Source organism: Indicator indicator, chromosome 13 (genome assembly GCF_027791375.1).
Source record: "Indicator indicator isolate 239-I01 chromosome 13, UM_Iind_1.1, whole genome shotgun sequence".
Taxonomy (NCBI): domain Eukaryota; kingdom Metazoa; phylum Chordata; class Aves; order Piciformes; family Indicatoridae; genus Indicator; species Indicator indicator.
Window position 1 is genome coordinate 4,758,385 of NC_072022.1, and position 141,932 is coordinate 4,900,316.

The window sequence follows — 141,932 nt, forward strand, 5'->3', positions numbered from 1 at the left end:
AACTTGCACCACTCCTGAGGACCTCTCTTCCACTGCTATCTCACTTGCTCTGCCCTTGTCTCAGAAACCTCTTTGCTTTCACTTTAGTGTAAATGAACATCTGCTACCCTCTAACACCAGTTCTTCTAGTGTTAAATTGCAGTAGTGCATTTAGGTACTTAGAATTTATTGGCACTTGGAATTTATAGATACTTACCACTTATAAACACCTGTAGAGCCCATTTTTGTCCTTATTATTTTGTATTAAAAAAATGTAATACTATTACAGTCCACAGGCTTACAATCCTGACAAATAAAATGCGTCAGTTTAGTGGCTTTATATGAAGATATTATTTCCCCTACATTTCCCCTATTTCCCCCTGGCTTGAAAAATGGATCTTCCCCTTTCCTCCCTATAAGTTCAGAGCCAAGGTGATAACATCTGTGATGATGTACAAGATCTTTGGTAATGAACACACTGCTCTGCCCTTCCAGAGGTTGTGTTCTTGCTGCTAGTACCAAACCTTTGGGAAAAGCAGCCTCACTTCTAGCTTTCACCGTGGATCAGAAAGGGTTAACAGTAACAACCGGCTCTACTCTCACGCCTGTAAGATAAGCTGTTTTACAGACCTCTGTGGTTAGCTTTATGCTCATGAAAGGCTTTAAATTTGTGTCTTGTGACCAGTCCTCAACAGATTTATGTATGCATATTATATTGTTGTATATTTTTGTTTTTTCTGTATTGCTTAATAACACGTGTAATGCAGGATTTCCTGGAGAGCACTCAAGACCACTGCAGATAGTGGAAGATCACTATGGCTGGCCTGGCCAACACACTTGTTCGTGCCAGAACACTTCAGAACACTATTTTATTTGGTGAGATGTTACCTTTAACGTGCAGTACCTTTATCATTAACATAAATGTGATAAACTTTGCATATTACCAACACTTCATAAATCACACTTCCATTCACAAAACGTTTCTACCATGCTAAACTATACGGAAAGCCAGGGGAGAAACGCCTCTCACCGATTTCCGTTTCTGCCGTGGGCAGCACTTTGTCCCTTCTGGGACTTCGTGGTCTCTGCTGTCCCATTAAGAAACACTTCAAGAGGAGGACAGCGCTGCCGAAAGAAAAACCCTACCTCCAGAGCGCCCTAGGCAGCGGCGGGACGGCGCTGAGGAGGGCCAGAGCTGGCCGACAGCTTGTCCCAGTACCGCCTCACCCGCGCACCCTGAGCTGCCGCCTCCCATCTCGCTCCTGCCCCGGGTTAACCGATTCCGTCTCCCCACCAGGCCGTTCCGGGCGGGTCCAGGCCGTGGCGGCGCCCGGGTGAGTCTCCGGTCCCACCGCGCAACCCCGAGGCTCTGGGCAGCGTCCGACACCAGCGTCCTCACAGCTGCGCGGGACGGAGACAGCCCCGTACCCCCGGGCACCTTCAGTCGTCCCGTGACAGGGTTGGCTCCGCAGCCCAGCAGGCACCGAGTCCAGGCGGGACGGGCGCAGGAACTCATCACGAGCGCAGGTGCCGCGGTCCGGCACAGCCCCTCCGCGGCGCTCACCTCAGGTCCCAAGCGGGAAAGCGCCCTGCCTTTCACTCACGCCATGCCTGCTGCGGACGGAAGGACGGTAGCTGGTGCCCCAACGCGGGAGACAGAGAGATGAAAGGAAACAGAAGAGAAGAGAGGAGGACAGGGGTGGCCCGGCCGGCCCCGCCCATATCCCCACCCCAGAGCGCAGGGAGCGCCGAGGCGGGTGCGAAGCAGCAGCCCCCAGGCCAAAAGCTGCGGGCGGGCGGGGGGCAGAGTCCGAGCGGCCTAGGCCAAGTTCCGCGGGACGCCGCGCAACCAGCGCCCAGCGCGGGGATGGCCGGTGGGTGCTGCCCTGGCCGCCCAGTGCCGCTGCTGCAGCTGCTGCTGCTCGCCCTGCTCTGGCCGGGCCGCGCCACAGCAGCGGAGGTGAGTGAGCTGGCGATAGAGGGTCCCAGCGTGGCTGAGATGTGTGCGGGGTGGAAGGGATTCAGGCAGGGAACTGTGGTGCGGCGTCCCACAGCCTCACTTGGGACAGAGCGAGGCTCATCTCCTCGGCCGTCTCTAATCAAATTCACTGCATTTCGGCGTTGGCAGGTTCTGAGAAAGTAAACGGTGAGCTTTAGGTATTTGAAATGATGAGGCTCACCCGCGTCACGTACATCGCAGCAGGGCACGGTGAGGTATATCCCGCCCCGCGGTGTGGTACCGTTACCTCGCGCCGCTGCCGGGCGGGAATGAGGGAAGGTGGGGAGGGCACCGCACAGGGCGCATCCTCACCGCCCGCCTCAGGTGCGAAGAAGAAGCATCCCTATGATGGAGGCTCAGCCCCGACAGAGGCTTGGAGGCTTGACCGGCGGCTGCGCGTCCCTCCGCGGGAGGTGGCGGGTGCGGGCAGCAAGGGCTAGGCTGTGCTGCGTGCCGATGGTCTCTGAGGTGAACACTTAGAGCAGCACTTCTCGTTTGGACCATCTGTGCTGCTCTTTTTACAAACTTACCTCACAATTTGTGTTTCAGGTTTAGTGATCGAGCGTGCATTACCTCGTCTTTGCCGTCCCTCTCTTCTCTCTACAAATGTAACACTTAGATTGTATATTCCCAACTGGGAGAAGAGCAGTCAGCCGTGAGGGTAGTAGTGTCAGTGTTTCTCTCAACACCTGATTTCTGATAGGCATCAAACATAGCAAACAATTTCAGTAAATTGAAACTCTGCTTTAATAATAAACGGTGTTTATCTCTCTTTACACTTGTGAGTAAAACTCTAACCAATACACCCAAATCCTTTACTGCCAATCAATACATTTTGCAGTTCAGCTTTATAAGGAAAAAAACCTGATCTACTCTGTGGCTAAAATAGAGCCACATTCTGCTGTGATTGTCTGAAACAGAGAAAAAGTAATGATATTTCATCTAAAATGGTGTACCTCTCACTCTCACCTTCTGGCTAAAGTGTCTGTAAACAGCATAAGCACCTTGCTAAACATGTTTTCTTTCATGGCACTTTAACTTGCAGTCAAGCTTAGTCATTTAATAAAGACCTAATTGTTTCATTCATGATGGAATTAAAATACCTCTTAGCTCTTACGTATAACAGAGGTACCAGATCTTTTTGCAAAGTGCACATTTTCTGAGTTGTTTCAAGCTCTGCCTAGAGCGGATATACTCAAGACCTATCTCTCCTACCTATCTTTGTTCTTTATTCCGCTCCTAGTCTGCTAGTACTTCCCATCCTTTGCCCTTGCTGCTCCATGGAGATGCACATCATGGTACATGCTCCTGAGTAGCTCTTAGCAAGGGCAGGCTGTGCACCAGGAACTCCTCCCTCCCAGCACACATACATGCACGCTTTTTCTGAGTCTCTGTCGTGGCTGTGTTTATCTTGCCATCCTATTTCATGTTTTTATCTACAGAGAAAGAGAAAAGGAGGTGTATCAACAAGGGAGACCCCACATATGGCACAGCAAAGTACTCCAACACTTCTAAGCCACTTCAGTAGGATCCCGTATTTTTTGCCAGCCTTGCAGACTCCTGTACCCTAGTTCATGAGTAGCCTTTCTGCTTAAGGTAAATCATGAAGCTCTGAGATACCAGTTTTCTAGAATGTTGTCACTAGTGTGGTCCTAAAGACAGGACTGGGCATGGCAAGAAGTAGCTTTTACAGAATCTTGCTGTTCAAGCAAAGTTTGAACACAGTGTTTGAATTCGGTGGTCCTCTGAAAATTCAGTAGGTCTCAAATGTGCACTGAGATTAGTTTAAAATAGATTTGCAACAGATAGATCCCTTTAAGATTCAAATGTCCTAATTTCAGTTCTTGAAAATGCTGGGTTTTTCAAAAATTATGGAGGAAATAAGTACCTTTTTAAAAGCAATTTTATCTAAACTCCTAATTAAATATTAGCAGCTAATGTTAATTGATGTGAAATGATTGATGTGAAATCATTGCATCCTGGCTGCACTTCCATTGCAAAAAACCAGGCATTGTTTGTTTTTTAAAATCATGCCACATTTTCAGATGAAAATAAACTGACTTTTGATCACCGAGCAATATTCTTGCTATATGTGTAAATTAAGCAATGTTCCAGCATAGAAAAATTGAAGTGTATGTTTCTTAATAACCCGTTAAGTCATTTATTCCCAAAGACAAGACAGGAAATTTTCAATTTGTTCCTGCTGCTGTTTATACAGTAGATTTTGGTCCTCATAGCCCTTCACAGAGCCCAGACTGTCCTGCCCTGAGGAGGCTGAACTTTCTGGCACCTGCTAGGGAGTAGTATTATCTGCATTCTTGGCCACTGGCATGCTCTAATCACCTCTTCTGAAAACTCAGCAGAAGTACCATCTTCCCACGTCAAAGGCTTTTCAACTTGCTTGATGTAGTCCTTCAAGTACTGCTGTTATAGCTCTTTGCATGTTCCCACTGTTTGTTTAAATACTTCAGAAGAATAATAAAAATTATCAGTACATTTCCTCAGGCAACAAGATCTTTCTCATTCCCCATTTCTATTTTTTTCCTCTCTGGGAAAAAAAAAGCTTGCTCACGCTTTAGTTTCGGGTTTTTTTTTAAGAGCACCTGGAGCTGATACTCTGGAGGCAAATGTGTATCCCAGTGAACTCTCCTGAGTGTGTTCTGACTTTTGATAACATCCATGTACTTCTTGTATGTTTTGAAACTAAACATTGCTGTAAAAACATTCTCTAAAATTTGACACTAATAAGAAAATTGTCCAGGCCATGTTCATTAGTACTGAATTAGTACTGAATTGATACTGGTTCTTAGTGGCATTAATATTTGTATGATGGCATCATGTAAGCATGTGTTCAAAACAAGGTAAAAGGGGCTTTCTACTTGAGCAAGGTTACTTGATTGTAAGACATCTGCACCTCCATGTTACTACCATTTTTTGTAGTACAAGTGCAATATTTTATTAGCTCACAGGGCAAGTGCTCTATAGTACGTATTTGCCTCAGTCATTACTCTGTATTTTTTCATGTGCTGTTGTCAAAGGAGGTGAGATAACACAGAGACTACAAGGCTTGAAAAGACCTTTTCTGCATCCCCTTTCTCACTTGGCTTATTGTCTGTGACAAGATACAAGTGTTCATATTTCTCAGTTTATTTTTTTTTTACAAATGGTAGAATGCACATGCCAATACTTAAAAACTAGTCTTCATGCAATGTTCTTTTCCTAATTATATGCAAACTATATTGCTGTCACAAATGGGTCTTAATATATGGCTCTGGGAGGGAAAAAACAATGTTCTAGCTCAGCTGTGGGCATCTCTAAGGCTGCTAAGAATGGGATGCAGGCTGAATTGATGTGTTTAACTGTGAATCAAAATGCTGGAAGGGCAAAGGGTAACAATGAGAATTTTCCTTCTCTGCAGGCCCTTGGAAGTGTTCTGTGTGGCACAAGGCAGCTGAGAAGGGAAGATGTGCACCTGAATGTACAAAAGAGTTCACTGATTGTGTTAGGAAAACAAGTTCTTTGTGCAGTGCTTTCTTTGATATGGTTAATGTGATCCCAGCTCTGGAGCCAGTGGGGGTGTCACTGATAATTGTACCCAACTTGTACTAGACTGTTCTGGTCCTGATTGCCTCTCTAATGAGGTGTCATTCATCCACCCTCTCCACAGAGAAAAAGGCCAATGTCAGAGCACTGCAGAGCAAGACTTGTCCTGCTGAGTGAAGAGCATGAGCTTAAAGTCGCAGAGTTGCTCTCATGTTTGTGCATCCAAATTTGTGGAGTTCTGTTGCGTTATCCTCCCTGGGGCTTGCTCTGATGGCCAGGAAATGTTACATGTGCTTGTGTTTGCTGCACCATACAACTGAAAGGAGGTGAACCTGTGAAAACCGAGCTGTTAACACGTGATCTACAACCTTTTCCTAACAAACCTACAGGGTAAATACACATTGAAACAAAATTCTGTAGTTCAGGTTATTTTGCTGACTGAATTATATAATTAAAATTACTAAAGCAGGCAGGCAAGCAATGGTTCTTTCTTCATTGCTTCATATTTCATACAACTATAACACCCATTTTATTTTGAGGTCTGTGCTGGCAATCCCTTCTGCAATAGCTGGAACTGATTTATCATAACGTGTCTTGAAATAAAATACTTTGCTATTAAGTGCAGCTAGTATGGGATGTCCGGTCATCTGTTTTACTGTCACATTCTCACCCTGCTGCCTAACAAAGTAATACTAGAAGCTCAGTATGCTGGCATGGATTACAGGAGCCTGGAAGGAAGGTGAAATACAAAAAGGCTTTTTTTCTTCTTAACTGTTTACAGCCCCAGTCTCTTGTGAATGCACTGAAGTTTTGCCACAACTAGTGAATTTTTAGTTCTATTTTCATTGTCTTTTTGTTTGGTTGGTTTTTTAACCTAGCAGGTTTGTGACAGGGTGAAAGTCTCACAAGATGACGGGTTTTCATCTGGCCTGGTTCAGTGAAGGCTTTATAACTAGGGTTTTATGTTGCATTTTTCCCCAGATTATTTTGGAGCAAGCTGCAAGAAAAAGTAACCTTCTTTTTTTTCTTTTCACCTGTGAAATCATAGAGCCTTTCAAAAGAGGAAACCCCAAAGCATGTGCAATAAGCTTTCTGTTGCTTTCATTGCTATTTGCAGCACTTAGCAGAATTTTACAAATATGCAAATACACAGGCCTGATGACACAATTCTAGTGAATACTATTCCCACACTCAACAGCTGGGGAGAAACAGAAATTATGTGATGTATTACAAACCATATTATGGTAGGTAAGCAAAAATTCCCTAATTGAATGGTGTGCGTGCCTTGTAATTAGATGGCTCTTGTTGCTTTTTTAAGATGACCTTCTGTTAGGAAGGAACAGCACAGATGAATAAGCTGATTAAACACCCTGTAGAGTCTGCTACACAAAAAAACCCGTGTCCTGAATTGCTTAATCTGTTTTTCCTTGTGAAAAGGAACAATATTTATTTCTTTTGTCCCTGTGTCCTGTTCAAGGTCAAGAGAAGAAACCCATAGAGATGGGCTTTATGCGTCTGCCTCTGGAGATTAAACCCCATGGTGAACAGTTTGTTCCAGTTTCTGATAGTCCTCATCACAGTGACTTCTTCCCTAGTGAGATTATTTGTAGAGTAAGATTTTGGTCATTATAAACGTAAGTATTAAAGTGTTTTGTGGTTTCACAGGAGAAAGCAAACCATCATTCTCTGTATTTAAAGGGGGAGTAATTATGTGCCTTTTCATTACAGACCAAAAGGAATTAACTCCCCCTGCATAAAAAAAGCAGAGATTTAATTGAGAGCCTCAACTTTCCAAAGTTGCACCCAATGTGCCTGCTTTACGTACATGGATACTGAGTAATACTAGGCAGCTTCTACAACACAGGCCTTAGTGGTCATCACTGCAGAGCTCACAAACAATATGAGCTTGTGTAAACTCAAGGAGATGGTGTATTTTTCCCCAAACAAGATCATTTTACCTGTTTTATCCTAACACTGTGATGATAACATGCAGGCTCAGTGAGGATTGCTAAGCCTTACCATTCTCACACTCCCCAATTCTTTACTGTCAGTGAGCTGGAGAGCAGGGAGAGGTTCCATATGATTAATTGCACTGAATCTGCTTGGGCAAGAAAATGGTTGGTACCATGAAAGCTGCATGTGGGACTAGGAACAGGATGGCAGAATGGTCTGCTTCCCTAAGAACAGTATCAACAGCTCTGTTAAGGCAGTTGCTGGCAAATTCCATACAGATAGGCTTGTTCACAGCCCAAAAGCTATGCTATATGATAAATATAGTGCCAAAAAAAGAATGGCAGGATGTTTTACAGGTCTGGGTTTGTTTTTTAGTGTTTGGTTGCTTGATTTTTTTTTCTATATTTTTTCCGCACAAGGACATAATTTATTCCATTTAAACACAGGCAAGAGATGCCCGAAGCTCTATGGAAATTTTGTTTCCATCTTGTTTAAGGTTTGTGTTACTGGATTTTGCAATTGTGATAAAAGTTACTAGTTATAATGAAGGCATTTGGCTAACACTACAAGATTATTATATATTTATCATATAAAGTTCTCTCTAAACAGGTTTTTGCTTTAAAAACTGAGGAGGTTTTCAAAGCAGTTTCAGACTCTGAAGAGAGAAAAGTTTTTCAAAGATTTTCTGTTGACATAACAGAAAATTGTTTAAATGTTAACTTGCAGGAGCTTCTTTAGTTATTTACCATAGTTGGTTTGCAATCACCGTTATAATACAGCTTTATATTACTTAATAGGACAAATTCCTTCCAGAAGAACTCCTGACAGTTTAAGGACAGAAAGTAAGGCAATTCTTACCCAGTTCAGGTAGACACATTGTGTGTTCACATGTAATCACAAGTTGTGAATCTCCAGGTTAAACACAAATTGTGTTTCTCTAAAGTGTTACAAAGGTTTTTCCATTAGCTGTATATGCTTGGAACTTCTCTTCTGCATCTCATGCTGGAAGCAGCACATAACCAGTAATACAGGGCTTGTGTCAGCAAGGAGGAATAGTGATCCAACAGTTATCCCCCGGGCAAAGTTCCCATTAAAAGCATTTAATGGAGCTTGTTCCACAACTGCACTGTCTGTAGCATAACAGTTTTTCCAGGTTGTCCTTTGAGATCCCAGTGAGATCCCCGTTTATCAGTTAAAATTGCAGATGTATTGCCAGGCGATAGGTGTTCAAGTGGTAGGCAGAATGCTGTGAATTCTGGTAGCACACGTGATTTTTTTCTAAGTTTTCTAAGGTAGGAATGTCTGGCTGCATTCCAGTTCACAAGCGACTACACAATGTTGTCAGGGTTTGGGAACTGACATACTTTCCTTCATCTCATCATCTCCTATTTCTACTCTATGTTGTCTATATTTACTGAAGGCTTAATAATTTGGTTTTTTTGTACTGGCCCAGCAGTCTCTAAAAAAAACACGAAGTTCTTCGTGGTCTTTGATAATTTCAATTAATTCATGTTTGATGCTTAGAATGCATGAAAAACTTGTAGTATACAGATTGTAAGACTGGTATTTTGTTTTGATAGCTATGTTTTGGAGTGAGGGGACCTCATTCTTCAATACCTTGTACACTTCACAGTGATTTACAGTTGTGCAACATGAGGACAATGCTGCCAAGGTCACGTATCTACTAACCATGGCTAGATAGAATTACTGACTCTGCTAGTCCAGCTCAGTATCCCAACAGAGGTGCCTCAGACTGGGAAAAAAGGTTTGCCTTATATAGCCTGTTAGACAATAGGGACTTACTCTATACAGCTCTGCTCTGAGGTCCTCTGCTTGAGCAGGTTACAACACATCACACAATCATAGAATGGTGAGGGTTGGAAAGGACCTTAAGGATCATCTAGTTCCAACCCCCTTGCTATGGGCAGGGACACCTTGTGCTAGACCAGGTTGCTCAAGGCCCCATCTAACCTTGCTTTGGGCACTTCCCAGGTTGGAGCCTCCACAGCTTCACTGGACAACCTGTTCCAGTGCCACACCACTCATGGGAAAGAATTTCTTCCTAACGTCTAAACTAAATCTGGATACTTCCAATTTGAAGCCATTACCCCTAGTCCTGTCACTACATACGTTTGTAACAAATCCCTCTCCAGCTATTCTGTAGGCCCTCTTCACATGCTGGAAGGCTGCTCTTCAGTCTTTCAGAGCCTTCTCTTCTCCAGGCTGAACGACCTCCTCTCTCTTTGTTTGTCTTCATAGGAAAGATGCTCCAGCCCTTTGATTGTCTTTGCAGCCCTCCTCTGGGCCCTGTCTAATAGTTCACTGGGTTCAAAGCCAAAGCTAGAAGCTTTACCTAGTGTCCTTCAGAAGGTGCAGCACTTCACACCTCTGTGCAGCCCACCTATCCCAACACAGGTCTGTAGGGCAGATAGATGTTAAAGCAAAGCCTTCCACTTACTGCACTTCTATGAGATGTATAGAAAACGTAATAGAGGACAGAGAAGCAGTCCCTTTGTGGTTTTAAGCACTATGTTAGCATCAACTACTTGAGCAATATTATTCCATGTGCTCAGCTTCAGTTTCTAGATGCAGCTGGAATGTGTGAAGTGATTGCTCTGCACTGAGACAGCACAGGAAGAATTCCTAAATCTCAGTGTGTCAGCACCCCTTGAAAAGTCATGATCAGGACTCTTAAAGGAGCTGGCTCACTGGTACACAAATCCTGATAAATACTGGAGCATAAGAGAGATTACTGAAAAAACTGGAAATCAGCTGAATTAGCTGAAGAAAAGTTGAAATTAGCTTTCACTTCAGAAGGACTGCGATGACCTTGTAACTGTAGGCTGCTCAGGTTACCATTAATGAGCAAAAAGATGGAAAAGGGGAAAAAATAGAAAAAGCAGTCTTATGGGAAAACAGATCTTGTCCAGCAAGTCCTGTTACATGTTTTGATGGAGTTACAATTTAGTAATTTGTGAAGTTAGAAGAGAAGGGGTAGGTGAGATGTTAATAAAAATCAAGTTCAAATGAAAAATCAGATGTATATGTTTAAGAGTAAGCCTGATCAGCTGTTAGAATCACCAGTGACAGTGACAGCTTTACCACCCACTTGAGAGAAGACACCTGGATTAGTTCTACTGTTCACAATAATTAATGGATATCACTTGCACTGCTTTTATTAATCTTAAAATTATTTACATTTCACAGTCATCTTTCATTTATGTTAATCAGGGTTTACCTCTGGAATCAATGGAATTCACTCAGTGCATTAAAAACCGATCAGGCCAAAAATGTGAACTCCAGCCCTGCTGCAGACAGATCACTGTATTCCTACAGAATACATTTCCTTTCAGCTCCACTGGCATCTGAATATCTTTATTACTCCTCCTGTGTGGTCTTGATGTGGTCTTCATCTGAAACACTTAAGGAACCTGTGGCCTGCAGCAGCACACTTTGCTGTCTCTCAGTCTTAGGTGCAGTGTCCTTAATACAAATGTGTATTTTGAAGTCAGAGCTGACCTACTCTGAACTTCTGTGGTTCTGCAAATGCAAACAAGTACTCTGATTGTTCCATCTATCACTCCAAAAAGAGATCAATGGAGAAATACTGGCTCATCACCCTCACTGGCTCTCATTCTCTGTTCTCCATCTTCCGGCGTTTAAACCATTCCCAGCATGATTGTGTTGCTCCACAAATGAACAGGACTCAGAGCCTGTGTTGTTGATAGAAACACCTATGATTGTTGACTTTTTCATTACATTAACATTTGGTAATGTCCTTTGACATATCCAGGCTTGATAACATTCCCTAAACACATTTTCTGACATCCTTCTTATGACTCCAGCTTTGTATATGTGACAAAATAGTCTGCAGCCTGCTATTTCTTTGTCATTTTTTCAAGGGATTCAGTGAAGGTGAGGCCTGGAGTGCAGATGTTTAAGTTAGTCTCTGAACTATGAGCAGGAACGCATAGTGCTACTATCACCCAAAGCACTTTGGAAAGGAGCTTCTCTACAAACTACTCCAAGAAGGTGTCAAGTTTTTGATTTTTGAGTCATGCAATTATCTGCCTTTATTCTTTGGCCTAGATTTTTAGATGAAAAATCTTGCAATGTCTACTTTATCTAAATACTTGAAATAAGTGTAGGTGTTTACTATAAATACCACAAACCCAAAAACCATACAGTAAACCAGTTGCTTTGTTAATACATTTTCTTTAGAAGATGTTATTGTGAGGATAAACCATTCATAACTAATATTCAGTTTCCTTATAACCTGGAAATAGACTGTTGTTTTGTTATGGTCCTTTGATAAACGAGCTGCAGGCATCTTGCAAGGATGTGGAAGCCTCCAGTAGTGTGAATGAACAACAATTTTTTTGGTTCAGAGCCCCTATAGAGAAGGCATAATCTAATCTTATGTAAAATCATATGCCAAAACATGTAGTGTTATCCAGATAACTGACTGTAATGTAAAATCACCTTCAGCCTTTTCAGTTTCGTTTAAAGTGATATGCCTACACAAAGAGACCTGAAGTGATCTGAAAGCTTACTAATGGCAAAGTAAACCCATTTGAAGCATTCTGGCGCCTTGGAGAGCAAAGGGTCTTTCTTTAAATAGTTTAGTAACCTTGATTAGTTGTGCAGCATTGTAAGTTTCTACATCTGCATGCATTTAACTTCACATTGGATTCTTTTTGATTGCAAGTTTAAAAGTTTCTCTTGTATTTGTCAAGTCTTCTGCTGATTATATCTGCTGTTAGAAGAGTCATTTCACCTTGTGATTTCTCTACATGTCCTGAAAACAATTTTGCATACAAATACTGTGAAGAATCTAGGTGTCACTACATACATAAAAGCATTCCTGTGTGACCTGCACTAGATTATATGGTTATATGGTCCTGCTGTGGCAGGGGGGTTGGACTCGATTTCTGGAGGTCCCTTCCAACCCCTAACATCCTGTGATCCTGTAATCTGCTTCTAGCTTTACTTTCACAGGTAGAAATAAGGTGCAGCTCCTGACAATCTATGGAATAGTAACTGTAAATAACTGGTACTAGGAGGATTAGAAGCCAGATGTGTCTGTTTAAGCTCTTTGTGGTCAGCCATAGTATTCTCCCAGTTATATTGAAGAAATTCATGAAATCCAGGATACTGTAAGCAGCACCTTTCCTGAACTCAAACGTGTCTACTAAACTTTCAAGCTCAGTCTGTTTTAGCAGCTGAGATTGCTGAGGAGATGGGTCTCGTAGGTCTTGTAGCTAAGTTACAATTTCCATATGCAAACCTTAAGTACTTGAGCTACTTGCCAGCCCTGTACAGCAGTCAAATGCAGTGCCTGTAATTTAAGACTACTGTTATTTGTACTGTGTTGATATCTTTCCTTGGGATGCTGAACCCTGAAAAGTTACCAATGTTATACTGCTTAGCAGACAGGTGCCAACACCTATGTCACCTGTTTTGAAGAGAATATTTTGGAATGGAAAGTACTGTTATTGAATAGTAAAAAGAAAATTGGTTGTCTTGGAGACTATTCCAAATAATTTTTGAGATATGTTATTTTAGTTCTGATTTGTGCCTAAAAACTTAAGATACCTGTCATTTAGCTTATTTAGTGAATTCAGATTTTCCAGTGCTAGACCAATACACCTCACAAAGAAATCAGGGTACTGTTTGTTACTGATTATGCACTAATGCTTATTCTTGTGTTTCTGATGATATAATCACACTGATTAAAAAAATAGTGAAGGTTTCTGTTTTAACTGACACGTTTTTTTTTCCCCAAATTTGTGATGCAGTACCACTTGAATTCTAGACCAGAGCAGAAAGACTCTTCTTTAAATATGCCCCAAAATTAAGTATTTAATATTTTAAACTCCTTAAAAGCCTGTTTTGAAATACCAAGTAATCACCTTTTGACCTGTTTATAGGACCCAGACAGACACAGTCATTTCTTGGGAAATTTGTTTTTAATGGTCAACGAATTCTAACTTCTCTTTTATTTTGCTGATGAAGGTTTAAATTGCTCATCTCACCTTGCTTCATGATGTCAGATTTCCTTGTATAGTCAGTCAGAGAAGAAAGGCAATTTCCATGAACTGTGGCAGAAATGAAGGCAGCTAGCTGGTGCCACATACCTCAGGTTTGGATGGCAAAGATAAAAGAAATTGAACCTAGCTTGTGGGAGAACACAAATCTTTTAAACTGTAAAATCTTTTAATTAAACAGATTGCAACAGGAAAAATTAAATTTAATGAAAAACTGAAATAATAATTTCTGAATGTAATGGGGGACATTTTTTTTCACTGTCTTTTTTGTTTTTAAACACCACTGAAAAGTTACCAATTTGGAACAGTGCTGCTGTTACCTTATAACTGGCTGTTGAGGTTAATTAATTCTGTCTTCAGATTTAAATAGAAATTTCTTATCATACCATACTGTAAGAAAAAAATATAGTTCTTTTTTTGATTCTGAGCTTTATGCAGCTCAAAAAAAATATTTGCATTACCAGTATGTGATAATTGTCCCTCTCTTCTTGTCTGTAGCTGTAACAGTACTGTGATAAACACATGTACTAAAGTTAGAGGGTCAGCTGATAAATAATCCTCTTTTTACAGTGGTACAATTGAAAAAGTCATTCAGCATGAGTTTCAAAAGCAATAGAAAGTTTGAGTGTAAAAAGAAGGGCAATAAATGCATCTCTATGAAACACATGACTTCAATAACTTCAGTGGTATTTTAGTATGTATAATACTTGTGTTAACAAAGGATTATGTTTTTTTCTCCTCCACTCCACTGTCTGCAGGATGTCTGTACAAGTTTAGAAAAGTACTTTGCATAGTTATACCAGCCAGGCTGGGCTAGCTCAGGTATTGAGTGCAGGACAGTAGAAGAAGGAACAGAGCACGGAGGGTTAAGTGAATTCAGACGGGCTTGGTAGCTCTGCTGAACCCTGCTACCAGCACTACCTAGAGCATGAGTGAGCTAATTTAGTTGTTCTGTTTGTCCAGTTATATACTGCATGTCCTTGCTTGAGCTGCTTGGTTTTTCACTTCTGTGAGCAATAAAAACCTGAATATCTCTTCATACTTGATTAAATCATTGAGTTTTCCCAAACTGTAGCTGCGCCCAGATGGCCTTGCCACAGTCTTGTCAGCAGAGGTCACAGACGTCATAGACTCAGAGATGTTTGGATGCTTTGGACTCTGGGGTCACATGAAGACACAAACATGCTGATAGCAGCTACAGGCCAGGACTTGCTGGAGGAATAGAGACATCCCTGTATGAAGGCACTCACTGCCATCCAGCTTGTCTCAGAAAACCTCCAGAACTAAGAAACAACAAAGCTAAGAGTCCTTTGTAGTTGTATTAGGTACTAGGAGCCAGGGTCAGGAGGTGAACGCAATCACAAAAAGTCATAAAATTATTGGTTAAAATAAAAATAATATCACTGTAATCTAAACCAGTATCAGTATTCGTGTATGTTTCTATAATTATAAAATATTTTTTTAAAGAATCGGCAAGGTTTAGTTCTGCTAGTCCAAATGCTTGAATTATACACTTTGCACTGATGTTATACCCTTGGTGGTGTTAGGCATGACTTCTTGTCCTTTATCCCAATGATAAAATTAAATGGCTGCCTTTGTCTGTCTTGAAAGACAGTGCACAGGAGTCATGAGCTCTTTTCCAATGTTGAGAATTACTACTCTTCCAGAATACTGTGTTTTCAGTTGTATTGTCTGTGAAATAATGACCTTACTAAAACCCCTGAGATCACATTTGTCCTTCACGAAACAACACAAGAAGATTTTTTTTTTAATATTCGTCTTTTTTGTTGTTTTTTGTTTTAGAACTGTGTATGCAAAGGTAAAAGTCCCTGCTTCTGCGATGGCATGAAAGGTAGTAAGGTAAGAACAGAGACATTTTTCTATTGTTAAGATGAGTTTATACCTGGAAGTTTTTACTACATCAGCTGAGTTGAGGCAGTGAGTAAGTTTATTATGTGATAATAGTCTATCAACAGGTGCTACAGAGAATTCTAAAAGAAATCCTTTACCTTAAAAATTCTATTAAAATCACTCTGGGGACACTGCTCAACTCAGAAGACTTTTAAATTTGTATTTTTAATGCATTAGTTTAGTATCACAGGATGTTTGAGCACCACCAGCACAACCACTGGCTGAAGCACTAGGTCCCTGTCAGGCTCCTAACAAATGCCCCACAGATACCATTCCCATGACAGCAGCTCACCTGTCACAGCTTTCAAAATGGCACCAAAAGTGTCATGTTCAGTGTTCCCCTCTTTCTGTCTCTGGTCCTTACCCATCTCACCCTTGTCCTGTTCTGAAGGAAAGCTGCATGCACTGGGATCAGGCAGACAAATCTGCAGCTCGAGACAGGGCTTGCCAGCAGTGAGGGAGAAGCATTGAATCCATCAAAAGAACTGAGCTGCAGCTCTGCCTCTTGCCAACCTGAGCTTGGCAGAGCCTCACAGTGGCTTTTAGACAAACCTGAATTACAAAAATGCCAAAAATTCTTTCAAACTCCTGCTTGCAGCTGGAAAAGCAACTGATTCACCAATGAAAGGGGCATTATAAAAAAGGCATGGTTTAACTGAGGCTAGCTGTGGATGCAGTGGCTGCCATACTAAACCTTATCAATAGAATCCAGATCTGTGGTTAGTCCCACTGATCAGTGCGTCTGGCTGGTAAAGAATTACAACTTTCCTCCTGTGCTTTCATAACCAAGAAAAATTGTCACATTGCACCACAGTAAACCTGCAGTGACAGGACAAGGGGCAGTGGCTTCAAACTAGAGAAGGGCAGATTTAGATCAGATCAGGAAGTTCTTCACTATGAGGGTGGTGGAACACTGGAACAGGTTGCCCAGGGAGGTGGTTGAGGGCCCTTCCCTGGAGATATTCAGTGTAAGACTTGAAGCCCTGGGCAGCCTGATCTAGTTGGCAATGTCCTTGCTGACTGCTTCAGCGAGGGGGGCACAAGCTGAGTGGAGGAAGGTCGACGACGGCTTTGATTTCCCGCTGTGCATTAGTACCGTACTCCCTCCGGTGGCACGTCTTGGTATAGCTGCAGCCTTTTGTGCCTTTTTTGGGACGCTGATGGATTAACAACTTGATATTAAAAACTGTGCCTGTTTATGATACAGATCGCACAGACACTTCATAATGCAATTTCTACTTTGATTTGTGAGAAAATATTCTGGGGTTATATTCTATCTATGTATTTTATTATTAACATTATTATCATTCAGAAGTTATTTAAAACCTTGTGAGTTTGTGGAAATTTAAGGGGTAAGAATTCGTGGAAAAATAAGCCAAGGTAGTTTGGCTTCTCCAGGACTTCTTCTGGGTCCTCTCTTGTGTACTGAATAATAAGATACCAAAACTTCCACACAGCAACACTTCAAATGTTTTTTTTCTCTTAGTCTCCTGTGATAAAGCAATAGGAAAACTGACTCTTAAGAGAGTCAATAACCCCCTTCTCTCATGTATTTCCAATCCTAAAGGTCTTGAACACGCAGCTCTTAACTAATGTAAAAGTAAACACTTTAAATTGCTGGTATCTGAAGAGCTCAAACACCTTTTCTCTGAGTTTGTAGGCTAGAAGCACTTTAACCAAGATAAGGCTTGCATCTTCATTATGATTAATTGAAAACTGAAAATGGATACTGTAAGAACTTCATTTTCTTAATGTTTACAGGGTGAAAAAGGGTTTCCTGGTGTTCCAGGTCCACCTGGTCATCAAGGCTTTCCTGGTCCAGAAGGTCCTCCAGGGCCACAGGGCCCAAAGGTAGGAGTGTGTGACAGACACAGAGAAACTGCTGTGCTTGACTGTGAAGTGAGCTATGACTTGGTAAAGAATTCTGTTCTAAAAACCAAAACAGAACCTGTTTCAGAGTCTTCTGTTGGTGAGGGATATTGTGTGGTCACCAGCTGCAATTGTCATTTGTGACTCAGTAGCTGATAGGAGTATGTCCCTTTCAACCCAAAGCATTCTGTGACACTGAAAAGGAGGGCAAAATTCCACCATTTATGCAAGTTGTGTTAAATGCTTGTTTGCTTTAGTGTCTGCAAATCTCTTATTGATTTATATAGCTTTGTGTGCACATGTTGGTAGTAAAAATACTGCACATCCTTTTGAGATAGATGTGCTTTTTCTCAGTTACATTGAAATACCTTGTTTCCCATTTGTGATGCAGGGTTCGCCAGGGTTTACTGGCTTAGCTGGACCCAAAGGTATACGAGTAAGTATTTACATTGTAAACAAATTTGTATGTGTTAAATGTCAGCTTGGTTCAACAATTTGTGAAAAATACAACATTATGTATGTATGACTTGAAAGTCTCTAACGTTGTTGACATGGTGTATGTATATGCTGGTTTTTAGAATGTATTAGTAGATATTAGCTGGTTTTTAGAAAAAAAAATCCTTCTTTGCTACACCCTATGGACGAGGTTCATGTTGTATGTATTTAGTACTGGGATATGCTATGAGAAAGTCAGACTAGAATTCCATGAAGAGTTTATCTGGAGTGTGTTCTGTCTCTATGCATAAACTACCATTATATATGGATTGCAGTCAGAAGGTTAAGGAAATCATGATCTTTAGATAGAAACATACTTGCAATCATCCCCATTATGAATGTGATCATGAGAAAAACTACATCATGAGCTTTTATTTAATAGTTGTACTATTATTTTTCTGTTTTTATATAATTAGGGAGTCCCAGGAATACCTGGATTTTCAGGTCCCCCAGGCCTTCCAGTAAGTAAAAACGAAACTGATTTACCCATTTCTACAGTCTTCAGTACGCAGTTTTCCTCAGCTCCATGTGCTCACTCTAGTCTCTACATCAGCACTGCCTCTGTCAGTTAAACTAGAGATTAAAATCTCTATGTCAGCAGTTATTACTGCTTGTAATGATTTAAGAACACATTGTAATCTGTCAAGTCTTGTGAAACACTGCTCCAACACAAACTCTTTCAGTATTGCTGTAGGCAATATGACTGTGCAAAACCAAAGCTTGAGTCAATGTTACACTTTGCAGGGGGAACCGGGAAGTGTTGGTCCTCCTGGGCGTTTGGGTGTTCCGGGATGCAACGGCACAAAGGTACAAACCAACCTGAGTGTACAGAGATTATGTTTGGCTATGCTTGAGAACGGACAAAAAGCAGTCTGAATTTCCCCCCTGACACAAATCAAAGTTGTTGTGCTTTTGTTTGCGACTTCAGCAACCAGGAAAAGTTTGAAGGCCAGAGGAAGGAAAAGTGTTGCTTTATTGTGTAAGAGAGGTACTTAAATAATACCTGTTCTTTGCTGAAAAGTTATAAATTATGTTTTATACTTTGACAGTTAATAATTGCATTAAATAAAAAAGGTCTAGTCAGTTTTGTCCAATGTGTCCTTGAAATGGGTAATAGAAGCAACAGATAATTAATTTTATTTCACTGCAAATATGCAGCTTGCAGCTGACAATTCGTAAGTCCTGAAACAGTGACCTGACCCTGGGGTAGTCACTGAGGCTGTGCCTCTTCCAGCAAATATGGTGGTAATGCAGCTGATGGTTTTAGTATGATAAAATAAAGAACTTCTTTTGTAATCACATTTGCCAAAATTAGTCCAACTAATAAGCAATCATATGCATTAAGAGTCACTGTTTCTGCTTTCAGGGTGATCAAGGATTTCCAGGCCCTCCTGGCAGAAGAGGTGCTCCAGGTGTCCCGGTAGGTATCTGAGAAATTCATTCTTCTGTGCATTTATTTCTGCAATTTATAGCCATGCACGGAAAGAGCGTAGAGCCTCATGTTTGCTGGTACTGACCACACCTCAAATGTTTTGTTAATATGAAAACTGTGTGGTAAAGAAACCAAAGTCAAAAGTGATGCTTTACCATCCTCAGTTAATGAGTGCATGCAGTTTCATTGTCTGGTATTAGCTCTTTAGTGTCTCAAGGGATACTTGGGAAAATTCACCACTCATATCTCTAAAGGTGTCTGATATATATTTAATAGATTGCAGTTCCAGTTCATGCCTAAAGATCTTTGAGGATGTGGTCTAATTAAGTCAGTAAGAAGCAGGAATTAAAAACAGAATTTCTGGGTGCAGTGGTTTAATTCTAGGATTTTTTTAATCTCTGTAAAATTGTGCTTTTTTAAAAGCAGCTTCTTGGAAATTGGAAAAGGAATGCTGTCTGTCAAGTTACAGTGGATCAAATCTAGTAACTTCTAAATATCATAGAATCATAGAATCAAGAAGGTTGGAAGAGACCTCAAAGATCATCGAGTCCAACCTGTCACCCTAAACCTCATGACTATCTAAACCATGGCACCAAGTGCCACGTCCAATCCCCTCTTGAACACCTCCAGGGATGGTGACTCCACCACCTCCCTGGGCAGCACATTCCAATGGCCAACCACTCTCTCTGTGAAGAACTTTCTCCTCACCTCCAGCCTAAACCTCCCCTGGCACAGCTTGAGACTGTGTCCTCTTGTTCTGGTGCTGGTTGCCTGGGAGAAGAGACCAACCCCCTCCTGGCTACAACCTCCCTTCAGGTAGTTGTAGACAGCAATGAGGTCTCCCCTGAGCCTCCTCTTCTCCAGTCTAAACAGTCCCAGCTCCCTCAGCCTCTCCTCATAGGGCTTGTGCTCAAGGCCTCTCCCCAGCCTCGTTGCCCTTCTCTGGACATGCTCCAGCAATTCAACATCTTTCCTAAACTGAGGGGCCCAGAACTGGACACAGTACTCAAGGTGTGACCTAACCAGTGCTGTGTACAGGGGTACAATGACCTCCCTGCTCCTGCTGGCCACACTATGCCTGATGCAGGCCAGGATGCCATTGGCTGTCTTGGCCACCTGGGCACACTGCTGGCTCATGTTCAGGCGGCTGTCAACCAGCACCCCCAGGTCCCTTTCTGCCTGGCTGCTCTCCAGCCACTCTGACCCCAGCCTGTAGCTCTGCATGGGGTTGTTGTGGCCAAAGTGCAGCACCCGGCGCTTGGATTTGTTGAATGCCATCCTAATATATATGATATTTACTTAACCAGTCCTCCTGATTTTATTTATTTATTTAAGATCAGGCTTCAAAACTGTTCTGCCTCCACAACTTGTGGAGTTGTAACTCTGAGACAAGACTAGTTGTTAACAATATGCCTTTTCTTCTTGAAGTCTGGCACAGTAAACATGTACCTGGCTGTACACTATGACCATGAAAGTAAATCACTTAGGGGCACTGAGCTGAAAGAATATTCAGACTGTTCCTTTCACCATTGTCTCTTTCTTTTTTTCTGCTTTAGTAATATGATTGTTCTTCTCCCTAGGGTACTACTGGCATCAAAGGAGAGAAGGTCAGTTATTTACAACATGTTATGTGAAATGGGTATTGGTGAACAACCATTTGTGTGTGTGTGTGTGTGTGTGTGTGTGTGTGTTCAGTGCTGGAAGAGTTCTTTAAGTTTCCATTCATAGGAAACAGAAGATGTACTTTCTAGAAGAAGCAACCACAAACTTTGGTGCTTCGTCTGTACTAATTGCATTCATCTTGGGTTACAAAACAGTATTCAATTTGTTTATTTTTCCCTTTAACTACTGTTGTTGAATGTAGTGCGTTTAACCCTTTTGAGCACACAGAACTAAGCTCATCCTCCAAACATATGGAAATCTGCAGATGCACTGAAGAGTTTTTGAAAGGGATCAAAAGTACCAAAAAGAAATTGCAGGTCAGGACTGTGGGTGGGTAATGTAAGTGTGATAAGTGAAGACTGCTCATAACAGAGAACTAGAATGGTTGAGAAAAGACATGTTCTAGTTAATAAAATCTTTTTTAGAGTCATCTGTAGTGAACAGTTGCCATCATTTTGCAAGTCTGGTGTTGCTTATTTCCCTACAAACTTGATTATAAGATTTGATCCACTACAGACTTCTACAGCATAACTTTTAATCTTCTTTTCTACCTAATTGTTCAGGGATGTCCTGCAGATGGATATAGCCAAGGGTATGGTGCAAAAGGTGACCCTGGATTGCCAGGAATGCCTGGACTTCAGGTAATGTGGAAAATAATTTAGACTGTGAGACAGCTAGATAGGAAGATAGGTTATCTATATAAAACACATTATATATGTGTGTGTATATAAAAATTATTTAAATATGTATAATTGTAATGTATTTTGTATTTTATATAGATACAATATTTTTTTACAATTATATCACTAATTTCTAAGCCAGAAAATAATTCTGTATATTAAGTATATTAAGACACTTAAAACTTTATATGATCTGATTAATATTATACACTGAAAGTCTTGTGACATTACAAAATGGAGTACACCAAGACAATAGTAATTAATTGTACCATCAGAACCAATAGTGTCTATTAGGTGTTAATAAAGTTGGACAGGGAAGTCAGGTTGCAGACAAACAACAGTGCTTTAGAAATGGAGAAAAACTAGTATTAGAATTAGGGATTTACCGCTACATATAGAGTAGCCTAAATAATTCGGTTGGAAAGGATCGAGAATGACCATCTAGTCAGATAAGACAGAACAGTTACACAAGCTCGGCCTCTAGAGTACTAGCGAAGGATGTTAATAGGAGAAGGCAGATCAGACATTCCTTTTGACTATTACAATAAACATAGGACATTAAAAGGAAAATAAAATTTTAAAACTTCGCATTTCTTTGAATATTGAAGCTTCGAAGTTTAGAATGTATTGCATAGAATATTAGAAAGATTAAAGGGCCAGCAGTAGGAATATGGAGGACATACAAAACCTCACTTTGAGCAGTGTAGTTGTAGAATAGGTATGTTTTCTCATGTTTCAAAATATATGCCAACCAAGCAACAGTGACGAGGAATTATACTTCTGTGTTATCCTGAAACAAGGGAAGGAAACTCAGAGGTGGTGCTGCTCCTCTGTCTGTTCTCATTTTACTGAGCTCATCATTGTGCTATGCTCATAACATTGCCAGAAATTGATTTCTGTTTCTTTATTAACACACAGGGTCCCCAGGGTGCTCAAGGATATCCTGGGGAACGTGGACCACAGGGCCCTCCAGGACGTTCGGTGAGTATGAATTTATATCTCACTTGTTACTTTAACCTTTGGAATTACACAAACAGAAGTATTTGACTCCCACAGATTTGTCTGAGGTCTAGAGACATGTATGTGAAATCCGTGTACTTCTAACATGTTTGATTTATTTTTTCATTTTTTAGATTATTTTTTGTCCATGACAATTTCCATGTTTTCAGATGCATCCCTGTAGGCACAGATTTCAATTTTCAAATAATTACCCATAAATTCACTTTAAGTACTAATATGTATAACTATATATGTTTGCAACTAGATTGTATAGACATTCTGTCACCCACTCACATCAAATTGTGCTTGTAAAGGTGGAAGAAAGAGTAGTGGCATAACTCACATGAAAATTGTGTGCCTCAAAACAGCTATAGTGGTTCTGAAGAATGTTTTTCTTAAATCAAGGAATCATTCTTTTTATTTTTTATAGGGCATGCCAGGGAAAGCAGGACCTCCTGGACCTAAGGTAGTCTCATATTGGCAATAAAAATTAAAAATTCCTATTATTAACTCCCTTTGTAGGTGTTTTTAAAATAAAAAATAACATTTGGGCATTTTTTATATTTTTTTAACAGGGTCTTATGGGATTGAAAGTCATAGGAAGCAAAGGAAGAAAGGTAACTATGAAATGCTTAAAGAATTTTTACAAGCCGTGTTCTCTGCTGCTTCTGATACACTGTGGTAAAGTGTTTGGGGAAGTAAGTACTGTGAAATACAAATGTTCAGTGTATATGTGGAAGTCTTACACTGGAAAAACAAAACATGGCAATTCATGTCTAAGGACAAACTGTTTTCACATAGGAGTAAAGGATATAAACTTTCTGATGAAAGAGTGGAAACATTAGAGGGGTCAGTAGTTAATATTTACTAATATGTAGCATTAAATTCATTTGTATATCATTTGCACAGTGTTCCTAAATGCTGATGTAAGCATGTAAACGTTAGTAAATATATAGCATCTGTAGACTCTCAGCTTCTTATAGTCATCATCTTCTCAGTGTCAGCCTTTTGATGCTAGAAAACCTTCAAGACTGAGTAAAACCGGGATGACTCATCTGTGTTTTCCCTTTGTATCCCATATAGTTGACATTAAGCTAGAAGTGACTAGAAACACAGGTGTTGTCTCTGAGGACCTCAGCCTGCAGTTGGAGAAGCACAGCAGTCAAAATTAATGTCCTTAAAGGATACTTTCAGAACCTGGGGCATCTCAGTTATGCTAACATTCAGCTGTGAGCTGGAAGAGCACTATTGGATGGCGGGGTTGGTTTTAATTTTTGTCGTTGCTAGCATGACAAAACTAGAAGTGTCCTGGGAAAACATCTGTAAGTAGAATTGATAATTCATTAGCAATAGCTCAGGTGACTGTGGAGCATTTTTTTTCCTTAGGAAAGAGTAATTAATTTTTTGCATCTGTGCTGCAAATACATGCAAAAGCATTCCATGGGCTCAAAATCACTAGAAATTATGGATGTTGATTTGCTGAGCTCCACAGGAAAGTTCACATTTGGAACTTTCCCTCTTCTATAAGATCCTTAATGAAAAAAGTGTAGTTCAATATTAATGCTTCAATATGAAAGCTAATCTAATCTGTCAGCATTATGTCACAATCATCTGTAATACAGTCAGCAGTTATGAAGCTATTACCAAAGATAGTTCATGTACTTTATTGAATGACTTCATCAGATTGAGAGAAAAATTGTGAACAAGGAGATACTTTCATTTGATTCAGAGTTAAAATGGTCCTGTAACTTTTAAACAAATTTTAAGCTAATTCTAAATCCTGTAACAGAAATCAGCATGTGCATTTTTACTTTTCTCATCTAGAAGAAGGGTGTCTTAAGTCTTCCATGTGACTTTTTATTGGAAGATAAATGGCAAGCACAGAGAAATGTTAACTGTATTAATATCTGAGTATAATGAAAGGAACATTTTCATGATGTCAGGAGTATAGCAGTAGCAATTTGAAACAATAAAAGCACGCTACTTGTAATTGCTCTATTTCTCTTTTTTCCTTTCAAGGGTGACACTGGGTTAACTGGCCCCCCGGGACCCCCAGGAACTGTTATTGTGACATTGAGTGGACCAGACAACATGACGGTAGTAAAATTGTTAAACATCACATTCAGATAACCCATCTTACCAGGTTTTACTTTGAGAGGACTTTTTCATCTTTGTTTTTCTGATAACATTTTCCTTTACCCATCCTAATGTTTTTCAGGCTTGCTTAGTTAGATACTAAGCTCTTCTTAGAGTGTGCCTGTACGGCTCAGCCGAGGCCTGTGCATTCATAGCACATCTGCACAGTGACAGTGGAATGCTAAGTGGTTACTAGCAACCCACCTGCTGTGAATCTCTGACTACATGAAAAGTAAATCACTTCTACCTTTACCAAATCAACGTGGATTTTCTGAATGGCTGTCACAGCCAGAGCTATGCTGATCTCTGGGCCTTGTCACTGAAAATAGCAGGACTCTATGTGACTAGAGCCTCACAAAAGCTTACAACCTCTTCATGTACATTTAATCATTTATTTCCTCATTTTTACTGGAACAAGTGTAATTGTGGAAAATATTGGTAAAACAATGAGTACTGGAGGAAGGAAATACTCTGATTCAGCTTTCGTTTTAGGTATTGCTTTGTGAATTAAAATCATCAAATTTTGTCTTTATATATACACGGTTATGTGTCTTCACATATTAACAAGTCTTCCAACCTGTTCTTGACTCTGCTTTCCATGTCTAATTTGCAGCTAATCCATGGAGTTACCAGAGCTCTCTCTCCACTATGTGCTAAAATAAAAAGTGAATTTTGCATCAAGAATGTGTTGAGGAAGGGAGAGAAAGGTTCAGCTTTTAGGCACAGCAGCACTTCCTCACTGAAATCAAATACAGACCACCTGGAGCACTTCCCACTTACAGCTGTGGCAGTTTATCAATGGAAATGGCAATTTTTCACACACATTGGACATTAAGGTTTAAAAACCATTCAAAACTCTTTATATAAATAGTTTGGGCATGAGTCTAACCAAGTGATAATTAGGCAGACCATAAACTTTATGATGAATTTAAGATGTGACCCAAGCCATAATAGTACTACACGGGAGGGTAACCTATCTTGAGCCAACAGAGATGAGGATCCTGTTGGCAGCTGCTGCATGTACCTGTTGGAGGTAACTGTAGCTCCAATGCAGCAGCTAAGGCTTATTTGTGGTTTTTTTTTTCTCTTTTCTTTCTTTCTTTCAATTTGCTGCCATTTCTGGGGATATTTTTTCCAGTCCCCTGGTGTGCAGTGACAAGTATGTTTTTTTGAGCTCACTGTGTTCGGAAGTACATGCAGAGATGGTTTCTTTTTCAAACATTATAGACTGAGGCAGGAGCACTGATGTGAAGTTTGTCTCTTAGTCATTTAAGAAAAGACATCTGAACTTAAAGAATCTTGCTTGTGAAATAAAGATTTTCTATTTGTAAAACTTCAGTGTTATGATAAGCACAGAAAAATCCAAGAGACCCAAGTTACATTCTTATTTTCTGCATAACAGGACTTGAAAGGAGAGAAAGGAGAAAAAGGATCAAGAGGACTTCCAGGGCCAATGGGGTTTACAGTAAGTGGCCAGAAGTAAATCCCTTAAATCCAGATGGTCAGGCAACATCACCTAGTAAATGCTTCTATTTAGAGTAGCATTTACAGTAGTACATGCTAGAGAATGCAGTAGTATTTACACTACTTATTCCTACCTTGCATGAATAGAACTGGTGACTAGAATACAGTACCTATTAATAGATCCCTTGTTTTTAGAGAAAACAAAATGATGAATGATATTTTTAATTTAGAAAATATGAATCTCAATCTTGAGGGTGGTTTTGTTACAGGGGCCGATTGGTGATTCTCAAAGTGAGAAGGGGGACCGAGGAGAACCCGGAACACCGGTATGTGCAAATCACAGAATCACAGAATGTTAGAGTTTGGAAGGGACCTCCAGAGATCATCGAGTCCAACCCCCCTGCCAAAAGCAGCATTGCATAGAGTAGTCTCCACAGGAATGCATCCAGGCAGGTTTTGAAAGTCTCCAGAGAAGGAGACTTCACAACCCTTCTGGGCAGCCTGTTCGAGTGCTTCATCACCTGCACTGTAAAGAATTTTCTCCTCATGTTGAGGTGAAACCTTCCATGTTCAACTTTGTATCCATTGTTCCCCTCTTATTACCATGCACCACTGAAAAGAGATTGACACCCACCCCTCAGATATTTACAGACATTGATCAGATCCCCTCTAAGTCTTCTCTTCTCAAGACTAAACAGCCCCAGGTCTCAGTCCCTCTTCATAGGAGAGATGATCAAGTCCCCTAATCATCCTCATGGCTCTCTGTTGGACTTTCTCCAGTAGATCCCTCCTCTCTTTGGAACTGGGGAGCCCAAAACTGGACACAGTATTCCAGGTGTGGTCTCACCAGGGCAGAGTAGAGGGGGAGAAGAACCTCCCTAGACCTGCTGGACTCACTTTTCTTGATGCACCCCAAGATACCATTGGCCCTCTTGGCCACAAGGGCACAGCATTTATTTCTTACGCTTTTTGAATTAAATGATCCTTTTTTTGATCTTCTCAATCTTGTTTTCTTTCGTGTTTTTCTGTGTAGGGAAAACCTGGAAAAGAAGGTGCCCCAGGTCCTCCTGGCATACCAGTAAGGAAGGAAACCTTCTAAATATTTTCTGAGTAATAGTCAGCTGTTTATCATGGTCATATCTTCCTGTCACAGCTTTTTCCCATTGCAGTGTGTGTTTGAAAATACTGGTTTGCACTCACTGAAACGTTTCCTTTCACACAGCTGGCCTTGGGACTTACCATGGCCTCATAGGTTTATGCAGGAGAGAGTCTAACTTCATAGATGTTGTCCGTTCTGTGTAAAACAAAAAGGCCTGTTGCTGGCTGCTCTCTAATGAGTTTGTGACACACTCCCAAGTTATGCAAAATGAATTCCACTGAGTTTAATTCTGGTCATGCAAAAGAGTTATACTTTGACTTCAGCATAAATCAAGAGCCAAAATGAATAAATTTTAATCACTAGAATCAAAGGCACTCATTTAAAAAGAAAAATTGTCAAAGTCACAAGTGTCTTGGCCTGAAACAAGATGACTGATAAATATTAATAATGTTATATTTTCATCTTATAATTCTTAAAATGTGCCATTTTATAACAAAAATATTTTGTTTGTGTATTAATTTAAAAGCTAAAGTCATTGAAATGTATTTGATATACAGTATTCAATTGCTTTGATACCAATTTTTTTTTAGTATTTGCTTGACTTCTACTTAAACAGCATAACTGTTGTCACAATGACCTTAGAAATATGAACATTCTTGTCAAAATAGCAGACCATCACGCAGACAGACCAAGTTCTGGGAGAGGCAACTGCTGAATATGAGAGCCTCGCCTTGTGTTCAGTTTCTCACCTTTCAGAAACAGTGGTTTGCAGAGGGAAAACAAACCAGAGCATCCTGCATTCGTGCTATCCAGAGCAGCTCCACCTTGGGATTGGTGGAGAGTGCCGTTAGGAAAGCAGGTCTAGATGAGAGACCTGCAGTACTTGCCACAGGCATGGAACTGCACCTCAAACTGAGTCTTTCCCTGAGGATTCTTCCCTTATGCAAGCTATGTTCACCTTGCCATCACCAGGGACGATTAAACCTTTTTATTTTAGATGTTACTGATGATGGTGCTAAAAGATTAACCCTCATTAAATTGTGTCCTATCACCTGCAGGGGCAGAAGGGTGAACAAGGCAAACCAGGACTGGCTGGCAGGCAAGGAGCTAAGGTATTGTCTCATGGGTTGTTAACATTTTGGGGGTGAGGATAAGGTATGTTTTGGGGCTATTATATCTTTTTATTTACCACTGTGTATACAATATGTTTTACTTCACCTAACAGATGATAAATAATGATACGATGGGATAGGGAATGGATATGCTGAAATCATGTGTTTGACTTGATGTCCTTCGGTGCCTTCTGATGTGTTCCTGTACTTCTTGGTATATGTGGCTGAATAGCTGTGTGAGGAACAGAAATGGAGGTGGTGAAGGACTGGTCTGAAATGTTGTGAGCAATGTACTGAAGTAGTAGTGGGCACCAAATGTCATGTCATGTATTGTTTTTAATAAACCTATCTCTGTCATCTGATGAAGGGAATGAAAGGAAACACTGGTCCACCTGGAGCTAGTGGTCGAGTAAGTGTGAATTATCTTCATCATACCATTTTTCTAAACAGTTAGAATAAGAATAAGCCAAAATGATTGTATGAGGCAGTAACGGGTGTCCCATGATGCTCTAATCAAGGCAAGGCTTTCTCAAAGGTCTAGTGTTGCTGTGAGTCTTGCAGAGATGTCACCTTCCTTCCTATGGAGCTGAATACACAACCAGGACCTGGTTAAATCTCACTGAGTTCCAGCAATTTCACCTATCATTTGTAGAAATGTTGGAACATCATAATGCTAGACTTTAATAAATGTATAAATTGAGTTCTCTGGGTGCTGAGGAAGTGACCTGAAATCAATTCAAGATGTGCTTCTCTCTTCGTTCTTACTATTCTTCCTTTTCCTATCATCTTTCTCTTCAGACGGAGTATTATGACAGTGTGGTTGGTGAAAAAGGAGATGTAGGACCTCCTGGACCTCCAGGACCGAAAGGTCACCGTGGCATGCCTGGTGAGTGGGACATAACAACTAGAATCTTTTAGCAAAAGCTGCCCACTCAAAGGACTCTTTGCAGGCTAGGTTTTTGGCCAGCCAGCAACCTGCTTCTGCCTTGACAAGAACAGTTCCAAATCACTCCCATCAAGTGGCAGGATTGCAGCGTATCCTGAGACTTTGATTTATGACTCTATTTAATCTTAAAAATAACAAAGCTGGCACACTTCCTTGTGTAGACAATTTTGCTGAGCACCTGAGCTCACTGACATCCTGTCCATGACCTTAGTGAACAACTGCATCAGCACATTATTTGTACATGCCATAGACAGACTGTGGGGGCTGTAAGTGTCCTGGTAATGGTCCTGCACTTTTTTTTCTCCTTTTATTTTGTAAGTGCAGAAGCCTAAAGTTTGCAGTCAGTATTAAAGAGTAGTGACTTTGCAGAATATGCAGTGGTTTAACTCCAGTTCTATGTACATTGCTTTTGCAGGGCCACAGGGTCCTCCTGGAGTTGCTGGTAGACCAGGTATGTGAAATCAGCCAGCACCAACAATAAAATGCATTGTTCTTCCTGCCCAGTATACTCAATTAGCTTTTTAGAATCTTCACATCAGATGACTTCAAACATATTTGTAAGTGGTAAAAAGCTGTCACCCAAAAGCTTTGGTGGGCCAAGCATTTAAAAAAATGTTAAAAATAAATTTTAAATGTCTTTGCATTGTAATTATTTAATGTACTACAAGATAAAAAAGATTTTATGGATGAATTCAGTATGTTTGTCTCTCTCACCCTATCAAGGACTTTGCTTTGAAACTCCATTTCTTCTTTAACTTCATGTTTGTATATTTTACTCTGTGGTTAGGTGTTTCAAGACCTGGTCTGAGAGGTCCCCCAGGATTTCCTGGGCCAAAAGGAACTAAAGGAGAGAAAGGACAAATTGGAGTGTGTATTGTGGGCCCTCCAGGACTACCTGGTGTTACTGGCAGACCTGGTTCTGCTGGATTACCAGGTCCTCCAGGAGAACCAGGTGACGTTACAGTATTGTATATATCATGAACAAGAACATATTCAGTCATCTCAATATCTAATGTATGAGATTATTTAAATATTTTACTTACAAAGTATATTTTGAGTAATATGGTTGAATATAATTTCTCTTCAGAAATTTTCTTTTAGGATATTCATGAAAACATATAGTGAAGGTCTGTACTCCATTGTCAAAAGGATACTGTGGGGAAGATACAATTAATCCCTAATGTAAAGATTTCTCATCTTTTTATATAACTATGACCATAAAAATCTGCTACATAAACCCAGGAGAGACTAATGAAAGAAATATCTGTTCTTAAAAGCAATTCTAACAAAATGTGTAGTGACTCTGTAAAACTTAATTCAGAAGGGGCTAACCTGAAAACTAGAGAAATCACCTGCATGCCTTCAGAGGTCTTAGTGATCCTTAGAGAAAGTCTGAAGTTGTGCGAGCATGAAAACAACGCAATAGGAGTTTATAAAACTTCTAAGAAATGTATTAAGTACTAACAGCATCATGTGGTCTGGTCCAAACAGGCTTCTCTGATCCAGTGCCAATGTAGTGCTTCTCTTTTCTCTCTCCTTGAAAAATCTAACTACCCCCCAAATACATTACCTTAGGAATGTTCTGTTTTCCCAAAGCAATAGTAAATACAACAGAATAGTTCTGTCAAAGATACATGAACAGAATTAGGATTTTAAAGAAGTTCCCCTTCTATTCATGGTAAAAGAAAGAATTATATTTCTGCTGACTGAAATAAAGTGGAAATACTTTCCCCAGAAAGGGCTATGCTTTTTAGAGGCTAGACAGATGGATCCAACCGTCTGCTGAGACTGACCTTGGCATTGCCATATTTATCCTCGAGTACTTTCATAGAATCAGTCAGGGTTGGAAGGGACCACAAGGATCATCTAGTTCCAAGCCCCCTGCCATGGGCAGGGACACCTCACACTACATCAGGCTGGCCAGAGCCTCATCCAGCCTGGCCTTAAACACCTCCAGGGATGGGGCCTCAACCACCTCCCTGGACAACCCATTCCAGGCTCTCACCACTCTCATGGGGAAGAACTTCTTCCTCACGTCCAGCCTGAATCTCCCCACTTCCAGCTTTATTCCATTCCCCCTAGTCCTGTCACTACCTGATAACCTAAAAAGTCCCTCCCCAGCTTTCTTGTAGCCCTCTTCAGATACTGGAAAGCCACAATAAGGTCACCTCAGAGCCTTCTCTTCTCCAGACTGAACAGCCCCAACTCTTTCAGTCTGTCCTGATAGGAGAGGTGCTCCAGCCCTCTGATCATCCTGGTGGACCCCTCTGGACACCTTCCAGCATGTCCATATCCCTCTTGTAGTAGGGGCTCCAGAACTGGACGCAATACTCCAGGTGGGGTCTCATCAGAGCTGAGTAGAGGGGGAGAATCACCTCCCTTGGCCTGCTGGCCACACTTCTCTTGATGCAGCCCAGGATCTGGTTGGCCTTCTGGGCTGCAAGTGCACACTGACAGCTCCTGTTGAGCTTCTCGTCCACCAGCACCCCCAAGTCCCTCTCCTCAGGGCTGCTCTCCAGCCAGTCACTGCCCAGCCTGGATTTGTGCTTGGGATTGCCTCGACCCAGATGCAGGACCCTGCACTTGGTCTTGTTGAAGCTCATGAGGTTGGCTTGTGCTCACCTCTCCAGCCTGTCAGGGTCCCTCTGGATGGCATCCCTTCCCTCCAGCGTGTCTGCTGCACCACACAGCTTGGTGTCATCAGGAAACCTGCTGAGGGTGCACTCAATGCCACTGTCCATGTAACTTGTGGTCCACCCATCAAACCCATGTGTCACCAGTTTGGAGACCAGGCTGTGGTGTGGGACAGTGTCGAAGGCTTTGCTCAGGTCCAGGTCAATGCCATCAGTTGCTCTCCCCTCATCTCTTAATGTTGTGACCTTGTCATAGAAGGCCACCAGGTTTGTCAGGCAGGATTTGCCCTTGGTAAACCCAAGCTGACTGTACCCAATCACCTCTTCACTATTCTTCTGTCTCAGTAGTGCCTCCAGGAGAATCTGCTCCATGATCTTACTAGGCACAGAGGTGAGACTGACTGGCCTGTAGTTCCCTGGTTCTTCCTTCTTACCCTTTTTGAAAAGGGGAGTAATATGTCCCCTTTTCCAGTCAGTGGGGACTTCCCCAGACTGCCAGGACTTTTGGAATATAACAGAGAGGGGTTTAGCAACCTCATCTGCCAGGTCTCTCAGTACCTGTGGGTGTATCCCATCAGGTCCCATGGACTTGAAAACTTTCAGGTTCTTCAGGTGATCATGAACCTGATCTTCACTTATGATGGGCAGTTCTTCCTTCTGGTTCTTGCCATTAGCTTCCATGACTATTCCAGGAGTGTGGCTGGAGGCCCTTGCAGTGAAGACTGAGGTAAAGAAGTCATTGAGAACCTCAGCCTTCTCCAGGTCACTTGTGACCATTTCACCCTTCACCTTTCAGATACAGGTGTTTTGAATTTGTCCAGGTAGTTCTCTTTTAAATGGATCAGAGAGTATCTCCAGTTGGAAGGGACCTCTGAGGGTCAGAATAGTGTCTCCAGCACACAGCCTTGAAACTTTTCTCATAGCAACTAGTGAATTGCCTGAATAATCAGCTGATGTAACAGTGTCATGCTCTTTTCATTTTCAGGTAGAGTAACATTTAGAACGGGCCCACCAGGACTTCCTGGAGAGCCAGGGTCTATGGGACCTCCAGGACTTCCAGGAGATGTTGGCATGAAAGGTCAGTTTCAGAAAACTGTTGCTCAGTAGTAGATGGTAGAATCCAGTAGCCTTCATGGATCCTATTGAAAAGGATCCTTTATGGATACTCCTGAGGATACTCCTGAGAAAAACCCAGGAGATTTCAACTGAATCTTCCTACATTTTCCATTAAATGTAATCCGTTCTGACTGTCTGGCCACAGGTAGATCTGTATTGTGCTGAAAGTGGTCTTCCAACAAAATTAAGGCTATGATTCTACCACTGTCTGGCCACAAAGCTCTACAGCAAGCTCTAACACGTTAATTAAGCTTGGGAACGATTTGCTGCAAAACAGCTAATGAATTGTTTTCGTTCCAGGTGATGAAGCTTATGTGTGTACTGATTGCACCTACGTCCCGGGAATACCTGGCCTTCCTGGTTCTCCTGGGCCACATGGTCAGGATGGTGTGCCTGGCAAGTTATCTTGTTGCTTCTCACAGTGCAGTAGGAAATGCCAGTGATTTTGTTTCCTGCATGAGGATTAGGTGTGGGCATGCTTGCAGCTTGAACTAGCTTGAGGTTGTGGCGAGTGTGAGATCATGATACAGCTCCATCTACTGCTAGGAGCACAAACTGTACAAGAGGTGAAGTCAGAATTCTAGTAGGTGCAGGTGCAGCCTGAAGCCAGGTCAGTCTGTGGTGATGCAGTTAATGTAACAGAAACATTCGATGCTGGGTGTGGTTATCAGATTTTGTCAAAATCCATGTCCTTGTTTGCATTTTTCTTTACAAGATATGCTGCTTCTTTTGCAGGTAGAGAAGGAACAACAGGTCCAAAAGGTTCTCCAGGTTCTCCAGGAGCACCAGGCTTTCCAGGAGCTCAGGTAAGACTTTGGGTTTTCAGGTTATTTTTCAGATCCTCATGGCTGATGTTACATGCAATGTCATGCTGAGTGACCTCAACAGTTTTCTTTCTGTAGTAATGAAATGTGTCTGCATTGGAAGCCTGGGTAGAGACTGTGTGTTGGCCTAGCTTGCTCAGCACAGCAAGAAGTTCAGCCCAAGCAGTGAAGCAGAGAAATACCTCTGCAATTAACCTGTGCTGCATTTCATGATGGCTAGACTGCTTCTTCTGCCTGGTATTGGTAGTTAACTTCTGTTCATCTATATAATTCTATAAGCGTGGCAGTGTTTCTAAAGCATATAGAGAGTTTTGTATGCTGTGATCATTGTCAGACTTCTTACTTCTCTTGTTTCCAGCATACTCAGGACTTGCCAAAGTCCTAGCTGTGCAGAGGAACTTGCTTCTCATAATAGCCTCTTTAGGGATGCAGAGGACATTGCCTCTTGGGGGAGAAGATGAAGAAGGAAAGCTGACACCTGTCACCATAGACATACCATTTGGTTGTTCCAGCCAGTGCCTGTAGTACTAATTATTTATAGGAAATTACATTTGGTGCTGCCCAATAAAAACCATCACACACAAGTCATTATGGTGGTTGCTGTAGAGATGCAGAATGAATCTGCCAACAGGCTTTTCCAGAAGGCTGCCAAGATCACTAGAGTCCAGTGTGCTTTCAGCTTGTACTGGTGTTGACTGGGATAGAGTACCCACTTGGCACCCTGCAGGGGAAAGAAAGGAAGGGAGAACTTAGTTACAAACAGAGTCAACTGTGGCAGTTATAGTGTCCCTGAGAAGATATTCCCATGTGGAGGAGAAATCTCTAATTGGATTTAATGGTACTTTCTTGTCTTCTTTTTGTGCCACCAGAACACAACCAGGTAGCTGACACTGATCCATTAAATGATCCTTCATTATTCCTGCTTATATTAACGCAAATGGAAATGAACATAACCTGTGCCAGGAGAGGTTTAGGTTGGATATTAGGAAATGCTTTTTCACGCAAAAGGTTATCAAATGTTGGAATGGTCTGCCCAGGGCAGTGGTGGAGTCACCATCCCTAGGGGTATTCAAGTTGCATGTGGACCTGGCACTTAGGGACATAGTTTAGTGTTGACCCTTCAGTCCTGGGCCAAGGATTGGACTGGATGATCTTGAAGGTCTCTTCCAACCAAACATATTTTGTGATTTTGTGATAATCAGGGCTAAGAGGAATAAAGGCAAGAGAGAGAAAAATAAAAAAAAGGGACAATAAAACAAACCCTGTTCATTGAAGTGTGCCATTACAATGAATAGAGCTGTGAATAAAGGAACTACTCTCCGGTATTTAATTGAAAAAAAAAGCTTGAAAACAGATAACATATATCTAGCACTGAAATTCCATTGACTGTTCTATTCCAGGGACCTCCAGGTTTTAGAGGAGAGCAAGGACATAAAGGAGCAAAAGGTGAACCAGGATACATGTATCCAGAAGGGCCAAAAGGTGAGCGAGGAGATCCAGGGGCCAGGGGAGACAGAGGAAGAAAAGGTTCAAGTGGATTTCTGGGAAGACCTGGTTCTAAAGGATCCAAGGGCTCTAAAGGTGAAGAGGTGGGTATGCACTGTTTGCAGTTAATAGAGAATTATTGAAAACCTGACACTATTTCTATCTTGTACAACAGTCTGTTTGTAACCATTGATACTAAAATCCATGTTCTTTCAATCACAAGTAAATCATTAACGTAACAGAGCTACTCTATTACTAAAGTAATGCAAGAATTATATTCAGTCATAGAACTGGGCCTTTTGTTATTGAAGCTGGTGTGGAAGGCAAGTAATGTTTAGTGTACACCCATGTGTAATCATTAATAGGGACTCACTGGTTCAAAAGGAGATAGAGGACCACCTGGATTGCCCGGCAGTCTTGGTCTTCCTGGAGAGATGGGGCTCCCTGGACTGCCAGGATATGGACCACAAGGAATAAGAGGTTTCAAAGGCTCTAAAGGAATTCCTGGTCCACCTGGATTACCTGGAGAAGCTGGTTTGTAACTTCCTGTTTGACCATATTTTACCTATATTAGAGGTCTCAACGGAAACTGCAGAGGTGGATTGTTCCAACTTTGATCCCCCTGGAAATGATAGAAGAAGTCACAGGATCATAATATAATTGAAGGGAGTTGGAAGGGACCCTTTGAGGTCCAAAATCCTGGTCAGAGAAGGGTCAGCTATGAGATCAGACCAAATTACTCAAGGCATTATCCAGCTGGGCCTTGAAAACCTCCAAGGACAAAGAGAGTTTATCACCTGTGGGCAACCAGTTTCCACTTTTTGATTGTCCTTAGCATGGGGGAAAAAAATCCTTCAGTAGCCTCTCACATCATTAAAGTGAGCTCAGTCATTGGGAGAATATAGGACTTAATCATTTTTGAAAGCCAAGAACATAGCACTGTTTGCATGTAGAGGTAAGCATAGTGCTGAAGGACTCAAAGTTGGACAGCAGATACAGTCAAAGATTCTTGAAGAGAATCTCTGTGGAACAAAGTTGCAGATGAAGCATTTCTCAATTGATCATTTTCCTGCTGACCTTGTGCTTCATTTTCTGGCTCTCCGATAGACTGCAGGAGGGCTGAGAAGAAGACTGCAGGTGGCCTTGGTGTCAATCAAATTCCTTGGCTTTACAAAGCCAGGATCTGAAGGCTTTCCCCAGCCTGTTGGAATTTTGGAAATAGAGGAACTGTAGAATTCTGCATTTTTAACTGAAGAGATGGGTCACTAATATTTCTAAATGCTTAAAATTACTCATTGCCAAACTATAAGCCTTTGTAATCTAATCTTTGATTATGTGTTTGCTGAAGGTCTGAAAGGAGAGACCAGTAGGATAACTCCATTACCTGCACTGCCAGGACCTCAAGGACCAGATGGTTTACCTGGACCCGCAGGAGTGCCAGGTGAGCACATCTGCACTAAATACAGTAAAAATCAGAGATAAGCTAATTGGGATTTTTCTCCCAGCTGTGGGTTACTCTGCTTTTTGTGGTGCAAAAGCTACGGAATTTGCAGTAACATTCTCTTTCAAGAGAGCTGGGGTGAGTGAATGTGAATAGAAAGCACACGTATCCTAAATTATGCTAGGTCTGCTGCAGCCATCAAGAAGGAACAAAATTAGGTTAAAGCATTCTTAATCTTCCTGAAGCTCTTTGCCCTTCTCGTGCTTTGCAGAAGCACAGTTAAAAAAAGTAAATTAATTACTAAGTTTTCCAGTTCCTTTTTCACCTGACTGTTGCTAAATACTAAGAAATTAGTTTCTTGCTTTGGGTGTGTTTTGGGCTTGGGTTCTAGGTGGGATATTTTTTTTTTTTTTGCCTGGTTGTATTTTCTTAAGGCATCTTTGCTTAGGTTTTATAGAACAATCATGCTTAAAGCTGCACTGAATAGCATAAAACAATTTCCTGGCAGCTTTATGGTAGCCTCAGTTCTTCTGTTACTTCTGTTCCAAGCCTCACCCCTATAATGTGTTTTGTAGCTTCTCAACAAGTGGAAGATTTCTATCTGCATGTAGTTGTTCCTAGAAGTCTGGAATTTGGGCAGATTGTGTAACAACTTAACTCACAGACTCATGCCTGCTTTGCTGCTGTGAAGACAAGTTGCATTTTAACTGTGAAAATCTAGTGTGGAGGAGAAATAGTGCCAAGTTCTAATATAATCTGCGTCAATGTCCTAATTCATAACGATAAACTATAAATCCCCTAATGTTTCAAATTGATGTTCTGTGGTAAGATAGATTCCAGATACTTATTTTCTTTGTACAGGTAGGGTTGGAGCAAGAGGTCAGCAAGGTGATTCAGGACATCCAGGGCCTATGGGTGACACAGGTTTTCCAGGACTTGGCTTTCCTGGAAACCCAGGTCCAAAAGGTAAAGTACTCTTTTGATCCATTAAAAAAAAAAAAACGAAAACACATTATTCCACATTAAAAACAATCAACAAGTTAAAAAAAATCACTGAATATTGATCGGACAGGTAAGTGTTTTTAGCACTCTTGTGCTAATAGTCAGAGGCTCAGAACTGCCCCCACACAAATCCCCATTTGTAAAATCAGGTGCTAACCATAGTATCTGTACTGCCACTGAATTCCTTTTTACAGGAGATAAAGGACTACCGGGAGGCAGAGGCTTACCAGGTTGTGAAGGAAAGACTGGAGATCCAGGTCGAGCTGGTAACCTGGGACAAGCAGGAGAAAAGGTTTGGTTAGAAATACAGCATTGACTTCTCCATAACTCCCATTCATCGAATGTGATGCTGAGCAAATAAATTAAGTATAAGGAATATAGGAGTTCCTGTATGTCCTCAGCAGTGCTGCACAAACTGTGACATAAGATCTTTTTATATAAAAAGCCAGAAATTTAAATTCATATACAAGATTCTAGAGCTCCACGTACTTGGGATGTTTTGATACTTTTTCAGAGCACAAGGAGGACATTGCATTGATTACACTAAAAAAAAAAATTTAAATTAAGGCTACAGCTGCTAGAAAGATGGCTTTTGAGAAATTGCAATTAAGCACATAATTGATGGAGGTCAGTACAAGTAAGTATGCATTTAATTTAGGTGAGTGCTCTGTTGAACTGAAACATAAAGGAAGCAGGTTGGAGGTAATACTTCAGCCACTCTGGCAGATGAACAGAGGCTAATCTACTGATGGCATATGTAAATGTAGGGTCCTCAGCTACTCAGTAATCAGAAGTCAAATTTGAACGAAATAATAACAACACCTAAATGATTAGAAAAAGTGGCATTTCTTTTGTGTGCTCTGTGTCACTCTTATGGGCTTGACATGACAGAGTGGATTTGGAACTGTGGATTATTTTTTGTCCTAATTATTATTTAATCTGTGTTTGCCACAGAACAGCTGGATGTGGAGTGGCCTTTGTGGTCAGAGTACATCATCAGTGGCTGGTATAATCTCTGCTCTGCTGTCCTGCTTTGTGAACTACTGCTTTGCTGGTAGTCAAAGCTAGTACTGAAAGCAACCAACAGTTCAGTCAGCCAGGAAAACTAATTCAGACTTTGCATTCAGGGAACAGGGTTGGGACACTTGTAATAAAACCAATCTTCATAGAAAACAATGTTCAGAACAAAGGTTTTCAGAAACCCAGTCACTTTCAGTATTCTGAGACACATTTGGGTGCTGACCTTGATTATTTAAATAATTTTTTTGATAAAAATATGACTGTAGTGTAGAAATAAAGGAAAAGTTACAATTGCATGAACTTCAAGCAGATTTTCAGGTACAGCTCCAAAGCTTTTCACACCTGCAGCAAACATCACAATACAGTAATGACCAAAAGGAGGGAAGGGTCTTGCATTGCTCAGTAGCACTTTCTCAGAGCTAGGAGGCAGAGCTCAAAAGTTGTGCAGACAAATCGTTCCTCTGGTGTGGAACCTGCAGCTGGTCAATAAGGAACATCCATCAGCCTACTGAATTGGAGCTATTAAAAGTTATAACATGAAAGTTACCTTAATAAAAGAAGTTAATGGATCACATAGTGAAGAAAATATTTTGCCAGATTTGCTAAGAGCAATGGATTGTTTACATTTCTCTCTGTGTTGCAGGGTGACCCTGGTGTGGTTATTCCTGGAGAGCAAGGTAGAATGGGTCCACCAGGAGGTCACGGCATTCCTGGCTTGAGAGGTGATATTGGATTTCCAGGGCTTCCAGGCATACCAGGGCATGCTGGACGTGATGGTGATGATGGCCTAAGAGGTACTGTTGTCAAAGAAAGTCAAGAAGCACAGCAAGTTATTTTAAAGAAAGGAAAGCCAAGTCAAACAATGCTCACTCAAAGCCTGACTCTTCTTCTTAAATCATTGTGAATCCAGTCTCTTTTCTTTTAGGAGATCGTGGCTTACCTGGAGTTCCTGGAGATCCAGGTTTTCCAGGGAAACCTGCTGAATGTCTTATTGGCCTGCCAGGTTTGCCAGGTGTCCAGGGAGCTACAGGTCCACCAGGTAGGACCTTCTGAATCAACTGTGCCTTTGGCTGGATGGGTTTGGGGTTCATTTCTGCCTTCCAATGGCTTGAGAGAGCTGAAGTTATTTCTGGTATGTGAGAAAATGGGAGGCCATTTAGAGGGTGGACTTGCTGCAGATAAGAGGAAACATCTCATGGATTAAAATTCAGATTCCATTGTGCAGTATAAAGAAGAATCACAAACTGGCCCACATTCCACAGGAAAAAGGATATTTCAGGCACATCTCCTATATGGGGCCAAACTTAGATTCCTTGGTGCAATGACAACTGATAAAGAAACAAAACAGAGAAAGAGCTCAACTAGGTTGAAAGTCAGTTTACAGTCTCAAAAGTATCTTCATGTACTGTAGATGATTTTTCTTCTGAAAGAAACACACTTAGGTACCCATAGAATTGTCTAACCTTGCCTATTTCTTTTTCTTTAAAAAAACTAACCCACAACTCTCTTAAGATTTCCTGCGTGTGCATGTTGTTATACAAATCCAATGTTAAGCCCTCAGACAGGCAGAGCTTTGTGCTTGGGATGGCAAGATAGAGATGAAGGTTTGTTTTCCAGACAGATGCAGCATACTATAATGTCATGCATTTTTCTTAGGGGTAAGAGGTTCACCAGGTTCCAAAGGAAAACTGGGTCCTCCTGGCCTGAGTATCCCAGGAATCTATGGAGAGCCTGGGGAACCTGGATTAACAGGTCTTCAGGGAAATACAGGATTGCCTGGTCCTAAGGGACAGTCTGGAAGACCAGGAATCTCTGGTGTGCCAGGTAAGTATTCCCCAAATACATGTTTTTATATAGAAATTAAGTCAGTCTTTGAAACAAGGTGTTAGTCACGCTTTTCCAAACTGAAGATACTGAAATATTTTCCATCAGCAGCTTTCATATATCACTGAGATCCGTATGGAAAACAAACAAATCACCAGTTTCTAAATGATAACCATATCTTGAAGCTGTCATGACTCAGTACTGAATTTTTGAAGTCTTCTGAGAAGAGAGGGCTACCTCATGTTGCTTTCTGTACAGTAGTGTGCCTGCAGTAGGATATGAAATAGCTAACATTCAAAGCACCTTCTCAGCATAAGAGAAGTGTAAAGCGTTCAGTTGTTATATCCTTGTTGGAACAGACAGCTTAATGCTATCTTCTTTTGCTTAAAAAGCAAGTTCAGCTCTTGAGTCTGACAGTGAAGTCAGATTAAACTCTGTCACACTAACCAGAGCTCACTTAAGTAAATTGGTAATCTCTGGAAGGTTTGCTTTTTAATTTATTTTTATTTGTAGAATAAAAGAAATTAGTTAGCTAATGCTTCTGGCCTCTAACAAAAATTTTCCCTTACTATCCAATCCTTCACTGTCTTGTGGGAAGGAGATGGTCCATACCTTTTTATATTATAAAACTGATGATAAACAGGTAGTACTTGACTTCTGATGTCATTTGAGGGAAGTTGTCACCTCCCAGCTGGCCTTCAGCTCCTGAGCCAGAAAGGAAAGTCTTTCCCATACATCCCATGACAGATCTTCCATCCTTGTGTGAACTGGATATCCAAGATACATTGTCCTCACTGTCAGTTGTTTAATTCATTGCTAGAGGCTGTTGCAGCTATGAATATAATAAATCTAAGTAGCTTGGGGGTTACTCTGTGTGGAATGCTATTCATATGGTTAGAAACTGGGGAAACTGACTTAGTGTGTTACAGAAATGGACTAAACAAATAAACACTTATCTGACAGACATATATGTAGTTTCCTGAAGCATTTTTCTGTTACACTGATCAAACACTAATAAATATGTTCCTGTTGCTTCAATTCCACAGGCCCAAGGGGAGAGCCAGGAGTAATGGGCTTGTTAGGAATTCCTGGACCCCCTGGCATGATGGGAAGACCAGGCAACCCGGGTCTCAGAGGCAAGCAGCCATAACTTCTGCTTTCATTATTAATTAAAATACAGAGACTTTGATGCTGATCAAGTCTTATGAACCAGTTCTTTGATTCTTGGCAAATCTTTGACTTTTGTACATATGCTGTCTACAGGCTGAATGACAACATGATTTTATTTCACTTATTTTTCTTAGCAGTTTTGGATTGCCACCTTTTCTGTTTCATTGGTATTTGTGAAAATGGCTGATGATTTGCTAAATGGAGCAGAGAGCTTTTTTTGCTCTAGTGTTTTCCATCCCATTCATGTTCTAAATATCATTATTATATCTTCAACAGAAGATGGTATCTTTATTCAGTATAATAATTACTGTCTCTTGCCATAATCTCTGTTGATAGATGTTTTATTGAGGAGTAGAGTAAGAAGCTAGTTTAGGTTGTTTGATTTGGAATGTATCTTTACATATGTAGTTGCCCTTGAAGACAGGAATTTCATTGCTCGCTTCATGTTCTCATCAAATTGGGTTTCTTGAAGAAATTTCATTACATTTTCTTGTAGGTTCTTCTGGCTTCCCAGGACTAAAGGGAAGAAAAGGGTTTCTTGGAGCAAAAGGTGAACCAGGTGATAAAGGTTTTCCTGGACCATCTGAGACCTTGGTTGGTATTGGGAATAAAGGAGAACAAGGCTTAAAAGGTATACATTCATTGTTCTGTCCTGCAAACCAGTCATCTCTATGGCAGCTCCAGTGGACTCTCAAACAGGGAAGAAACTGACTCTACCTCTGAGAGGATTCACATGGCTTTGAAGTGATTACTGATGACCACTGTAACTGCCTTTTCTGTTTTGGAATAATTGGGTATTAAACTGAATATTTATTTCCATTTTAACAAGTCCATATTCCTTAAAAACTTGTATTGTAACATTAAACCCATAGTAAATGTCAGTAGTACTATAGGGCTTATACCTGTATGCTCTGTGTTCATGGTTTTACACATTTAGTAGCCTGTGAGCACAAAAAAATGGGTACAATTGCCAACCAAATGCCGGATTTCAAAGAAATTGAGTCCAAATCTTTTTTAAAATGAGTCTTTGTTTTAGGAGTTCAAGGAAGAATGGGTCCAAGTGGAGACAAAGGAGATGCTGGTATGCAAGGTCCCCCAGGTCGTGATGGGTTTGAAGGAATACCTGGTCTACCAGGTATGGAACATATGTATTGAAAGTTACTGTTTCCTGTGGAGGGTAGAGATAACCTCACCTCAGTGTTAACACATCAGCTTGGCTCCAGCAGCAGCACTGCCTGCTCTAGATTAACTCGGAAGCTTTTCTGTGAATTCTGAAACTGAGCAATTTGAAAAGCTGTTCTTTGAAAGTCACAGCAGCTACCACCACATGATTCTTTGTTTCCTTCCACATATAGACCATTGTTTGGGGTTATAAATAGAAAATCATATTAAATCCTGACTAATAACAGCTTTGAAATCTAAAAGCTGGCTGAGACCAATGAATAAAAATTGGTATCTATAAAAGTGAAGTTTGAATTTCCAATATCATTAGAGAAAAAGTAAGAATTGTAAAATACAAACATTGCAATCCTGCACAAAAATATTTCAGAAGCTTTTTTATGTCAGTTTGATTTTATTTCCCTTTTCAAAGCCTGCAAAGTTCAGTTTATATTTTGAAAGGTACCAGGTCTTAAGGGAAAAGCAGACATAAAAAACCTGCATAATTACAAACCTGCCTAAGCTATTTCACAAAGTTTTGCTCTGGCATCACCTCATTCACAATGATACTTGTTGACGCTTCAGTGAGATAATGCATCTGTTTTTACAACTGATGCTAATAAAACACCTTCACTTCTCTGTACTGTTGTTTTGATTCTTTGAGATAATTTCTTTGCAGAAAGCAATTTGATGCTATCATTAGCTACATAAAACCAATTAGAAATGTTTTTAAGCTTGGAATCAAAATAGCTCTTCTCATGATGACAATTACCCATATGCTACGGGTAGTCTGTCATTAACATTCTTTGTAGACACTGCAGTGTAACCATCACAGGAAAAACTGCAAATGCTCCACTACTCCCTAACTTTTTAAGAAAGAAAATATGACCTCATCTGCCTAAATGTTCAGGCATTGCTGGTGCACTGGAGTTTAGAGATCTGGACATTCTAGGTGTAAATAGATCTTGCAGTCATTAGACTGAATGCTAATTTAGCTACACTGAGCTAAAAAGTGAGGGGGGGGAAGTACTATATAAGAAAAAGCTTGATCATACTAGTAATGAGAAGTATGTAATGAGCAGCTAATGATGTGATCATGATGTGGCTACAAAGCAGACTGAACTCAGGAGGACAATAAAAGGAGAGTTCAGTGTGTTCTTGATTTTCTGACAACCATAATGTCGGTTTTATCTGTGTTAAGGGCACAGGTATTTGTAAAACAGCAAGTGCTATTGACCATGCCAAGGTGTGCAGCAGAGGATTCTGTATTCTTGACAGCTCTGCCAGCCAGTGTCTAAAGCAAACATGAAGATGACACTTACTTCTCTGTCTTGCAGGTGCCAAAGGATTTATGGGTCTTCCAGGGATTCCTGGAGAACAGGGATTCCCAGGTGCACCAGGAAGCAAAGGGGACATGGGAATTCCAGGTCATTTTCTGTCAAGTCCTATAGAAGCCTTTGCACAGATCTGAGAAATTACTGTAAAGCACGCTACACAGTACCTATCCTGTGATTTGTTCTTTGCAGTACCTATAGGCTTCTCACCACCCCAGAATCTGCTTGCAGAATGCAGTTTTCCCTTCCTCCTGAGTGAAATACAACTTCTTTAATTTACATCCCATTACACACAATGACCTCTTGGTAATGGGCTTAGAAATAAAATCACTACCTGTGTAAATTAATGAAGAATAAATTTCTGACTATACAAGCAGTAGCTCACAAAACACAGGTCGTGGTATGCAGTTATAATCCTTTTAAGAGTGGTAGCAGTATCCGTACTTTTCCAGGTCCAAAAGGACAGAAAGGATCTCCAGGCTTTCCAGGACCATCAGGTGACCCTGGTTCACCAGGCTACAGTGGCTTTCCAGGTGACAAAGGAGATCCTGGGTACCCGTCTGCTGGGCCTCCAGGAGAACCTGGTCCAAAGGTATAAAGGCAATAGAAACACTGTCACACTGGACAATAAGCAGAGCCTCTGACTGTAGAAACAGACATACATGTAAGCAAGAGCTGCACAGGTTGCAGATGATTTGTTAGTGATAAGAAACAGGAAAATTCCTCAAGAGGAATTTTTGTGCTCATTATATTTCCTTTTTCTCTTGGTACAACAATTTCTTATTTGTGGAGAGAAAGCCTCTTGAAAATTTTGTTTCTGTAGAAGTTACTAATCTATTAAAAACAAGGATTTGCACATAAGAAGTCAGGAGTAGGAATACCTGTACAGTATGAAGTACAGAAGAAAAATGTAACCATAGTAAAAGAAAAAGTTTTGTAATCTAAAATTGTGCTGTTGAGTTTTGACAGCCTTGTGATATAATTACACAAAATGAATTCTTTTCTTAGCAATATATATTACTTTCAGTATATGTTATGTTCAGCAATATGTATTGCTAACTGAAAACCACTATCTTTTAAGGTAGGTCTATTGGATACAACTTTACTCCACATGCTTCAATTGTTGGACAACTTTGAGTCTTTTTACATATGAGATTATCTGATACATGGTTAAGGCTGTCAGCCGTTTCTGTGTTAGCTGGGCAGCCATAATGAGATGACTGTGGTTCAAGTCAGTAGGAACTCAAGGGAAAATACACATTTCAGTGTTTAATATAGCTGCATATTCTGTAAGGAATGTATATTTGGATCAAAAGAGGACCTGTCAGGATAAAATTGAAGGGAAGTCTATGGGCATCTAAATACTGAAGTTGGGTGGTACAGGTCAAGGAAAGATTCGCTTTGTTTTGGTTTTTTTCCTTAGCTATGTCTGCAGGATCAGTGGTATGATGAGAGGACTTCATATTAGTCTACTTTGGTTTTAGTCTGAAAATTATCAGAAACTATGATTACACTTACTTAACCTTTAATTTGACATCTAATTTTTGTTGTTGTTTACATATGGAATGAAATGTGTTTTATGTAATTGTGATTCTTCACCTGTTTGTGTGCAACTGCTGTTTCTCAGGGAGATCCAGGCCCCCCAGGAGTTATGGGCAGCAAAGGAGAAAAAGGATCCCAAGGTCATCCAGGGCATAAAGGAGTACCAGGATCACATGGGATGAGAGGGGAAACTGGAAGTGCAGGAATACCAGGTATGTGGTGTTGTGGAGGGGTGGTGAGATTTTGACATGCTTCTAGAAGAAAATTTACCCCATGGAGTGGTACCTTTGTATCTAGCTGCTGTAAGTCTAAACACCTCCTGTATAGTCAGTGCAGCCAGGCTGGCTTACCTCAGCCAGAGGTGTTTCACAGCTGCTTGAAGCAGAAAGGATAACAAAGTTCTCAGATTGAGTGTGGATCTAGTAATAATACCTCTTCTCTTCTGCACTCATTCTTACACAGGCATGCTTGGACCTCCTGGAGATATGGGTGCCAAAGGACAACAGGGCCACCCAGGACGTCAGGGCGTTTCAGGCCTTCCTGGTATGGTATAGAGCATTTCTCCCAAATCCCTGCCCCTGGTTTATTATTTTCTTTGTAATAAGGCAGTTGATGCTTTTGCTTTTTTGAGCTTTTTAGTATTTAGCTGATACAATTTTAGTCTCCCTTTATGTTAGTTCCAGGCTTTGTTTACCTTCTCTGGTTCGAGCTAAGGTCTTTGACAGCTTGGTTTCAATGTTATCACCTTAGCTGAGGGGAGAGGTTTTAATTTTGTTTCACTATTGTGAAGCTTTTTGACTGCCTTTTTTTTTTTTGTCATCCAGAAGTCCCAAGATGTGATATCCACACAATAGTAAGACTTGTTCTATCTCATGAAAGAAAATAATAAACTAAGATGTAGCTAGATGAGAAGAAAGGAAATGAACTAGTATGGAAAGAGGGAACAGAGTTGTAGTTTGTTAAAGTAAAAGAAAAGATCAAACCATTCAAAATATACCTAAGGGGAAGTATGTAAATACGCAGCAACAGAGAGGTATGCAATGCAGATGTTATTAAAGTGAGTGCCAGTCACTGTCCTGAAACAGAGCATTGAATGCTCTTGTATTCAGAGATCCTCACTAAAATGATGATATTCTCATTTTGTAGACTTCAGTGAACTTGCACTGACATACCGTAAGAGTTACAAAAGATCAGAAACTACTCCCTGTTTAGAGAAACTTTGAACTTGTCATAAAGCCAGGGAGAGAAACCATACTGCCTGTATGGAGTTCCACCAGTGTGGGTTAAATCAAAGCAGAGTCCTAAAACATCTTTTAGAGACAAGAATTTAGTGCCTTTGAAAATAGTGGGGGTGTTATATCCACTGAAGTCCAGTGAGCTCCATAAAAATTATATGCTGCTCTTTACCAATGTTTATATACCAACACAGTTTCTTCCCACTTTGAAGCAGCTGAACTAATTAGATTTTAATAAAGGGGACTCATATGTTCTCTCATTGAAATGAAAAACAATAGAAGTGAAAATGATATTGTGGTCTGTTACAATTCACAGGTGCTGCTGGATCCCCTGGGAAAACTGGACTTGTTGGTGAAAGAGGTAATCAAGGTCGGGATGGCATGCCTGGTCCCCCAGGAGGAAAGGGAGAACCAGGTAACACCAGGGAAATATTTTTAATTCTGTTTTATAGCTGGGTTCTTTTTTCCTAGTTAAACTGACAAGGTTTATTTGGGAAGCATTCATAAGGAGCTTCTCTGGAGCCAAAGAGAAGTTTAGAAGTAGAAGGTTTTTCACTTTTATCGATTCACAGGTTTTGCTATGCCATTGCTGTGCATGCTATCAACAACCCAAATGCATATGTCACTGTTATGCATGTGATTCGTCATAACATTACCTAAAAACATTAATGTCTGCAAAAGCCAAAGTACTGATTTTAACAGTTCTTGTGTATTTGATCTCAAAGAGAGATGAAAAGAACCAAAATCCCTTTAAAGGAGTCTCCTCCCTTACATGGAAATAAGAGAAAAGGAATTACAATGCTTACTTCCATGAACAGTGGAAGGTTTCCATAGTCTGGCCCTTGAGTTGTAAAACCTTCCCTTTAAATGTCATAGAATAGAATCAAGAAGGCTGGAAGAGACCTCAAAGATCATCGAGTCCAACCTGTCACCCTACACCTCATGCCTATCTAAACCATGGCACCAAGTGCCACGTCCAATCCCCTCTTGAACACCTCCAGGGATGGTGACTCCACCACCTCCCTGGGCAGCACATTCCAATGGCCAACCACTCTCTCTGTGAAGAACTTTCTCCTCACCTCCAGCCTAAACCTCCCCTGGCGCAGCTTGAGACTGTGTCCTCTTGTTCTGCTGCTGGTTGCCTGGGAGAAGAGACCAACCCCCTCCTGGCTACAACCTCCCTTCAGGTAGTTGTAGACAGCAATGAGGTCACCCCTGAGCCTCCTCTTCTCCAGGCTAAACAGTCCCAGCTCCCTCAGCCTCTCCTCATAGGGCTTGTGCTCAAGGCCTCTCCCCAGCCTCGTTGCCCTTCTCTGGACATGCTCCAGCAATTCAACATCTTTCCTAAACTGAGGGGCCCAGAACTGGACACAGGACTCAAGGTGTGGCCTAACCAGTGCTGTGTACAGGGGTACAATGACCTCCCTGCTCCTGCTGGCCACACTATGCCTGATGCAGGCCAGGATGCCATTGGCTCTCTTGGCCACCTGGGCACACTGCTGGCTCATGTTCAGGCGGCTGTCAACCAGTACCCCCAGGTCCCTTTCTGCCTGGCTGCTCTCCAGCCACTCTGACCCCAGCCTGTAGCTGTCATTTCAGATGTCATCTGAATAGATGTAATCCTCCACTGAATTCTGACAGAAAGGGTTTTCATATTTTACAGTGAAAATGTTTCTTTCCATCTTAGGATAAAGAGGATACTGAGAAGGCATTCATAGCATTTAGTCTGGGTTTTTCATATTCAGTTTGCTGTAATGACTGTTACAGTGTTTGCTTTTTAGGTATTTGCATTTCTTCTTCAATTCTTCTTAGTAACTAACAAATGCAGATTTTCTTTCTGTTTTCTTTTTTCTTTCTCTGAAAAAAGACAAAGGTTATTATTGTCAAATGTACCTTAAATAAGATGGACCAATACAAATTCCTACCAGAAAGGAAAACATACCCATTTAATTTGGATTTCTGGATAGAACAAATGGAAGTAATCAATAAATGATATTTTACATATAACTAAAAGCTATGTTTTGATTCAGTGAATTCTGGAAAAACCTGTGAAATATTAGATGACTATGATGTTTTCTAACAATTTTTGAGGACTTTGGGTATAACATGACCTAATATCTTCTAGGATCACCAGGAAGAGGAATCCCTGGCCTTCGAGGCATTCCTGGTCGTAAAGGTGAGTTGTCTTTTCATAAAGCAAAAGCAGAGCTCTGTTTTTAAAGACCAGAGTCATCATCTTCATCTTGAAGTCACCTTCTGATTTTTGGGTGCTTGAAATGGCCCAAAGAATGTCAGGGGAAATCAAGAGGGATTCTGTGCTTTTGAGCAATGGTTTGATGCTACATATTAAATGCCACGAGTTCTTGCTGGTAAAGTGAAGGGTATTGTGCAAAGGAAATAGAGGAGCTAACTTCTGTGGCTTTGCAAAGGTGATGTGCACGTATAAAAGCTTTAAAAATTGTACTTTATTACTTAATTTTATTAACAGAGTGTGTTCTAACCACAACAGCTGCTGCTGAATGCTAAGCGTACCATAAAAAAGCTGCAGTGATTGCATTTTTGTCTTGCTCATCTGTTCTTTTATACTGCTGAACAATTGACTGAGGGACTCCCCATTTTTTACAGTTTGCATTGTATTTCTAGTAGAAATGCATTGATTTGCTTAAAAAGCCCCAGTTCTCTCTTCATATCCTCCATACGAAAGGTCATGCACTCTAAGATCAACCTTAGAACATCATTTTGCAGTAGTCTCTTACTCTGTTGTATTCATATTGATTCCTTCAGGTACGGTATAATTATTTGCTAGTTCTGATGTTCAAAGAAGCATTTTCTTCTATTCCACATCAAGAAATCTTCACTGCTCTGGTCTTTCTACCTTCCTCTCATGTTTATTTCTAGTGGTGTGTCCACAACCTTGCAGTGAGTGTGCATATCTTCTCACAACTGTTTTGCTTTCCAGTAGCATGGTAGTTTTGAGGACTTCTGCATACTGAAAAAAAAGGCTGAGTTCCATCTTTGCAGTATAGTAAATGCACGTATTCTGTGCAGTCACATCATCTTGCCATCCTGAAAGCTCTCCCCAAGTGTCATACTCCTACTTTACAGGAATCAAAGGGAACATGGGACTGCCTGGTTTTCCTGGGCCACCAGGTATGAAAGGTCATCAGGGTGATCAAGGACCCGTTGGACCTCCTGGCTTAGTGGGGTTACCTGGATTTCAAGGTGCAACAGGCGTGGCAATTACTGGCCCGAAAGGGAACAGAGGCCTTGCTGGTGCAGATGGAAGACCAGGTGTGTTGTTATAATTCCTTCTTTATCTGAAATGACATACTGATAATTGAAAGTAGAATTCAGTCTATCCAGAACTCAGGGTTGAAAGGGCCCTTCCCCCATGAGAGCTTCATAGTTAAACAGGTAATTCCTTTACCCTTTAATGCAAGGTTACCACTGCAAGCACAGTGGTGGTCTGTGCAGTGTGATGCCAATGAAAATAACACCAAGTTTTGCAGTTCACTGGACTGTATTGATTGCTTTCTTCCCATGAGGTCTGTAGGGTGGCTGAGATGCAACTTCAAAGATAGGAGATAGCATAAGTCTGTAGACACAGCACCAAGGGACACGGTTTGCTGGTGACCTAGCAGGGCTGGGTTGGACTAGAATATCTTATAGCTCTTTTCCCACCCAAATGATTCTGTCATTACAGGCAACTCCAAAACTGTAGTGGCATAGATCTACAAGAGCTCAATTACAATCTCAGATTAAATTAGCAGGCTAGGAAGAATGAGTTTGATTTATTTTAAAATGGGTCTGTTCCATTGGAAATCACTGTGGGGGTAAACATGAATTGCACTACAAAGTGCTGAGTGTTGTGCTGCATCATGTGTAACGTATGTGAAATGTTGTTGGCACTAATCTGTACTCATTCTGATGTTTCTGTACAGGTGCTCCTGGTTTTCCAGGGCCTCCTGGTGTTTCCATTCTCAGCATGAAAGGAAGCAAAGGTGACAGAGGGGCAGATGGCATATCAGGGCCAACAGGCCCGGCTGGCGACATTGGTCCTCCTGGTCCAAAAGTCAGTGAAAGCAATATTGCTTGTTTCTTATTCCATTGTTAATTTCCTCTCACCATGAAAATGCTAGGACAACTTAAACCAAACAACAACAAACCAAAACACACAAAACCCCCTCCCATCCTCCCCAAAACACCCTTGTAGTAGAGGAACGGTGTTAAAATTAATGTTTGGGGGGTTAAACGTACCAAAGAGAAATTACTGGGAATTTCTAGCATGCCATTTTCTTGGCCATTCTATATTACAGAATAATCATAATGATAGCACTGTTTCTAACATGCTCACAAATGAAGCACATGCTTTACAAATTGTAGCTTGTTCTGTGAACATAATTCTGAACAAAATAAACTGTACTTGATAGCGTGCAGATGCTGCTTCCTGTTTGTTACTGGTGTCATCTGATTTGCAGGGAATAGAAGGTCGATCGGGTTATCCTGGTGCTAGAGGACACCCTGGATTTCTTGGATTCCCAGGTGTAAAAGGTATTTATTACATATGCTTCTGTATGTAACACAACATTTAGATGTTGTGTTACAGTAGTATTGAAAATCTGTTTGATTTAGACATTTTTCGAGAGTTTTAAATCTGCTAGAGGTCTGCATTACTCCATTGTTCTGACTTGTGTAATTTACAGTGACACAAAATTGTCATTAGCTGTTAAACCTACTGGTTTGTGTTCCATCCGAAACGTTGTGCATTCTAAATGTGTCCTGCTCTGAAAAGTCACCATACAGACAGTAATTACACTTTCTTAAGCATAAAAGCTCTCATTTTAGGGCATGGTCAGTCAAATCTCCTGATCTGATTATGCTAAAAATACATTACTTTAACTTGTTTGTATTTCCAGCAGAGCTGTGGAGAGCAATCTGATTGTAACCTCATAATTTGCACGGTGAAAAATACTGCTTGAGTGTCATACTCCTCTCAACTGCCATCAGCATAATTGACACTAGGCCATGTTACTCTTTGGGAAAGCTGCATGGCCATGCAAGACTCTTAAATAAACGTCTGAAACTCCAACAGTTGTTTTGACATTGTAAACCAGATAGACATATTTTCAATCTTCTTTTTTTAGGAGAAAAGGGTAATCAAGGACCCCCTGGACCACAAGGTGCAGAAGGGCCACGGGGACCAAAGGGCCAGCATGGTAACCAACCTTTTCATTCTAACACCAGCTGACTTTGATTGGTTTGGTTTGTAATTTTCTTCCTTTAAATATAAAGCAATAGCTCTTCATTGTGTTTTTGCTGCTAGGTCCACCTGGAGTCCCTGGGAGAATATTCTCTCTTCCAGGACGCAAAGGTCCTCCTGGATTGCCAGGAATCCCAGGAACACCAGGTGATCAAGGAATTCAAGGGATTCCTGGACTACAAGGTATTTTTATCTCTGTACACATTGGTGTGTGCTGCTAAGTGAAATGTGTTGGGTTAGTGGGAAAACATGCTTCTGCACAGTAAACTGCAATGTCTTTAACAATACCTATCTCTAGTCAAAATAGCTTCTTGTGCCTTGTTAACAAGCTTATGTTTATAACCTGTCCTAGTCACAGTCAGTGAGGGAGTTTCTCCCTCAAACAAAGTCTAGGCAAAATGATGTAATGAAAGCAAACTTGATCCAAACATTCAACATTTTGATACAAACAGAACCATCTCAGGATGTCATTTGGGGAGGAAGGAAATTACCACATGTAACAGAAGTACTCCAAATGTGTTCATGATAGGAAATATGGTGACAGTAATACTACAGACAAGTCTCAAACTCAAATTCATGCTCATGGTTTTATTTTAACACAGCTACATTTGCGTGTGGGTTTTATTCACTAACAATTATTAACATCTCAAATGATTACTGATATATGATTCTCTTTTCTTCCTGATTCCAATTTAGGACCTAAAGGAGTAAAGGGTCTACCAGGAAGTTTTGGTCACCCAGGTCGCCCAGGACTGCCTGGTCCAAAAGGAGACAGGGGATTTCCAGGACAAAGAGGTAGAGGAATGCAGACATGTCTGCTTGACTGCTCCTACTGAATTTGCAGAAAAGTGTATTTTTGTTAAGTCACCAGAAAAATGTTTACTTTACAACTTCTTTGGTAAAAATGGTTGTGGTTTTTCAAAATACCTCACCAGTCCATAAGACTATGCAACGTAAAGCTGCATGAGCTAGCTTTACAAATACACCTGGCTTTCAACCTGTATCTCCTTACTGATTTTTTTTTTCTCTAGTTTCCAAGTGGTTCAACTACTTTAAATGAAGTAAAACTTCAAATAAAATGGTGATATTTAGAGCAATATTTCTTTCCCCTCCACAGGACACCCTGGACTGATTGGCTTTCCAGGTCTGCAGGGGTTACCTGGATCACCAGGTACTATCACTACTGGTCCAACACGAAGAGGTTTTATCTTTACCCGGCACAGTCAATCAACAAAGATTCCTTCCTGCCCCCATGGGACTTCGCAGATCTATGTTGGCTATTCACTGCTTTTTGTGCAAGGCAACGAACGAGCACATGGACAAGACCTTGGTACTGTTCTCCTAAAAACTTCCAGATCATTTCCTTTAGAGGCCAGTAGCTCTGAGCTTTGTGAAACCAAGCCCACAGCAAGTGTCTGAGATGAATAACAGTTCCAGCCATCAGTCTCCAGAGTGTTCTGCTGCTCTCAGCCAATTTCAGAGTCATGGTGTGAAAGACACCTTTCTTTCCTGCACTCCTATATCTCCTTTTTGCTATTCCTAGACAGTTTTGAGGAGAAATTCAGTTATTTATGGATAGATGTCTAGTGTAAATGTTCACAGCATGGACTAGCAGTAAACACAGGATCTGAAAGAGAATCTTGCATTTTTGGAGACCAAATGGCATGCTCTAGGGTGTCATTTAAAAACGACACCAAAAGTTTTCACTTAAGCAGCTGAATCCCTGCCACTGTCTCAAGGACCAGTATCACCCAAGAAGACGTTTTTATTTTAACAGATTTTACTCTGGGCACTTATTTTTTTTATACATATTTTTTGTATATGCCATCAACATTTTACTTTCGGATAATTCCACTGTAGAGACACTTACCTCTTTATAGGCACCAACTCTTTTAATTCTTACTATAGTAGACGGGATGCCATCATGTCTCTCCTGTTTACTGCCCTAACTATAATCTCCTATAATCTGTCACAATAACTATAATCTGTCACAAACCTTTCCTCTGTTGTCTTTTAGGAACAGCTGGTAGCTGCTTGCAGAGATTCACCACCATGCCATTCTTGTTCTGTAGCACCAATGATGTCTGTAGCTTTGCTTCTCGCAATGACTATTCATACTGGCTGTCAACTGCAGCAGTAATTTCAGCAGACATGGCACCCATTTCTGGCAGGGCACTAGAGCCCCACATAAGCAGGTAAGAGTGTCAGAATTTTGTCTCTTCTGGCCAGAACCACAAACAAATCATACTTATTATTTTTTTAAGGGCAAATCTCGGGCAAAGACCTGCCCATGTCAGCCAGTACAAGCACTGGTTTTAACTACTTGATTTTTAATTACTCCCCTCAATATGTCAGATACTCAGTAATACTCTTCAGCAAAGTTAGATTAAAGCCCCGCTACACTGTTTGATCTGTGTGGCTGACAGGAGAAGACAGCCCACAATCCTACTGCCTGCAGTGAGATTTTGGTAAGAACCTATTGTTGTGCATATCAGAGGCAGGCTAAAGTCAAATAAAGACAGCTTCATTATTTGTAATACAGTACAAATCAAGTTCTACCTTCAGTTCTGTGAAGTCCATTTTTTGTAGTTGGTGAAGAACATTTAAGTTGGGGCTACAGGTTCTCTTCTACGAAACACCCTTGTGCGAATGTGCCCTTGCTAGCTGCTTTAGAACAGCTGAAAAGGATAAAGAGCATCTCAAGAGGAAACGTTCTAAAAGCATGAAAGAGTAGGAAAATCAAAGATGGGGAGGCAAGCTTTGTACTTTGTCTTCTAGCCTGCTCTACCCAGGTAATGCAGTCTAGCTCAACTTCATAGTTTCATTTAGGAAATAAAGACTTTTTCTAATCTTAGCAAACTACACAACTTTGATCTAAACCTTAACAACACAAAGTATTGATCACATGGAGAAGGTCAAATTTAACTTGTTAATTCAGTAAAGGCAAAATTAGGTCTGGTGTTACTAGCAGAGATCACAAAGCAGTTGAGCAGCAAGGTGTTTGGTTACCTTCAATTCACTTATCTCCTCATTAAGCAGAGAAAACCTGTGTGAGTTGTAACATTTATAGTAGGCCCTGCCATTCAGTAGCTACTATCGTAGAAGCTACAATTTTTGTCCTCTTTCACGTTTTCCCTCAGAGCTGCAGGGAATTCATGCATGTTTATTCTTACAGGTGTGTTGTCTGTGAAGGAGCTGCAATGGTCATAGCAGTTCACAGCCAGTCAACTGTAGTTCCTCCATGTCCAGATGGCTGGATATCTCTCTGGAAGGGTTTTTCTTTTGTTATGGTAAGGATATAGAGACTTGAATTTTAGGTCCTCTTACTTTCACTGCTCATAATTAATTTGTTTCTTAATAACTGTTAAATTGTTAAATTCTTCTCTTTCTTTGCCAGGAAGAAGGCACTAAGTCTGTCAACTCTTAGTGTCAGAAGCATTAGAAACACTGTTACGATCTGTCATCAAAAAGAGGTGGCAGGAGGAAAAGGAGAAAAGATGAAAAGAGAGCAATAGGATTTTAGTCTGACAAAAAGAACTGCATGCTCTCACTTTCCTGTGTCATACTAAGTCCTAGGAAAGAGGTTTGGGGAGTGGAGTAGTTAAACTGGTCCTGAACACAAATGCAGAGAAGTCACTGACCCCCTCCCATGCCAGTTCTTTTATCAATCAGGTTTTAAAACTTCACAGAAAGCTAAAATCCAAACAAAGGCAGAACACTGTCTACAAACACTGCCTCAGCAGTTGTGATGCCATAAGGAGATATGAGTGAACAAAGTTCTTACTGTGACTGCAAGTTGAGAACTGATTATGGGAATGAGGGTGTATGTATACCAGGGAATTTGGTCTTTGTTATCCTGTGGGATGTCATAGGGATGCCAGCAAATAAGGGGTAAAACAAAATAAAAACCCCTGCTTTTTTTGCACAATGTAAAGTCCATTCAGGTCTCATGTGAAATTTATTCTCTCTCCTGGGATTCAGCCATAAGTGGTGAAGATGATTAATAATAATAATCTTGGAGAAGAATGAGAGTTTTTTTGCAGTATCTGGTTAAAATTTATTGCTTGCTTCCAACATCATCAAATGTAAATGGTATTTTCTAGCTGATTTTCTACTGTCATAGATTATTTTAGAGCTATTTCTAGAAGTATTTACCAACGTCAGAGAAGGAAAATGCCTTCTTTGCTCACACACACACACTAGGGAATTTGGCTTATTGATAACTGAGTTGCTGTAGTTCTCAGCTGGCCAGAATCCAGCCACTTTCTAATCTCTGTGTTTGGTACAGTTTTATGCCTTTTCATGGAGCACAAAAAGGCCTTTGCAGGGACTTGAATGCCGTAAAGGTGCTTTTCACCTTTCGTAAGGCTTCATTGTAAGTTTGATAAAATGAATCTGTGTTTGTTTTGTTTTCTCCAAGATATACCACAGAGAACGGGGTATGTTCTAGAAAAGATTATTTTTTTTTTTGCCTGCACTTTACTAAAAGCTGATGGACAAGTTCTCTTAAAACATGTTTGATGATTGCAGTACACAAGTGCCGGCTCGGAAGCCTCTGGCCAAGCACTGGCATCTCCTGGGTCTTGTTTGGAAGAATTTCGAGCCATCCCATTCATAGAGTGCCATGGCAGGGGGACTTGTAACTACTACACAAATTCCTACAGCTTCTGGTTGGCATCACTTAATCCAAGGAGAATGTTCAGGTAAAGTGGACTTCCCTGTGTCCATGCATACCACACCGCACTGCAACTGCCTGAGGAGACAGTAACTGCCAGTGTAATATGGGGGGGCTCCCACAGAAATTCCTCTTGGCTCAGGCATCTACTTTGTTAGGATTATGGTCATTTCTCTAGCATCAAGATGCCTTAGGTGAGTCAGGTCATGTCACAGAATCACAGAACGTTAGGGATTGGAAGGGTCCCTCAAAGATCATCTAGTCCAAACCCCTGCCAGAGCAAGATCACCTAGAGCAGGTCACATAGGAATGTGTCCAGGCAGGTTTTGAGTGTCTGCAGAGAAGGAGACTCCACAACCTCTCCGGGCAGCCTGTTCCTTGTCCTGTTCTTGGGTATATCTGAGCAGAGCCTGGCTCCATCCTCCTAACACTCACCCTTCACATATTTATAAACATTAATGAGGTAACCTCTCGGTCTCCTCCTCTTCAAGTTAAAGAGACCCAGCTCCGTCAGCCTTTCCTCATGAGAGAGATGTTCCACTCCCTTGTCAGTTACTCCATACCCAAAGTTTCATCATTTCTCCCTGTTCTGTCTTTCAGGAGACCTCTGTCACAGACATTGAAAGCGGGAGAACTAGAAAACATCATCAGCCGTTGCCAGGTCTGCATGAAGAGACCAGTCTAAACAGCAGCTGCTCTAGATGGGATGTGGAACTCTGCTTCTGTTACAAAGAATTGCCTGACTCTGAGGAGCTCTAATTTATTAAAGTCCAACTGCACCTGGAAAGCAAATAACTGGCCAGGGCAGCACTGTGGTGAGGTAGAGCAACAGTTTGACTTTTGTCTGTGGCAAATGGCAGAGCACTTTGTTGGAGAGAGCTTGCAATGGCAATCTGCAGGGCTTCTGCTGTACTATGTCCTGTCTAAGCTGTGTTTTTGTGATAAAACTACAGCACCTCCAGATCTTTCATGACAGCTGTTAATGCTGCCTTGTCATGTGCTTTTCAAATGGCAAGACAAACCAAACACGCTGGTGTCAGCTCACCTGTGTTCAGTATCTAAAGTGGGTGTAATGTAAAATGAAAACTGGCACTTAGGAGAAATAGGGTTCAGTAAGAAACACTCTCAGTGCACTTTTAAATATATAATGACTCATTTGGGGTTGTTTTGTTTTGGTTTTCTTGTCTAATAAACAAGTATCTCCCCACTTACCTCACCCTTCCTCTGGCTGGCCAACAATAATAATGGTTCTTGAGTAGCCAGGAGGGAGCAAGCCCATGCCTCGGGCAGCCAGCATGGTGGTGACTCATGTTATCCACAGCCACCCTGGCTAAAGGGCTGACTCACACCAAGTGGTGGACAGTCTGCAGTAGATCCTGCAGCTTTTCACACAGACCGTGAGATCTCTCACAGTCTTCACAAGCTTCAGATTTGACATAAATGACAAATGTAGTCATTTATGACCACATGCTTTTGTCTCTACTGAGGAATAACCATGAAACAGATCAGAATTTGGGATTTTGATGGAGTGAACAATTACTGTAGTGCTCCAGGGCTCCTGTGGCATTATCAGGGTTGTATTTTTTTTAATCAGGTTTGGTTTATTTTTAATAGATAACATGAATGGTAATAATATTTTAACATTCCATATTTAAACATTCATCACAAATTATATTCTGTATTTAAATACTTATCACACATTTCTGCAAATGATACCATTTATTCCATCCAGTAAATCTAAAAAAGAAACCCTAGATGTTTCAAATGTACCATCTAAGCACTGACACATATAAGAGAATCCAACTGTAAATGAACATAAATACTTGAAAAGCACTTTCATTTACTCATATAACTTACATCAAGTTGTAGCTCTCAGATGTTTGTTTTAAATATTTATAACATTGCACTTGCAAGGCTATTTAAAATTGTAAAGTTAACATTTCAAATGTTAATACTTGTTAATACTTGCACAATCTATCCAAATTCCAGTATTTAGTATTCTAGAAGAAGCCTGCTTCACCTGAATAGGTCAGTGATGCACCATTTTCAATGTAGGGTCCAGCACTTCATTGGCATAACCAAGATTTCTCATTTAGACCTTTTTTTTTAAGCCAGTGACATTTCATATTTTTTCCTGTTAAAATACTTTGCATCATGTCTGTTTAACTGAATTTTCAGTGTTATCCTAACTAAGAATAATTTCCTCTGTGTTTAAGGCTGGTATTTTCTGATGTGCCAAGGTGAAGATACCATTTATGTGACCTGAATAGCTATTGTAAAGTTCTTGTTTGCTTGAACAGCCACAGCACTTGTGTTCACAAGGTGTAATTGTGAATATGTGGGGGTTTATGAAGAATCTCTATGCAGATGCACTACTGATAAGAAGGTATTGATGTCAAGTTAATACTCAGTCTTCCTTTTGAACAAGGTTTGGGGTTGAAGGTGTTTGCCTTCAACCAATCACATATTAGATTTTTCCATAAACTCTGAAGTTTGCTTTAAATACAGAGAAAAATCACACACGTTGCTTGTTCAGTTGTTGGGGTTTGGGTGTTATACTTTAATTAAGGCTCATGACAGTCACCCAAAGGCATTAGAGAGGGTACTACACAGATGACTGTGGGGGCCCTCTGTAAATTGTGCTAGTGAAATGCAGAATGTAAGTACCTGAGGTTGAATTCTGCTGGAAATGGTCAGTGGAGAACTGTGTAAGGAGAAGGGAAGAGATTGTTGTTTTAAAGCTCAAAAGTAAGTTACAAAGAGTTGTTATGTCTCAGCAAAGAACTGGAAGTCAGTTCTGGATTCCACTGCTCACTTCTTGTGTGGCTTTCAACAAGTTGCTAAAGAAAGATTTTCATAATTAGCTTTAGATTTTGAGTGCTCAAACTCAGTCTTCCTTTCAAAAGCACGAAACGCAACTGCAGGGACACGTGTTTATCAAGCCCAGCTTAACACAAGCTGGACACTGAAATTCAAAGAAAAGCTTGGAAAAAAAGCAGATCTCTCTGCAGGTGCAGATCATTTTACTTCCCTACTGCTAATGTTTGTTGTGAAAATTAGTTAACTCCTGTCTGGAAATGCTTTGAGAGGCTTAACTGGGCAGTACTGACAAGGTGCAAGATGTTAATATATTGTACTGAAAAAATGGAAATATATGAAATCAGAAATAATGAGCAAACAATGTGGGGGGGGAGAAAGGGGAGAGCAAACCTTCTGCTAAATACAGCCAAATAAAAAATATTTTGACTAAAGAAAAGACCCATTGCACTTGCCTTTTTTGTCCTTTCCAGTGATAAGGATCTTTCCCACTACCTATACACAGTGTAATGGGATTAAAAGACAGTAAGTGGAGTTTGCCTTCAGAAAGACGCTCACACTCTCCACTTGGACTACACCAGAAGCCTATCACTGTGGTATAGATATCCATGCTGGACATCTGTGTGTTCTCCCTAGACCTACCTCTACATGAGATAGTGTGGCAGGCTCATGACAAACAGTTTCAATATGGAACAGCTCAGCCATGTTCTTTTCTGCTGCATTTGCTCATGTTTTCAGATGGAAGAAAAGACTAGCCCCCATGGGGGTTGGCTGGGAAAGAGTAGGACTTGTGTTTCCTCAGCCAGAAGGCAGTACCCAAAGGTGTTCTGCAAGTGCACACAGACAGATAAACAAGTAGATTGTGGGCAGCAGAAAGAGAATGGCAGACCAGTGTGAAAATTATATGGAGAATCATCAGAATTGGACCATATTTCGTGTGAGCTTCAAGAATCAGTTCTTAGACTTCTTACAAATTTTATATTTTTGTAAAGACTAAATTTCTATTAAGAGTTTGGAATCTTAGAGCTTGGAAAAATGGGAGAACTGAGGAGGACTCTTGCACAGATTGGTGAGGATTGTCAGGTATGATAGTCTGTGGCCAACAGTTTATGTTTCAAGAAGGCCAGATGCAAAATTGTGCATCTAAAAACAAGTAATGGCTAATTCTCACTGTTACATGATTTCTGTCTGGTAAGAGCTCGTATTTCAAACTGCCTGTCCCTATAAAACAGTGCTGTTAGTACTGTAAGGAACTGAATTAGCAAATTGCACCCTTGGATCAATGTATACTTCAGTGCTTCTGGCATAGCTACTCATTTGACCTCCAGAATATGACTGTGACCATAAATCAAACGTAGGGAAAACTCAGAGGCTACTTTTCTCTCTTAAAAAAAATACTTGCTGTATGTAATATAATTTTTTATTTTTCTGTATGGAAATGGAAAAGGCATAATTACACCACAATGAAACAGCTTCTCTTCAGCTGTGAGCAAGAACTGGTTTCAGGAGGGGTCACCTAATGGAAGTGTTCACAGACAGAAGGAGATGGTGCTCTGCCAGTCTGAATCAACATGCAAGTTTAGGGATGGCTGTCTACTACTTTTGCTGACAAATTGGATGTAACACTAATGGGGTAGTGACTAACATATAAAAGACACTTAAATAGCAGTTGGGGTTTTGAAATGTGCAGTTGCTTGTGAGTGGTGGCCAGGCAACCACCTGTCTTACAGAAAACCTGCCCCGAAGTGGCTGGCCATTAGCCCTTGCACGTGAGGGTGGCAGGCCACGTTCATCACACACCCAGACATTTTCCCCCCACTTACATAATGAGGTCTTCCTGTTTCCATATTACAATGGTATGTTAGTCCACCACAGCATGAAAATGGAAGCAGGGTCAAGTGCTCCACAGGAAGATCTGCTGCCCAATGTTTAAGAGATGAATGGCATGAAGGAGTGGTTCCATCAGGAATGGTTCAAGTGGGAGTGCACTGCTGTCAGCAGTGGGAGCTATGCAGGTTCTGGGCAGAGGGCCCTGGCTCAGCTGGCACCTTGGTGAGCACTGCCCACTGTGCTAAAGCAAGCAGCTTGCCCTCCATGCAGACAATAGAGGAACAGAGCCCTCAAAAGTACTGTTTGTGTATTCATGAATGAGGAAACAGTAGACAGTTTTCCATAAAAAAACATTTTATAAGCTGAAGAAGAGCCAGCAGTGTGCCCAGGTGACCAAGAAGGCCAATGGCATCCTGGCTTTAGTGTGACAAGCTGGAGCAGGTCAGAGATTACCCCAGTGCAGTCAGCACTCATGAGGCTGCACCTCACATACCAGGTTCAGTTTTAGGCCCCTCACTACAAGAAGGACATTGAAGTGCTGGACTGGGTCCAGAGAAGGGCAGTGAAGCTGGTGGAGGATCTAGAACACAGGTCTTCTGAGGAAGCTGGGGTTGTTTAGCCTCAAGGAAAGAAGGGAGACCATCTCAGTCACTACAAGTTCCTGCAAGGAGGTGGGAGCAAGATGGGGGTCAGTCTAGTCTCCCATGTAGCAAGTGACAGGACAAGAGGAAACGGCCTCAAGTTGCACCAGGAGAGGTTTAGATCACACATTAGAAAAAACTTCTTCCCTGAAAGGGCTGTTAGGCCCTGGAACAGGCTGCCCAGGGCAGTGGGGAACTCACCCTTCCTGGAGGGGTTTAAAAGCCACATAGACGTGGTGCTGAGGGTCATGGTTTAGTGGTGACCGGGCAGTGCTGGTTAATGGTTGGACTGGATGCTCTTAAATGTTTTCTCGAAACAAAGCGACTCTATGATGAGAAGCGTTGGCTGTAAATTAAGTAGAGTTTCTCCCTCCTGATTCGGGTGCTGCCGAACACTGCTCCCCCTGCTCTGTGGGCCCAGGCGGGCCTCAAGCACCTCCTGACCCAACTCAGCTCCGAGCCCACAGTGCATTGCCCTTGCAGCGCGATTCGGAGCGGCCTCAAGCCGCGCGTGCGCGCCGCCTGCCCTCATGTAAAATGGATGTCCTGCGGCCCCCGAGCACGTGAGGCGCCACTGGGAGCCGCTTCCGCCCGTACTGGTCACGTGAGGTGCGGCCCCCGGCTTAGCAGCCCCTACAGGAGGCCGATGGGGACACGCCGGCCGGTTTTTGCGTCTCACCTGAGGAACGGCGCCGGGGTGCGTCGTGCCGCTTAACGCCCACGGCTGCCGGCGCCAGGGTCAGAGGGAGGCAGGAGCTAAACGACCCGGCTGGGGTAGGGCTCGCCGGCTGCCTTCCCGCCGCTCTGGGTGAGTACGGGGCTGCCCGGGCCTGGCGGCTACGCCTCCCGATTGTACTGGGCTTGGCCTGGCCGTGGGGCGACCCGGTGAGGCAATAGGGCTGGGAAAAAGCAGGGTGGTGGAGAGGGAACGGTGACACAGCCGTTCATCCCCACAGCCTGAGGCGCCTTCTCAACCTGGCACAGCCCCTCCGAGCCTGAGCCTCTCCCATCAGCCTGAGCTGCCCCCACCCTCCCCGCCTTCTCCCCAGCCTTTATCGTCTTCCCCTGGTCCTGTCCCGTGTTGTCGTTCTGCTGTGGTGCAGGGATTCCCCACCCGCGCTCTTTCCTCTGTTTAACGCTCTTAATGCTGTTACAACGCTCTCAGTTTGGGGGCGTTTCAGAGAAATCATTGTCAGACTTCGTCCTAAAGTATGTAGCATTTTTTCTATTTAAAAAAAATTGTTTGCGTTAAAAATTACTACAGCATTGTTTATGTGGAGTAGGTATTTTGTTGTTCATGTCATCCTCGTTGTAAGGACAGGGATGATGTATTTTAAAATTCATCTGCATACCTGTCCCATGCAGCTTTCAGTGTTCAGCCCACATCTCGCTCTCCTCTCCCTCAGATTGTTCTGTTAGTGCTTCATTACTTCATAGCCTCTGATCCCAAATGCTTCAGCAAAAGATGTTCTGACAGTTTCAGGACCCTTTGGGCCCTATAATACAGCTCTTTAAGTCCTCCTCTTCCCTTTTTACCTAGACACTGGCTTGAAGCAGCACTTTGTAGTGGATGCCAACGTGACCAGACTAGCTGTAAAATGTCCCCAGCAGGAACAAACAGTAACACAGCTGGAGAAGTCACAGTTAGTTCAGTGTAGGCTGTAGAACCCGCTCTGCTGTTACCAGGGCTTAGCTTCAGCCAGCTCAGGTTAACTGGGCCGTCTGCCCTGTGCTCAGGATTCCTGGGTGCAGCACAGGTATGGCCAGTGTCTGATTATTGCCAGAATGTTGAGAAAAAGTGGTTCTCTAGGGCTGTATACCTTGCTTTCTCCTCAGATCTTCTGCTGATGTTGTTGCTTAGGAGAGAGGGAAGGAGATACGCCTCTCTCTTTCTGAGCATGTATAATTCAGCTTTCTCAACTTCTCTGGATCCTCTCATCCTGTTCTCTTGTTAAATACCACTGATGCTCATTAGTACTTCAGCAGCTCTGTCATTTATTTATCTTGTGTTTGTGACTGTATTGTCTCATCGTTCTCAAATTTCTATTCTTATTCCTCTTTAGAGCTACTCAGTTCTGTAAATATCAATATTAAAGTTCTCCTTCTCCCTGATTTATTATTAATGGCCTCTGTAAAATGCTTTCTGTAACAATACTGTTGCAGAAAACACAACTTTGATTTCTGTTCTCTTTAAATAGTTGGGGGTTTGCTAACAAGCTCTACTTAATTATTTTTAGTTCTCCATTTCTGAAATCTCACTGTTTCTTCTTTTCTTGTTCTTTTGTAAAAGGGAGTAAAAATTGAAATCACTTTGACAGCAAATACAACTCTCAGTGACACGAAGTAGATGAAAGGCAAGAGTAGGAAGATGTTGAGGCATTGTATCTGTAGGTCCTTGGCAAGTAGAGCTAAATCCACACAGTGCTGTTTAGACTATAAATAATTTATGAAGTGACTGTTCTAATGCTGCCCTTTTTTGTGTGTGCATGTTTCACCTGACAGCTGGAAAGCAGTTGTCACACAAAAGCCATGCCAATGTCTAGGGAGGATGGGGTATAAACCCTGCTGCAGTGTAGTGGATACTTAAAAGTTAGAGCTGTAGAGGTGTACTGCAAAATGAGAACGTGACCAAGCAGTGGCACTCTTTTTGTCAAGCCTCATGAGCAATAGCTCATCTTTAAGCTGCTGCCATTAGACATTTTGTGTGCCTTTAAGTTTCTGCTAAAATTCAGTCTCTTTACTGACATTACAATTTTTACTCCTGTTGATTTGGAAAGGCTTTACTGATCGTAAGCTGTGTTTTGAAATGAAAGCACCTTTTGTCAAGTGGAGATGTCAGGAGGCTGTGTCCCTGACTTGTGTCCCTGACTTGTGTCCCTGACTTGTGTCCCTGACTTGTGTCCCTGACTTGTGTCCCTGACTTGTGTCCCTGACTTGTGTCCCTGACTTGTGTCCCACATCGCTTCCACTATTGCCTTTATAACTATTTTTTTTAAGTCCTCATAGAACAGTGACCACCTTGCCTTTGCCCTGACCTCCAGTTCCCCTGCTGTGAGACCTTGAGATTAATGAGACTTTTTCATCTGATCTCTGGTGATAGGAAGTCCTGAAAATAACACTGGGGATCCCAGAGGATCTTGCCAAGTGAATCACACCTTGACTGTACTAAATATGTGCTTTTAATGTAGTGTTACACAGTTCAGGCCCTTCCATGTGCTTCTGTCTGAAGGTTACCACTAGTTTGGGGTTTTGTTGTTGGAGTATTGGTTTTGTGTGGTGGTGGAGGAATGGCTTGGGGTCCATCTCACCTGCCTCACAGATGGCCTGCACTGAGGTGTTCTGCCTGTTGCTTCTGACTGCACACTATCAGCAGTGGACACAGCCTTGCTGCCGAAAATAGTAAAGGAATGCGGCTGCAATTACAGTGGCAGAGCCTGCCTTTTGCCTGGAGAGATTTCTTCAGTTAGGGAATTACCCAAGCAATACCACTGAAGATTTCTGGCTAGAGTAAGCTCTGCTTTCCATAGGCAGATATGCCAGGAAAACTGTATTTACATAATATATGCTTACTTACGTTTCAGTCTGAGCCACCAGCAAGATCCACTAACCACTGCCCAGATGAACAGCCTCTCATCTGTTCTAGTTCCTAATTTCCATCAACAGCCCCTTTATAGCCCACTTCCAAGTGCTGCTCTAGGATTTTTTTTTCCTGTTAACTATCAGCCTAACCTCAAAACACCATTATTTTGGTCTTTGTCTTCCATAGGGCTCCCAGCAGTTATCATGTCAGTAAGTTTGTCACCACCACATTTCTGAGAAATACCCCTCTGCTGCTTCATATGAAATTCCCCTCTTTTTCCAGGAAAGTGTATATTTAAAGTATTGGCAGAGCCTTCCCAGTGTAAATAAAAGTCTTGTTCTGTCTCTGCCCACCTCATACCTGTTCTGCAAAGTAGGATTTTCATTGACAGAGAAATTCAGAAGTGAGACATTCACAGGATCACTTGTGCATGGAATGGATTAGAACACGTGGGGTTTCAGGCTGGTTTGAGAGGCCCTTGATGAGGAACTTTGTCCCTGTAAGACGAGGTGAGGTCTGAGCGAGTGGCAGGAAGCAGAGGGCTGCTGCTCAAGCCGAGCCTTTTCTGTCCCTCCCCTACTTCAATGTGCAGTTTTGTAAGACTTCATCCACTTTCTGACAAAATCAGAGCATGAGGTGTGTGTAAATACAGATCAACAGTTCAGATTTCTTACCAGTCCTGAATGGGCTTCCTGCCACTCTACTGATTCCTTCTGGTTTCTTGGTTTGTTTGGGTTTCTTTTTCTGCCAGCCAGGGCAGAAATAGTATATGACATGCAGAATTTCTCTGTTTTTCTGTCACAGGTCCATTTGTGGACCCTTAAGTGTGGCTTTGAGCGTTGCCTGCAGCATGGCTTTATTCTTGTGTCATTGCTCCTGTGCTTGCACTTGCTGTGAATTTTATTGTGTAACTTGTGGCTGTAAATAAGTCAGTTGAGCTGGGATCACCTACAGCTTGTCTAGTAACCAGATCAAAGAGTTTCCTTGACACACCTTCCACTGGTTTCCCATGTTGCTGTTACAGCTGCTGGTTTTCCTTTGGCAGAATGAGCGGGGCTGCGTTCCCGTCGCCGGCTGCTGAGATGGCCGAGATCAACCGCCTGCAGTACGAGATGGAGTACACTGAGGGCATCAGCCAGCGCATGAGGGTCCCAGAGAAACTCAAAGTAGCTCCTCCAAACGCTGACCTGGATAAGGGCGTCCAGGAAGGATTTCCAAATGCCAGTGTGACTATGCAGGTTCCTGAGCGAATTGTAGTGGCCGGTGCGTCTGCATTGCAATAGGAGAAAAACAGTCGCCCAAGTTTATGGTTGGACAAAATTATATATTGATATATTTTTAAGAGAAAAAGTTGTAAAACTTTTTTCGCTTTCAAACTGTTGCTGCTTATCAGCTTTGACTTGGGAAGTTCCTTAAACTGTGAAAAGGTTTCATGGGTAGTTTTGGTATCACTTGTGGAGGCAATTAACGAATGAACTACAAACACAAAGTTTAATTGCTGACTTTTCATCTTACTAAACAATTTCTGGAGCAGAAGGGGGGGAAAAAAGGCAAATGCTTATTGATATTTACTGCTGATTTTTCTTATTTAACTATAAGCTGATGGATCTAGCACAAGTTTTGGGGGGTGTGCTATGCATTAGCTATGCAAGATGTGTTTGATCCTAAACAGAATGTAAATTATGTTAAGGATCTGACTGTTACTGGGCGGACTGTAAATGGTCATGGGTTTTTACAGTGGCAGACCTGGATGTGCTGCAGACTGTACCATCTGCAAAACGTGTGATGTGTGTGCTATGCTTTGACAGAGTGACATCTGCACATCCACCTTCAATAGGACTACATCTAGAGATGAAAACTGCACTCGCAGTAATAGCTGATGCTACTCAGGATTACTCAAGATTGTTGTTCTCACAGAGGCTGCTCACATAAGCATCAATTAATGTGGTCTTTATGAGAACTTTAACCATAGTTTTTAACATCCAGATCCTACTAAAGAAAGGTGTACTTAATTATTGGGCAAATAACTTCTGCGGTGTCTTTTTGAGCTTTAGCATTGGCCTTCAGGCCTCAGAACAACTTGTTTTCTCCTGACAACTGATGTTCTTGCAGGTAATAGCGAAGACATTCCATTTCCCAGACCATCAGACCTTGACATCCTTCAGTCTACTTCACTCAAACCACTGGCATTGAAAACTCCTCCCCGTGTTATTTCTCTTAGTGATCGACCGCTAGACTTTTTGGACCTAGAAAAACCTCCTCAGCAGACACCTCAAACTGAAGAGGCTAGTACTTATTTTGTTTTCTTCCTTAGTTAAGAAGAGAGGTGACCAATGATTTCTCCACTGTGGTGCAGATCTACTTGATGCTAACATAAGCTGGGAAAGTACAAAATTATCTTGATTAGCACTGTAGTAGTTCTCATGATGCCTTTGATGTTCCATGTTTAACTGGCAGATGGCAAGGGGTGGTGTTCCTGCGCAGTCCTCACAAAAATGAAATCATCATTAGAACTACTCTAAATACTTTGAACGAAATATCCTCTAGATTGAAGAGAAAGCTGCAGGGTGGTTCTTTTTATTTGCAGGTTATCAGAAGACAAAAAGATTCTTTTAACATATTATAGTTAACCTTTGGAATTCGTGGCCAGATGATGTCACACCCTATAGACACAGCCTCAAGCTGTGCAAGAGGAACTTTAGGCTTGATCTTAGAAGGAAGCTCTTCACAGAAAGAGTGATTGCCCATTGGAATGGGCTGCCCAGGGAGGTGGTGGGGTCAATGTCCCTGGAGGTGTTCAAGAAAAGACTGGATGAGGCACTTAGTGCCATGGGTTAGCTGATTAGATAGGGTTGGGTGATCAGTTGGACTTGATGATCTTGAAGGTCTTTCCCAACCTGGTTGATTTTGTGATTTACTGAGCTCTAACTGTAAACCCCCCCTCAAAGAAGGGCGTAAGACGGGCCCCCAGGTGGGTGATGGAACTGACATCTTAGCAACTGGAAAAGATTTATGAAGCCACATAGACTCATAAAATACAGTGGAACTGTATTTTTCTCTGGTGGTAGGAAGTAACATTAAATAGAATACTGCTTTCTTACCTATTCAAAATCCAGTTGGTTCATACTTTGGCCTCAGATCTCATGGACAGATCACAACAGGACTGCAGTAAGTTTGGACCTTGGTTTTGTGTACCAGCATCAGATCCTGTTATTGTTTTTTTCGCTCCGAATCGCTGTGAAACCCATGAAAATATGCTGTTGTATCTGAGGGCAGATCTAACTTAGATCTCCAGTGGGAACTACTAAGTGTCTCTTGGAATTCTCTGCCTTTTATCTCCCTCTTTCTCCCCTTTCACACAGGTTCGCTCCGTGGGGAGACTGAAGAGAGAGCGTTCCATGAGCGAGAACGCCACGCGCCAGAACGGCCAGCTGGCCCGCAACGACTCCATGTGAGTAGAGCAGCAGGGTGCAGGGACTCAGCCATGCTTCTCTCCCACATTTCCTCTCTTCCTTAGCTCTGTGTTAGCTGGCTTTTCCAGATAGCATTTTGTATGTTGTGGCAAGTAAAGAATTTCAAATATTATAAGGGCAGCATTTTTCTTCATTTCTGTGCTTTTTGTTTAGACAGGTTGACTCATTTGTGGAGGATTTTCTTGCAGGGGGTGGGTGGGAGTGTTTGTGACCTTACCAATTACCACAAAATGTTACTACAGGAGATTTTTTCAGTTTCTGAGATGCTACAGTATTTTTTTCCCCCTGAATTTTCAGGAAACTGAATTCTTTTTGCATCAATGTTCCTGTTTCTCTCACTCTCAGTATTATAATGATTTTCATTCACAGAAGGAGGAATGTGTATTTCCACATAATCACTAGAATAAGTAATTTTCCTTTACTTAATTATTGGAATATGTGAGTGTGGATCTTGAATATTTTTTGAGATCAAAATGACAAGTAGCATTTAGAAATGGAAACTTCACCTGTTGTAGCAATTCTCTTGGTCTGTATATTTTGATTAGCTATGATAGTCTTATTTTGAGTGGCAGCATCTTTTCACCCTGCAGTAACTGGTTTTGCAGAGTAACTGTTAAAACTCCTATATAAAAGATTCCAAATAGGTTCTACCATAAAGGATCCTTTCTCTTTTCTGAAGGATCTTAGGTTTAGGACCTAAAAGATGGGATTCATCTGTCTCAATGCAGACTGTGCAACACTGTTACTGAATCACCATAAACTTAATTTTCAGTAACTAGAGGAAAATAAGGGCATGACCTACTTAGGGTCTATCTATTTTTAGTCTGAAGTAAATCAAGTGGATTATGCCCTAGAAATGTCTGTTTCCTTCTGCGTACAGCAGGGACACTAAGAGGTACTCTGTGTACTACAGACCTGTCTGTTACTTAGTTTCTACCAGTTTTGGACAATGTACCCTGATGCATGATCCAGATATTACAAGTCTCCTCTTCCTCCAGATCTTCATGGAAATAACTGTTGCATATCTTCTTCTTAATCAGACTTTTGGTTCATACAAAAAGTTTACAGATTGCAGATGTCTAGGTTCTTGGGTCTGCCTGAAGTGACGTATATTAACTGAGCTGACAAAAATGGATTTCCATCTTTTAAGCCCCTTACTAGCTTCTTATAGAATCATAGAATCAAGAAGGCTGGAAGAGACCTCAAAGATCGAGTCCAACCTGTCACCCTAAACCTCATGACTATCTAAACCATGGCACCAAGTGCCACGTCCAATCCCCTCTTGAACACCTCCAGGGATGGTGACTCCACCACCTCCCTGGGCAGCCCATTCCAATGGCCAACCACTCTCTCTGTGAAGAACTTTCTCCTCACCTCCAGCCTAAACCTCCCCTGGCGCAGCTTGAGACTGTGTCCTCTTGTTCTGGTGCTGGTTGCCTGGGAGAAGAGCCCAACCCCCTCCTGGCTACAACCTCCCTTCAGGTAGTTGTAGACAGCAATGAGGTCTGCCCTGAGCCTCCTCTTCTCCAGGCTAAACAGTCCCAGCTCCCTCAGCCTCTCCTCATAGGGCTTGTGCTCAAGGCCTCTCCCCAGCCTCGTTGCCCTTCTCTGGACATGCTCCAGCAATTCAACATCTTTCCTAAACTGAGGGGCCCAGAACTGGACACAGGACTCAAGGTGTGGCCTAACCAGTGCTGTGTACAGGGGTACAATGACCTCCCTGCTCCTGCTGGCCACACTATGCCTGATGCAGGCCAGGATGCCATTGGCTCTCTTGGCCACCTGGGCACACTGCTGGCTCGTGTTCAGGCGGCTGTCAACCAGTACCCCCAGGTCCCTTTCTGCCTGGCTGCTCTCCAGCCACTCTGACCCCAGCCTGTAGCTCTGCATCTTGAATCTGACAATCCCAAATCTGTAAAACTCACCCCTGTGCTTTGCTGTTTCTCAGGGGCTGTATGTAGAATTACTGTTTGTGAATAGTCAATATTATTTGCAGTCAGTTTGTAATTCCACTGCCAGTCCTTCAGAGGGTTAGCAATACACTACACACCTGGAATCCTGTACATTTAGGAAGGGTGTCATCAGTGAATGTTTGACTGGTAGCTTGGGTGACTCAGTTCAACGTTTACAAAAGCCCAGAAATTATGACACATCTGGAGATGAGTTTTCCTTTCTTCATGCCCCTGTTAGTACCTGCATAATGTCTGTCATCAAACTTCTGATACCAAACAGTTTCCATGTGGAATGTCTTTTGGGAAAATGGCATAAACTTCAGATTAATCCAGGAGCTCTTCTCTTCTGTTGGTGGGGGGAAAAAACAAACAAACAAACAGCTAGCTGCTATGGAGCCTGCTGTGTCTGTGCTCTCCACTACCCATGTTAGAAGGAGCTGTTGTTCTTCACTGCACATTCCACACCTGCTGACCTGCAGATAACCCATTTTTGTAGAATTTCATTTGTCTATCCTCCCAAGTGCTTTCTGATTACAGAAGTTTAAGCTCTGCCAAACGTGGCAATCATCTGTTTTGAAATCATTGAGGTTCCTGGAAATTGGTTCTTTTCTGTTGTAATTGCTGCTTCTGACTCAGTCTCATCCAAAAAAAAAAAAAAAAAAGAAATCACTCTGGACGTGCAGTGGCATTTGCAGTGATGCTGTGTCAGCATTTCTCCCTCATCCAGGTTTTGCTAGTCTCTAAGTGCAGAATGTGCATCTGCCCCTGGGTGACTCTCAGGAGAATGTTCTGTCAGTTCAGATTACACCACTATCATTTTGTGTGGCTCATACAAATGCAGGAAAGCCAAGCCCTTTGTACTTGGTGAAAAAAGATATCTCTGGACTCCCGTTTCCTTACTATTTAGGCCCACAGGACATAGACTGTAAACTGTTTAATTTATTTTTTTTTTAATTGTAAGTTTCACAGAATACACCTGGTTGGAAGAGATCTCTAAGATCATCCAGCCCAACCTTCAACCCAGCACTGAAGGGTCAACACCAAACCATGTCCCTAAGCGCAAGGTCTCCACACTGCTTAAAGACCTCCAGTGATGGTGACTCCACCACTGCCCTGTGCAAACCATTCCAATGTTTGAGAACCCTTTCAGTGAAGAAATATTTCTAATATCCAGCCTGAGCCTCCCCTGGTGCAGCTTGAAACGATTTCCTCTAGTCCTGTTGCTTGACACCACGGAGAAGAGGCTGCCCCTTCCTCACTCCAGCCTCCCTTCAGGTAGCTATAGGGAGTGTGTAAATAAAACCACAAGTACAAACAAAAGTGACAGAGTTTTCACTGTCGTAGCTACTTAAGAGAAGCTGCCCATGTGGAATTGTTATTGTATGGCTGAAAATAAGCAACAGAAGCAAGCACCTGCTTGGTGTGAATTCTGCTAGCTCAGATGGTGCTGAATGTCACCTAAATCTACTTCCTTTAGAGCTTCATTGCAAATTTGCTGCATGTCTGAGTTTAGCTTCCTTGTTTATAAATTAGACCATTTAGGTCAATAAATGTACTCCTGAGCTTAAGTATTGTTTTCTATAGGAATTAAATATATTTTTTTTTTATGCTTATTTCTCTTACCTCCTTGATTCAACTTCCCAACAGACAAGTTAGTTCACTCTGATGATGTGATGAGGGCTCCATTGAAGAAGCACATGGAGCACTGCTTTTCAGTCCTTTATTTTCTCAATAGGACTCAAGCTTTAATTTAGTACACTAATGTCCTTCTTGGACAATATATTCAGATGTACTGTGCGAAATTCCAGTGCTTGACCTACAAAAAGTACAAAATGAAATGTTCTGGAATAGACTGTGAGAATGAGATTAAAAAGTTGGCTGGGGTCCCTCTCACAGTGTTATCTACATGGTACAAATAGTTTGTGTTCTGTTGTCTCTCTTGTCATCCAGTTGCATGCGAAGTCTGAGAATTTATCAGGAGTTGGGCTTCACTAAAGACATTAATTCTCAAAAAAACACCAATTCCTTAAAAAACCTGAGACTGACAGGCATCTTGTACAGTAACGATGTGTAGCAGTAATGCCAGCTCTCTACGTTACAATCCCTCTACTTACAAGAATGCTTACTTAAGGGATTACAATTATTATTCAAGGTGGCACAGATCAGATACTGTCCCAAGAAATAAAATGCCACGGTTCCAGTCACCTCTTTCGACTCAAGATTGCACGTAAGCCTAAATGTTACCTGGTATATGAAAATCAGGAGTGTGTTTAATCATCTGCCTCTCTGCAATACTAATTTTCTGACTAAGCATCTGTAGTTTAGTATAGACAACTGGAAACAGCCTTTGCTACACTGAATGTCTGGTTTCTAATTGTGCTTCAGGGTTTCTCAAACTTGGCCAAATCATTTCCCCATGTAAAGAACACAGGGAAAAACACCTGATGGCAAAGGAAAGGGACAACTTCAAATAAGAACTGGTTTGCATTTCAAAATAGCTTTAGTGTGCTTGTTTCTTTCTTTGGCTGGTTCTGAATAGCTGTAGAAACAGCTTTTTGTTGGCCACTGCCAGGCAATTCTGAGTGCAAGGATTCCAAATCTGCATCGGAAGCCAACGAGCCATCAAGAGCACATAGAAATGGGGACAGCATTTAATGCTTGGTTTTTTTTCTGCTCCAGTCTTTCCCTTAGAGAATGGAATCCCTCTGGAGAGTTCACTTTCACAGTTTGAGAAATTCTGTTCTTCATGTTAGTCTGGGGAAAAGGTGATGGGTGTGCACATCTTTAATGAGAATACAGTCTGTCTGTGTGGCTGAATTTAAAGTAACCTTAATTAGTTAAATCTGTTTACCTCTCTTCTGATACCTCCAGAACTGGAAGAGAAATGCCTGAAACAAACCATATGTAAATCACAAAAGCTTTGAGGAGGTTTAGGAGAGATCACTGCTAAGCTAAAAACTCTCTATAGAGTAGAATGTTACTGTGCTCTTTTACAGTCATTTCTGTAATTCCATATTTGTTTTGGTTCCAAACACTGGAACTGACTGATGTTTCTTGCAGTTGCCTTTAAACTTGGTTCATGTGCAAATCAAAATACTATCTTGATCTTTAGTCACAGCTCTAAGAAAAATTTTAGTTGAAGAGGCTGGCTGTGAGATTCTCCTTACTGAAAAAGGCTCATGTCTGAGAAGAGATTATGTAGGAGTTGTTTATGTCAATGCTTGCAAAAACCCTTTAGTCATTGATGTCAGTGGGGCTTGAATACTGACTTCAACAGGTACAGATTTACCTGGACAAGGACTTTCTGAAACTAACTTGTTAACGGATCTAAAGTGTGTGCTTGGCTTGTTACTTATATTTGTTTCTGAAGAACATGTATAAACATAGTTCATGATCCCTGTGTGACTAGAACTTGGGAGCGTTGCCTTAGAGTGGTGGGAGAAGGGTAAACCAAAAGCAAGCAATAAGCATTTTGGAATGGGGTCTATCTAGAAAGCATTTTTTTTTTTTTTTAATTCAAAATCTGACTGTAGTATTTCTCTCTCCATTTACTGTGCTTGTATAAACAGTGTGACACCATCACTGCAACAGGCTCGTGTCTGTCCTCCCAATATGTCACCTGAAGATGGGACTAATCTTTACTCTGCTCGTGGCATTTTGTCGTTTATCCAGTCTTCTACTCGTAGGGCTTACCAGCAGGTCTTGGATGTGCTGGATGAAAACCGCAGGTGATTGGTTGTCACTGATTCTGCCAGCTTTTGCTGATTGTTTTTTGTTGTTGTTGTTGTTTCTTTGGTTTGGGGTTTTTTCCTTCTTTTTTTTTTTTTGTTTTTTAGTGGAGTTCGGTTTCTGCTTACAAAATTATGAGATAAAATTATTTGCTTTTGCTTTCCTTTTGCTTTCACTATTCATAAGCAATTTAATTGTCCAAAATTCACATTTCAAAATGCTTCTGTTTCAGTCAAATGCAGCATTGTTTTGGTTTCCTTCCCAATAAAAATCAAAATGGGAAGCATTAGTCTGTGAGTGCAAGGGATCTTGCTGTCTCCAGATTGTCAGTTTTCTGCAATTAATCCTTCACCCTGAGCCTGCAGATTTATTAGCCTTGTCTTCTGCTTTCCGTTGGTGAGTGGTGGTGCAAATCAATAAGATTGGGTTGATGGTGTCATGGGGTAAAACAAACGATGAGAAACAGGGTAGAACGTTGTGCTAGGCATTGTAGGCACTGCTTTTGTTAACATGGCAAGACTTGAGGATGTTCTAGTTGGTACTGGGAATAGTTATCTCTGTTTGATAGGGGACTGATGGTGACGATGCTGCTGGATGCTGACAGGAAGAAAGGCAATGCATACAGAGAGGCTGGCTGCTCCTCTGTTAATGCTGGCTCTGTTTTTATGGATGAGCTGCTACCTTGAGTGACAGTGAGCCAAAATCAGCCTCATGGCAGTCATGTAGTATTTCCAATCTCTTCTGTGGAGTTTGGTCCACTTGACATATCCTTGGGCTGTTTGGATTTGGCACCTGAAATAACAGTATGTTTAACACTACAGACACATTGACAAAGAGGAACAATAGCAAAGTTAATGTACCAAAAGCAGTTTTTTCATGTCAATAGCATGCTAGCTAGAGGTTCAGGTACAAATTGCACACAGTCTCCAATGTAGAGCTAGCCAAGACCAAGAGGTCCAGTTAGAGGAGATAACTAGCAAGAACATCAGGAGGAGAACTGATCCTTCCTCCTGCAGCTCATCAGTATGGCCTGTGCTAGGAAGTTCTTGGAAACTTGTCATCTGTGACTGGTTGCGGACAGCCCAGCAGCACTCTCAGTATTTTGTGGTGTGGGTAAATGATTTGCTTTCCAGTTGTTTGGTAACAAAGTTGACTATCAAGCCAATCTTATTGTGAATGTCTGTGTTTGCTGTCACTTCCCAAGCTGGCACTGCCTGTAGCTCACCAGGTTTGCTGACCTAACAGTACATGGATGTCCATGGTAACATGCCTGAAGGATAGGGAGCTCCAGTCTTACTGGCCTTTATGGTTTTAAAGTAGGATTGTATTTTCATGCCAGTCAGTAGTCAGACAGCAATACCTTTTTTTCCTTCTCATTATTTATAGTTAGATGGAATTACAAGTTCATTTTGTTTTACAAAATTAAAGTTCCCCATAAGGAGGAATTCTAGGATCTATGAATAACAGCACTTGTGGATACTGTGCTAAGAGTCCTTGTTGAAACAGAGACTGAAATCCCAGCCCTTTCCCCAGTCTGCAGTGGAGCTGACAGGTTTATTCCTGTCTGCCATTAGGCGTGTCCTTGCCCGTGTTTTCTTGGATTCTGGCAGGCACACACACATGCAGACATGCACCTTCAACTTGCTTCCACTGTCATAAAATTCCTAGGGTTCTGGGCACTTCAAAAGCTGCACCACTCTTCCTGGTTTGAGTTAATTTTTTGATGTGTCCTTACTAATCTTTCTAGAAGAAATGGAAAACCTGTTTCCAGACACCCCTGAACAAGTAGGTGCAAAAATACTGAACCCTTCAATAAGGTGCAAGCGTATTCCTTGTGCCTAGGTGTGTAGATAGCCACCATTACTCCACAGCTGGCGTAGGAATGTGAAATTTGGATGATCCACTTGCATGGTTGCAAAATACTGATTGCACATTGCTCCAAATCTGCACTTTCTTCTTTTGCTCTGTGTAATGTGCTCTCTATCTCAAAGCCTTCTCTATTTTAACGTTGTATGCTTAATACTGGATGAGCCCTTTTAAAGTGAACAATGTCTTACTACCTGTTGCTGTAAATATTTGTAACTTGGTTCATGGCTTGCTTTTTTTTTTTTTTATTTTCTTTTGATCCCAAATATTTCCCTATCTACTAAAACTGCTAATGGTAGGTGCTGATTTGCTGCTGCAGGTAATGAATTATGCCTCATTTAGCCAGCGCTGCTTGCACATCAGGTTATTTAATGGACAACAGTTTAATGGTCACTGTTGACACTCTGTTTACTCTTGCATTTCCTTCAGCTTGGACAAGAACAATAGGTCAGTTTTGTTTTCCTAGTTCTAACCACTTCTCTGTTTCAATTTCTGTTGAGTGACTGCAGGGGCTGTATCTAGTGTCTTGGAAGTGCTGATCTTTTATGGTCTAGGCAACAAAAAAACAAACAAAACCCCCAAACTTGGCATTTAAGGAGACTTTACTCATGTCTTGAATGCAGAAAAAAGGCAATTTCATATCTGAACAGAGTTGCATTGAAATCTGTATGTTACCTGAACTTCATCTCTTGAGTCAATACCTTTTTATGTAGGAGAAGAAAATAAGGAACTGTATAACTAGTTCCTTTCTTCAGCACAGGGCTTTCTAAAAAGCTGCCACCCTTCTTAAACATCAAACTTCACTCACATCATCATATCCTGAGGTGTTAGGAGATTACTTTTTGTATTGAGCAAGTGAGTGATAATTTCCATGGTAGAATTAAAACAGGATGTGAGCAAAGACCATGGAAGAGTGCTACACATGATTTCAGACTGGGATAAGATTGGAATAAGATAGTTCAGAAGAAAATGATATGTATCTGAAAAGTGAAGGAGCCTGGGAAAAGCAGCAGCCTGTTGCTTTATTGAAGTGACCAGGTAAAGCATGGAGACAAGTTTCATCTAGTCACTGGTTCTTCGATGCACCAGTCCTTTCTGTGCTGTAGAAGCTGAGCTTCTTATCCAGATAACGTCCAGAATTTGCCTGTAAAGTCCTAGAGCCCGTTCTTACAGCCTTTCTGAGATTTCCAGAGGTGGCTTAAAACAGACCAGGAGCGCTCATAGCTGCTGCTTCTGCTCGACGAGGAGCACATGCTGGCCTCAGGCCCCTGTGCACATGCACAGACACAACAGAAGCCAACCCAGGTACCTAAATTGTCCATTCAAAGTCTGTGTCTGATTGCATTATCACCTGTGGTATTTCCATTGCATGCTGCACTCTTGAGCAGCAGAAGACAGACCAAATTCAATTGGTCTGTGCTCTATTGCCTGTTATTAAGTTGTATTACTGTGCACACCCTCTGTGTTTCAGGCTGCCACTGTATTTGCAGTCAACTAATGAAGTGTTGAGTATTCCTGTCCTCCAGTTATGGCTTCTTCTGATCATGAGTTAATGTTTGGGGTAGAATTGACAGAAGTAGCCAGGAAATTAAAATTTTAATGTGCTTTTGCTTAGTTTTTAAAAGGCAACCATGTGTTTAACAGCTTGACTTGTGCATTTGTATTTACAAAAAAACTTGCTGCAGATTTTTGAGGTAAGCTGATCTCAGTTGTGAGGCCACTGTGATCTATGTAATGATTTTTTGTTACTGTTGATTAAAAAACAAAACACACACCATAAAAGCCAAAACCAAACAAGTAAGTAAAAAGTGTGGGAGAGTCAGAGCGATCCTTTTGGGTCCACCTGTGATGAAATAAAATGCAAACTGCAAACAAAAGGAAGAAATCACATGCAGCTTGGCTGTGCTGGGAAGAGGGCTTGAGGACTTGGCTTAAGTCAGGTTCTTGATCTGCACAGATCCAAGTGCTCTGGTTTTTTGCCAGGCCTGCATCTCTGCTTGGGAAGGGCAGTGTGAGTTAGCACTGAGTAGTTCTACTAGCTCCTAGATCCTGATCCTTTTTAATGAAACTAGTAGTTGTGATATTTTTGCATGGTTCTTCCTTGTTTTCAGCCAGCCCACAGTGTTCTCCCAGCCACCCCAGTACCAAGTCTCTGCCTCCTACATGTACCTGCTTGAAAGATCTTCACACCTATATAGCTTGGAATGTAGAGTTAAATGCACAGGCACAGGTACCTCTTGTTGGCGTTGGGAGGACAGACTGAACTGCAAAGTTTGAGGCTCTTGAACAGTTTGTTACACATCATGGATGTGTAACACTGATGTTTCATTGCCAGAGGCACTGAAAACACACAGTACTGGCTCTAGCAGGAGATACTGCTGGTATGCACGTGACCTGGGACACAGAACTCCTTATTCCAAAGTTAATGCACATTATGTAGTTGCAGCAAATCAAAAAGCTCTACTTTTCCTTCCTCTCTGCCTAGAAGGAAAAGAAATTGAAAGAGCAACACTTAGGGATGTGCATGCTACCTGCTTGAAATGTAGTCACTTCTTCCTGGAGAGATCTCCTTCTCTTCAGACTATGGATGGTTCTTAGGTTGCTGGCCCAGAGTTTCTGAGTTACAGGTAGCTTAGATGCATAAAGAGAAGACAAATCTCCCTTTTCCTGGAGGGAGGAGAGAATGGTTAAAAATACTTTTAGAAGTATTCATAGATACATTTGGGTTTTTATTCCATTATTGTGAGGTTTTGAGTTTGAGGGGGACTTTTTTTTACCTGAGTTTTCTAGTGGTTTTGTGAGGTTGATAACCTCTGCCCAAAGTGCCGTTCCAACCGTTTGTCTTCCATAAATGAAGGTGTTTAATCCACAATTTGCTTACATGTTTTAGTTGCATAAACATTCAGTGTTGAAGTGGTTGAAGTTGAATGAGAGAACTATGAAAGTGCAATTTACAACAAAATAACCACATATTATATTGTATGCAAACATTATGCAAGTGGCAGTGTTTTGATGTTCCTTTGTTCTCTGCGGTTTACCTCTTCTCTGTTTGTCCTTTCCTGTTTCTGTCTTGTGCTTCCTACCTCCAAACCCGGCTGTAGGCCAGTGTTACGTGGTGGGTCAGCTGCTACCACTTCCTCTAACTCTCATCATGAAAATACCAGGTAAAGAGTGATTTTTTATTTTTTTTTGTTAGTCATGATCCACTAAATTAGATTCTAAAATTCACACTTCTGCTTCCCTCTTTCTAGTGGCCTTATTTTCAAACGCAATGCTCATTTCTATCCTCCCTCTCAATTCCTGTTTCATTGTTGTGTCCAGACTAATGTAACTCATCTAGAAAGCAGTTCTTGTGTAGCAACAAGATATTTGAGTACAGGGAGACTTCTGTTGAGCTGTCTGTTGGGGGTAGGAATCCTGCCTGAGCTGAGAACACTCTGTAGAAGTGATGAGGAACTGACAGCACAGAAGCAGTGTCAGCACCTGAGTGTGTTCTGCAGGCTTCATTGTTCTATTTGTGTGCACCTCAGTCCAAGCTGACCATTGTCATTAAATGCTAAACATTCTTGTAGGTGTATTTTGTTGTTTCATTTCTAAGTTGTTTGCAGAAGTTGTTCATATGCTTCAATGGCAATGGAGTGTTTGAGATAGGAAGTGAGAAACTCAGTGGAGGGTGCAGCACCAGGGACTGCTTTTACCTGTTAGTTGTTGGAAAAGAATCTCCTTAAGGGGTACCACATACTCTGTGTAAATTTTCTGCCACTTCCCAACTGATAATTGTGCCATAATTAATTGACTTGCCCTGGAGTTAGAATAATGCTTTCTCTGAAACACTGCATTGAGAGGGGTGCTCAGGGAACAAACTTTCGAATGCACACAGAGTTCAGCAAGCAGTGACGTACTGGACTACTTATTTGCAAGGTTCTCTGCTTAAAATACTGAGATTAATGATCTCAGTCAAGTTCATGTTAGGTAGGTGTCCTTTGGGATATTAAGTAGGTACCAAATGCAAGACACCTGAGGCTTTCCCAGCCTCCCTTTAGTTAGTTATAATCTCTTGCCACTTTGGCCTTTTAGCTCAGGCAATTTTCAGGTGTCATTAATCAGCTAAATAACTGGAACAGTCTTTTGAGGAACCAAATGACAGCAAGAAGTCTGCATGGAAAATCTTCTGAAATATTTAAATGTGTAGAGCGATAAACCAGATTCGGTCAAGCACTTACCCACTTGATGTGTGTTTGTGCTCAATTCAGTTAAATAGACAACTGATGAAAGAGACAACTCTAAAAGCTAGGAAAATAGGTTGTAATTCTCTCCATCGCCACCAGGAAGTCCATCTACCAGAATGTTGATAGAACGTGGTACTTGCTGGTCTTGGTGTGGAGGAGACAGCTAAGCCATCTCCCTTGTTTGATAGATACGGTCTTTCCAACCTGGATACAACGCTGGAGGGAACACCAGATGACATGACAGTTGTAGATGCTGCCTCCTTAAGACGACAGGTATGTAAAGCAGGGTTGTTGATACCAGTGAGAAACAGCTCTAGTGGTAAAATGGGGGAAGAGGTTTTCCGTGGGGCTGCAAAGGTGTCCACAATAGATGTGGTGAGGGACTGATCTTCTCCGCATCCCTGCTGGGTTTATTCTCATGTGTCCTGGACTGTTCTGGGAATCCAGAGAGTTGACTCCATTTCTGCACTTGCTTGTTAGGGGACAGCAAGGTCTGATTGCTAGCAATGGAAAATAATCAAATTTACCTTTAGTATTTAAAATCCATCTGCCTGAGATACCTATTTTATTTTATCTTATTTTACTCTTCAGAAGCTTCTGGTGTCTCACGACTCTCAAAGTATTAAAAGCCTCTGTTTATTTTTAGATAATCAAACTTAATCGCCGTCTACAGCTTCTGGAAGAAGAAAACAAAGAGCGTGCTAAAAGGGAAATGATCATGTATTCCATCACTGTAGCTTTCTGGCTCCTCAACAGCTGGCTTTGGTTTCGGCGCTAGGCACCACTCTGGAGAAGAAACTACCAGTTCTCCAAGTTCCTTGGTTTTGTTTCTGAATTGTGTGCTGTTTTATAATTCATACACTGGGAACTGCCATCACAGAGAAAGGCTGCCGCAGTGGGACCCCCTGTGCTCAGTCAAACCCTGTTCAGTAGGTTCGCATCGCCAGCACTCACAGTATCCTCCTTTGCATGCTTCAGTGTCAGTGCGGCTCTGCCCGCACCACGTTGGCTTCATGCAGCGTAAGGACTGTGGCCTGCAGGAATAACCACTGGGACGTTTTGCAGTGTTGGGAAGAGAATGGACAGAATGAGCTTGGTAAAAGTGTAAAAAGGGAAGGAATAAAGTGTAGATTTTACTGTTTTGTTGTTAGGTGCAATTAATCGTGATTGCAGAAGTTATCCTTTAGTCTGAGTAGTTTGAGGTGTGCCATACATGAGGAGCATGTTCTGTTTCATGAGTGTGTTCCTTCTTTAAGTACATGTCCAAGGAATAATAAAAGGAATTCTTTGCTAACATGCAGCTTGTCCAGAGGTGTGTAATACATTTTGGTTGTTTTGTTTTTAGCTTTAATTTTGCAGGTCTTTTTCTATAAAATAAATTTTAAGCAAGACTGTGAGTGATGAAAAGACTCTGGGGTACCAGGTACTCATGTAGTGTGTTTAATAAAATGGTTAAAAAAAAAAACACCCAAACCTTTGTTTAATATTATTTTAAGAAAAGCTGAGGGTTTATCTGAGCTATCAGTTTTTGAAGTATGTCATGAGGAACTAACTTAAAGCCAGCAGGTGAGACCTGATGGCCTGCTACAGGCTGCTATCCTGTGTGTGGTGTGGCACTGGGTACACGTAGTGCAGGACACTGGCACAGGAAATGAGCCTGGTGTGAGTTGAGCCTCCTGATCCACCATGTCTTTTGGTAGTTGGAGCTTGAAAGAGAACTGTGCCATGCACACTGCTGCCCAGGAGGCCCTTGGCCTCCATGCTTATTGGTGGCCTCCCGTCCCAAACAACTGCAGCAACCACAACCCCTTCTCTGGGGGTGAATCGAACAACTGATTGTTTTGGGGGGTGAGGGGATGTGCAATGAACCAAAACAGTGCTCCAGCAGGGACCTTGCCCAGACCAACCAGACCCAGACTGCTGTGCAGGACCAGTTGTGGGCTCTCTAAGGTTACAGAGGGCAAAGAGATGGTGGTACCAACAGCTGTGGAAGAGAAGGACGTGGGGCCTCCTTGGATGTTGTCCTTGGCTCACTCTGCAGGAGCCAAGCCTATAGAACAGTATTTGGGCTACCCTTGTGCAGACTTGATCAGCTGGGGCGGGCACAGGGGTGCTGCAGGTCTGGTGATAGAGCAGTGCCTGGTAAGGGTGGGTTGTCTAGAACGTTATCAAGAGAAGTCCTGAGAATCTGGCACATGTGCTGTGAGTGTCTCATCAAGGAATTCTACTCTTGCACATCTCATGCGCCATTCAGTGAAATCAAGTGTTCTACCCCGCTACTCTGTAGTCTTGGCACTACTGTTGTCCAGCAACTGTGTTTGGATATTTTGTCAAGTGTTGCTTTTAAGCCCAGTTTAGTGTCTGTACATAACTCCATTGGCTGCTTGGGGCTTTCCTGTGCACATTTTGCTATCAGCAATATTGAGAAGTGTGATCCTTTTGTCCTTTAGTGAAAGGCAACATGAAGGCAAGGGCCAGCCCTGCACATCTATTGTATTTTCATGGATTTGATACTACAGCCTTTAAGCTGAAGGTATGTATGAACTGTACTGTAAAAACTTGGATGATGCAAACAAGGGTTTGAACTATGAGGAAACTGTACAGAGTTGTATAGTGAAAAAACAAAGCTTAAGGGAACAAAACCAGACTTTGTCTTGCTAGTGGAACTGAAACCCAAGGAGGACGTTTTACGAACATCCCAGGCTATGCGTTGCGAGGGCGGCAGGTTTTCTCAGTCTCAATGGTCAGCACGTTCTGCCTGTGCGCGGCTGCGGACCTGGGCAGAGGCGGGGCAGCGGGCCGGCTTGACCTCGGCAGGAGATGCTTCTACAGCTGCTCCATCTCCTCACCGAAGGACCCGACACTGGAGGCTTTGGGCCCGCCCCATGGGTGATGCTGCAACCAACGGAGCCAGGAGCTCAGCCTTGAAATGCGGCTCTGCTCGAGGCTCTCGGGGCCCTTCACCCAGCCCGGCCTGACAGGGGCGGATTGAAGCCGCTGCTCCTCGCCTCTGCTCCGACATGGGACGCGGAGTCTCGGCACGGCCGCTCCCACACGCCCATAGCTGACGGCGGCAGCGAAGCTAGGTGAGGCCAGGGCAGAAGCCAGGAGGCTCTGATGGCGCCTATGCCGCTTCCTTTTTTCCCGGCATGCAACGCGGTGGTTTCCACCGCCGGTCTGCCTGGATCTGCCCCCGGCCGGGAACGCTTCCGCCCGGAACTAGAGGGAAGGGGCCCTGTTTCCGGGAAGAGCCGGGCCGGGCCGGATCGTTCTCCACCCGCACCCGCCAAGATGGCTGCTCGGCTGCTCCTGCCGGCGGCGCGGTGGCTGGTGGCCGGGGCCCGGACCGGGCGGGCCGGGATCACCACCGCGCCCAGCTGCAACAAGAAGCGGTGGCTTCGCGCCTACCTGGAGCAACAGCGACTGGAGGAGCAACCACGGCGACGGTGAGAGCGGGCCCGGCCCTGCCCGCCCGGCTTGGCTCGGCTCGGCTCGGCTGAGTGGATAAGGTGGGGGGCAGCGGGGGTGGCTCGGGGAAGGGAGTGCAGCAGCCTGAAAAACAGATGAAATCCCTGCGCCCAACCAGGATCTCCTCCCGATTTGGAGCAGAGTGGGTTTAGCTCCGCGTGTCAGCGTGGCCCCGGGTTAGAATATGCAGGGCCCGTCCTGGGCAGGAAAACGGCGATGAGCGAACCGACCATGTTTGGCACTGAGGCTTTTAAAAACGCGTTTGATAGTCAGAAACAACTCCGGTTTGGTTTCCTTTCGCTTATTTGAAAGGCGTGGTTCTTGCAGCATGGGTCACATCTCGTTCCGTTACTGGATTTGTTTCCTTTTCCACCTCCATAGGTCAGAGAAGCCAAACTGGGATTACCATGCCGAGATACAAGCCTTTTGCCACCGCCTACATGAGAATTTTTCGTTGGATCTTCTTAAGACAGCCTTTGTTAACTCTTGTTACGTTGAAAGCGAGGAGGCCAGACGCCGACAGCTCGGGCTGGACAAGGAAGCAGTTGCTCTTCACCTCCAGGATAACAGTAAACTTAGCGAGCAGGGGATGGCTTTTTCACGCTCCTACCTGATGCAGTGCTTTGAAGCTGCCTACCCAGATCTGCCTGCAGCAGGAACAGGAGCACTTGTTGATTTTCTTACCAGTCAGGAACTGGTTTCTTATGTGGCTCAAAACCTGTCCATACAGGACCTGACACTCTGCAGAGACTTTCCTGTCCCACCAGATGTGCTACAGAGGACATTCTTTGCTGTGATAGGAGCTCTGCTTGACAGCAGTGGGCCTGAAAAAACAGGGATCTTTGTCAGGGTAAGTCATTCCTTGTCAGTTATTTTTGTACTGACAACAATAGCTTTTAAAAGCCTCAGACATCGCAGGGAAAAAAGGCAAAAGTTAGGTATTTTGGCTTGTATCTTGATCCAAGGAAGTGAGCAGAAGATCAACAATAGCTATAACACAACAGTGAGATCTGTTGGGTAGTAGCTGAGGGGAGTTTGGTGTGTTCTGTGGTGGGTTTAGGATTTTTTTTATTGTTGTTTGGGGTTTTTTTCCTTAAAGATGCACACCACTGGTCAAGCACAGGAAATCGTTTATTTCTGGTTTGTCAAGGTGATGTTTCAGTATTTGCTGATGCTTGCTAAGGGAAAGTGTTATATTCTGTGCACTGCACTATGAAATAATGAAATCGTTCTCTGTAATGTCAGGCATATTTTCAATTTTAAAACATTTTACAAAAAGCAGGGGCTGAGCTCATGGGTGTTGTGTGTATGAAATGTAGAAAGACGCTGAGGTGCTAGAGTGGATCCAGAAAAGAGCAACAAAGCTAATGAAAGGTCTAGAAAACAAGTCATATGAGAGGTGGCTGAGAGAACTAGGATTGTTTAGCGTGGAGAAAAGGAGGCTGAGGGGAGATCTCCTTGGTCTCTACAACTACCTGAAAGGAGGTTGGGGTAGGGTGAGGGTCAGTTTCTTTTCCCAAGAAGTAAGTGACATAAGGAGAGGAAATAGCCTCACGTTGTGCCAGGGGAGGTTTAGGCTGGACATGAGTAACAATTTTTTTACTGAAAGGGTTGTTAAGCCCTGTAACAGGCTGTCGAGGGCAGTGATGGTGTCCCTATCCCTGGAGGGGTTTAAAGGCTATGTAGCGTGGCACTGAGGGACATGGTTTAGTGATGACCTTGCATGCTGGATTAATGGATGTGGTCAATGATCTTAAAAGGCTTTTTCAGTGTGGTGGGTTGAAATTCCCACCACCACTAAGTTTGCCAGACCAGCCCAGTTGAAAGCAAATGAAGCTGTATTTACAATCTACAACGGAATGCAATGAATATGTACAAAATATATGACATTTACAGGTATTTACAATTTATAAAACAGCACAAGAATCCCCCTGGCCAAAAAACAGGGGAGGTGCAACAGCTTCTTCCCCACCCTGCTCTCCTCCTTACCCCCCTTGGACACAAAAGGGACAAGAGAAAGAGCAGAGAAGTTTTTGTTAATACCAGTCACAACAAAAGCAGTGCAGTCAAGGTCAGTAAAGCCAGGAGAAGCATCAGCCAGAGCCAAAGAAGAGAAAAGAGACAGAGAGATTGTTTTCATTACTAGCTTATGTTTGTTTTCCTTATCTGTCCAATGGATTGTTTAGAGGTTATCATTATTTTCCTTTGTACACCCAGGAGTGATTTGTTTACATTTTACCACTTTCTGTTCAAGATCTGTGGAAAATTTTAAAGGTACACCCTAAAACTACCACATCCAGCCAAAGCAATTCTATTGATTCTATGTGGGAGTGCAAGCACCTAGAGATACTTCATACAAACAGCTTAAATTCAAGTGCAGTGTAACAAGTTTTAGCAGCTCCTCTCCTTCAAGTTGTCCTTTTCACTTAGTGAAACATCACTAATTTTGCAATTCGGAAATGTCTGTTAAAGTCTCCTGACCATTGAGAGGTGTCTGTAGGAGCCAGCAGGAGGTGTGAGGCAGGAAGGCAGCCTGGCTGGGTGAAAGTCCTGTGGGTCTGCATGCTCCCTTCAGCCTGATCACAGCATTCCCCTGATGCACAGCTGCCCACTCAGATGAAGTACTGAGGTGGTTTCATCATTCATCTCTTAATTCAATGCCAGCTGCATTAATGCCTTTTTGTGTTGTGTTGTTACTTGGAGACACCAGAAGCAGGAGCTTTTGCTACCTTTCCCATTAATTGTAACTTTTAAATACCTTTGTTTAGGATTTTTTTATTCCCCAACTGATCGGAAAAGACCTGTTTGAGATCTGGGAAGTGATAAATCCTATGGGCTTACTTGTGGAAGAACTGAGCAAGAGGAATATCTCTGCTCCAGAACCAAGAATTACCAGACAGCTGGGAGTCAGTACAGTTCTGCCACTGTACTTCGTTGGGTTGTACTGGTTAGTACCCTGTTAATTTGAAGTAAGATGGATTTCAGCTGTGGGAGAGGGGAGCACGGAAGATGGTCTTTCACTTTTCTGCTCATGCTTTATGGTCACATTATTTACAGAAAAGAAACCATAGGGTGAGTTCCATAAAAAATCAGCCCTTTGAGCACTGGCTAGGGCTTGCTGCAACAATATATAAGGAGACATCAACAGTCTCTGGCTGAAGGGCTTTGAAGCATAAACTGAGTGCATGGAAGAGCCTGAGTGTGTTTTGGGTGAGCTGACAGATGGAATCTGCAAGCAGCATAACTGAACAGTTTTGGAAGCACCACAGCTGTATCTAGGGCTTAGGGGAGGGTAAGGAAACACAGATATCAGGGAAGTGGGATTGGAGAGAGACTTGGTTTATATTCCAGAGAAACTTCTTAGTTTTCAAGTCACAGGCACTGTAAAGCAGGCAAGAGTGTCTAATACAGACAAGACATAGGCAGTGCCAGTCATCTCTGGTGTGTTTGTCTCAGATGTGGTCAGCACTTGTCCTGGTCTCTTGTCCAACAGTAATGTCACTCCTTGGGAACAAAATAGGACTTTGTCCCTTCAAAACACACATTGTTGTGTCTTGGCCATGTGAGCTGCAGGTAAATGTGTGAAGCCTGCCATAGCTTGTTCTGATATATCGTACCTTGCATTGTATGCTTTCTAAGATTTATCTTATATAAAAGAAAGGTAACTCTGATTATTTTTCTTCTGGAATCTCTGTATCCATTCACAAACTGTTCATGTTCCATGCCCACATATGATGATTTGACAGTGCTGAGTACATTCTTCATAACATAGAGAGCTTCTCTGTGGGCCTTGTGAAGGAGTTTGAAAAATGCTTACCAGGGGAAGAGAAAAGGCAGAAGTATTTCACTTCTTTGTTTAAACTGACCAAAGTAACAACTTTTTATGTTTTTAACAGCGCTAACAAGAATCAGTGATGTGCTAGGAATCAAAACACACAGAGTTGTGCTCTTCCAGGAAATGGATGCATTTCTGATCAGAGTTCCCATTGTTGAATGTACAATCACTTAGCATCACAGGAAAGATCAGCAGAAACATTTATACATCTGTGTGTATATAGAAAGTACCTTCAGTATTCACAGACATCAGGGGAAAAGCAATCTGGCAGCCCTTGTTTGTGATACACAGTAGTGCTCAGGAATCCATAACGAAAATGGTTTAATTTTTTTTTTCCTTCCCCCAGTGATAAGAAGATCATAGCTGAAGGTCCTGGTGAAACGTTGCTTGCCGCAGAGGAAGAAGCAGCCCGTGTGGCACTGCGGAAGCTCTATGGGTACACAGAGAACAGGAGACCCTGGGATTACTCAAAACCCAAACCAGCACTGCCAGCAGCAAAGGCCATCAGCAGTAACTAGATGATAAAAGACATTTCTGGTTTTTCTTCAAAACTAGTGGCTTCTGTGCTTAACGTGGATGTGTTTGGAAAAACAAAATTCTGGTTTTGGTTTTCTGGTCTTCAGTGCTTGAAAGTTTCAAATCAAATATAGTATTAAAATAAAGTCTTTTCTTTTTGTACCAAGTTTAATTTATGTCCATTTTCGTAAACATACCATTAAGTACCCTAGTGTCAAATGTGTGCCTCGTGGATGAGTTGTATTTCCATACATCACAGGCAATCGTTTGTAATGAGGTTTAATAATGTGTAACAAAACCTCTATGTACAGAGAAAGGTTTCATGGGTGCCTCGCTGGAGATTGATGTGAGAGTATTTCTAACAGAGTTGAATTATGTGTGCAGCGTGGGTCCTTGGATTGCTTCTGGGTTCATTTGTCCTTATCACAGAATCATAAAAGACCTCCAGGATTGAGTTCAACCACTAACCTTGACCTTGTGAAAGCATCGAGCGTGCTGTCCATGATACCGACACTGCTGGTGATCTACTTTAAGCAAAAACAAGTGCTGCCTGCACACCTGTAGCTCTTCTGATCTAACTCCAGGTAAATGGAAATTCAGGTGAGAATAACTTGTGTACCTGCCTCACGTTCCCATTAACTGTCACAGAAGCTCCATATGTGTTCTAGGAGACAAGATGCATGATGACTGTGACTCTTTTGGAATGACTGCCTTTCAATGGAGAGTTTGTTAAAAATGAGCTGAGCCCTCCGAGGAAGGAGTTGAATGTGGGAGAGTGGTTAACAGTGAGTTTCTGCCCTATCCTGCTGGGGTCACTGGTTGTAAAGAGACACAACAGGTAAATGTGCCTTCACTGATCAGGCAAAAATAAATCTGGAGATGGCTGTTCAGGCAGATCTGATATGAGTGGTGGTAATTTGTATCTACTGCTGTCTGTCCCTTGGGATGAGTCTGTGTGAAGGTCTCTTGGCTGCAAAAGGTCCCAGGCTGGAGCCACAGCTGCTGGGTGGATCCATGGTGCAGCACTGGGCATGAAGATGGGCTCTAGCTCTAGCTTTGCTCTGCTTGCTGGAAACAAGTACAAGTGTGTTCAGGCAAAGGATTAGCAGCTGGTGACTCTCTGTCTCCAGAGTTTGCTGTGACCTGCATCTTTGTGCATAAAATGCTTGTGCAGCTGGATGGCTGCAGAAAGGCTTTTCTTCTGCAGTCTGCCGTGGGAGATGACGTGTGAAAGCTCAGCTATACAAAGGAGAGCAGAAAGATCAGTCTGGCAGAAAGTGTGTGTAAAATTGCCTGGCTGGAATTTTGCACTCTACACAAGCAACCTTACTGCTTACATAAGCAAAGCCAATAAGGTCACTGTATTCCAGGGGAATAACAGCAAAATCTGAAAAGAGGATAGAAATTGCTTATGCTATTTTTAGTTTCTAGATGAGGTATTTCTCTTACCTTTACCTATTTTGAAAGGTCAAGAGTGAAGGTGAGTTTGATATACCTACTAATTTCTATATCAATATTAATATATTGGAGAGATGAAAAAGGAATTTTGTGGCACTTTACCTTAAAAGAATACTTAAAACCTGCATACCATGGCTTTGCAGCCTGGAGTATGGGCCTAAGTCCCAGGAGAAGGGGATTACTGAATAGCGTGCCAGAAAAAAACTTGAGTAATGCAAGATAAATCAATTTACTGTGTAGAACTTGTATGGACTGCCTTGAGCTTCAACGGAAAGACAGTTTGGGGACATGGAAAGAAAGGACCAGATTTTTATAGAAGTGTGACTGGAAAAGGAGGCTTTATAAGAAAACATGTCCTATTTTCAAGCTTCCAGAGGTCAGAAAAGCATTTTGTATGGTATCTGTGCTTTAATTTCTGGCACTCAAGCATATATCTAAGGATTTATCATTGTATCAGTGGGATCATTACATACCTCAGATCAAGAACTTTTTTTTTTTTTTTTAATGAGTCAGTAGCCATCAGCAAAGATTGGGTAGACTGAAAGAAAGCTATAAAGTCTGGTGAAAATAGCAGCTTTTCTTCAGCCAGAATCATTCTTCATGCTAGTTTTCACAAGGTCATGTGGTGACAGGATGAGAGGTAATGGCTTCAAACATGGAGAAGTTTGATTTAGATTAGACATTAGGAAGAAATTCCTCACCATGAGGGTGGTGAGGCACTGCAACAGATTGCCCAGAGTAGTTACGGAGGCAACCCTGGGAATATTCAAAGCCAGGTTGCATGGAGCCTTGAATAACCTGGTCTAGTAGTAGGTATCTCTGCCCATGGCAGGGGGGTTAGAACTAGATGATCTTTAAGGTCCCTTCCAACCCAAAGTGTTCTGTGATTCTACGTTTTTGTGTTACTGTATTTGCTTTTATCCTTGCTTTAACTCACTCAAACCTTATCTCATAATCAAGATTTCTTTTAAGTGAAAATTGCAATTAGTAAGCCAGAACACTGTATTTTTGCACTAATGTAAAATATGATTGTTGTGTGTACTAAGATCTGCATACAGTACTAGAAGATAATCCTTTTTTTAGTTTTTCTCTCCTGATCTTTTTATTAATTCACATAAATGCTAAGGTGCTCAGACATAGATAGAGGTAAAATTATGAAATAAATGAACTACCAGTCATTAATTCTTAAAAGCAATGCCAGGTTTTGGTCTAGACTTGGTTTTGTTCCAGGTGCTGAATAAACTCAGTGTGTGAATAATCTCAGGTTACTCTGTTTCTGCTGGCTAGATCCTTTGTCTTTGTCTAGAAAGTGTTTTAAAAGTGATTTTTATCTTGAGAAAGGTAAGAGAAGTTCTATTGCATTGGTCCCAGCTAAGTAGTTGGAGAAAGAATTCTTGATATGCTTTCAGGCACTTCTATTGAGTTACTTCTGTCTGTGGTATGTGCTTTAACTCCCATGTCTTGAATTCCTCAGTAATATCACAGAACTTTATATCATCTCCTTGATCTCATTTGCAGCTGCTTCTGGTTGCCATAGCCAGGTATTTTGCTGTAATTTTCTCTTAAAGAAAGAAGTCCAGGAACAATTCTGGTGTTAATTGTTGCTGTAATTTAAAGTCAGGAGACAGAAATGCCACCACTTTACAGTTATCTCCATGTTAATTCAGAGTTTGAAATTGCTAGTGAACAGGTACAGCTTTTACTTAAGATTCTGACACCAAACTCTTTTGGGTTTTATGATAAATCAAACATTTAAATAAGCTGCTCTGGTGTGGTGCTGCTATCAAAAGCAATGAAATACTGTGTTGTCACTCTCTTTTGCAGGGCAGGGAAAGAGGGATGATGCAGCACAGCAATATTAGGAGAACCCTCTTTCTTTTGTCCTTAACCCCATGAGTGCTGCGGTAAACCTTAAATGAGCTCTAAACCATTTAGTTTCTCTTATAGCTGAGCTTTGGAGTTTGGTATTAAGAGGTGCATTTAGTGTAGAGAAACAAACATGGAAAGACACATTGTTTTTATCTTTCCAACTTGATCCCCCTGATCTAATGGCACTGGTTTTGTATGTTTGCCATTTCAGCTTGTCTAAGAAATTTTTGACCAGTTGGGAAGATAAAATGGTCACCAGTGGGTCAGTAAATAGCCAAAGTCACAGTGCAAAGTTCCACACTTTACCTGTGGGACAGAACCAGAGCATTGAAGGCTGTTGGTGATCCTCTGTCACAGAGCATGCTGCAATGCAGCTCCTCATGGTGCACCTGAAATCTGGGACCCTAGATGGACATAACCACAGTTTCACTTCAAGATCCCTGGCATTGTGTATTTTGATCCCCGCTGCTGGGAACCTTCAGTGACTCAATGTCCTGTAACTTCAGGAATGATGTAAAAATGAGATTGCTTGTAATTTCCTTGTGTCAGTCTGTATGCCACATGGGCAGGAGGCAGGCTGCCCAAGTTCATAGAAACCTTGACTAGCAGCAAAGCTGCTGATTGTTCCCAGGTTTCAGAGGTAAGAGATATATTTAATGGTTTATTTATTGGAAAGATTCTTGTTGAACTTGTCAGTTCTTAATTAGTTGTTTCAACTGCCTACTCTGAGCTTGGCCGTAAGAAGAAGTGTTTAGGAGCTGATTGTGGACCAGACTGAATTTGGTTATCTCATTAACTCATGAGATAAATCCAGGCAATTTAAAAATAATAACTTTGAACGTTGTTTTTTTCTTGATTGGAGTACTATACTCATCACTTCCAAGTAACCAAAACCATCAGAGCCTAGATAAATAAAATTTGGAATAAACTTCACAATTTTCCTCTGGAGAAAAATTCCCCTTATTGCAGAAGGGATTTCCTGCAGTGACAGAATCCACCACTGAATTCTCTCTTACCAGATTCTGTTTCAACCCTGCAATGAATGCTTTTCAAACATGATTTCTGTTTTTGAAGCATGCTACTACATCCCACTGACATGAAGATGGAGCTGGCTGTAGAGAGGACCAAGGGCAGTTGTGGCCATTAACCAGCAGTGCTGAGGGGCTCTAGCAAAGAAAGAAAACAGACAGAACTTTGGAGCAAAGCTGAAACTGGGCCATACTCTGAAAATTGACTGACTGTTGAGTGCTCACTTGATAAATAAGCATGAACTAGAATTAAGCTTTTTGTCATGTAGGTTGTACAGTGATCTCTGTCAACAATGGAAAGAGTAGGAATGTAAAACAAGAGCTTACCCTGGCAAATGTCTGGGTCGGTAACAAGGGAAGCTTTTCATTAGTTATTATGAAACTTTCTGCTGTGCTGAAATGGTTTTATTTTGCAATTATTACACTCAACCCTAACTGAGTTACCAAGGTTGTGGTTGTCACCTTGAGCCAACTGCAGCAGCCGGTGGATAATCAGCACGACTGAGTGCCCACTGCCTCTATCTCTGCCCTGCATGTGTCACCATTTCAGTTGGGCACTTATCTGTGGGCAAAATGTATATAGAGAGAGGGAAAAATAAGCTGGAGGGTAGTTCTAGCATCAGTGTGATGTTTATAAGGTGCCTCTGAATACACTCAACCTAAAAAACTGGAAAGCTGGACCTTGAGTTGTAAATTACTGAGCTCTGAAACAAGCCTGCTTAAAGGGGAGCAGGCTGCAAATCCCCTGAGTGTTCATAAGTGGAGCTTGGTAATTTGGGACAGTCGGGGTGGACTTGGAGAGCTCTAAGGAAATTATACTGTCACAAATTCTAACCATTACAAGAGACTTGGTGAAAAGTCCCCAGTGGCAAGAAATACTACACTGAGCTTCTGTAATGCTTTTGTTTCCATATTTGTGATGATTTATTAACCGTCAGGTTCCTTTTCCTTGCCAGTTTTCCTCATCTGTGGCAGTCTGGAGGAACGTGGTTTAGTGTGTTTTTCATTGTTTTTAAATCTCTTACCTATCAAGGGCAGTATTTCCCATGTTCCTGTATTTATGTCAGCAAGACGCTGCTTTTTACTGACTGAGGTATTGCTTTGAGCAGGCAGTATCCCCGTTCTTTCACTCACTATGCTGTTTCAGAGGATGTATTCATTCTCTTCTATCAACTCCCTTGTCCACAAACAAAACTAGAAAAACAAACCAAACCAAGGTTTTGCTGCAAGGTCAGGCTGCAATCATGTTCTGAACACTTTATCTTTTCCTGTTGCCAAAACGTACTATGTGGAATATCACTATGCCCACCACACCTTAATTGTTAATTTCTTTCTCTTTTCTTGGGTTTGGAATTTTTAAAAAATTAATTTACTTAAGCATGTAAGCAGTAAATATTAAATATTCCTGTCATGCCACAGGAAAAAAAATCTCCTTTTTCATGTCAGTCAAGTAATTTTGTTTAAGTCACATGCTGATGGGCATTTCTCTTTTTCCTCTTGGTTAAGAAAGTTTTCCTGATTGGCAAGTATTTCAAAAATCTGCATTCTCCATTGAACTTCACATGTTATTTCACAGAGACATGCCTGTGTCATTGCCACTTAACCAGAGCATGCGTTCTGGAAAGAAACGTCAGTTTTCCTGTGAGCTGTTTCTATCTCCAGGTATTGCTGGCAGTGTTGAAACCAGTTGATTCCAGGCAAGGAACTGCAGTGCTCTTGCTGTGCAGCAAAGAATCTGAGGCCTCAGTGTCTGGGGATTCGCCTTCCTTCTTAAATTAATGCTTCTGAACAATTTGAGGTTTTGCCCTTTTACTTCTAAGCTAAATGATGTGGAAAGTGCCAAAGTATTACCAGTTTCAGCTGTATTTTTCCCATGGATGGACTGAGATTAGTCTTCTCCAGCAGAAACCCTCCCTTAAGAGGATATTAGCAGCTACCAGGGATTATTTGTATCTATTCTCTGCAACTGCACCAGCCTGTGCTGTATAGTCCAGGGGATTTTTTGTTTGTTCTGCATCTTGTTACTGTTCTTACTTTTAACCTGTTAATACCACTGGTCAGAAAGCCCTTCTCTCTGCAGCTTGGTCAAGACACATTCTCAACAATTCATGGAAAAAGTTTTGATGGCAGTGTCTCAGAATTTAAAATGCCACTAATGAGCAACGTTAAATTTGAAGCACCAGGGTTCCTTTTGTAGTCCACTTCTAAAATATTTTATTTCACAAACAGTGCCTGAAGAACTTAATTTTTCCTATAATCACATTACAGACCTTATTTTGGTTATTCCTCTGTTTGAAAGTCTGACAGCTGAAAGCCATATATATCCTAGATTTCTCTATTTTGTTATGTCCATCTCCATTGCTTTACTCCAAGATACTGTCATTTTCCATCTTACTTCAAAGCCAATGGATGTTTCCAGGATTTTTAGATATTCTGGCACTCATTGTATTAATTGGTTTGTTCAGTGGAGCATAGAAAACTATTTATCAGGCAAGATTCAGACACTACTATACTGCAGTCATTGATTTGCCATCTCAGTGTTTCAGGTAGTGGAATGCAGGCAGGTACTTCATGGCCTGTCTTGGCACCTTGGACTCAGCCACTTTTTCCTTCCTTTTTCATCCTTTATCTCCCCAGGTTGAATTACAGAATTAGAAAGTTTTGGCTCAATTATCTGTGTGTAGATTTCAGTCATGAACACTGCTCCAGGATTACCATGAGCACTGAAGGATGCCTGCTCAGAACAGTTAATTGTGCTGTAGTGTTTCCCAAATCAGCCATCAAGTGATGTTTATCAAAAGAATTCAAATTTTAGAGAAGGAGAATATGTGAGTTTTGCAACGTGAAGTCAAATAAAGGAACACTGGCTGAAAATATGCCTTCTCTTGTCTATTTGAATGTCATTTCCCTGACTGAAGATGTCTGTCAAATTACCTGTCATTCTTTTTGCCAAATCTAAGGCAGTTCTAAGATAGCACTAACCAATATCAGTCTCTACAAATTAGACTGACAAATCAATAATTTAGATTCATTAGTGGAAAGGAACAAAGGCCTTTCCACTCCCATGGGAGTTTTACAGAAAAGAGGCAGGAGATGCCTGTCATCCAGTGGGAAAGGTACTGAAGAACTGAACTTGAAAATACTCTGGGCTTTAAGTACAAATTTCTTTCACAGGGTGAGAAACATGCTATATAAACTTCAATGTGACTGTTAAGTTGTTCCAGTTCAGAGAGGTGGGAGAGCATTTCCTAGTGGAGTACTTTATGTAGCCAAATGGTGGTGGTTTATATATGTTTAGATTCTGTACCTCCCTCTTCTTATTTAGAACCAAAAGTTAGGCAGTTAAACTCCTTCCACCATCAAGGTCTGCCTTTTGGTTCTTTATATCCTGAGGTTGTTTGCTTCCCTCTTCCTTTATTCACAGGAGTTCTACAACCACTCTCTTCTACCTGTAGGCCCTGGGCTGCCCTGTGTATTGCTGACATCCCCATGGGCTGCTCCCATGTACAGCTTAATGTTATTTTTCTGTTGCTGTTTATAGGATCAGCTGTGAATATCCTTCTTTTTTCAGCTTAAAGGGTTGCACTCTCCTCTGAGACAGTTATTTTACAGAGTCCTGTGATTTGGGTTACAGTTTCTAAACCATTATTTAGCTACAGGATGTTAGCAAACAATGAAAAAACAATACCAATCAAAAACGCTAACAGAAACATTGGCACATACCCTAAAACTTTTTAGTTTTAGGTCCTGTGAGGATGAACTTAAAAAGGAAAGCCCATCACCTCATGTGCAAGATATTCCTCTGACATGTTTTGCCTTCACTGCAGCTGTGTATTGCCTAGTTGGTGATTACAAACTGGAACATGATCTTCTACACTTCAGGCATGATGGAAATTCAAGAACTGGGTCAAATAAAGAAGCAGGGTTGAAATAGCGATAGCCTTTCAACATCACTGACCAACCTAGAAAACAGAATTATAATGCCTCCTTAGCTATCCAAATTTCTCAGTAAAAAGGAAAAATTCCTGTAACTTTGGAGCAAGTCAATCTGCTGGCATGCACTTCAGATCTGAAAACCTCCTGTTGAACTAGGCTGGATGGCACCATGAGCTAGGACAATGCTGTGCTCAAATCCCCCACTACAAACCATTAAAATGTGTTCTTCCCTGACCATGAAGTCCAGCCAGGAAACCTCCAGCCCTTTCTACTGAAAAACTTGAAGGAGATTCCAATAAACTACACAGTGACTGATTTAATTCAGACAAAAAGAACCATATTCTTAACAACACTAACTGCAGTATGCCCCTAGTTCCATTCATTTAAATTCAATTTTCCACTCAAACAGTTTTGAAGAATGGCTGCAAGAAACTAATATAAATTATCATTTACAGAGGTATCTTCAAGCTTAGAACATCACACTAAGAGGAAAGATGAGAGACTTTTTTAACTACTATTGATGAGGATCTGTTGGGTTACCTTTGGAAAGGCATGCTATACCTTGACGGTTCTCTTCTTAAAACCCATCTAGTGTGTTGATATTGACAGGAAAAATCTAGTTTCCTTTGCAGCACAAGGAGTAAGTGTCTTGCTCGTAATGCCCAGCTCCTGGCTCTGCACAGCCAGGCAACCTGGAAACCATAAAAGCTGTCCTGTCAGTAGGGATGTGTCATAAACTAAATGGAGAGTGGAATCCAAAGAAGAATTGCCTTTCCCATCTGTATTTTTTGGTCTCTGATACTTCCTGCTCTTCTGCTAGCTCTTGGGTCTGTGTCTTACCCCATACCTTCAACCTCCTCTATATCAACTCCAGAGCCAGCACTTCTGCTTTGGATCTCAGAATTTTGTGGCTGTGCTGTCTGAAAATCACTCTACATCACTCAAACTGAATGTCACAGTAATGAAACATAGGATTTAAAAAATAAAGACCACTAACAGGCATTACAGAAGCCAAGCTGCTGTGACCGTGCCTTTCTCTCTACTGTGAGGTCCACTGCCTATAAATGGTGGTTATGGGTAAAGGCTGGGCTATCAGTCTTTCATCTTGCTTGATGTGTTAGTGTCAGTGGTGGAAATCTCAAATAGAAATGGCATTTCAAATAAAAACAATTCTGTAATTTGATCATATTTGTCTGACCATTTCCCACAATTAAATTTTCTACATTTAAATAACTCTCAACAATCCATACTGGTTTCTGTGATGTTACTATAACTTTAACTGGTTCTGATTTCTTAGTAAAACCTTTCAACTCATCAACAAAACCCAGTGCTTAAACAGGCCCGGGCCCAGACACACTAATTCATGCTCTTTAACAGAGCATTTCAGTGAACACCTTCACCAGCTACACTTTGCTGTGTTCTCTGTCAGCATTGTCAGAAAACCCTTCATACACAAATATTGCAGCAGATCTGAATATTCACCACAGATCCGATATACCTAATCCCAGGATTAATTCCATGAGCCCATCAGCAGTGAAGCAAGATGGATTTAATAGCCCATTAGCCCTTCAGCATGATAATTTTCATGTCACTTAGCCTGCTGGGTTAATTGCTTTAAAATGTATATTATTGACCCAAATCCAAGTGGCAAATGGAGAACGCCTTATTCATCTCCCAAATGTACGTTCTTAGACTGTTTCTTTTCGTCTGGACAATAAGTTTTCTAGATGATGTACTTGTGTAGCGTAATTTACATTCTATCAGCCCATACTTAGGGCTTATGGAAGCAATGTCTTTCAGATATTATTACCCATGACTGGGCCAACTTTTAAGTTCTGGTTTTTATGTAAAGAGAAATGCTGCAAGCATAAGAACTCATTGTTTTACCTCTTGTTAGGAAATTAATGTTAAAGCTAAAAGCTGTATCAAGTGCAGTAGAGATTAAGCACTTTGGGGATAAACAGCTGCCTACTGTATTTCCAACCAAAAAAAAAAAATCTGGTCACTAGGAGGCATGAATAGGGAAAAAATTGGACAGAAACAGAGTAGGAGAGAAAATTCAGGGTACAGAAACAGAAAAATATGTCAGGAAAATAAAGGTGAGGAGTAAAGCTGCAGTTTTTACTATTCTTATCTTGGTGCTGGCCATGAGTAACATCAGAACTGTTTCTTCCTGCAACAATTACAGCCTGCTTTACTGTAATATGAAATTCATGAGATTCCTACTGAACTGTGACTGATTTGACTGTGACTGACTAGGACTTTCCCTGGAGCTCAGTCCCACATTTTAATGATAGCAGCTACTTCAGTAACAACAGTATGGTTTTTATTAACAACTGCTCCTATGTGAAGTTGGACATTCTTGCTTCAGTTACAAAGCACCTTTGACTCTCATGGAAACAAAACCCAAGCAGTTCTCCACCATAGCAGGTGTTGTGGCTGATCATTGCTCTCTGAAGTATTTTCCAGGGAAAAAAAACATAACGAAACAAACCCAACTTGTTTTTTAACCTTTAAACTGTTTTCTTTCCCCTAAATTTAGGTCATCTACTTTAGGTCATTTAGATAATTGGCAAATCTCCAAGGTTGGCATGTTGCATAGAAGCAAAAAACAAATTAACCCTTCTGAATATAAAGAATAAGAGCATTTCTGGGAAAAGTGAAAAATTTGGTCCTTGTAAAACTAGAAATATTCAGTGTTTATTTTTAAGCATTCATGATGATTTAATGATTCACTGACGTTTATTTTTCACTCTGAACAGCTCCTGCTCCACCCACGGCTCCTGCCATGGAGATCACTGCATTACACTTTCGGTTTAAAACTTTGGGCAGCTTGATTGGCTCATGCAAATCAGCACACTCAGAGCATTCAGAGGAGGAATGCTCAGTCACTGATACTGAACCCCTAGTCCTAAATTTTTAACTAAAACTATGAGGAAAACACAGCAGATCAGATATTGCTCCTACAAAAGCTAGAGCTAACATACATGCTGACGTCAGAGGTGATCCTAAATATGCTGAGTTTGGATTCATTGAACCTTAAAAGATGTTAATCACACATAATGTTGCCAGGCAGTTTCCAAATTAAATCACCAAATTATAAAGCAAATGTTTTATATATATATATCTATTTTATGCACTGTTGAAAAATACTCCTTTAGGCCTTTGTAAGGAACAAGCGCATATTTGTAGATCAGTAGCGGATTTGAGTTCAAGCCAGACCCAAGGATTCCTCAAGGATATCAGCAGATTTGTATGACTGCTGGCTCTGTTCTCTTTCCTTTCATAAAGAAACTGCCCAGTTGGGCACTGACATCCAAATTCCCAAGGGGAAACTGTGCCCTTTTCAAAAAGGAGAGACCCACAACATTTTCCCTCACAAGTCCTGCTGCCTTGTGTGAGCTGCTCTGGCTGTTCTCACTGGGCCCTTGCGTGTTACCACAGCCACTGGTCTGTCTTACCAGCAGTCATGCCAGGGACCCCCAGCTGCCCCTCTGGGGAATGCTTCACATCTGAGCAGGCTTTGAGTCTCCCACAGGACTACCTTCACAGAACCACTGAATCACGCCATCATTTAGGTTGGAAAAGATCTTTAAGCACATGAGAGTCCAGCCATTAACCCAGCATGCTAGGCCACTATTAAATCATGGCCCTCAGCAGCACATCTACACAGCAGCACATCTATGCTGGCTCATATTCATTCTGACGTTAACCAGCACCTCCAGGAGCTTCTCCCTCCAGCCACTCTTTCCCAAGCCATTGTACGTTTGGGTTGTGGTGACCCAAGTGCAGGACCTATCACTTTGCCTCAGCCACTGCTTTCCCGAGCCTCCATGATGGCACATTCTGACTTTGGGAAGATGAGGGATGTTCAGCCATTCAGAGAAAGGCAGTTCAGAGAAAGGCAGTTTGGAGGCCACGGGGAGCCCTGGGGCCGGGCCGAGGCCGGCGTTCACTGCTTAACGGCACAGACCCCCTCTTCCAGCCGTCCTGAGCCCGCCTCTCAACGCGGCCTGAGGAGACCCTCAAAGACCGCGCCCCGAGTACACCTCGGGGGAGGCAGCCTCTCCTCCCCGAGGCACGGCGAGCCGAGTATTTTCTCGAGGGTTTTCCATTAGCGTTCTCCATAGCACTCGTCCCCCTCTCCCCGGAGCCATCCCTCTTCCCGCCCCGCTGGGTGACGGCAACTGACAGGGCCCAGCCGAAGGCACCGCCCCGCAGGCCGGGGTGGTGGCGGGAGGGGAGCGCGTCCTCCTACCTGACAGGGGGCGCTGCCGTCGGCGGGCGCGCTCGGCCTTGCCGCTGAGCCGCCATCTCCTCCTCTGATCTCATAAAGGTGTCGCGCAGGTTCCGCCTGTGCTCGTCATTCAGCCGCCCTGGGCCTGCCGCCGGCCTTCTCTGCGCCGCGGGACCCTCCCCCGTCCTCTCCCGCCGTGCCGCCGGCCGGCGTAAGTGGCGACTGCACTCCCGCCCCGGCTCCTTGGCTGGCGCCGGCTGCCTTCCCCGCCCCTTCCTCCCCTCGTTCCTCCCCGCCCCGGCCCCCTCTCTCGCCGGCCGGGCCCCGGAGCGCCGCTGTCGGGGTGTGAGCGGGGCCCGGCACCGTGTTGGGCCGTTCCCTCGCCGGCGGGGCCATGGCCGCCAGCGCCAAGCGGAAGCAGGAGGAGAAGCACCTGAAGCTGCTGCGGGAGATGAGCAGCCTCCCGCCCAACCGCAAGTGCTTCGACTGCGACCAGCGCGGCCCCACCTACACCGACATGACGGTGGGCAGCTTCGTGTGCACCTCCTGCTCCGGCATCCTGTGAGTGTGGGCGGGGGACCTCAGCTCCATCCCGCCAAGCCGGCCCAGGCGGCGGAGGGCAGCCCCAGGGGCCGGCGGGTGACCTCCGCTCCAGGCCGGTCTCGCTGGTCGCTTGGCTGCGGGGGCGGCGGGGCGAAAACAGCCGCTCCGCGGGATGCAGCGACTTGCCTTGGGTTTGGTGCGCCGGCCGGTCCCCGCGGGCTCCCCCTTTCTCTCCATCGCCAGCAGCCACGTCGAAGGGGAGCAGATGGGAGCTATCCCGGGGAGGGGACGGCAGGCGGGGGTGGTATTCGCCAAAATCGCACATCGGAGCCCTCGGTGCGGGAGATGGTGGTTGCCAGCTGGGTGGGTATGTGTGAGGCTGGGGAGCAGGACAGCCTTGGCGCCTGGGCAGCCGCAGCAACCCGGAGCTCATCATGTAGCTGCCCCTAGGGAGGTGTTTTCCTGCACGTAGGGAGTATAAACGCTTGCCAACGGGACGCACATGAAGGGTGAGCAGCACCGCCACCTCACTGGAAGTCGTTGAGAGTGTGATTAATTAAGCAAGAGTTTGGAGAACGCTTTTGAAAGGGGGCATGTGGCAGAACAGTTCACTTTGTCGTAGTCTTGACGTAGGGAGAGTAACCCTAAAGTGAATACCTAGTTTAACGTTTAAAAATCTTGCTTTAAAGTTAAGTTAAATAACCAGTCTAGCATTTTGTGTTTCACATTGTGCTTCATAGTAGTTTTTAAGACAGCTATCTGAGCTCTAGCTTAGAGGATAAACTCTAGCCTTAATACCTTCATATACTTGATCAGAAAAGTAATAGAAGGCTTTTTCCTGTTACTTCCTACAAGCTATATCTATAAATCTTGGAAAGGGTTTGGCTCTGATAAAGTGAATTGTATTTTTCCTGTTCCTCATTCCTGCATGGGCCTTCCTACTCCTTCTCCTTCCTTTTCCACCCCTTCTCCTCCCAGATAGTGTGTATGAAACTAAGAGTTGAGATCTGTCAGTTATGAGTTTTGGTTGCAGATACATAACTTGGGGGAAAAAATTCTACTGCCTTAAAGTGTTGCTGTTTCTGTGGCTGAATCTGTTTGCTTGTCAGTATTTCTGTGGCGTTGTCCTTACGGAATGCAGCAGAATCAGAGTGGCCGAAGTAAGAAATAGTATGTTAAAGGACACAGATTTGTGTTTGGAAGAGTTTGAGTTCATAAAAGGCATTCAGGAGCCTGAACTACTTTCTGTGCCCTTACTAAGAAGGGCTAAGTACTCCACACAGGTCTTCCAAGTGAGTTCTGGTGTTTTAGAACAAAGTTGGTAATTATATTGAGATTCAAAACAAAGCAAACATGTAAGTTTTGTGCTGAATTTACATGGAACAAACTGCCTTTTATACTACTAGACAGCTAATTAGTTTAAGGGTATTTTTTCCTTTCTGCTTTGTGTAGACTTCTGAACAGGCTTGATGTGAATACAGAAAATACACTTAGGTTTTGGGACTGAAAAGAGACTCTAGTTTTTGACATATACATGCTACTTAATCAGCCAGCTCTGGCTATTGTTTGTTCTGTTAGCAAACTGTTATTTGTGCTGGCATGTGAAACTATTTTAAGCTACTGCAGAGTAGCTGATTTAATGGCTGCACATGTTCTTACTGGTTAAACTGACAGCATGATAAAAGCACTCCATAAGAATATTTCCTTTATTTTTCAGGCTTTTTGACCTTAATAGACAAATACATTATGAGCGCTGCTGAGATGCTTAGCATGGGTTCAGCAGGATTTGTTCTGTGGGCTTGAAAGTATGGACGGGTTCAAAGTCTATGGTCCAGTTTACAGTAACCAAAAGGATATATTTGCAGTGAAACAGCTAGTAAGCAGGGGACAGCTGTCACTTGTTAATCGCCATCATTTGGATGTTACCATGCTTAAAGAAGGAAGACTTTCTGAAGAAAAGCTGTTCATGCATTGGTCTTCTAATAAAATGTAAATCATTCATTTGCTTTCTAAATATGCAGTGTTTTTGTGTGGCTATAAAAAAGAAACACTTCTAGTTGTTAGAGCTAGTAACACCTACACTTAAAGCTGGAGTAAAGGACTGTTAAGAAGCCTTAAAGCTTTCTTCTGAAATAATTTTGAGCTCATTCTTTCATGTTAACTTGGAAATACTCTCATAAATTGAGTGCATGATCCTATGTGTTGGTTAATACCTCGGAACCTAGCCAGTGGGCTATGTTTGTTAGTGATGGGATGTAGTGTAGACATAGGTCATGTCTGTTTCATAACTAGAAACTGTCACTTCTGTCAGAACAGTGCTTCATGCAACTTGGTTATTTCCAAGATCTTTTCACTGTAGAATTCCATGCTGGAGGGAAATTATTTGGGGAGAAACCGCATAATGGAAAAGAAAGCGTAGAAGTGCTTCTGTAGTTCCTAATGGCTGCTTGCGTTCTACCTCATAATACTTGCTTTACTGTAAAGCTTTAATAATCTTGTTACTTCATCTTGTTTGTATGCTATGTGAATGACTTGCATTGCTGCTTAGTTTATTTTTTTTCTAATCTGGTACAGGAAATGTTCTAGGAGTCAAGTAGTTCAGTTTTGTCAAGTACGAAGTGCCCAGTGCAAGGTTAAAATACTAAGTAGTACATTAACAAGGCATCTTCATAAACGTTTGTCAGTTAATTAGAAGTGGTTCCTAACATGGGTACTGTCTTAGGCTTGTTGTTATAAGTACAGTTAGCTCAAAATTTTTAAAATCTGAAGTCTGACTTGATTTTGTTGTAAGTTTTCTGAGGTGTTTATTCATTATCCTGTCAAGGACAGTCTGTCAAACCCAAACCTTCGTTCTGGATCCATCCTTGATTTCCACTAAAGGATTCTATGTTCATAAAATTGTAGAATCATTAAGGGTTGGAAAAGACCTTTGAGAGCACTGAGTCCAGCTGTAACATAACTACTAAACTGTATCCTGAAGTGCCCCAAGAAAAAGAAAGAAAAGCCATCAGATTTATTAATGGATTTAGATATTATACCTTACCATTTTTGTAACTCTTCCCCAAAATAGTATGTCTAGCTTGCTTGAGCACTGCTGTAAGTGACAATTAGTGACTTTGAAAAGCTCTGTTTCTGACTTCAGTGTTGAAGGTGAATCGCATCAAGTTAAAACTATGAACGACACAGAGGAGGTCCTTTGCTGTACTACCTGCGTTTTGAGTATTTCTCATCTGTTTGGGTTTACCACAGCAAAAGTTCTGCTATACAAAATGATGCATGCAGGAGAAAGTTTGTGGGTAGCAGTGTGGACAGTGGCTTCCTCTGCAAAGACCTCTGTGTGTTCCCTGTAGTTAAATTTTCTCCATGTGGAGAAAAGCACGCTAGGATCACACAGGTTGTGCCTAATTTAACTTGTTTGCCTTTGACAAGAATATAGGATATGTAAAAATAGACACACCGTCATTTCTTCTCTGAGGGCAGGAGGTGATGCTCTAGAGGAGTGGTCTTCTCAGGTTAAGGATTACAGTAAACTAGAAGATGTCTCCTAATAGCAAAACCACATCTTGGCAAGTGTTTCAGTTTGACAGAAGTCCTTTGGTTTGAGGGATTATCTTGGTAGCAATGTTTCTGGGTGTTACTGTGTGTCCTGCTAACAGTGATGCCTGCCCATCCCTCTGTTTTACCCAAGCCTCCTTGCCTTGTTTCTCTGCAGGCTGTGCCTATCTGCTTTTGAGCACTTCTTGACTACTCCTGATCAGTCTGCTCCTAACTTTCATGAAGGGACTGTGTTTTTAAGTTTTCAGATGGAAAATATTGCTGTTTAAGTGTCCACTTCCAAAGTTTTGTACTAGAGACAATTTTTATTTAATCTTGACTTTTTAAAATACCTGCTGATGTGACAGTTTGGACTCTATGCTCTCTCTCTCACTGCTGACTTCTTTACTTCCTCCCAACTACTGAGGAAGTCTCTTCAGATGTTTGCACTTCTGGCTTGTGTCAGGAAGAAGTAACAATGAATGTTTAGAAGATATGGTTACAGTGGGGAATGCTGAAGCCCTTTTATGCTTTTTCTTATAACAGGATCCTGGGGCTGCCTTTTGGCTGTTTATATAGTTAAAATTTAGTATTCTTAGTTGAAATTTTAAGTTCAAAATTTTCCTGGGTGAGGGACTTCTGTACCAGCCAGAGTGGAGTATTTGAGGACAGATACCAATAACAAACTGAAAAACAGACCTTTGTGCAGTGGTGGTGGATTATTGTCTCTGTCCCCAAGAGAAATTTTGCAGAAATTAAAATGGTCTAAATAGTGTAATAGTGAAGGTGATTCTGGTTATGTTGGTGTGACTTACCAGTCCTCCTTTTCCTTTGGAGCATGTTTGGAAAATGGTGCTGTGTGTTTGTGTATACATACGGTTTTTAATGCTTTTTTTTTATAAAGGTATTTCCTATACTACTTTGTCTTCTTTTCAGTGTCATGTCTGGGGAGAAAAGGATTATCTATACCACAGCTAATACTATGCAGTTGCAAAAGGATGCTTGCTTTTTCTTACTAAAAAGTTAAATTAACCTTGACTGTGCTTCTAAATGTACATGTGAGCCTTTTGTTGTTAAAAATAAATGAGCTTGTGAGATGGTGGAGGGTCTCCAGGGAGGTCCACAAGTATCAGGAATGGCGGAATGGCCACTATTGCTTATGTTCTCTATTGCTAACAACAATGGAATAGAAATAATACCTGGGGAGGTAGTGTGCTTTGGGATGGCTTGGCATTTGACTTGCCTCATTAACTTCCTGCTTGTTAGGGGATCAGATTTTGCTGGGTTAGTCTGGAGGTTGTTAGAATCTGATACAGGGGGGCATGAAGAGTGTTGAGCAGCCTTCTGCCCACTGTTCTTCCCATGGAAGTGACTATTCCAGCATGGCCCACCCCTTAATTTGCGGTGTTGTTTTTTTGGGTTTTTGGGGTTTTTTTCTGGCCTTTGCAGATGACTCTGCCAACATGTGTTTGAGCTGAATGCAGGAATGGCTGCTCTGCCAACAATCACAAATTCAGCTGTAATTTGCTACTAAATTATGTTAGTAACAAATGTTCAGTGCTCATTGATAGTGTTTTGAATGTTTAATGTTTCAATTGCCAGACTTCAGAATCTTGTGTAAGTGACCTTAGAGCTTCCTTTGTTTGAGAGCACCAGTTTAACAATGCTCTCTGAGGAACAGAGGTCTCATGTCCTGCTTGTGTTCTCAGCAGCTGCCCTTGTGGCAGGCTGTGTCACCAGACACTTGGGCTGAGTTGGTGGAGGATAGTCTCACAGCTGGAAAGTTCTGGTCACAGTGCTGTTATACAGAAATAAACTTTGAGTATGAAGAAGGTTGGCAGTGATGAGTGGGATCTACGGGTGGGATGTTAGGCTGTGGTGTGCTGGATAAGTGCAGATGGCAGAACAGTCTTAGTTGTCTTTCTCAGGAGCCTCTTATGTGACAGCAGTGAACTGGAGTAAGCGCTGAGGTAGCATTTGATTGCTTCTCTTCCTGTAGTAAGGAAAGGAGTAGCTAGGACTGCTGCACAGATAAGGGTTGCAAATTTGTTGAGGGTCAATTGAAAGTTATGCATTATTAATTTGAACCGAGGGACTAGAATCCATTTTGTCCCGTTCAATATGGAATACTGTGAAGTGTTAGAACCATGCAACTAAATGGTAGGTATACTTTTCCTGTAAAAAAAGGTTTAGTTCCTCATAAGGGATAATTGTACTTGGCTGTATACCAGCAAGCTTCCCCCGTAGTAGATGAGTTGTTTGTGACTCATTCAGGTCATGTAGCAACCTCTATAGGTAAGGAAGGATATAAAATAATTTAGGATCTTGAAGAGTAGCCTTAGTACATAGGCTTGGTTCTCAAGTTCTTCATAAATCTCATAACTGTTCTGTTTCAGGGAGCTTTTAGTCAGTTCATGGCTATAATATTACTGGAAGTGGCTCAGGCAGGTTAGAAATCATTAAAACAATAGTTTAGCTGTTCTAATGGTAGAATTGAAGTACTTTTTTTAAGGAAAGTAATGTATGTGTTTTGGGCTCTGTTTGTATGCTGTGTAATGCAACCTCTTATCTTGAGTTTTTGGTCCAGTCTGACGACTTATACTGCTTTAACATAAAAGGAAGCTTTTCTTAGGTTTTTACCCATTTCTTGCTGTGTTAAGCGTAAATACTTGTATGTATAGTACTGCAGCTTGATGGTTAACTTGGCATTTATGGCTAAGTCATGTCCAGGGTTTCCAGTCTTCCTGGATCATCAGTGTGGGGCTGTACTCTCTCTCTCTCTCTCTCTCTGACACTTCTGCCTTGTAGTCAGACCCACAGGAGTAGGGCATGTCTTCTTCCTTCAACAGGTGGGTGTGAAAGAGAGAAGAATCTGCCTTATCTCACATCATGGCTATCATTGTCTAAATTGGCAACTTTCTAACCTGAACCTTAAAATCACAGTCTTTGGTAGATAGCGAGGCACATAGGAAGTGTCTAGTTAGACTCTGCTTTAATTCCACTTAATACTGCTGCTTAAAACAGCTGAAGACCCATGTTTACTGATGTAAATGCTTTGAAGAGCCTTAGTAGTAGATCAAGGCAGAGTAGCTACTGTTTAAGTAACTTGTGCAGTGTCTTTGTTGCAAATATGGGTACAATATAGCAGTTATAATGCACTGACTGTAAAAATTTGTTTCCAGCAGAATCCAATGTGAAAGTTCAGGTATGCTACCTGTGCTGAAAAACATGTGTTAGCAGATCACTCTAGCTTTTAAAATAGTCATTAATTCATAAGTGTTTAGCTGTGCATCTTCCTTAGTAGGAAGACAGCAAATTGAACAGACTAAGTCAGACAAACCCACTTTCATCCTATAGAAGCAAGGGACAGGGACTGGAACAAGTGTATGTGAAATGCCAGGTATATGCCAACATGGTTTCTGTGTTGTCACTTAACACATGATTCTTCAGTGTCACTTAGTGCAATTTGGTTACTTGTGTAAGGGTTTTCTAAAAAAGGTATTAAAACCCCCCCAGACAAAACCCAACCAACCAAGCCTAAAACTAACATCAGCTCTGAAACAATGGATTTTAGCTGCACACAACTCACATGGATTTTTTAAAAGTTGCATTATCTTAAAATTAATATTAACTTAAAAAAAGTCTTAGACAATGATGAGTTTGTGATGTGGATTTTATTTACAGCTGGGTGAAAGTGATTCAGTTGTTCATGTCAATTTATCATTTTGAGACAGGAAATTAATTTGCTGGTGGTTGAGTTGAACTAAACTGTCTTGCAACATCATTCACTAACGTTGATAACTTCTGCATTCTGTCGAGGTGCTGAACCACAGAGTAATTTAAGATGCTGTTTTGAAACATCTATTTAAGCAAATAGCATTCTGTAAAATTAATTCTCATATGCCACTATGTATGTCTGACTTCTCTTTTTAAGGTACTCAAATGCATTGCAAAAATTCTTTATCAAAATGTTGCAAACACTGGCTTAAATCTAATTTTTAAAATGAAACTTAGGCTAAAATGTTACTGCTTAGTGTTCTAATCAGTATCCAACTTAACTAAAAATGTGGGGATATTTCAGTGCATGATGAGAACTGCTTTTTTACAGGTACAGTGCAAGATGAATTTGCAAACTAAATGCACTTCCCCCCCATTGTACTTAAACTCAAAATGCTGAATATTTAGGAGTTGAGTACAAGGTGTTAATGTATTTTTGTCATTGGCTGTTTTGATGTGTAACAGTTTAATTTACAGCTAGTATTCTTAGAATAATCACTACTAGTCTTCTGAGATTAGATGTCAGTGATTTTTTTTAATTATTATTTTTGTTATACCTGAAAGCAAATTTCTAATTAAAAGAAAGTAACAAATAGAAGCAAAAAAGCTATCTTCTGTCAATTGATTTTTGTCAGTGATTTGTGCCCTGTATTACATCACTTGAAAGTTTTCCCCACCTTCCTTTTTGGAAACTTTCTTCTCATTTACGTAACGACAGGATTGTGTGGTTTGATATCACATAGTTTGTTTGTTTAATTTGTTTTAAGACTGTGCTGCAAAAATCCAGATCTGGTTAACCTGAGCATTGAAGTAACCTCCTTGTATCACCTGCCTTAACATCTGTGGCATATGTGGAATGTGGTGTCCTGTTTGCATTGAGCAAAACACGGCTGAATTTTAATGGCAAGCAGTTAGCGTGTATTCAAAGAAAGAGGTTGAACAGAAAGGAAGGAATTTTCAGCAGGATTTTTCTCTGTGTGCTTGCAGATTGGAGTTTGATATGTCAGGCTTTGGCAGTACCAGTGACTGGAGTTAGCCCTGCTGCACCAGTCTGGGTGCGGATGTGAGGATGCTCCTGGCCTGCTTAAAGCCAAAGCTGCTGAGGTTTTGAGCTGTTTGATTAGCGGTGCTCATTCGAGGGCACAATGAAAACATTTGTCTTTTTGTTTTTGTAGTGTTCAGGAGGAGGAGGAGGAGGAAGACAGAGCCAGCAAAGAGATGCTGGGAGGAAGTAGGAAATACAAGCTAAATCCAGAGAAAAGGCTGGAGAGCGTAGCTTGAAGAAACCTAGTGATTGGATAAAGTTGTAGCAACTATAGATTGAAGTGAGGGAGGAGTTGAAAGGGAAGAACTTTGCAACAGATGGGCCGAAGGCTGAAAGGTGAAAGAGTCTGGGGAAGCAGATTTAAAATGAAGTCTAATTATGTTTTCATAAGTTTGCCTAGAAAGTGTTAGAGTGAGTTTGCATGTGCAGATCTAAGCATTGATCTCCTTGAAGCTCAGTTATGTGACTTTGTGTGCTGAGAGTTGAGCTTGCACAGCCTTTAGGTGTGTGGCAGTGCCAAAATGAGTGTGCTTTGGAGATTGCTCCTGAGACTGAAACTGCCTGACTTCTGTCTGCAATGTTACAAGTGATTGTGACGACAGATTTCCGGAATACTGACTAAATACTTCTCGATTCTTTTTTTAGACGGGGCTTGAATCCACCCCACAGAGTGAAGTCCATTTCAATGACTACTTTCACACAACAGGAAATAGAATTTCTGCAGAAACATGGGAATGAAGTAAGTATTACTTGGAAAATGTCAAGCGGTTTTGGCACTTTAATATTGAGCTTTAAAACACTTATTAAGGAAAACATGATTTTTGTTTGTTTTGTAGCAACAAGCAAGCAGAAGTCTTTTGAAGCCATCATCATTTGAAGTGATGCTTCTAAAGAGCTTGTTTCACTTAGGCAGCTGATCATCATAATGTTAGGTGTTACTGCCCAATCAGATCATCTAGATTCATATGTTGAGCAGTTCTGAACTGGGTTTTCATTTGCACAAGGCAGTATGTGTCTGTCAGGTTTTTTTTTCTGCTAGCCCAGACCTTGAGACTGGCTGCAGCATTGTTTCTTGAAAGAGTCTACCGTGATGAAGTTGTTGCTTGTGCCTGTATTTCCTCAAAGCAGGCTTCAGAAAGCTTTCTAGTAGTTTATATAGCCTCTTTCTTTAATGGAAGTATGTTGATGTTGAAAGCTTCTAGAGAGAGGAAGGAAAGGGAGATTTTTTTTTCCTTCTGAAGTCTAAGTGTAAATATGTTTAGAGTAGCATGGTGCAATTTTGAAGCTTTGTTCTTTGGAATAGATGAAAACTGAATATGAGGTTCATGTCAGATTCGCTTTATGAGGACACATGGAACATTTGAACCCTGGATGTGGCAGTTGCTGTCTTCACTTGAGGGTGACATTTGTGTTTTAATACTGTACTATATAGCACTGAGGATTTGGGAGGCAGCTTTTGCTTCTGTTCTGAATTAGTGTAAGTTGTTTCACTTGGATTGGATTGGTGTTCTGGTTTAGTAGAACATTTGGTTGAAGACCATGCAGTGGCTTATTGACATGTTCTTGTGAAGCTTTGTGGGGATAAATCCCATCATTAGCTCAAGTGCTGAGAATTAACTTGTCTAAACTTGGCCTATTCATAACTGTTAGGTTGAGGAATGGAAATGAGTAACAATTTCTTTTTCTGCCCTGGTAAATGTGTTTTTGAAGTGACTGTTAGGGAATGATTCCTCTAGACAAAGCCAGAACAAGGTCTGAACTCTTCTAGACACAATAAAATACTCTTAATGGCTTTGCTGATTTCTGGAATTGTTTTGTCATATTAAAGCTGTGTAACATTATGTATGTATAGCATATGTATGTTTAGCATAGTACTGACATTTTGTGAAGGAAGCATAATAAAGAATCTTGTGTGTTGAAATGTAGTATGTTGAAGTTTCTTTGTCTAAGAATAAGTTGTGAATTCCAGCTTTGCTTTAAACTTCATAAGTGTAAAGGGAAACGTGTTTGTGTACCTCCTTCCATACCTGCATCTGGTTTAATTTCAGTTTTTCACTAAATCTGGGAAGACTAGAGGTCTTAAGGTTTTTTTTTTTTTACAGATGTGTAGCCTGAAGTGATCCCTACTCAGCTGCCTGGTGTAGTTGTCCTTCCCAGTAGAGACCTGACTGGTCTGCCAATCATGATGATTTAGTTGATAAATAGTTTATTCTTGACATAAGCTCCCAGACCTCTGCAATGCTGTGCTACGTTTCAAAAGCAAGGGTCTTTCTTTGTAGTACTTACTCCTCTGAAGTAATTGTAGCGGTTTAAATGAGCTACCTCATACATGAAGATGTCCTCCTGAGTTTAGTTTTGGGGTTTTGGGATACTTTGGTACCTTAATTCTAAAGTAATGCCAAGTGGATATTTGTGATTGCAGACGGTATATTTAATAGGTGCGCAAACACTGAACAGAAGAGATGCTGCTTTAAACACTGTTAGAAGTTTAAACCCTAATTAAACATGTTTTCACTTGGTCATGCTGTGTGTTGCAGTAGTTAAATAAGTGTTTTGCTTTCTCTAGCTGTTATTGCACTTTGGAGTACTCCTGCAGATAAGATGAAGTTTTGGGCAGATGAAGTCTGACCTCACAAAACACCTTCTTTGCATACCTTACTATTCAGTATAGGTAGCTTTGAGTATATATTAATTAAAATAAATTTTCTACAGTAAACTGTCTAATATTTTAGAATGTGGACATAAAAAGCAAAGTATGGTCACTGAATGGCTTAAAAATTGTAACCTTCAGTTGTTTTAGTTCTGCAGCTATATATTAAAAACTCAACTTTTTGCAGTCTGGTATGCTTAACTTCCATTTTGCTGCAGCTTGTAAAATAATTTAATTCCCTCTTGGGCCTCTCAGTCCTTCTCCAACATGGCCAAGGTCTCAGTGGTAAGCTTTCTTGCTTGGGGATGAAGTACAATAGCGAACTTGTTCTGCATAGAAAAGAAAATGGCAAGAAATCTTCCCTGAGATAAGGTAGTTATTAGGGTAGTGAGTTGTTCTTAGAGGAAGTTTTTCGCTCTCCTTCAAAAAGTGTTTATAAGGTCAGTGTATTGTATGAGGATTAGGTTTTCTTAAAAAATAAAGAATTCCTCTAAGGAATGTCTTTCTGGTGCAAGTAACTTGAAATTCTTGGGAGATGAGTTTACTGCTTCACATACAGTAAAAAAAAAAGAAATCTATTAGAAGACATCTATATTTTGGTGCTTCTTATTCATCTGCAGGTGTAAGTAGTGTCCAGACTCTGGTCTTGCTAATGTTGGAGTTAGCTCACTTTCACAGCTAGAATGGAGACATCTTCTATCTGATGTTCCAAGTGCCTTCTGAAGTCCTTTTGAAGGATAAAGTAATTTCTGACTCACTGGGTAGGATTTTTACCCCTTCCGTTCTCCTCACTAAGAGCAGTGTGAAGTATTTTCACACTATTTTCATATTGGGGATAAGGAAGAGTGGGTGGCATGGAGATAGTCCTGTCTGAATACTCATCAAATGACACTAGCTTTGATTAGGCTGCTGCTTCAGTGTAATGGTAGTAGAAAGTGACCTCACTGTTTGTAGAAAGTGGGGGTGGTATTCATCTCATGTTGCCATTGGGATTGTGAATATTGATTCTGAAGCTGAACAATAGTATTTGGAGGCGAAGTGGTTACGGAGTTCATTTTTCTACTACGCATGTGAAAACTGCCAGGTACTTTATAACCTTTCTGGACAGTCTGTTCTAATGTGCATATGGTGGAAGACAATGATTTGGGGGGTCATGTATTTGGAAAATGCGGGGCAGCTCTAGGGCAAAGGCCATGTGTGTTTAAGATGTGATATGAACACTGTCTGGGTATGCTCAGGTGCTTGCTTTTTTTTGCCAATCTTTCTGACTCTTTGATTAGCAACTGGGCAGGTACAAGTTTTCCACAGAACTTTTGAAGTAGTAGCAGTGTGTGGCTGCTGCAGAGCTGGTGTTGGGCCTAAGCAAAGTGCCTCAGAATCTCCTTTGCTATGGAATGTGGCCTAGAAACTCTGGAGTGAAAAGAGTAGAACTAAGCTGGAGCTGATGAGTCCTGACAGCACGAGCTGTGCAGTCAGGTGTCCTTGTAGTTGTGTCCCTGGCTCTGCTAATACGATCTAGAGATAGGGGAGCTGATTGTGTGCAGAGCAGTGTCTTTGTTAGCAGGATTTACCAGCTCGAACTCTGACCTTGTAAAAGCAGCTATATCTTCTGGACCCAAACTGCCTTTGAAATTGGTATACTGGCAGCATAAAATTCTTTTAACCTACAGAGATTAATGAATAATACTGACGTAAGTGCTGAATTACTGAACAAAGCTATAACTAGCTTACATAAGGGAACAGTTTCCAAATCTTTCTTCCTGTGGTGAGTGTTATGTTTTGGAACATAGTTTTGTTGTGTGGTAATCTGTAGTTCTTTGCACTGTCAGCATTATGTTTGGTGCATAACTGAGGATATCTTATTAGGGGGAGGGAGACAAGAAATGTAATTTGGCATATGCTAAAATCCTGAAAGGTAATACCTCATTAGAGCTTTTTAAATGATACTGATGTGCAGTCTTCCTATGGAGTGGTGTATCTGGGGCTAAATAGGAGTGCCATAGATCTGGTAGTGTGCCTTTTCCTAGCATCTACCAGAGGTATTTGTCATGTTACAGCTTTTCCTTGCCATGCTGCCCTGAGTGCATACAAGGGCAGGTGACTTCTTGAGCAAAATCTTAATTTTGCTGGCCTCAGTGAATTTTTATGATGCAAACTTGCGTGACTCTGCTAGCAGGAGTTTCTGGAGTCTGGTGGCTCTGTGTTGTGTAAGCAGAAAGCCTTTGTCTCTCCCATATCCACCTTCCCACACACACTGGAGATGTGTATCAGTGAAATAGTTATGCTGTGGTGAAGTGTTGTTTGGTAGCTGAAACATATGTCAACGGAAGAGACTTTCTCAGGCTTTCTGCAAAATTTGATGGATATTGGTGTTTTCCCTTCTTTATTGGAAATTTTCTTAGTATGCCTATTCTTCCCCACCTTCCCATCTCTATAAAAGAAACATACACAAAAGCCCCAAACAAAACAAACAAGAAGCAAACCAAAAGCTAAACATATGTAGAAAACAGGTAAGTTTCTGTTGTTCTTAGCCTTTAAGCCCTGCCTGAAACTCCTGAAAGCATGGGATGCTATTAGGAGGCTGCATGTTAAACCAGAAGCCTTTCTGGTCAAATCCTTCTGGAGTACCAGATGTGCAATGACTGGGATGAATTCTTTGTGCCTTTCTGCCAAAGGCACAACAAGGGTAATTACTCAAAATGTAGGACTACAAATGTAGAGTGTTTAGGAAACAAGATAGGTAGATGCAGTTGTTCTAGGAAAAAGTTTCTTCCTCAAATAGATTAGCTGCTGAATGCAGATTGAGGGAAACCAATGGCATGAAGAGAAATATAGGTGAAGGTGTTATTATAACGTGGAATATGCACTTGGCCCAATTTCTTCTTTCAATGATATATTTAAGTTGTGGCAACTTGCAGCTTCTGCCTTGCTACCTCATGGGTTTTCATTTAGGTCAGGGTGAGTAGGTTGAAGCTGGTTGTGATTCTCTTTCCCTCTTGCCTTCATGTTGTACTTACTGATCTAATTCTGAACTTCCAGTATCTAGTTGCCTAATTGACATCCCTTGCAGCACTGGAGCTTGTTGGCAGAGGACAGGTGCTGTTCTACCCAAACCAGTTGAAAAAAGGATTCATGAGCTTTTAAACTTCATGAAGATAACTGCTGGTTCTTGTTTTCCAGTTATTGCTACCTGACAAGAGAAAACTTTGCTTTCTTGTGGTACTCTGTAGCTCCCACAGTGTAGTATAGACCAGCAAAACTTCAGTGTCTTGCTTCTGTCAACCCTTCAATGAAAGCAGGCTTGCAAAAGCTGCATATGCTTGATCATTCTGACTTCAGTGCTGTCTTTGTTTCAGTTCAGTGCGGTTTTGATGCTGGGTTTTTTTTTTTCTCCTTTGTGTTACGTTGGTGAACCAGTGGGACATGGGGTAATTATGCTTTTCAGGGACAGTGGACAATGACTATGGATTGTTGGATGTGTTCCACTGTTTCTAGGGGCTTCTACATAACTTGAATGTTTACTCTTGGCTCCAGCTTGCCTGACTCTTCTCTGAACGGAGGATTTTGTTTAATAGAGCTTTGGTTATCAAAAGGAGGAGTAGAACAAGGCCTTTGGTGAGTGAACATAGCTTTTGAGCAGAGGCTTATTTGTGCAGAAAGGACAATATTAATATTAAATGGCTGAACAAGTGTGTCTCCAAGAAGATGGTGTGATGCAGGAGGATTTCAGAAAGAGACAGAATTTTTAGGCCTGGTACCTTAGTAGCAATGTTGTTAAACTTTGTGGCAAGTTGGGATCACTTCTTAGTGTATTGTCTGTAACAGCAAAGGAAGGAGTGATTTTTGTTAAATTGGAGTTTAAGATAAATCATAAGACTTGAACAGTAGCATCTTCTAAGTCAGCTTTGCAGTCTGATCTCTGTGGAGTAGTTAGAAGTGTTTTTGAAATACAGGCTCTTTGGAATATCAGATCATGTTTCTCAAAGCATAGATTCTGAAATTTTGCTGCTCTTGAAAATTACTTTTTTCTCAGTAGTATGTTTGTGTTAGAAAACTAAGAATAAAATTTCATGTTTAGTAGAGCACCTGGTTGCTTAAAGCTCAGTTTCATGCAGATCTATATGCCCTTGACTTCCTTTTTGCACTTGTTCCCCCATGTCCTGCTAGTAATTGGCTGGCTGAGAGTCAGTGCATACAGTAAGACAGGCAGAACACAGCACTGAAGCTTGTGTTGAAATGTGGCAACTGAAGTTGCTCATCTGATTTTTCTATATTTCCACTTATTTTTTGTCACCATTAATCTTTTAGTATCTCAAGTGTTGTCAAATTCAGATAGTTGGATTTAAGAGGTGTGATTAGCGGGGAGTAGTCAGGGTACTAAAGATGTAAGTGCTAAGCAATCATTCCCTGCCATATCTCAACAGCAAGTTATATATGGCTTAAATTTCCTTCATCTTTATCATGAGTGACTTTTAAATTGCTTTGAAATAAAAAATGTGACTACCTGATCAGTAAAATATTCACGTTTCTCACAGCAAGCATTTCTTTGCGTAAGATGCAGTACTCTTAGCAACTTACTTTAAGACTATGGAAAGATAACTGTTTCTAAATGTGAGTTCTGTCCTTGACAATTCTGTATGTTAATTCCAATTTGGATTTTATCCTATGATGTTTCACAGCATGCTGCCACTGTCTTTTTTTTGTAGATAGCTGAAAATTGTGTATTATGACTTGCTAGAAGCATAATCAATGCAGTATTGTGGGGCCCTGTCAAGTCAGATGATGGTAACAAAAGTATAGCTAGAAAGGGCATACAGGTCACAAGCAGACACAGACAGACAAGGGGCCTTTGATTGTGTTCTGAATGCTTGCTTGGAATGGCTGCTGATGTTCAAAGCATTGTGTGATACTTCATACAGAAGTAGACAAAACTCTTCCTTTCAACTGTTCTTGTGTGATATTACAGCTTCATGAAATTGGGCTGTCTAAAGGACTTGCCTGTATTTAAGACTTGTAAGAAATTGTACTTTCTCTGAGAGTTGTTTAGGTAAAGGAAAATGTCATTTGCATTTCTGGTCTGGCAAAGTAAATGTTTCAACTTGTTTGTACAGCCACTTGCTGTTGAACTCTGATACAATGAGAACTTGCTGAAGCCTGTGTGACTGTTGGGGTTCTTGAGCTTAATGCTGTGTGGTGGTGTGTGTTACCCATTAGTAATGCTTCTCTCTGTGCTACCACTAATGAGAAGCAATAAAGAGTGCCTGGCAGGTTTAATGAAATAAATTATAATAGTGACTTAAGGCACTGTTCAGTTATTACTGCTTTTGTGTTTAGGTATTTAGAAGAAATTAGTTGCTTTAGGAAATATTTCTGGAGGCTTGATTTCTGAAGTTTTGCAAAAATTGCAGTACAGTGCAGGAATTGATGCCTTTAAGAAGCTTGCATCATTTGAAACCAACAGTGTGTTGGTCCTCCTTCCTACCTACTTGCATATTCAGGGAGCTCTTATCTACTGTAGCTGGTAAATGATCTAAAGTCACACAGGACCTTGTTTTTTGCTTTCTCCTAGAAATTGTTTGTAACACCCAGTAAGGCTTAAGACTGATGTGGAATTGTTTGTTCTCTTTCCCCCGTATTTGGAATTCTTAAACGCTTTGGGGTAAAGGTGAGACAGCAGACTGGGAAGGAGAAAGGTGAAAGACTGGATTGTGGTTTGACTGTTGCTGTGAGTTGATCCCAGTACAGGTTTCAGTGGTACTAATGACATGGTAATTGTGATGAGTTTCTTTGATGTGACTTGGGTGGTAGGAGGAGGGGAAGTAATGTAATGGCCTGATGTGGGTGGGGAAGAGGACTTTTTTCTTCCTTCAATAGCATATCTTAGGCTGGGTGCAAGCTGATCATCACAGTACAGCCCTCAGTGTTATTCTGCTTGGTGCAGGGTCACATAGGGGCTGTTCTAACACTTGTGTTTCTGCTTATCTGAAATTGGGCACAGTGTACTTTCCAATCAAAATATGGAGAGACTACTGCTGGCCCACCTCAAGCTATCCACTGCAGATGGTCAAAGCTAGACCCATAGGTGTTCTGACTTTATGCATTTTGTCAGCAAAACGCAGTGCTTAGGTGCAAGATTGTTACCGCTAAAGTAGTGCTTCATGCTATTTATCTCAGGGTGTGAGAAGGACATTATCACAAAGCTTTTAGCTTCCCTTCTGTGAGAAACCAGTTTTGAAATGGCAGTCTACTGTTAGAGGGTAGCTAGTGTTTGGTATACGATTTGGGTGCATACCCAGGTTACTTGCAGAGCAGTCCTAAGTGCTTGAAGAAAATGTTTTAAGTGTGACAGCTCCTGTGGCTTGTTCAGTTTTGAGAAGTCACCTTTCTTAATCACAGATCAAAGCTGGACATACAGAGAATATTGTAAGTGCTTTAACTTTCATGCTTGCTCACAACTACAATTGGAAAGTTTAAACAGAGCAAGAATACTTCCCCCCCTGTTCTTATCCCTTCACCCAAATGAAATGTGTATGATTCCATAGAAACTGCATCATGGTAAGAAAGACTGTTTAAAAAGAATTCCTATACTCAGTAATTGTAAATACTAAACCTCAGGTCCTCTAAAAACCATCCTCTGGGTTTATGGCACATGGAATCTGTTTAAACCTAAGAAAAGTTAAGAGAATGTGTAGAATTAGGGGAAGGAGAAGAGTCTTAGAGATCACAAGTTGAAATCAGGTGCCTTGCCCATTTTTGAGTATATACTACAAATATTTTGTAAAAGCAGTGCTTGATGGTGAAATTAGATTCTGGAATTGGCTTGCCCTGCTGTGACAGATGGTCTTGCAACTTGAAGTATTTAGAGTAGTACATGGTGCACTAGGCAGTTGTTAAAGCAGCTCAGCTTGGAATGAAAAGCTTGCAGCCACACACTTTGTAATGGTTTAGTGTATTACAGTTGTAGATTTTGATAAGTTTCCAATTAGAATGCTTTGACTGATTAATCTGTGCTGTCTTTTTTTGTAAGGTGTGCAAACAGATTTGGCTAGGCCTATTTGATGACAGATCATCAGCAATTCCAGACTTCAGGGATCCACAGAAAGTAAAGGAATTTCTACAGGAAAAATATGAAAAGAAAAGATGGTAAGACAGCTTTATAGTTATAAAGATTGCTTCTATGACAAGAAGTGAAGATGGGCTGTTCTCATGTTCTGTGTTCTTTCCCTGTGTGCTCTTTGGGCTGGGTTGTACAGCTCTGAAGAAAAATTATATCAGGACTTTGTTCAGAGCTCCTACAGGAAACAGGAAAGACCAGCTATATATAAAGAAGTTTCTAAGTTTGTAATTCATATTGCTGAAACAAAAATGACTTGAGGCGATGTCAATGTAAAGAGAAGGCTTGTATTAGGAGGTAGAAGACACATATGGTTTGTATTAAATCAGTGCTATGAAATACTGATGACTTCAATTCTAGTCTATTTTTTAAAAATATCTGGCATATTTAAGTAAGGGGGATTCTGCAGACTACTGATAGAATTTGTGGCAGGGTCAGTGGTTAAAATAGCATGGCTGAGATCTCCAGTTCTCACACTTAACTCTTAGGAATGCTGAGTTGTTAACCTTGTCACAACCATTGCTCTTTTTGAACACAGGTATGTTCCTCCAGAGCAAGCAAAGGTGGTGGCATCAGTCCATGCATCCATATCTGGGTCTTCTGCTAGTAGTACAAGCAGCACACCTGAGATGAAGCCTCTCAAATCTCTCTTGGGAGAAGCTGCACCCACACTGCACTTAAACAAGGGCACACCTAGCCAAGTGAGTAGTGACAAAGCTGCAGAGCACAGAACTCTGCAGCAGGGTTTTCCTCTTTCAGTGGCACAAGAATTCTTGCAGTAGTAACTGCTGCCTGAAAGCATGATCTTGTGTATCTTGTTGAAGCATGCTGGTGTTTGCAAGTCAGATTCTGAAATAAGCTTGTTTCTATTGAACAAATAGATTTATTTTTTTTCCTTTCTTCTTAATTGTGTCGGTGTGAGCTGAAATTCCCCCCCCACCGACAATAACCAGGCTAGCTCAGTCTGGAAGCAAATAAAAAGCTGTATTTACAAGCAGAGTCTAAAATCTACAATGAAATGCAATGAATATGTACAAATATACAAAATTCACAACATTGACAAATATATACAATCAACAGAAAAGCACAACCGATCTCCCTTTGCTTCCCCCCAAGGGGACCCTCCCAAAGGGGCCTCTCTCTCCCAGGAGCTTCCCCCCCAGACCCCCCTGGACAGAGAAGCAGAGTTAGTTAAGCAGAAAGTTGTTAACTTAGCTGCCAAGGTCAGTGTGTTATCTTCAGCCAGAAGAGAAGAAGAAACAGCAGCCAGACAGCCCAGCAACTGCCCCCACTGCCAAACACAATGTGCCGAATGCCTACTTTGTTTTGGGTAATAGTTCTTAAACATTTCTCTCTATCCAATGGAAGTGTTTAGAACAATCGTTATTTTGCTTTCTTACACCCAATAGTGACTTATTTACATTCTTTCACTTTCTCTGTTCTGAACTTTGCAAGGAAAAATTAAAAAGACGGTTTCAAACCATCACATTAATTCTCTTCAGCAAGCAGGATTTTCCAGTGTGATTGATAAGTTCAACTGTATTTGCTTAAATGTCTCTGAAGTTCGAACCTAATGTGATATATTTTCATGTTTGTGGTGTGTTGGTTTTTTTATTTGAAACAGTGAAATACTGATTAGTAATGAATCTGTGGATGAAAAGCATGTGTTCATTATTACTTGCTGTGCCTCATGTAATTGTCTCATCAGGTGCCCTTCAGGAATGGTCTGTATGGTGTTCTGTAAAGCCAAACAATACTATAGACTGATTCTCTGGAGGAAGCAGGTTTTAGATAACCTGTAGAATACAGACAGCTCTGGATTGCACCTCTTAAAACTCAGAATAGAAATTTGCAGAGTGCAGCCTTGACTTGAAGTTATTAAATTTTTCTCTTCCCATACTGAATTTTAAACATGTTTTCAGAATGCAGTAAATGCCTGTTTTCCAACATGTAAAATTAAGTTTTATTGCATGTATTAGTACAGTATTTGCAATTTTAAATACATAATTTTGCAGTTGCTTATGCATTATTGTTGTATTTCCTATTAATCCATGGAAATCTGTTGCAAAGTTCCTTTAAAACCACCATAGTAGCATAAACAGATTTTCCTGCTCATATTGCAGCAGGAAGGTCCATGCTATATGCAGCATCATGAAACTGAGGAATAAATGGCTTGTTAAATATGTTTAGTCTATTTTTCTAGTGTTTGGCAACAGTCAGTTTGGTAAAACACTTTTGTATTAGCTAATTGAAATGTTGTTTGTAGTCTCCTGTTGTAGTTCGATCTCAAGGACAGCAGCAACAGGAAAAGAAACAATTTGACCTCCTCAGTGACCTTGGCTCAGATATCTTTGCTGCTGCTCCTCCTCAGTCACCTGCTACAGCAAATTTTGCTAATTTTGCACACTTTAACAGTCATACAGGTAAGTATTCTGTGCAATGTGTCCCTGTTAATTATATAAAACATAGGGTTTTTTTTCTATGACTTCAGACTTAATTTCACAAGGTACATAGAATTGAGAATGTTGCTTTTTTTTCAAGATTTCCTTTTGGTTTTTATAAGGATAGGTTGAAGACACAAAGGCTGATAATCCTTTCAGAAGTGAGAGCTGCAATAGCTCTTTTCTGTGAGAGATATATATGATTAGACTCTGCCTATTTGAAATTTGTTGGGGAGAGTGAGGGGATGAGTAACAGAAGGTAGGGAGAAGCTGATTTGAGACCTTCAATTTTCTCTCTGAAAATTATTAGGAAGAGCATTCATGGAAAGAAAGCAGATACAGAAACTTTAAAGGAGTTCAAATGCATTGATGAACTGTCAGTTGGTTAAAAGAAAAGCCAAGGCTTCCTCAGTTTAAAGAATGACCTCCTCCTTTGTGTGTGTGTCTATAAGAAAACCAAATGCTACCCATGTTGGTAGTACTCTAGTTTGAAGAATACACATGCTTTGAGCACATGTATTGACTGAGGATGAGGGCAGACCTTAAATTCTTCAAGGATGACTTAAGTAAAATATCTGGAGCCCCCAGTTTTCGGTGGAGGATATTGAGCCATGGAAATCTGTCCTAAAGAAAGTTGATTCTGTGGTCACTGAAGTATGTTGTTGCTAATTTGCATTGTAATTGTGGGGAAGTACTTTTGCAGGCCCTGTCTGACTGGGCTTTTCATCTGTTTTTTTTCTGAGGGAAACTGATGCTACTAAGCCAATAGGAGTAAGAGATTTCTTGCTGAAATTGCTCTGAAATTGTTGACAGCTGGGAGGAAACATGATGGAGGGGAATTAAAAGGCACACCTAAGGAATGGAGCAAATAATCAAGGCTTCCTCAAAGCTAACTTCTAGTACAAAAATGTTGTGAAATAATTGTGATACAGTTACAAATACAAATTGTAATACAAAATATGAATTGCCTTTGGAGAGTGTTTTGTAAAATACTTAAAACAGAATTTCAGGTTAATCACCCCTTTGGAGGCATATTTAACTGGGATAACTTGTGCTGACTAACCAGTGCTGTACAGTGTTACTGAAGAAGCTGTGGACAGTGGATTCTTTTTAATGACTTTCCTTTACAAACTTGTTGCTGAATGATTCTGTGTTTATATCCACTCAACTACTCTGAGTTTCAGGAGGTAAAAATTCCCTTAAATTGGTATTTCAGTACTGTATTCCAAATCCAGGCAAAATTCCACTGCATCTCTGCTGGGCAGTTTCTAAAAGGATTAGAAAGTAGTAGAGCATTCCAGAATATATACAGTGTTACAGAAGAGCCCCTTAATTTCTTGGTGAATTAAGACTGCAAATCAAAATCAAGAGGAATACTCGGCTGTGAGTAGTTGGATGTTTTGGCAATTAACCATTGTGATCTCCATGGCTGTGTAAATTGTAGAACCCAAAACATTTTCAGATCTGGTAATAGGTTCCTAAAAGACAAAACCCATTTTCTGAGCACACAATAGCTGATTGTGTATTGCAGGCTGCTTTGTCAAGGTGTTTGCTGCGGTAAAAGACTTCTGAGGCTTGTTCTGTGTGTAGTAACCGCAGGGCAGTGTTAACTGAAACTTGTAACTGTTACAAACTCTTCCTTGTGGAATTCAGGCAGTCTTGATCAGTCTCCCAGCTTGGGCTAAAATGAGTTTTCAGTGCTCATTTAAGGAACTGTATAAACACATACTTTTTATTCACTGCAGCAGAGAATGGAAGAATGTTTGCTTAGTTCAGCACCACTTTGATAATGTTTAGGGTGTTACTGTTTTAGGGCTTGCTTTTAGCTGTGCCTCCAGGGAATGGACTCGTCTCTTTCCTTTCATATACACAATGATTAACTGAAGAAATAACTGGAAAGTGAGAGCAAATTTAAGTCTTCCAGTATAAGTGACTGTTTCTGTAACCAGGGCAATATTCATGATGTCCTGCCAACTAAGACGGCTCAGGACACTTGCATGTTGAAATGGACACATGCTTACCTTACATTTACCATCTGTGTTTAATTTACCAAGTTCTGTGGCTTCTGCAGAATGAGGTTGTGAAGGTGGTGGTAGATCACTGTGCTCTACCTGCAGTTCACAGACTGGTAACAGTGACAACAAAGATAAATTTTTGGTATGTGTAAATTAAGAGAATAGTTGTGCACAAAAAGTTATGAAAGGGTGTAGTGACACAGCACAGCTCTGACGTGGGGAGCAATGGAGAAGAGGCCTTACCCAAAAGAAATAAAACAGTGTGACATAATTATTGTCCTGCAGAGAATTACTGGCAGTTTTGTAACTGAATATATGTGGACTTCCTGCTTTGTTTTGCAATGTTTCATGCTTTTATTCCACAGCAGGTAGTGCTGACCTCAAAGAAGAAATGGTGCAAAGGTTGGGAGGTAGCTTACATTGCCATGACCAGTATTGGCATACCTGAACTAGCTTTAGGCAGCTGGCTTTGTACTGCCTCACTGATCTGCATCACAACAGCAGCTGTAAATCTATGCAAAGCTGCAATCCATCGCAGCTGCTTAACCATTAGGGCCATTCTTGGGTTTCTGTGTGGAGAACTGAATTTTAGAGTTGACAGTGCATCCCTAAAAATACGATCTGCATGTTGTTTCAGGTACAGGATACAAGTCTTACTTGGTCTTCACCTTTGTTCCACTTTTGAATAGGTTTAAACTTTATTGTGTAAAGCAAGATACATCTGAATACTCTGCATAAGAGTTTTAACATAGGCTGTCTTGTAATCCATACCTTGTGTCAGCTGATGTGATGAAATTGTTACAAGTGGTCTGTAAGATAGTAGATTGCAGGTCTTAATCTAGCCTCACAAGGTAGATCATTTTAAGAATCTTGATTATAGTGTTCTGTGGTTGAAATGAAAAATATTATCCAATTCTGGGAGTGACTTTATGTACTTCATGCTGTATGGCCAACTAAGCATGGGTCTCCAAGTGGCCCCTACCCAACTGAAGCATCAGGGTGAAAGCATCACTTTAATTTTGAAATCAGGTGCAATGTAATTGTAAACCTGTGCCTCTTAAACATACCAGTTTAAAACCAAACAAACCCCAAAACCAAACCAACAAACAACCACCAAAACCCCCCACCAAAACAACAGGAAAAAAAGGCACAAACAAATACCTAAAAACCTACCAAACTGTGAAATTTGAATCTGAAGTCTGTAGGGTGCTGTTTGAACCAGTACAGGTGGTATAATAACAAACTATAATCCTTGTTTATAATAGCTGTTTGAATCTAGATGGGTGTTTAACTTTTATTTTCTCCTATAGTATGACACGAAAGGAAGGCGAAAGCTGAAATTCTGTTTGAAATTGCCTTGGATTTTATTTTGTGGATACACTCTAGGAATGCTATCTTCTTGACATTGGTATTGATTTCCATATTTCTGTACTCTGATCTAGTTTACTAGGAATGGAGTTTTCCAGTGAAATTAATTTACAAATCTAGTCAAAACTACTCAAGTGGTGTCAGACTAAATTGATCCAAGGAAGAAGCACCTTGTGTATCAGGAATTCAAATAGTCTGTGTTACAAGAATAGTTTCTAATTTTTATTCCCAAAGAAATGTTTGGTTAGTCCACAGATTCTAGTTTTGGAAGCAAGCATTTAGAATGATACCTGGTTTGGGTTCTACCGTTGTACATCTGGCATGTACATTCTGGCTGGATTTCCCTGAGCAGCCACCACTGCAAACACTCTAGGGTCAGCTCATGCAGTTGTGACGAGGGCAGAGGTAGTGTTAACTGATACAGCTCTGCAAAGGTGACTTGTGAAAGCTTGTTCTAAGACAACTTTCAGTTGTAGAATATCATGTTTGATTTTTTTTTTTTAATCTTTTTCACATTAAATGACAAGATAAGGGATAACCCTTGGAGGCTGTCACGACCATGGATTCAGTTGTTACATCTGTTTTTGTGTTGACTTCCCATATCATTAACATGTTTTGTTCCTTTGCGATTTACAGCGCAGAACTCTGCAAACGCAGGTTTTGCAAACTTTGATGCATTTGAACGGTCTAGTGGCTCGAGTAATTTTGGAGGTTTCCCCACAGCAAGTCAGTCTCCTTTTCAGCCCCAAAATACAGGTAGAACTCGTAGCACTTTTAATTAATACTTAATTGAAATAATTCTTACCTTTGTGTTGGAAGGTACTTGAGTTCATTTCTTGCATCTGCTTGCTTAATTGCAACCGCCCTATATGAAGCTCTGGGGAAACTCAAAATTAATTCCTTCTGTTTGGTGTTGATTTTCTTTTTCCTAATGCTGCTCAGAAGTCTGATTTATGGCACTATGTGTTTGTAAGCTCTACACCTGAAATAACTGACTAGAGTAAATGAGACTGCTTTTGATAAACATTGAATTGACTCTATCTGGTAAGAGAAATCTTTCAGTAGACCCAGAAGCACATTGCTGTACCAAAACCAAAGCGTGTCTGTGCATAGGTGTGACGCACGCTCTTCAGTGTGTTTGACTTCACGTGTAGAGCCTATTGCTAAGATTTATTTTGCTTTTCTTTAATTTGATCATGCTTTAGAACTTCTGCTTGAGCTTATACTTGCTGTTTGTTCTTTGGCTGACTGACTTTCTTTTCCTTTTGTTTTTTGTTTTTTCTTTTGAGTGTGGTGTCGTTTTAAACTTTATTTCAAATTTTCTTTCTCCCTTCTTATGTTAACTTTAACCCCCACACAATTTCTGGCTGTCCAGCGTTCAGAACGCTTTCATCTAGCTGCAGTTTTGGTGAATTTACTTCAGCTTTTCCTCTCCAGGCTGTACACAGTAAGTTCCACGCAGTGGAAAACTCAGCTCGCTTCATCTTGTGCCATTGTAGTATAGCATTCTCATTCCTGCCCTTGGGTGTGCGTTGACTTCCTGGTGATGCTGTTAGACAGTTGTGTGTTCTGTAGTGTGAGTGGAATCCTCAACCAACTGCTACAGAAAGTGATAGTTAATGGAACTACTCATTTAAATTTAACTTTGTGACTAGATTAAATTGTCTGGACATTGAAGAGATGGAAGCTCATGGTTCCATGTTTGAACTGAAGTTTAGTTGTCATCTTTAAAATCGATTGTTATGTATCTCTCTTGTCACTGGAGACTTGGCATAAGAAGACCTTTGTTACATATTTCCCCTCTCCTCTTTGCTCACCGGATGTAGTCTGAGAACAAAGAAACAAACTCTCACTAAACCTTGGCTTGGAATTGTACTATTTTGGACTTCTTGGCACCATTTTTTTGCTTAGACTGCTGACTGACATCTGAAACGGTGAAACATTATACCATCCAGTAAACACAAATTCGTTAGACATGCAACAGGAAAGTCTTCTGTAATTTTCAGTATTAAAGATTCAAACAAATACCTGCTTTTCTAGCAAAATGTGATTGAAATTAATAGCTAAGAAATAACTTACAGTTTTCCAGATGAAAGTATGACTGTAATTTAAGCTGTGGAAGTTTGGGGTGTTGGTGGGGGTTTTTCTTCCCCTGGATCGGCAGACTGAAAAATACTTAGGGGAGGGAGAATAAAATAACAGTAACCCAGTGTAACTTTGAATGAAATGGGAAAGGGTTTTAACCATTGTAGGGTGGGATAGGGGAATGCTGCCTCACAAAGAGGTGGGATTATTGTGCCATTACAGCTGGAAGGACTTTATCTAGCTTTGGAGTGTTAATCCTGTTCCACTTCATTTGTTACAGGTGGAAGTGCTGGATCGGTCAATGCTAACTTTGCTCACTTTGATAACTTCCCCAAATCCTTCAGTGCTGACTTTGGGGCCTTCAATGCTTCTCAGAGCAACACAACAACCACTGCAGCTAGTAAAGCTGCAGCGAATAAACCCAACCTCCAGCCAGCTGACAAATATGCAGCTCTTGCTAACTTAGATAATATCTTCAGTGCAGGGCAAGGTATTAACCTTTGTTCTTTAACATGCTTGTTCTCCATGTGTGTACTCACCACAGGGATGGCTGTATTGTTACAACAGTGACTGTATTTCAAATGTCCTTTCTCCAAGTTATCAGTGGAATTTCACCTCTGTGTACCCTTAATGTGTAAGGTGTAAGCTTTAAGACTAATACCACTCCTAAAGGATGTTATCAGTAGACTGCTTTTTGGAAACCTACTTTCTTTCAAGATAATAATAATTCTCATTGGAGATATCTAAATAATTATTACTGCCATGATGAAAATATAAAATATCGGTGCCAAAATCTATAGTGAAGGCTCTTGGATGGAGAGCAATAGTTGTTGCAGAGAGCTGCCGGAGAAGCTTTCTTGCTTCTCTGACACAAAGATTTGGCTGACTTTTTTTTTTTTAATTAACTCGTAGTAGTAATACTTCATGTTTAGTTGACTTTAAGTTAAGAAGAGAAAAATAGTTTATTCTTTAACTTGTCTTTTTTTCTTCTCATATGATGTAACAAAGCTTTGTTGGTTTGTAATATAGAACTTTGTTCTGAAATGGATTATTCGAGAGTTTGTATGTTGTCTAGATCAAGATGAAGGTAGTATTGAGTCATCATTTTCCAGGGAAGCCACATCCTCTTTGGAGCTTCAGAATATTTGTATAATCATGACACTTTCCTAAGAGCTAATGATTTGTTAAACATATTTTCCTGTATGTCTTAGTGCATGTTTAATTCTTGAGTCTGAGACTTGAGGGCTGGAACACCTCTGCTGAGAGGGTTAGGGTTGTTCAGGCTGGAGAAGAGAAGGCTCCAGGAAGACCTTAGAGCAGCCTTCCAGCATTTGAAGCAGGGCTACAGGGCAGATGGAGAGGGATTTGTTACGAAGGCATGTCGTGACAGGATGAGGGTTAATGGCTTCAAGATGGAAAAAGCTAGATTACAATTAGACATTAGGAGGAAACTTCATCATGAAGGTAGTGAGGCACTGGAACAGGCTGCCCAGAGAAGTTGTGGAAGCTCCAGCCCTGGAAATGCTGAAAGGCAGGTGTTGCATGGAGCCTTGATCAAGCTGCCCTAGCAGGAGGTGTCCCTGCGCAAGACAGGTTGAAACTAGATTATCTTCAAGATCCCTTCCAAACCAAACTGTTCCATGATTCTTCGATGATTCTATGACTTAAACTGCCCATGAGCTTTGATTTAGTTCTTTGTGGGGTAGAAAATAAAACAATCTTAATTGTTTTTAATCTTGTTTCTTTTCCTAGGTGGTAGTGAGCAAGGAAGTGGCTTCAGCACAGCTGTGTCAGCATCAGCAGGGCCTGCATTGTCAGCCCCGAATCAGTCAAGTCCACCTTCAGACAAGTACGCAGCTCTAGCAGAGCTAGACAGCGTGTTCAGCTGCACAGCAACCTCTAGTAACGCCTATACTTCCATCAGTAACGTCAGCAGGTACTTGTTAGGGGTAGCTGACTTAGCAGTGTGCAGAAAAGTAGCTTGGAGATGTTTCTCACATCTAGTTTTGTTTCTTCTCTAATTGGGGAAGCATTAAATGATTTTAGAGGTACTACCGCCACCACATCCTTTGTTTTAAATAATAGCAATACCCTCTGGTAGGGTGCTATAAGATAAAATTAAGAGCACTTTGTCAGCAGAGTGTTCTCTGCCCTTTTTAACTCATTACATGCTAAACCTGTTAGGTAGTAATGCTTTCCTGTACCGGATGCTTGCATGCACCCTGAAATTTATAGCATCATCCCTGGCAGATGAAACCTATTCAGATGTTTATAATGTACACAGTGCCAGCTGCTTCTTTCTTCAGATCATGAAATTAATAAATGCCAAATGCTTGCTATAGCTCTGCTTGGTGTTGAAAGTGCCTTTAAAACTTCTGCTTTGCAACCTCTCTGCTGATGGCCTCTGTTAAGTGTTCTTTCTCCCATTGTTGGTGAAGATGACTTCTCATTGCTCAGCACTAGTTGTGGTCTCCGACCCTAGCATCAAGGGCTTGGTTCCTGGCACCAATGAATTATATTGTATTTTGCAGACTGCACATAAACATTCCTTTCCGATTCTATGTGCCAGCAGTAACTGTAAGTTGTGTTTACTTGTGAAACAAGCAATTCTGACTTTACTGAATGTGTCAATTATTTTCAGCAATGCTTTTGGAACAGTACCCGTGGCTGCTACTGCACAGACACAGCCTGCATCTTCGAGTGTGCCTGCTCCCTTTGGAGGTATATAAGTGTTACTAACACCTTTTGTGGACTGTAAGCAGACATCTTACTCATTTTTAGCTGATAGTGCTGCACTTCAACACTAGTGATGAAGTGGCTGAAGGATGCCTAAAAAGTGCTATTGTGGTACATTTCTAAGCATTTTATTATCAATTCCAACTTTTCATGTAGTCTTAGATACTGATGTATCTTTGTATATAAAAAACCTGTATAAACTTAATGTGAGTCAGGCTGTTTTAAAAATACTTTATTAAATAAAATGTCTTTAATCTTTCAGCAACACCTTCCACAAATCCATTTGTAGCTGCCCCTGTTGCCCCAGTGGCACATCCAACAAATCCATTCCAGACCAATAGCCGAGGAGCAACAGGTTAGGAACATACCACTAATTGTTTGAGAATCTTTGTTTTGAGGCTTCTGTTGATTCTTTTCTTCATAGCTCTGTAACTTCTTTAAAGGTTTTCTCAAGTATTACTTGTCTCTAGTCTCTTTGACAAGTTGTGTTCATTGTAGAGAACAGTATTTATGGATAGGCTTTAGAAATCAGCTTTGGGGTTTTGAGAGGTGATGTTTTATATTGGGCTGAGTATGTTATTTTCCTGTTCTGGTCTAATCCTAGGACTTCAAATGATGGCCATGAAAAATGCTAATGCTGCCTAAGCTGTTTGTAGTCTGTGTATTACCAGTTGGGTACCTTCTGAGACTATAACCTTGGTTTTGAAGCATGCTTCAAGTTGTTCTGAGATGAGAGATCTTGAAAGCCCTACTGCTGTGCTGGCATTCTTGTTTTTTTAATTTCTTTATTTCCAAGTCCCTAAAACCCTCAAAACCAAAGAGCTGGAGCTAGAACCAGGAAAGAGAAGGCTTTATGACTGTTAGCTCCTTGCCAGTCTGCTTATTCAGTCCGTTGGTGGTGGTCTTTTTTTCTTTTGTAGCAGAAAAAAAATGTTTAAACTTAACAGTGACAAACTATGTTAATTTCCTGAGGGAGGATTCTGTAGAATCAATTCCATATCTCTTTTTGAAAAGGCAAACTTGTACTTTTTTTTAAATCCCTGAACATATCTTTAGGTGATTTCTAGATTATGCCAATTTTACTCTCCTGAGGCACTGGTAAATTTTGGCACTTTTAGCTCTTAAATGTAATTTCAGATTTAAATCCACTGGTGCATGCATTTTGACAGAGTTGTGCTTTGCTCAGGGTTCTACGCAGACTCAGTTAAACTTGGCAGAGTTAAAACTGAATTGATCATACTCACATCCTCCACTAAAATGAATTGTTTTCAGTCCCTTTTGAGATATGGTGGATTTAAAATTGGTCAGGTATTTTAATGTCCCAAGTACTCTTTCTAAATGCAATCCTATTCCTAACTGCACTGTTGTTGATAATTTTTAAGATCTTTAGATAAATTTATGGGAGCTCTGCCTTCAGCCACTGCCCTTGCCTTGCAGAGGTACCAACCCTTTTGCAGATAGTCTGATGTTAGGTACTAGTTATAGGGAGGATGAATGAGGAAAGATACTATTACACCACTTTCAGTGTAAGGTGTAAGATTGTAGCTTGTCCTTTAATGCTAAGCTTTCTTTCTGCATGAACTTTGCTTGTTTCTTACCTGGGAGATCTGTGTTGTAGCATTCATTTCTAATGGTTTTTGTAGCATGACAAGCGATAGATTAAGCGATGAACAAACTGGTACATATAGATGTGTATATTACTCTGTATAACTAAGACTTTGCTGTTGAAGAGTGTGTAAATGATTTGACATTGTCTGGTCTCTTTGTGGCTTCCATAAGGCCTCTCGGGAGCAATTCACTCTCACATATTTCCTCAGGCTCACTTTGGTAGGTTGCCACATTTGGTCTTGAGTTTCTTGTGGCTAGTCGTTCTTGCTTGTCCAAGCTCATTGATAGCTATCTGGTTCTCTGCACGCAGAATTTCAGCAGGCTTTCCAGCTTTTGAACTGGAGGGGCATGGGCTTTTGGCAACAGGGCCAGGAAAGAGAAGAGCACATGTAACCTACAGCAACTATAACAAAACCATTATCAATGTCCTCCATGGTTGCAATAAAACACTGACAAGTTGAGTGACTCTTGAAGGTTCTACCAACAGTAGCTTGATGCCTTTTGGGATATCTCAAGTCTGCTTATTTTACTCTGCTGTTTGCTGTTTTAGCAAGATTTCCTATCAAATAGCTTGGTTACTGCCTGATAGCGATGTTGGTACGTTAGTTTTGTTGTGTACTTTGTCAACAGTTTACTTGTATAAAGTTTTGCCCTTAAATACTCTTGGGGAAAAAAATTTTGAATTAAGATACATTTGTTAAATAAATTTTAAACAGTTGAGCTTGCCTACAATCTTCTAATGTTTCCAAAAAATGCTCTCTGACGTTGAACTAGAACAAAATGCCTGGTGTGTGTACGAAACCCCACTATGTGCTGCTTCCCCTTCCAAGAATTCCTCCTAAAAGACTGAATAATGGTTTTGTTACTACATTTTTACACTTGATGTGCTGCTATTTATTTGCTGGAGGCATGTGGAATTGCATATGAGCTGTGTGATCATAACTTCAAATGTTCAGCAGAGAATCAGATGTAAAGTTCTGGGTGTTTTTATTTGTTATTGTAAGTCTACCCTCAACAGTAAGAGCATTTGCAGTAGGAACTTTGTGCGAATACTGTGCATGGTGAGAATTTCCTTTGAAGTGACATTGAGGATGGGATGGAGCAAGGGGATGCATGTATTCCTTATGGTTTAGTTGTTGACTTTTAACTTCCTGTTATGTGGCCTGAAGCAGGAAGATCCTTCAATGCTTTTCTCAGAAGGAGAAAACCAGAGGGGTTTGTGCTGCCTGAAAATGCTTGCTTTTGATGTGGACAGACTTCTACAAAAAAACCCTTGGGAAAGCATATGATCACATAGAATAAAAAAAAATAAATTTCCTTCTCCAAGTATCTGAATGTGCTGGATCTAGTACATTTTAAATTACTCTATTTCTAAAGTGACAAAGTAAATTATGCACTTAACTGGTAGTGATCCAAGCTATAAAATCAGCTCAGTGGCTGTAGAAGTTGAACCTAACTTCTTTATGGTCATTGAAGCATTATGAGACTTTAAGAAAGTTAAAGTGGCATTATAGTAATGTCTCATATAAAAAAGGTCATTTCTTGTAAGTAACAGTGTTAACTGTTTTTTTTTGCCTGCCAGCAGCAACATTTGGTACTGCATCCATGAGCATGCCTGCAGGATTTGGAACTCCTGCCCCCTACAGTCTTCCTACTAGTTACAGTGGCAACTTCCAGCAGCCCACGTTTCCAGCCCAGGCAGCTTTCTCTCAACAGACTGCTTTTGCTCAGCAGCCAAATGGTAGGTCTGTGGGTTGCAGATAATCCTGTTTAGAAATGGAAATGTGAAGATAATGATTTGTCTGTGGGCTAGCAGTAATGGCCATGTATTTCTATGTGAACCTAGTAATACTGTTGGTGAGGGGTTCTGTGCTCTGAGCCTCCTGACTTGGCTGTGTGCAATGACATGACTGAATTTGTACCGTAATCTGATCCTGAAACTGCAGGTATTCCCAGGCTTAAAGGCGTTAAATGCAAGAGAGATTGTCTTAATTTTTCAGTGTCTGCAACCGATTATAACACATTTTCTTACCTTAAAGTACAGGCAAGAGAAAATGGGAGAGCGTTTCCCCCTAAATTTAAATGATGAGATAACAGTGACTGAACTGTGTATGTAGCAATTGGGAGCGGATTAGCTCCTAGCAGTTGAAGCCAAACACAAAGCTCAGTTCTATGGTTTCACACTTAGATTCCTGACAGTATTAAAGTGGGATCGATCCTGCTGATGGTGCAGGCCAAGCTTCCACTTATGTGGGAGCTGCAGCAAAGAACTTCAAAGACAGGTTACTAGAATTAATATTTTTCATTTATCTTTCCCTGGAGCAGGTTTTGCTGCATTTGGCCAGGCAAAGCCTGTAGTAACTCCTTTTGGACAAGTTGCAGCTGTTGGAGTACCTAGTAACCCTTTTATGGTGAGTTGTTGCATGATACTAACTTCTGTCTGAAGTGTAATCTTTAGTGCTTCACTTAGAGACACAGATTTTATGATGATGAGGGTGTGGTTTTGCTTCAAGTAAGGGATAGCAGCATGTGAACCTCCTAAACACAAGCTGGTGTTATCATGCTACAGTATTTGTAAGCTCTTCAAATCAAACCAGAGGTATTTGTATACTGTTCTCTGGCATCAGGCTCATTTCAGAGACCACCAAAGAAAGTGAAAGCTGCAACATAAACCACAAATATCCTAATAGGTTGCTTTCTTCTTTCTGTATCCTTAATTTATGACTTACAGTGAGGAAAATGATCTTGAATGCTTATTTTCTTTCTTTTCATTTCCCTAGGCTGGTGCACCAACAGGACAATTTCCAACAGGAAGCTCATCAAACAATCCTTTCTTATAGCCTTATAGACACTTTACCCAAAAGAACTCTTACGTGGTCACATAACATCTCTGCGCCTCTTGCACTGTTGTCTTGTTTCACTGATATTAGCTTTAAACACAAATGAAGTCTTTAAGAAGTAAAAATAAAAGCCTGCATTGTGTACCTTTAAAAAAAAAAGAAAAAAGGAAAAAAAAAAAGGTTTAAACCCCCTCCCCATAAAAGACACAAACCCCAAGAAAGTCAACCCCCCACCAGGTAATAACGTGCAAACCAGAGGGCTGTGGTAACATCCTTGAACCTGTGAGCTGGCAGGTGAAGAGTAGCGGTATCATGTATATTGAAATTGGCTAATAAGTTATTGCAGATACCACATTCATTATGCTGCAGTACTGTACATATTTTTCTTAGAAAATAGCTATTTGTGCATATCAGTATTTGTAACTTTAACACATTGTTATGTGAAAAATGTTACTGGGAAATAGATCAGCCACTTTAAGGTGCTGTTGTATCTCTTGGAAGGAATGAACTGCATCATTTTAACCGTTGGCATTGGAAGTCACAAAAGTTCAACTGAAGGTTTGTTCATTTCTCAAAACGTTTTCCTTTCCTAAGAGCTCTTCTATTTATACATGCCTAAATCTCTAATGTTAGAGGGATACCTGTCTGCATAATAAAGCTGATCATGTTTTGCTACAGTTTGCAGGTGAAAAAATAAATATTAGCAAAAACAATTGTGTAGCATTACTTTTGTGGAGTAGTATCTTGTTGGGTTGCAATGAGCATACTTTAGAGTCTTGTACACAGATGATTTCTCTAAGGCAGTATGCTGTAAGGTGAGCCAAGCTTTACATTTCCATGTGCCTCACCAGGATGTGTTTTTATCCTTAAGATGGAACTAGCTGTCCTAGCTCAAGTGAAGTGGCCTGTTGAACAAGGAGATGTTTGGTGAGCCTGGGTTATTGTGACTGAACTGTTGGATAATGGAGGATGCTGGAAACAGTGAGGAGGTAGTTGCCTGAGAAAGGGTTAGCTGCAGGAGACAGTTTTGTGGGTAGTGGGTTTTTATTTACTGGAATGTTTCCTGCTGTGCTGGAATGGAATTTGTAAAGGTGTGAGGGAAAAGAAATCTGGCTTGTCTAGTCTGTGGTAGTAAGAAGGTTTGAGAAAAATGTAACTACATCAGAATAGTTGGTGATGGTTTTCAGAGATAACTTGGCTTAACTTCAAGTGTAATACTGAAACTGAGCAAATAATGTAAAGATATTGTGAATCTATAAACTGTCAGCTTAAAGGTTTCTGACCAGCTGGAGAAGAACATTTTAACAGCTTTTAGGATAACAGTAAATCATCAGGTTGACTTTTTTGAAAAAAGGATGTTGAAGCCCATGAGGCAAAGGTGGAAGTTCTCAAAGGTAAGACCTTTCCCTTTTACCTGCCTGAGTGTTGGAGCCTGTTGTTCCTCATGGAGCTCAACAGTCATAACTGCCTGTTAAAACACTTGTGTGCCTGTGCTTTTGACTGTTGCCTGCCTGTGGTGGGGAGTGTCATGATGTCTCTATCTTACCTTTGGGATTTTCTTAAGCTTTGGAGATCCCAAAGCAGGGGAGAGGTGGCTTATACAACAAGCTGCTTACGACAGGGTTCCTCACTTAAGTGTTTGTCCTGTTGGCGTATGTAAAGTTAATCCAGACTTGAAGTCTGTTTTTTTTCCCTTGTTATGGAGACTGCTGGCTGGAGTCTGGTGTATAGTTCAATTCTCAGGGTTCTCTGGAAGGTTCCCTGAACAAATCCCCAGCCAGCAAGGGTTTCCAGGAGGTTGGTGGCACCCTTGATCTCACCACTGTGTTTTATTATAGTGTAAATGAGCAGCACTTCCCTATGACTGACCTTGCCTAGTTTGGGATTATAACACAAATGCAGTAGAAGGGGGGACCTGTAAGGGCTCGGAAGGGCCTGTAGAACACATAAACCTGCTTATTACATGCAACTGGGCCAAATCAGCCCAATGTCTATTCAGTGAGAAGGGAATGGGAAGAGTCCTGTGCTCTTCTCCTAAACTGATTGAAGTGATTCTTTGGGCTGTGGCTATGCTGTATAGCACTGTAGTTATCCACCTTGGAAAGTACTGAAGTAGTGTCTTGGGGGGAAAAAAGATTTATTGCTGTTTGTTAACTTGCTTTGAAAATACCTATAACAATTTCCAGTTGGAAAAAGTCTTCCAAAGGCTTCTGTGGCAAGCATTCCAATGCATCATCTTGCTGCTGTGGGGCATCTGCTTCTTTAGATGCCCTGGGAATGTTTGGATGTTTTGTCTGTGGCTAAATGGCCTTTAATTGAAACAGTGGGGGTGAAAGTTCAAAGGCTGTGTTCCCTAAGCTGTTCTGCTGTGCGGTTCAGGTATCCGTATGTACTTGTGCTTGCTGAGCATTAGTAGAGGTTTGGGTGCCACACCACTAGACTTGCTGAAATAGAAGATTGTTTGAGGATTGTTTGGCGTTAAGTACTAGAGAAGAAAATGGGGAAAGCATGTTATATTGTTGGCAAATCTCTTCCTGCAGCAGGTTCATGCTGGCCTGGTGCACCACTGACAAGTCCTGCCTGATGGGCATGATGCTTCTCCACATGCATTTTTCAGGTGATGGAGCCTCTGCAGTGCTTCTTGCAGCCACTTTGTCCCCATTGTTACTGATGGGTGCTTTCACCATCCACACTGACATTTCTGCATTTACTGGAGATCATGATGTATGCACTTCTGATGAGGAAAATGCCAGCTATGACTGTGAAGTAGCTGCTGTAAATGAGAAACTGGGAAAAGGAGAAGAGGTTGGAGTGAAATTGTTTTTGCTCTTAGCTGATAACCTAAGGGGTATCCCTTCACTGTTGCCTTCCCTGTTACCCACACCCCAAAATGGTCCCATTTTGGAAGGATTCAAGAAGTCTGGTTGGTTGACTTCATCCTTCAGGAAGCCTGCACTAGTGAGAGGAGGGGGAGAGAATGCTCTGCTGTATGCTTCCTCTCCCCAGAGGGGAGAACTGCCCTGCCCTTTCCAGCTCTCCTCTGGAAAGAAGCTAGTGACTTGGAACTCCTTCAGTACCTAAGTTTAAATATAGAAATGTAATGGGGAATTATGAGATTGCTTAATTTTCAGAACTGAAGTACCTTAGGGGTGCATCCATTGGTAAACATAACTCAGAATCACCCTAAGAATAGACTTGGAGCTTGTCTTTTGGCTTGTTTCCTGCTTCTGTTTTGGCAATAAACTAGTAAATAGTAAGTGTTCGAATGAAAAACCTTTGAGTAGTAAGTAGTGGTCATCTGCTCTGTGAAAGTAGTATTAAAATAATTGCAAAAATGCCAGATTGGAAGTACAGGAGGACAAGTAGGCTGTGGTAGCTACTGCCAGCTCACTGTGAAAGAACCTGGTTTTCCAGTGGCTGCCCCAGGCCAGCACATCACCTGGTGTACTCCCCAAGACTGGTCTTGGAGGAGTAGAACCCTCTTCTGGAGGAGGGGTGGGGAAGTGAGAGCAGCACAAGTGATAGAGCTTACCTGGGTGCTGACATCCAGTCCCAGCCCTTTCGGATCTACCACAACCACAGTTAGAATGGTCTGAATCGCCAGTGCAACGAAGGTGTTGAAACCAAACACCAGGGCATAGCGCTCCATGCTCAGGGTGACAGCAATCTGGAACCTGAGAGTGAACCAGCAGGTGAACTAAACTCTGGAGAGCCAAGACCTTCGCAGTTTACTTGGGGGGGAAGTTTGGCAACAGTTTAATGGTGCGCAAAGGATTCTTCAAAAGATATAAACCCTTTTCAGTTGTGGCTGTTAACCCTTAACAGCTTCACCTTGGCAGAAATCCTTTGTTTCTCTGGCTTTGCTGCACATCCTATTTACCAAAGGGTAGCATTATGACTATGCATTTGGTCATTTAAAGAATACTTCCACATACAGATCACTGAATAGCTAAGTACGGTTTTTGACTTGGTTACCTGTTGTGATAGGTCGTAATTTCAAACATAATTTTACATAAAGTAGAAATAACATGCTGCTGTTGTGACCTACTTAAATCTTATTTCTAGGGGAACTTCCCTTCAAAGTAGTAAATTTAAACACATGACATTGATTTAAATAAGTTTAAAGTGGTGTTATACTTACGTGGCTATTGTTATGAGCAACATATAGCATGCCTTAAACACAAGGTAACCAGCGTAACATGCCCAGATGTTGTCAGTGAAGTGCATGAGGAAGAGAGCTCCAGCATCCATTGCAGAGAAAACCCCCAGAGCCAGCTCTCCAGAAAGGTCCCAGTTTAATCTGACGTATCCAACTGCCATGGATGTTGCTGAGCCTAATTAAAAAGAATAATTAAATCTTGGAAACATTATTGTCCTTCTAGAGCCACTGCATTCCTGTGCTGATAGATGGAAAAACTTACACCTTTGTGTTGAAGACTCTTTTTGGAAAAACCTGCTGATCAATTTGTGCAGCAGAAACATAGACTTATAGAATTGTTAGGGTTGGAAGGGACCTGAAGGAACATCTAGTTTCAATCCCCTATCATGGGCAGGGACACGTCACAGTAGATCAGACCCACATACATTGCCCAAGGGCTGTTTGGTGTTACATATTGGTGAATTGCTGATGGCTTTGGTCCTCACAGGAGAGAGGCAGGCACTTAAGACATTGCTGGAGAATGCCATCAGCACAGATTGGGTTAAAGTAGTTGCTAGTGACCTTTCACTCACCCAAAAATGTAGCTATTGCTTCCACAGCCCCATTGTACACTGCTGAGCTGTGGGAGGGGGCTCTGGTGTCCCACAGCACTTGGATGTAATTCACGACCTGGTTATAGCCAGCGGTAGCTAGGGCCCACCACAGTGACCAGCACAGAAGTTTCCTGGAGCTGTAGCAATCCCTCAGGTCCTGGCCCAGCTGCACCAGTACTCCCAGCATGTGGTTCTGGGGTTTGGCATTTTCAGCTGGTTTCTTGGGTGCTGGTCTCCTCTCAGCAGACACTGTGGAGCTTTTGTCTTCTTGGCAGTCTGATGGCCTGTGGGAGTCGAGTGTGGTGCCTGCTTTATGTGGCCCTGGAAGAGTTTCTGGGCTGTCTTTCCTGTGGAAGAACATGCTCTTCTGGGGCATTGGGAGGAAGAAGGAACACACAAAGGCCAAGGACACGGAAGCCAAAGTAATGGCATTAAGGTGGAAGTAGGAAACATGTGCCAAGGAAACCAGCAGCTGTCCCAGCACGGCAGCAATAGTGGCTGCAGCAAGAGTGACACTTCTGCAGTAGCTTGTGGCTTTCTGATAGTGGTCGATGCTGATGACGCTGTAGATGTAGGCGTAGTAGGCGACCTCAGCGGCTGTTACCAAGCCAAAGAAGAACTCCACCAGCTGCATGGCCACCACTCCCTGTGCAAAGAGGAGCAGGAGCCAGGTGACAATGAAGCTGACGCCTTGGAGGAGGAGGACAGGCTTGTAGCGCACATAGTCTGTCATCAGGAACACTGGGATGAGGAGTGCAAGGTAGGAGTATGTCCAGACTGGGAAAATCTTGCTGGTCACCTGGAAGAGAAAGAAGAGGAAATGTAAAACAAAAGCAAAAACCCACCAACAGCACAACAAACTAAAACCCCCAAGTCCAAACATCCAGAATGTTGTTTTTGAAGCTTTGTGCTGATGGTGAGGTTGGCTTACAGAACCAGTATCTGTGCTGCATTTACCTTTGAGTTAAGCATTCTTGCTGAAATCACAACTAAGGCATCCAATTTTGCTTTGTGTATTTCATATAGAAAAAGCAAATTCCTCTGTTATAAATAAAATAGGTTGTTGCAGTTTTCTCCCCCCTACACCATGTATATCTTTCACTGCAAGAAACACTGGGTTCACACTGTGTGAACAGGCTCTGCATTAGCATTTGCTGCTGCACATTAGCAATGGCAGTTCTCGTGTTAGCTGTCTGTGGGGTGTACCAAGCTTGTGTTTCCCAGTTATGTCCTTAGTTCCATAATTCAGCCACTTGTTAACTTTATTCCCTGAAGTCCTGAAGCAGCTGGTGCTGAACACAGGGGCAGAGCAAGGAAAGGCAGTGCATGCTTTTGTCAAAGACAGCCCTTTTTTGAAGGTGAGCCTGACCTTCACAGGTCAGTGACTGCATAAACCAGCCCTGTAAGGTTGGTAACAACATGCCACATGATAGGGGAAGTTTGCTTGGTGTTTTTACGGCCTGCAATCATTGTGTCACCAATTGCAACATTAGTGTAAAAAAAACCTTAGTGTTGTCCTGCCTCTGGGGTTCTGGGTGGAGAGGAACTGACCTGATTTTGCTGAAAATGCCACTTATTAAAACAACCATCAAAGTGTTGTCAAAGACCTTAGAATGTAGGGACTTGAGTTTTGATGATCTGCAAAAGGGGAGACTCACTGTTTTCCAGAAGCATGTTAAATAGGAGTCTCTAGATGAAATACACTTCTTACTGGCCATCTCCCCTTCAGTTATTGCTGTAACACAATGCTTCAAGCATTTTAATTATTACGTAACAGTTACATACCTCTTCAAGTGTTAGGTTTTTGTCTGGCCCCGTTAGATAAGGAGTGAGAAAAGCTTCCGATGGCCTCATGGTGGAGAAAAATCCATTTGCACAGATGATCAATGTGGGATAAATCCAGCTGCGGCCTTCC

At 41.5% G+C, this 141,932-nt stretch overlaps 5 protein-coding genes across 12 annotated transcripts in view; 4 read left to right on the plus strand and 1 right to left on the minus strand.

Moving 5' to 3' along the window:
* Positions 1 to 1,642: 1,642 nt before the first annotated feature.
* On the plus strand, positions 1,643 to 57,730 carry COL4A3 (collagen type IV alpha 3 chain). The gene is made up of 52 exons (XM_054386173.1): positions 1,643 to 1,939; positions 15,325 to 15,381; positions 17,194 to 17,283; positions 17,693 to 17,737; positions 18,213 to 18,257; positions 18,541 to 18,603; positions 19,163 to 19,216; positions 20,809 to 20,835; positions 21,454 to 21,531; positions 22,489 to 22,551; positions 23,000 to 23,035; positions 23,145 to 23,186; positions 24,589 to 24,666; positions 26,108 to 26,170; positions 26,439 to 26,495; positions 27,203 to 27,247; positions 28,327 to 28,380; positions 28,748 to 28,789; positions 29,179 to 29,266; positions 29,742 to 29,777; positions 30,114 to 30,278; positions 32,945 to 33,037; positions 33,376 to 33,475; positions 33,815 to 33,881; positions 35,300 to 35,488; positions 35,750 to 35,918; positions 36,733 to 36,825; positions 37,687 to 37,791; positions 38,022 to 38,119; positions 39,491 to 39,641; positions 39,773 to 39,886; positions 40,504 to 40,671; positions 41,718 to 41,807; positions 42,338 to 42,472; positions 42,878 to 42,976; positions 44,337 to 44,426; positions 44,786 to 44,925; positions 45,961 to 46,087; positions 46,338 to 46,418; positions 47,427 to 47,525; positions 49,236 to 49,286; positions 50,216 to 50,401; positions 51,052 to 51,182; positions 51,589 to 51,661; positions 52,255 to 52,326; positions 52,434 to 52,553; positions 53,067 to 53,165; positions 53,488 to 53,700; positions 54,388 to 54,565; positions 55,546 to 55,660; positions 56,901 to 57,073; positions 57,646 to 57,730. The coding sequence occupies exons 1-52, from the start codon at positions 1,643 to 1,645 to the stop codon at positions 57,728 to 57,730; spliced, it is 5,229 nt and encodes a 1,742-aa protein (XP_054242148.1).
* Positions 57,731 to 63,105: 5,375 nt separating this feature from the next.
* Positions 63,106 to 82,579, plus strand: MFF (mitochondrial fission factor). 5 transcript variants are annotated; one of them, XM_054385788.1, is made up of 9 exons: positions 63,106 to 63,141; positions 66,959 to 67,176; positions 68,026 to 68,198; positions 69,276 to 69,364; positions 73,491 to 73,565; positions 74,908 to 75,066; positions 80,035 to 80,097; positions 81,351 to 81,435; positions 81,809 to 82,579. In XM_054385788.1, exons 2-9 carry the CDS (start codon positions 66,960 to 66,962, stop codon positions 81,938 to 81,940), a joined length of 993 nt encoding a protein of 330 aa, XP_054241763.1. In that variant the 5' UTR covers positions 63,106 to 63,141; position 66,959; the 3' UTR covers positions 81,941 to 82,579. The 5 variants fall into 5 exon arrangements, with proteins under 5 accessions (XP_054241763.1, XP_054241764.1, XP_054241766.1 ...); XM_054385789.1 differs by lacking the exon at positions 73,491 to 73,565; XM_054385791.1 differs by lacking the exons at positions 73,491 to 73,565; positions 74,908 to 75,066.
* A 1,874-nt stretch (positions 82,580 to 84,453) lies between these two features.
* Positions 84,454 to 89,158, plus strand: MRPL44 (mitochondrial ribosomal protein L44). Its single transcript, XM_054386122.1, has 4 exons — positions 84,454 to 84,608; positions 85,012 to 85,480; positions 87,399 to 87,577; positions 88,812 to 89,158. Exons 1-4 carry the CDS (start codon positions 84,454 to 84,456, stop codon positions 88,981 to 88,983), a joined length of 975 nt encoding a protein of 324 aa, XP_054242097.1. The 3' UTR covers positions 88,984 to 89,158.
* A 12,745-nt stretch (positions 89,159 to 101,903) lies between these two features.
* On the plus strand, positions 101,904 to 135,394 carry AGFG1 (ArfGAP with FG repeats 1). Of its 4 annotated transcripts, XM_054385839.1 has the most exons (14): positions 101,904 to 102,070; positions 111,054 to 111,147; positions 120,086 to 120,201; positions 120,711 to 120,873; positions 122,439 to 122,595; positions 126,633 to 126,752; positions 127,372 to 127,443; positions 128,362 to 128,571; positions 129,834 to 130,017; positions 130,723 to 130,802; positions 131,080 to 131,172; positions 134,008 to 134,166; positions 134,751 to 134,836; positions 135,206 to 135,394. In XM_054385839.1, the coding sequence occupies exons 1-14, from the start codon at positions 101,904 to 101,906 to the stop codon at positions 135,263 to 135,265; spliced, it is 1,761 nt and encodes a 586-aa protein (XP_054241814.1). In that variant the 3' UTR covers positions 135,266 to 135,394. The 4 variants fall into 4 exon arrangements, with proteins under 4 accessions (XP_054241814.1, XP_054241817.1, XP_054241815.1 ...); XM_054385842.1 differs by lacking the exon at positions 127,372 to 127,443 and having other exon boundaries at positions 134,008 to 134,178; positions 134,748 to 134,836; XM_054385840.1 differs by lacking the exon at positions 127,372 to 127,443.
* A 2,535-nt stretch (positions 135,395 to 137,929) lies between these two features.
* SLC19A3 (solute carrier family 19 member 3) overlaps positions 137,930 to 141,932 on the minus strand; it is a 4,023-nt gene continuing 20 nt past the window's right edge. The window contains exons 1-5 of the mRNA XM_054386177.1: positions 141,803 to 141,932; positions 139,997 to 140,816; positions 139,407 to 139,599; positions 138,798 to 138,939; positions 137,930 to 138,052 (exon numbers count right to left, since the gene is read on the minus strand). The exon at positions 141,803 to 141,932 is cut by the window's right edge and continues 20 nt beyond it. Of these exons, the coding sequence (XP_054242152.1) occupies positions 137,930 to 138,052; positions 138,798 to 138,939; positions 139,407 to 139,599; positions 139,997 to 140,816; positions 141,803 to 141,932 (1,408 nt within the window). The remainder of the gene's footprint in view (positions 138,053 to 138,797; positions 138,940 to 139,406; positions 139,600 to 139,996; positions 140,817 to 141,802) is intronic.

What these genes read in the sequence shown, in the direction of transcription:
- COL4A3 (XM_054386173.1), top strand. Translation starts at nt 1,643, where the DNA reads ATGAAAGGAAACAGAAGAGAAGAGAGGAGGACAGGGGTGGCCCGGCCG. An exon ending in CAGGAATGCCTGGACTTCAG is followed by an intron (nt 21,532 to 22,488) that starts GTAATGTGGAAA and finishes ATTAACACACAG; the next exon opens with GGTCCCCAGGGTGCTCAAGG. An exon ending in CAGGCTTTCCAGGAGCTCAG is followed by an intron (nt 33,882 to 35,299) that starts GTAAGACTTTGG and finishes GTTCTATTCCAG; the next exon opens with GGACCTCCAGGTTTTAGAGG.
- MRPL44 (XM_054386122.1), top strand. Translation starts at nt 84,454, where the DNA reads ATGGCTGCTCGGCTGCTCCTGCCGGCGGCGCGGTGGCTGGTGGCCGGG. An exon ending in GAGGAGCAACCACGGCGACG is followed by an intron (nt 84,609 to 85,011) that starts GTGAGAGCGGGC and finishes CCACCTCCATAG; the next exon opens with GTCAGAGAAGCCAAACTGGG. An exon ending in TACTTCGTTGGGTTGTACTG is followed by an intron (nt 87,578 to 88,811) that starts GTTAGTACCCTG and finishes TCCTTCCCCCAG; the next exon opens with TGATAAGAAGATCATAGCTG.
- AGFG1 (XM_054385839.1), top strand. Translation starts at nt 101,904, where the DNA reads ATGGCCGCCAGCGCCAAGCGGAAGCAGGAGGAGAAGCACCTGAAGCTG. An exon ending in TCCTCTCCAGGCTGTACACA is followed by an intron (nt 127,444 to 128,361) that starts GTAAGTTCCACG and finishes CATTTGTTACAG; the next exon opens with GTGGAAGTGCTGGATCGGTC. An exon ending in CAATAGCCGAGGAGCAACAG is followed by an intron (nt 131,173 to 134,007) that starts GTTAGGAACATA and finishes TTTGCCTGCCAG; the next exon opens with CAGCAACATTTGGTACTGCA.
- MFF (XM_054385788.1), top strand. Translation starts at nt 66,960, where the DNA reads ATGAGCGGGGCTGCGTTCCCGTCGCCGGCTGCTGAGATGGCCGAGATC. An exon ending in TGAGCGAATTGTAGTGGCCG is followed by an intron (nt 67,177 to 68,025) that starts GTGCGTCTGCAT and finishes ATGTTCTTGCAG; the next exon opens with GTAATAGCGAAGACATTCCA. An exon ending in CTTTCGACTCAAGATTGCAC is followed by an intron (nt 73,566 to 74,907) that starts GTAAGCCTAAAT and finishes TTGTATAAACAG; the next exon opens with TGTGACACCATCACTGCAAC.